Source organism: Heterocephalus glaber, unplaced genomic scaffold (assembly GCF_053883595.1).
Source record: "Heterocephalus glaber isolate CG9 unplaced genomic scaffold, H.glaber_assembly_v1.0 deba00001806, whole genome shotgun sequence".
Lineage (NCBI taxonomy): Eukaryota > Metazoa > Chordata > Mammalia > Rodentia > Bathyergidae > Heterocephalus > Heterocephalus glaber.
Window position 1 is genome coordinate 1165804 of NW_028258481.1, and position 121896 is coordinate 1287699.

General features: G+C 60.4%; 6 protein-coding genes across 34 annotated transcripts; 2 read left to right on the forward strand and 4 right to left on the reverse strand.

The window, feature by feature from the left end:
- The first annotated feature begins 13157 nt into the window (after positions 1 to 13157).
- Syt7 (synaptotagmin 7) lies at positions 13158 to 55853 on the forward strand. Of its 20 annotated transcripts, none has more exons than XM_004874322.4 (14): positions 13158 to 13297; positions 30903 to 31006; positions 34290 to 34369; positions 35390 to 35455; positions 37143 to 37274; positions 38023 to 38247; positions 40881 to 41249; positions 43906 to 44028; positions 47092 to 47227; positions 49919 to 50189; positions 51775 to 51944; positions 52079 to 52193; positions 52461 to 52660; positions 53595 to 55853. In XM_004874322.4, exons 1-14 carry the CDS (start codon positions 13267 to 13269, stop codon positions 53697 to 53699), a joined length of 2127 nt encoding a protein of 708 aa, XP_004874379.1. In that variant the 5' UTR covers positions 13158 to 13266; the 3' UTR covers positions 53700 to 55853. The 20 variants fall into 20 exon arrangements, 19 of the variants coding, with proteins under 19 accessions (XP_004874379.1, XP_087059864.1, XP_087059862.1 ...); XM_021251751.2 differs by lacking the exon at positions 13158 to 13297 and adding an exon at positions 29980 to 30391; XM_021251752.2 differs by lacking the exon at positions 13158 to 13297 and adding an exon at positions 29980 to 30391 and having other exon boundaries at positions 40932 to 41249.
- A 2692-nt stretch (positions 55854 to 58545) lies between these two features.
- On the reverse strand, positions 58546 to 60221 carry Lrrc10b (leucine rich repeat containing 10B). The gene has a single exon (XM_087203743.1). It carries the CDS (start codon positions 60111 to 60113, stop codon positions 59265 to 59267), a length of 849 nt encoding a protein of 282 aa, XP_087059869.1. The 5' UTR covers positions 60114 to 60221; the 3' UTR covers positions 58546 to 59264.
- A 9323-nt stretch (positions 60222 to 69544) lies between these two features.
- Positions 69545 to 82952, reverse strand: Saxo4 (stabilizer of axonemal microtubules 4). Its single transcript, XM_087203790.1, is given in 12 exon segments — positions 69545 to 70859; positions 71840 to 71939; positions 71980 to 72088; positions 72228 to 72426; positions 73156 to 73233; positions 73235 to 73265; positions 73370 to 73433; positions 73609 to 73762; positions 73889 to 74320; positions 74433 to 74540; positions 74542 to 74601; positions 74809 to 82952. Coding segments are annotated over 12 exon segments (1905 nt in total). The 5' UTR covers positions 75033 to 82952; the 3' UTR covers positions 69545 to 70513.
- A 182-nt stretch (positions 82953 to 83134) lies between these two features.
- Sdhaf2 (succinate dehydrogenase complex assembly factor 2) lies at positions 83135 to 93773 on the reverse strand. Of its 3 annotated transcripts, none has more exons than XM_021251881.2 (4): positions 93597 to 93773; positions 88226 to 88443; positions 88042 to 88151; positions 83135 to 83699 (listed from the first exon to the last, which is right to left on the reverse strand). In XM_021251881.2, exons 2-4 carry the CDS (start codon positions 88441 to 88443, stop codon positions 83569 to 83571), a joined length of 459 nt encoding a protein of 152 aa, XP_021107540.1. In that variant the 5' UTR covers positions 93597 to 93773; the 3' UTR covers positions 83135 to 83568. The 3 variants fall into 3 exon arrangements, with proteins under 3 accessions (XP_021107540.1, XP_004874387.1, XP_021107538.1); XM_004874330.3 differs by lacking the exon at positions 93597 to 93773 and adding an exon at positions 92848 to 92994; XM_021251879.2 differs by lacking the exon at positions 93597 to 93773 and adding an exon at positions 92737 to 92905.
- On the forward strand, positions 93582 to 116916 carry Cpsf7 (cleavage and polyadenylation specific factor 7). 6 transcript variants are annotated; one of them, XM_021251878.2, is made up of 9 exons: positions 93582 to 93689; positions 98239 to 98457; positions 99260 to 99363; positions 100015 to 100187; positions 102907 to 103321; positions 103791 to 103909; positions 106240 to 106408; positions 107015 to 107182; positions 111402 to 116916. In XM_021251878.2, the coding sequence occupies exons 1-8, from the start codon at positions 93636 to 93638 to the stop codon at positions 107175 to 107177; spliced, it is 1416 nt and encodes a 471-aa protein (XP_021107537.1). In that variant the 5' UTR covers positions 93582 to 93635; the 3' UTR covers positions 107178 to 107182; positions 111402 to 116916. The 6 variants fall into 6 exon arrangements, with proteins under 6 accessions (XP_021107537.1, XP_004874389.1, XP_004874390.1 ...); XM_004874332.4 differs by having other exon boundaries at positions 93588 to 93689; positions 100015 to 100160; XM_004874333.4 differs by having other exon boundaries at positions 93589 to 93689; positions 98305 to 98457.
- Tmem216 (transmembrane protein 216) lies at positions 114109 to 121396 on the reverse strand. 3 transcript variants are annotated; one of them, XR_002392021.2, is made up of 6 exons: positions 118940 to 121396; positions 118265 to 118366; positions 117775 to 117867; positions 116740 to 116915; positions 114869 to 116473; positions 114109 to 114667 (listed from the first exon to the last, which is right to left on the reverse strand). XR_002392021.2 is itself a non-coding variant. In XM_004874335.3 (5 exons), the coding sequence occupies exons 1-5, from the start codon at positions 118950 to 118952 to the stop codon at positions 116243 to 116245; spliced, it is 615 nt and encodes a 204-aa protein (XP_004874392.1). In that variant the 5' UTR covers positions 118953 to 121396; the 3' UTR covers positions 114109 to 116242. The 3 variants fall into 3 exon arrangements, 2 of the variants coding, with proteins under 2 accessions (XP_004874392.1, XP_004874393.1); XM_004874335.3 differs by having other exon boundaries at positions 114109 to 116473; XM_004874336.4 differs by having other exon boundaries at positions 114109 to 116473; positions 116714 to 116915; positions 118940 to 119091.
- Positions 121397 to 121896: the final 500 nt, after the last annotated feature.

Below are 121896 nucleotides of genomic sequence, written 5' to 3' on the forward strand. Positions count from 1 at the left end.
AGCACCGGTGGCCAGGTCCCTGGCACACGCTGCTCCTGCCTCGTTCCAGCTGGGCAGAGGATCTGACACCTGTTTCCCTGCCCAGGGATTGAGGCCCTGTGCCCGTCTCCATTCCCTGTAGAGCCAGGAGGGGAGCAGGAGGGGATGTCTGGGCCTTGGCCATAGCGCGGCCAGTGGTTGCTTGGGTGAGCAGTGTCCTGAGCCCTCAGGAACTTGACCTCCAGCCCACCTGCAGATCTGTGCCGGCACTGGGCTCCGGGGCCCCTGCCTCCCCGGATCAGGACCCGAAGAGGGTGCACTGGGGCTGGGGGACAAGGACCTCACTCTGCACCCCACAGATGGGCAGGGGCTCAGGATGCCTGGGGTCCCCCTTGGCCCAGATGGAGGATAACACGGCTGTCTCCTCCTCAGTTCCCATCGGCAGGATGCGGGGCTCCCCTCGCAGCCAGGCCTGGTACAGGAAGGTGTTTTCCAGTGGGACACCTGGGGCTCCCAGGTGTGGAGGAGGATGCAAGATTCCACCCAGGGCAATGGAACCCCGGCCCGTGGGGTGCAGCTGGGGTGAGGGGAAGGGTGGCAGGGGCTCCACCTCCCTGGACTGTTGCCCACCCGGCACAGGCTGCTTTTCAGTCTCGAGGGGCTCAGTCCCCCTCCCACCCTGCCTAATTCATAGGACTTCTCCCCTGGCTGCTCCTTCCTAGAGCTTGGGGGTTGTCGGGATCCTTGGTGACGTCACGGGTGAGGCACCCAGGGTGACCAGACGCCACTTGGCAGCAGACGGCGTGGGGGTGAGCCACTGCATGTGTGGCCAATCACCCTGTGTCCTCTGTGCGTGGGGGGTTGGAGGCCCCTCCTGAGGAGGAGCCTCGAGGCTGGAGAGGCTCCTGCTCTGTCTCCTGTCCCCTGTGTGGCACCGAGCAGGTAGCTGGACTGCTCGGGCGGCATCGAGGCAGCCCTGCCAGCTGGGTGCTGGTCGCCCCCCCACTGTCCTGTCCAGGACAGGATGTGCCGAGGTGCAGAGTGGGGAGGGCCCGGGCCACCTTAGGCTGGTGGCAGGGGCAAGCCTGAGCCATGGGCAGCTCCCAGGAGCACAGCTGGCAGCGAGAGGAGGCTGGCTGCCTGTCCTCAGCCCAGAGGGCGCCCGGGCACCACTGGCCGCAGCGTCACTGTGGCTGGGAGGGCTGTGTGTGCAGGGCGGGGCCACCTCCTGCCCGGTATTGACACACGCGGCGCCCTTGGTCCATCAGCAAACACTGGGCCTGAGACGCTGCCTAACTGGCTGGCGGTGCCCTGCCTGCTCCCTCCTTGCCTAAACAGACAGCCCTGTTTGTCTGCCATGTCGCCAGATCCTGGCCTGCTGCAGCAGCCACCCTTCTGTTCCGGGGGCCCGGCCTCCACACTGTCACAGCCCGACGAGGAGATGGAGCCTGGGGAGGGTTCACTGGCTTGGGGGCCGAGCCCACCCACCTCTGGCCGCCCTGTGGCTCCCAGGACTCCGCTTTCCCCGACCCTGCAGGTCCTGGAGGCCATGGCTGGTCTTGGGGGTATCCACAGGCCTGGGCCCTAAGGGGCGTCCTCTGCCCATCTCCATCTGCTCCCGAGAACCAGGACGTCCGGGCCCGCTGGGGGCCCCCAGCTTGGAGGCCCTGTGTTGGGCCCAGGGAGGTGGCGGCCTCCAGCTCCCGGGCTGTCATGGGTGAGTCACCATCGACTGTAAACACTCCTGAGGCACTGACTGTACCACCGTGGCTTGGCACCAGGCCTAGCCGTGCCAGGGAAGCTAAAAGAAGATGCGGCCCCAAGCAGCACGACAGAAAGGCGAAGGTGGAGAGAAACAGGGGAGGTTTCCCAAATTGCACAGTGACCCGTGCCAGCATCGGGGTACAGCCCAGCCAGCAGGGGACCAGGCAGAACCTGGGGAGTTGGAGGGGGCTCATAGGAGGAGTGGGAGGCCACTGGGAGTTTAGAAGCCACCAGTATTTTCCCAGCACCTGCTATGGGACAGCACAGTCCTGGTCCGGGGACCCAGCAGGGAAAGTGAGGCCCTCACAGGAGCAGCAGAGCCATGTGCCAGGGTAGGGGCACGGCAGCCACTCTGTCACCCTGGGCCACAGGGTGACAGGCCCCCAGGGCCTCTCCAGCCACCTGAAGAGGGGAAACTGAGGCCCAGAGAGGACGGAGGTCTTGCTGAGGTCTCAGGGGGAAACAGGGCAGAGGCGAGCCCAGGCTCAACGTGTGGCCTGAGGGGAGGGTGAAGCTGGGATTTTCAGAGGCCCCGAGCTGGGCCTCCTCTGTCTGGGCCGAGCCTGGCCTGGTCTTCCTGCTTCTGGGTGCAGGGGATGTGTCCGGCCACCCATGGGTGGGCAGAGATGCAAGGGTCCCCACCGCTGTCCTTCCTGCCCGAGATGGGTGGGCTCCCCGGCTGTGGCCTCACCCCGCAGGCCAGATGCGGTGCTGACATTTCGGAGGCGCGCGCTCTGCTAAGTGAATGTCAACTGCCGGAAATCATGGCTGTCTCCTACACGCCTTTGATACGCATTTATTGTCACCTCCTGAGGCTGCTTCCCCAAGCGAGCAGGCAGCTTGTTGGAGCTCGCAGAAGGTAGGCGGTGGAAGGCCCTGGGCCTAGTGGGGGCACCCTTCTGTCTCACCCGGGAGCGGCTTCCACAGGAGGCCTTGGGACCCCTGCCCGGCTGCCCCCTCACCACCCACACCTGGTGCCACCTTGAGCTCAGGACAAAGCACCCTGTTCTGGGGTCACCAAGCCAGCCTGGCCCTCACCCTGCGCGCACCATCTGCCCTGTCCCTGGGGTGTCCCCGCCCCGCTCTCTGGCTTGGCTCCACCTTCCTTTTTGAGCCCAGCCCCTTGTCCGTCCCCTCCGGACAGTGCCCCGTTGGGGACCCAGCTCCAGCCTGGGTCACCCTGGGTGTGGGTATCAGGAGCCAGTGAGGCCAGGCCTGGTGGTGCATGCTATGAGTCAGCTTTCCCCTCAAAGGCCTGCTGACTGCATACCAGGTGGGCCCAGGGACCAGCAGGGACTCATGGCAGGGGCCCTAACCCTGGGGAATCAGGGAGCGAAGCTTGGAAGAAGCAGCAACTAAACTGAGACAGGAAGGATGGCTGGAGGACCAGCTGGAGGAGGAGGAGGAAGTGCAGATCTTCCAGCCCAGGGGAGGTGGGGTGCAGAGCAGGGCATTGCCGGGAGCCCCACTGCCTCTGTGCCAGTCTCCGGCCGCCCTTCAGCCTCCCGCCAGGCACGCTTCCTGGGCCCCTTCCCTGGCCTTCCTGGTGCCCAGGCAGTGCCACACGGTCCACAGGGCAGCAGGACGCTGGTGGCGACCATCTGGGCCAGGGCTGTGCACCCCTGGCTGTGGTCCCTCTCTGGGTCTCTCCCCAGCCCCTCACTCCCAGCCACGATGGATAAAAAGAGAAGAAGCTACTGTGCACCCATGGCCACGGTCCTTCCCACTGAGCTGGTCTTGGCAGGCTTGTCAGGACCCCCTCCCGAGGGCCAAGGATGCAGGGTAGTGGAGGCGGGGCTGGTGGCCACATGCTGACTCAGTTTCCAGGAAGGGCTCCGAAGCTCAGGGCAGCAAGGTGGGTGGAGCCCGGGAGCCTCAGGAGCTGCCTCCCCCATACCGTGAAAGTGGAGGCCTGGAGGGAAGGCGGGCGAGGAGGCAGAGTCAAGGCAGAACCTGCACCACAGTGTCCAGTAGGGGCTGGACCTTCGTCGGGAAGGGAAAGCAGCTGCCCCGTGGGGCCCCAACTCCAGGACCACTCCTGGCCTCCCGCCGTCCTCCAGCCTGGCCAGATCTCCCAGCCTTTGGCCGTTCCTGAGCTGCAGATGGAGGACGCTCCAGGTCCCACTTGGCTCTGAGGTCCAGGGAGGGGGTCTCCAGGGCTGGGCCCCAGCACTGTGAGCAGTGTGTGGGTCCGGGCCCTCGTTCGCCATCCCAGTGCCAGCCGGGCTGCAGAGGAGGCTGACACCCAGGCCAGGAACCTGGCCGCTTCTCCCTCTGCAGAGTGGGGTGGCAGCACTGGGCCCCATGGGGACCGTGGGCCCCACAGGGCAGGGCTGCTCTCGGTCAGCACTGTTCCTTGCCCTGGATGCAGCCCAATGCACAGTGGGTCCCCAGTGAGCCAGAGCCCTGTCACCCTCTGCACTGTGCCAGGGAGGGCAGGCATCTCGGGGCACAGCAGGCTGTGCTCAGGGGCTGGCTATGTGATCCCAGAAAGTTCGGGGCCCGTTTGTTTGGCCCCCACAGGCGGTGACGAGGGACCTTCCTGGACCCCGGGCCAGAGGGGTGCTGCTGGACATGGGTGGGAGTGGGCGGGGCCTCCAGGACGTGGGCAGGCAGCAGGGTGCCACACCCCATTATGTCCCGCCCTACCCCGCCTGGCACCACCCTGCACTTAGTGGCTCCCAGCCCCAGCCTCCCCTCTGGCGCCGGGGACAAAGGAGCACTGCAGCAGGCTCCTCACCATCCTGGAGCCCATTAGCCCGCTCCTCCAGGGATGTGAGGGCGGCTTGATTGGCTTGATCTCTGCCTCCAGGTGGCGGGGGGGAGCAGCTTCTGGGAACAAGAGGCCCTGCCCAGGGCAGAAGGGGGCCCAGTGGGTCCCCACGAGTCCCATCCCCTCCCTACACACAATCACTCGGCCCCACATCACAGACTGGGGGCAGATTGGAGGCTCTGGGGCCAGAAGGCCCCCACCCGAGGAAAGGAGGGCAGAGAGGGAACAGGAAGGGCCAGGCGGGGAGGAAGTCTCCAGAGGCCAGGAAGGCACCTTTGTCTCCTGAGCTGGGCCGGCCAGTGCTGCCCTGGGGGCAGATGTGTCCCCAGCTGGGCAGGGGCCTCAGGTCCTCCTTCCCAGGCCACAGATGGACCCGCAGGGGCCGAGAGAGGCACCCCCTCCTCCTGGCTTCCCTCTCCACCCCCTGAGCTCCCTGCTGTGCCAGGCCAAGGCACAGCGCTGCCTGCTGCCTCCCGCCGTGCGAAAACAGGCCCGGGGACATGGCAACAACAGCGGCCTGCAGGCGAGGAGGTGGCGTTGGCTGCACAGCCCTGCGGTCCTGAGATGAGATGGGGGGACGGGAGAGGCCTCTTGTGCAGGCCCAGGGCCCGGAGTCGGGGAGCCTCCTGCCTCCGTCCATGGGCAGGCTTGGCCTTGCTCTGCCCCACGCTCTGCCTCTGAGCTGCTGCGAGGCCCAGCGGCTCCCTGGGTGCCTCCACCCACCGCCCGGCCCCTCCTGGACCTTTTGCAGTGAACAAATGCACCGATTGCCACCCTCCCACACCACCGCCCAGGCTCTGCCTGCCGGTGTGCTGCCTCCAGGCCCCACAGGGTGAATCTGCTCCCCGAGGTGCCCCTCCGTGCTGCCCATTCCTCTCCTCCTGCTGTCCGAAGCCCACTCCGGGCCCTTCTGTCCCCCTCTATCAGAGACGCTCCTGCTGCCATCTCAGCCACTTCACCGTGGCTCGTCCCTGGCTCCCGGCCACCTGCTCTCAGGGTTGACGGCCACCACGCAGCCTGCCTGGCCCGGGTTTTCCTACCTCTCTCTGCTCTTCCTCCTTCCCCTACCCCTTGACATGGGGCGCCCCAAACTCAGCCTGCCTTGGCCTCTCTCTGCGCTACCCGGGTGACCCCTTTGCATCCAAGACCCCCAAACACACACGGCCGGCCTGTGCCACAGGTGCCCAGCGTCTGTGCCACACCTGCTCCTGCACTGGACAGCTCACAGAAGCGCGGGAGCCAGGCTTCCCCCGGGGACGCGTCCCTCCCAAGGAGCCAAAAGGTGGTTCCTAGGGGACAAACATCTCAGATGGCGCAAAGGCCCATGACTCCCCGAAGCGCCGAGCACACCCACACGTGTACGTGAAGCCGTGATGCTACAATTCCACAGGGAGGGGACTGGGCCCCCTGGAATGGCCGCAATAAAGACAGGACGGGAGAAGTGGCACAGCTGGAACAGACTCCCACATTCTTTCTGCCTGAGCACAGGACTCAGGGCCCCCACAGCCTCCCTCGGCCCCTGCCCCCATCCAGCCCCCAGGAAGCCTGTGGTTCCGCCTTCAGAGCACACCCCCCCACCCCCCCCCCCCCGTCACCGGCGTTTGTGGCCTGGATCATTGCGGTGGCCACCATTCTGTCTCCCTCACACTGGCCGGGTGATTCTCTCCTCAGTTCTCCTGAGAAGCGCTCGGGTCTCTCCCGCCAAGTACCCCCCACTCAGGTCCAGCCTCACAAATCCTGCTGCGCCCTCAGGCACACAGCCTGGTCTCCTCCGCCCTGGTTCCGCACTGTCCCAGTGCCCACAGAGCTGAGTCCGTCCCATTCCAGACCGGGGTCAGCTCCACCTTCTCCAAGCGGGGACACAAGGGCCGAGCAAGGGAAGGGCTCCCCTCAGGGGCCGGGGTCCTGCAGCAGAAGGAGAAGCCCCAGCCCTCTTACCCAGGCATACTCACGGGGCAGCCTGGCCTTAAGGAGCAGGGCCTAGCAAGATCTAGGGGTGCAGCAGCTGCCCCAGGGAACACCAGACCCTGGCCACAGCAAGGGGTCCTCACCAAGGCTTTCCAAGAAAGCAGGCGGGTGCTCCTGGGTGTGGGAGCTTCCAGCTGAAAGGGCCTTGATTCTCACTGCCTGCTTGGTGTGTTTGACCAGAAGGACAAACACCACAGGGAGTGGCCTTCGTGACACCGTGGGGCTCAGCTGAGGGGCAGGGGGCAGGAGAGGACAGCGGGTGGGGCCTGGCCACTCATCTGTCCCTCGGCGCGTCCCACAGGCAGTCAGAGAGCCTCAGGACCATCTCCTCCCAGATGGGGAAACCGAGCCCCAGAAAGAGAAGGGAGCTGCCATTTCTCCAGGGGCAAGCCAAGGCTGCAGGGTAGCAGGACTTACCTGAGGACTAGGGACTAGTCACACCTGTCCACCTTTGTCCTGAGCACTCAGAGCACTGCATGGCCATGGTCTCATCCAGGATATCCCGGGGGCACAGGGACCTCATGCAGATGCAGTGCCAATGCCCCGGCCTGGCCACCCCAACCTTCCTTTTCCTTGCTCCTCTCTGCCACGTACCCCTCTCCCTAAGCCCGTCACTGTGCCTGTAACAAGGCCCATCCTGCAGGGCAAGGCCCAGCTGCTCTCCCCTTGGGTTCCTCTTCCTGCCTCAGCTGAGGCCAAGAGAGATGGCTGTCCAGTCCAGGCGGGAACACCCCTGCACCCGGCCTGGTGCCACCTGTGCCCACTCCCCAGAGGCAGCCAGAGTGCCATTCGGGACATGCCATGCTGGCACCCAGGAGCTGCTCAACATTGCTGCATGGATCAATAAAACTGATGGAAGGAGGAGGAGGGTGCGTGCTGATGAACAGCCCCCGCCTGCAGAGCGCTCCTGTCCACTGCTGACAGAGGGGCATGAGACTACTGAAGCAGACAATTCCACCTGCAGGCAGTGAGGGGGACCGCGGCTCGCACACCTAGAGACTCAGGGGCGGCTGAATTGGGGCACTGAGCGAGAGGCGGGGGTCTGCCTGGGCGCTGTCACACCTGCTCCCCGAGGTGACAAGCCCTGACGGAGGCTGGGTCTGGGACCAGGGCAGAGGAGCTCTCGCCTCAGAATCACGGGGTGGGGATGGGGTCAGAGGGACCGGGGAGGCAGAGGGTGACAGGCCGTGGGTGTGACAGGGAAGCAGCTGCCAGTGTGAGGCTGCAGAGGAGAGGGTCTGAGCCGTGGGGGCGCGTCCAGGTTATCTGGGCCGGGGAGCGGGGGCCTGCCCTGGGCTTGAACTGAGCTCCCTGCACTGCGGTGGAGATGCTTATTGGGGACACCTGTGTGGGCAGGAGGGAGGGAGGTCAGGGCTGGGAGGGGACAAGATCCCCAGGAGAGAAGGCCCCGGGGACACCCACAGCGGAGGGTGGCAGCAGGAAGAGGGGCCTGAGGAGAGGCTGGAGGTGACCCCTCTTCTCCCTCCCATCCCTGCACCCCATGAGCCCTCACACCCTGGTTCCCAGTGCGCTGTGACCTGGGGTGGGCCAGGCTGGCTTGCACACCGGGTCATGACCACTCTTCACTGGGATGTGCTCTTGGCACTCCGGCCTGGCAGCCCTGGGCATTCAATAACTGGTAGCTGCTGCTATTAGCAGACAACAGGGCTGGGCCTAGATTCTAGTGCTCAGCCTGGCCGAGTCAGGGGCCCAGGAACCACTGAGGGGCCTTGGTAAGGGAAGGGCTGGTGATCATCCCCTTGAAGGCAGCCAGCCACTCTGGGCCCCACCTCCAGGGCACAGGTGGCCTTGGTCCTGGGCTGGGGTCCTTCCCATGGACAGGGCCCTGTGTCCTGGCCCCTGCCCCAGGCTACCACGCAGTGTCCTCTCCCAGGTCTAAGGTAACTTACAGCTCCCTGCACGCAACCAGCCCTAGCCCCTCTCCAGGCCCGGACACTGCAGATGGGGTGGGTGCTCAGACTGGGGAGCAGGTGGCCCCTGAGTAGACATCTGTAGGCTCTGCCATCAGGAGCAGAGGTGCCCCGACCCCTGATGCACAATTCCAAAGCTAGAGCCACCCCAGAGAGACCAGGCAGGCAGGGTGGAAAGGCTTCCAGCTCCTCACCTCCCCAGCCCTGCGTGGGACCTCTCGGAGTCTCAGGGCGCCTCTCAGCACTAGGCTGAGAGGCCCACTGAGCAGCCCCTGGAAACAGGTCACTGGATTCCTAGCCTCCCACGCCCCGCTGCACTCTCTCCTGGGCAGGAAGCAGAGGCGTGGTCCGCTGGAGCCCTGGGGCTGTCCTACCCAGAGAGAAGAGAGATAGGTGGGCTCCCTGGGAGGAGCAGGGCTTCTCTGTACAGGCTGGGCAAGGGCTGGGCAAGGGCTGGGGTCCCAGTCACCAGGAGGGCATGGCCTACGGCTCACAGCCCCCATTAACTGGGCCACGGCTGGGCCTGGGCAGTGGATCTGGCACTGACCGGCTTGGATCTGGGGGGCGGGGAGGTGGAGGCCAGGGCCAGGCTTTGAACTAACCACAGAAAGCTCCGAAGTATCAAAGAGGTCTTAGAGACCAGGCCGGTGGGGAAGGGGCCGGGTGAAAGAGCCTGCCTGGTTCCCGTCAGTAGAGCATCAAAAAGCATTTGCTCAAAGAACCTTTAAATACCTTGAAAGGCAGGTGAAGCCAATTCAATGGGTTCCAAGCGGGACTGAAACCCCAGGCTGACTGCAGACAGCTGGCTCCAGCCACGGCTGTGAGTGCACCTGGCTGCCCCATTAGGGGGCCACAGAGGCAGAGGAGGGACCGTGAGGAGGGAACTGGGCTCAGAGGGGCCAGGAACACACGTAATGACAGGCAGAAATGACAGGCAGAACGCCGCCTCTGCTTGGGGATGGGTTTTTCGAGGGAGATAAGATCATGAGAGTCAGTGGATCCCCAATTGAGGACTTAAAACAACACTTCATGGTGCAGAGTGGTAAACTGAGGCTCTGAAGGCCTGAGGGGCTCTCCCCAGGCCACTTTGCTTGGGACTGGCCAGCCGAGGTGCACTCTGGGGGTCCCGGAGCTGCTCCAGAGATAGGGCGAGCTGGGGCTGCCTCCATCAGGCTCTGTCTTCTGGGGGTGGTGGGGCTCAAGGGGCTCGAGGCCACCATGGGGTTTGAGGGCAAGCCAGGGGAGGGGTGGGGGCCTGGGCCACTGGTGCCTGGGACCCCCTGGGAGCCCGCGAAGACCCCCAGCCCGTGTGGTGTCTCCAGGTGCTTTCACACCTCTCCACCCGCAGTGTGAGCCCAAGGCTCAAAGGCGAGCAGGAGCAGCCTGAGCCGAGCGGGCAGGGCCTCGGGCAGAGGCAGGGCCAGAGTTCAAGTCTCAGATCCTCTGGATGCCACAGGACCGGCCCTGCCTGTTAGGACCAGGGCTCCAGAGCAGGGCCGGGAGGCCACGGCACGCAGTGATTCATCAGCAGTGGTTGATTCTGTCCCACCATGAAGGGGGCACAGAGGACATCCGTGCATTCTGTGCTTTCAGCCTCTCCAGGCTCTCGGCCTCTGAGAGGAGGAAGGGGATGGCAGGTGGGTGCAGGGACTGCCCCGGCCCCTGGCTGGCCTCAGACTGTCCCCTGGGCCAGGCCAATGCTCTGCCTGGGTCTCCCGCCGCAATGATGGCGGCGAGGAGCGAGGTGTGTTTGCTCCGTCACGTGAGCTGCTCAGATGGCTTCCTCCGCATCTGTATTAATAATTCATCCTGTAGCCCAGGGTGTGGGGACGAGGGGACAGCAGCTGTGGAGACTGTGGGGCAGAGGCTAGGGACCCAGGAGCGCTGCCTCCTCCCTGTGGCCTAGCAACCCAGCCGGCGCCCTCAGGGGCCCTGCCTGGGCGCTGGGCCTGGTGTCGGGCCTGGTGTCTGCTCCCCAGGGACAGAACGTCCCTCCCCGAGGGCGGCTCAGGACACCCAGCCCTGGCGACAGCACCAGATCGGAAACAGGCCCGAGGGGTCCACCCCGGGTAGCATCAGTCCTAGGGGACCTGGTGCTGCCTGCACTTCCTGCCGTGTCACGGAACCCAGGACGCAGAGAACAGCAGCATCACGGAATGAGAGCCACTCCGGCCTTGCCCTTCCGTGGGGGCTGGAGTGGAGCCTGGAGGCCCTGCCCTCCTGCAGCCTCCGTTTCCTGCCTCTGCCTGGTCCCTGGTGACTGCTCAGGTGGCTTGGCCCTCAGGATGCTGCATCAGGACACGGTGGTTCTCACATGCAGCAGAGCAGTTTGAGGCTAGACATCTGGAAGGACTTCCTCAACAGGCTTAGGAATGGGGACCGAGGTGTCTCTGTTGAGGATAACAGGAAAAGGGTGCTCCATATCCATCAGGCATAGATTGTGTGTTCCAAGTAGTGCACTAGTGCTTTGATTGTCTCACCAAGTGAAATCTTACAGGACTCTAAGGAAGTAGGTGCTGTTATTCCCATTGTAAGGAGGGAGGAAGCCCAGCCCAGTGTAAACACAGCCTGAACTGCAAGGCCATGCAGATCTGTATTCTTTCCTTTTCCCCGTGCCCCTGCACCCTCTCAACATAGTGACTCAGGCTCAGAGAAAGGGTGTCTTCATGGGCCAGGGATTTAGCTCAGTGGTTTCACCGCCTGCTGCTCAAGCACAAGGACCCGAGTTCGATCCCTGGTACCAAAAAAAAAAAAAAAAAGAAAGGGTATCTTCAAGGTTCTGGAGCAGACAAGAGGCAAGAAGCCACCCAAGGTCCCTAGCGCCCCAGCCTCAGTCTGCACCATGCCTCCTCCTGGGGCTTTTCTCATCTGCCAGGAACTGATTGGCTGTGATTCTCAGGAACATGGTGGTCCCATGCCTGCTGGGAGTGAGCGTGGCCGAGATCTCTATTTTGGGGAGAGAAATATTTGGGGGCATAAGCTGTCAGTGGCAGCGGGCACTGGGCCTCCACAGGGTTGCACATCGGCTGGCTATAGGCGGGATAGGGACCCAGGTCCTCCCTGGCTTCGGCTCCTTGGGTTATGCCCCTCCTTCTCCAGGGCCTGCTGTCACCGTCTGTCACCCAAGGAGGTGGCCTGGGTCAGCTCCTAGATGTCCTCTCCATCAGCTCTGAGACGCTAGGGGATTCCAGGGATTCCCCTGTCTCCCTCCAGGGCTCACCAGGGTGGGGACAGGTCTGAGTGGGGAGGGTCCCCGAGTGGTCAGGGACCTCTCTGTGTGCCACTGAGGGCTGCGGTGGAACTGGGGTACAGGGGTGCACGGTTTGCTCTTTACAGAGCAACAGGAGAGGCAATTTGGGGAGGGAGGGGAGGTTAGGGGGAGATCATGGACCCCGGCCCACTGGCTTGGCTGTCTAGAGTTTGCCAGGCCCAAGAAGGCTGAGCAGCCCCTGGGTTTGGGGCTGCAGGCAGCACAGGCAGCTCCAGGGCATATGGAACAGAGTGGCCCCTGACCCCAGGGCGAGGGCTGCGATTTCTGGCCACTGGGGAACTGCAGGCCTTTCTTCCTTCCATGTTTAATTAGAACATTCAACCCTAGGAAATCTGTTCTCCACTGGAACAATCTCCAGGGTTTGCTGGGGGAATTTCCTTATCTGCTTCTTCACCGGAAAGCTGTGGGTGGAGGTGAGTGTGTGTGTGTGTGTGTGTGTGTATGCAGGGGGTGGGCACCATGTGGGCTCCAGGCAAGGGGGTCTGCGTCTGTTTCAGGGGACCCTGGGGACGGCTTTGTCACTGTGGGTGCAGGCTGTCTGCCGCACGGTGGGAAGGTGGCATGTGGCTGGGTGTGAGTGGAGCAGTATAAAGCTGGTCAGGTGGATTTCCGGGTGGAGGCAGGGACTCTCCTTCACCTCTCCCTCACCTGCATCCAACATTCCCAGCCGAGGGGACAGCAGCCCATGCAGGGTGGGGACAGGAGCTCCCTGGGGATCTGTCCCTGTGTCTGCAGGGGAATAGGTGGACACGGTGTGATACCATCCAGGTTCTGGTCAGGCCTTCAAAGTCCTCAGAGACAGCCAGTGCTGCCCCTCCCTGCCCCAGAACCGAACGGCTCCGTTCTGCAGAGAGATGCACCTGATTTGGACAGCGCTGAGCTCCTGCGGGGCAGGAGGGCCAAGGGGGTCTTTCCTGCTTGCCTCAGGATGCCAGGTTCGGGGTCAAGAACAGGAGAGGGGTAGGAGGCAGCTGCGGGAGGGGGATGCGGGAGGCCGGAGGGCCGGGGCTGGGTGAGTGGGGAGCGGCATCCATCTAGTCCCCCCAGGGCAGAGACCCTAGCCCTTCCACTCTGTGCTTGAGCTCTGACGATGACCCGTGTGGCAGACCCAGGCCCGGCGCTGGTGCAAGTCCGCTCCTTGTTTTCACACTTGCCAGCCCGCCTCCCCTGCCCTGCAGCGGCAGCCAGTCCAGAGCTGACGCCTTCGAGCGGCCGCCCGGTGGAAAACCCGGGCAGGACCCGCTCCGAACAGAGCGGCCCGCGGAGGAGGCGGGGCGGGGCGCAGACGGGCGCCTGGGCGTGGGCGGGGCTCGGGGCTGCGGCCGGCAGGGGGCGCACCCGCGCCCACACCCCGCGATCTCTCTCTCACACACGCACACACACACACACACACGCGCGCGCGCGCACACACACACACGCACGCACGCACAAGGCACACGCGCCCGCACTCCCCGCGCCCGCCCGGCGCGCACTCGCGGCCGCAGGCAGGAGCTTGGCGCTCTCCCCGCCCGGCGCCGGGCGCCCCCTCCGGCCCGGTGCCGGCCCCATGCCCGGCCGCGGCGGCGCGCGCCTCTAGGACCATGTTCCGGGACCCGGCGGCAGCCAGCCCAGGTGAGCGCCTGCGGACCCGCGCCCAAGGACGCGCGGGCGAGGCCGGGGACGGACCGGGCGCCCGAGCGGTCGAAACGAGGACCAGGCGGCGCGGGTGCGGCGTGGCGGGTCAAGCTGCGGGCGGGGACGCGGTGCCCAGGCGGCCCGAGCCTCAACTCGCTGCCGTCCGGGCGAGCGCCGCACCCCTCGCTGAGCCCTCCCGGGGAGTGGCCCGAGCCCAGCACCCTCCCAGCCTCGGCCGAGCCTCTCCCCCCTCGGAAATCGCCCTGCCTTTCCTGCTGCCGCCTCGCCTGTGCCCACCTGTAGGCAGGTCCGCTGCGGCACCTGGCGCCGGCCCAGCCCACCCGGCCGCTCCCCAGACCCCCGCCGGCGGCGTTTGGCTGCGACTCGGGCTGCACTCCCGGTGCGGCAGTGACACTACACCGGGATGGCTCCCCGAGGAGTCCAGGCTCCTGGCTGCCACCCCAGGGCACAGGGTCCGGGAGGGAGGGCTCCGAGCCCAGCGCAGGCCAGAGGCTCCCCTTCCTCGCAGGCTCTGCCCTTCCTCCGGAAGGCAGGTGCTCCCCGGCAGTCCCTCTGTCGCAGGCGTCCGAGGAGGACCTGCGGGGCACACCACGGTGCCCACTCGGCACGGAAGGCGGCTGAGAGACCCGAGTCCTGGGCAGCCCCGTGCCCTTCGGGTGTGTCCTCTAGCCGAGGGCTGAGGGGCACTGCCTGGAAGAGCCCTGCCCTGCTCTGCACCCAGGCGCCTCCCTGGCCTCCCCGAGGGAAACATCCAGCGCCTGGACCAGTGCTGTCTTGTGTCTGCTCAGGCCAGAGCCAGCTCAGGGGACCGGGCTGGAAGGGAGAGAAGGTGGTGAGGACATCCCCTCCCGTGTCCACCAGGCTCCCAGGCGCCCTCCTGCTCTGTTAGGCCTTGGGGCTTGGGGCCCCGGGCCGTGCCTTAGCAACCCCCCCCGGCCCTCCCACACCTGGGCACCATGACATCACCACCCCTCGAGCACCTCTGCCCTCTCCACGGAGGTCAGCTTGATGTGCTTGGGATCTTCTGGGCAGAGGGCCTGGACTCCAGGCTGCCCCTGGTGGGCCGGCTGCCCTGGACCTTTCCTCCCCCTCCCCGAATGTCCTCCCTGCTGGAGTTGGGACCTGTCATGCCCACTGTGCCTCTGGAGGGCAGAGGCATCTCTGAGCTTCACCAGCCTCTGGCACGGGCACTGGGCCGGGTGGGGTTGGGAGGGCTGCAGAGGGCCGGGCGGTCTGGATGCATCCTTCGGAGTCGCTGAGGGCCAGAGACCTCAGTGTGGCCCCATTGCCCCACACCCTGCCAGCCTCCAATGGTCTCTGTGCTCCGGTTCGCACTTCCCTGTTGCATAGCACCCCCGAGGCCCTCAGGCTCTGCCTGCCAGGGCTGTGTCCCCCACATCTGCCCACCCCAGTCCACTGTGCCAGGCACCGATGGGAGTGATATGTGCGGCCATTCTGTGCGACTCAGGCCATCCTCCGCTGTCCTCCGGCCCCGTCACCTCAGCCCCCTCCCAAGAACACCTGCAGCCCAGTCCTGTTCGTAGAAACCCCCCAGTGCCCTCCCGCTCTCCTGAGCCCGGCAGGCCCAGAGGCCCCTGTGGCCTCCCTCCGCAGGTCCCTGGGCTCAGCCGGTGGCCAGCACCTTCCTGGACAGGTGCTGCTCCCTCTCAACTGGGCCCAGTCCCCGGGGCACTAGCCTTGCTCCTGTTTCTTGAAGAAAGGGACTGTGGGAAAAGGAGAGCCCACAGCAAGGATGAGGACACAGCCTTGTCCCTCCCTGCAACAACACAGGCTCCTGCTCTGGCCTCCACCAGCCCCCCAGCAGCATCTGCAGCCCCTACATCCCCCCCTCCCCTGCTTTTCATCCTCTGTGTCCTGAATCTGCCCTGGCTCCCTCTGTCTCTTGGATGGCCTGTGCCCGACCTGGGCAGGGCCTCAGCAGGCCTGCAGGGGTCAGCGTTGCAGTGGGCAGGCGGGACAGCAGCAGGGAGGAGGAGGATGTGGGGGAGGGAGGTGACCTTGGTGTGAGCTCATGAGCCAGTCCAGTGAGGGGACAAGAGGGGACCAGGGGAGCGCAGGGAGGGCAGGTTCCCAGGGCTGCCCACCCAGCCCCTGCCCTCTGTGAGTTTGTCCCTGGGGTCGGCAGGGCTCTAAGCTTCAGCCATCCCACCTGTTAGTGGCTCTGCCCATGACAGTCCCTGGAGGTGGGGGATGGACGCATGCATACTGCTCGGGGCAGGGGTCTCAGCTCACTAGGCACAGCTGTGGGCAGGGGCTGAAAGTGCAGCTGGGGTCCAGGGCTGGGCCACTACTGACGTGACTCTCCCAGCCCCTCTTCCCGAGCCTCCCCTTCGCTACATCCTGGGCTTGGTGCAGTCGGGGACTGAAGGTCACCTGGGCTCCCGGCAGGTGGGGCAGCAGGAGGGCCTGGGGCTGAGCAGGTTTAACATGGGCTGGAGGTGCCGGCACCCCAGAGCTGTAGAGTTGCAGTGGAGACAGACCCCCCGTGGCCCTGGTGCCTGCAGTTCTGAGGCCTCGTGGGGACAGCTGGACCCACAGGCCAGGTGCTCGGATGGGACTGTGGGAGGGGACACAGCAGGCTGGATGGGGGTGGTGCAGGCCAGCTGGTGACAGGTGAGGGACAGTAGGGCAGCACAGTAACAGGTTGCGTCAGGTGAGCCAGCCCAGCTTTGGGCAGTGGGTCCTGCCCCGGCTGACCCCAGGCCTGGGCCCCAAGACTACTGGCTCTCCCACTGGCCCACTGTCGCAAGCATGTCCAGCAGGAAGGTCCCTTCCTCCCACTCCCTCGTCACTCACCCCATATGCTCTCTGGACTTATTGAATCTGGTGGACGATTTTCAATAACTGCTTCCCCCAGGGAGTGAGGCCAGGCTCAGTGGGGAGGAGCAGGTGCCCAGTGAGCATGGGCAGCCTGCTGGAACGCACCCCGCTCCAGGGCAGTGCCCAGCAGGTGCTGCCCATGGCCTGGAGGGCGGCTTTCTCTGTTGGGCGGTCACTGATCTGGCCAGGTGCCTGAGCCAGCCTTTGCCAGGCCCAACCTGGGTGCCCTCCTGCCTGGCCAGGGAAGCCCAGCCAGTTGTGCCAAGAGAATCATGCCAGTTCTGTGGACACTGAGGTGCCTGACCTTCCAGGCAGTGAGGCAGCCCTGCTGGGCCCAGTCCAATTTGTCTGGAGGGCAGGGCTTTGGTCTCACCCAGCAAGGTCCCTGAGGGCTGGAACAGAGTTGGCAGACGGCATGGACCTGTGGAAGGGGCTGGACGGTGCCCAGAGCCTGCACCTGGAGTCCCGACCAGTCCCGGGAAGGGGGGCTGGGCATCAGGCTGCCCGGGGCTCTGCAGACCCCACTGGAAGGCCCGGAGAGGCAGGTGTGCAGCCTGCGGGCCAGACAGAGCGACTTGCTGTTTGGGGATGGACATTCACGTGACTGCTCATGCATTGGTAGGCAGGGCGGGGCCGGGAGGAGGCTGGGTCTCTGTACTGATGTGTGCTGTGCGAGGCGGCAGCTGGCCACTGCAATAGCCATGCTCGTCTGAGCACCCGGCCCACTGTAAACACAGCTAATGAGCGCATTTGTAGCGAGGTGCTCCTAGGTGCACAGGGAGCTCTGGCGGAAGGCGTTGGGGAGAGCCCCCCCCCAGTTCTGTCCCCAGCCTGTGTCCTCCAGGGACCCGGCCTGCCCCTGCCACGCCCTCCCACCTGCCGGCCTGGCCACCTCTGGGGCCTTGGTCTTCGGGGAACAGGGCCTCACCTGGCTGTGAGCCTGCACGGTGTGGACGTGGGAGGCTCGTGGGAGCTTTGCGTGTGCAGATACGAGGGCTGCCGTGACTGCGCGTTGTGGCTGGCTGCACGGAGGCTGAGTGTGTGTGTGTGTGTGTGTGTGCGCGCGCGTGCGCGCGCGCACCTCCTTCCCTACAACTCTGCGGGGACTGCACTGTCTTGATCGTGACCCTAACAGCAACAAGACCTTGGTGTTGTCAGAATAGGCAGGTGCTGCTGGCCCTGTTCCTCCTGGAGTGCAGGAGGCAGGGGATCCCCGAGGGAGAAAGGGGGCGACCTCGATCTGCCCATCTGACCTGCCCTCTGTGGGGCCCGTAGTTGCTGCCTGCAAGAAAGGAGAGGCCCCTGTTCTGGAACCCTCGGACGCCCGCCAGGAGGGAGAGGGGTGGCTGGGCGGGTCTGCCCTGCCCCTAGCTGTGAAGGGAGTGTTGTGAAGGGAGCCTGCGTGCGCTCCGCTCTGCTCGAGGCAGGCGCGGAGGAGAGAGCTGTGTGGCTAATGTGTCCAATTAAATTACTTCAGACCCTGCCGAGGCGGCTCCCCCGGTGGGGCTCTGGGTACAAATTGGATCCATCTCATTACCACGGGGTAGTGGCAGCGGGGACAGAGCAGTGGCCAGCACGAAGAGGCGCTGTCCCCGCACACCCTGGGCACATGTGGCCCCTCCAGGGGCCGCTCGCTGCAGCACCCCACACCGTCCTGGTCTACTGGGCCCTGCCCCCTCCCTTGCCACCCTGGCCCCAGCCCAGGTGCTCCCTGAGCCCCTACTTTCTCCCACCAAGAAGGGCTGTGCTTTGCAGGGGTCCAGGTTCAGGGACCCCTCTTGGGTTGCCCGCCCCATCCCCTGGTAGCAGCCAGCTGTCCCTGGGGAAGCACCTTGCGTGTTGCCCATGGCTGCTTACTTCAGGGCCCTGGGCCTGGACAGCTGTCCGTGTGAGAGCCAGCGGAGGCCCTGTGTGTGTCCCCAGAGCCCTGTGGCTTCAGTCCCCCCTGTTAATGACCGGCAGGTGTGGTGGGTGGGGTAGGAGCCCCTAGCAGTGTGAACGGGCATCAACGTCTTGTGCCCATGGCTGGTGTGGGGTGGCATTCCAGAGCCCGAGGGGGATGTACCTGGTTCTTCCTGAAGCAGCATCAGGAGGAGCCACTATTGGGACAGCACAGGTGCCACCTGCCCACCAGGCGCCAGGTGCTGTCCCTGGCATGTGATGTGCATGAGCCACTGCAGCCTGGAGGCGGAGGTGGGGACCATGCTGCTGGCCCAAGGGCAGAGCTGTGTGGCCAGGCTGGGCCCTGAGAGGAGGTGTGAGAGCTGACGGCTGCGTGAGCAGGTACAAGGGTGGCCCTCGGGGAGGTGCGGCCACTGTAGGCCAGGAGGTCAGGAGCGGGGGGTGGGGGGGCTGGGGCCGCGAGGCTGGGCCAGGTCACCTCGGCTGGGTGACCTCGGAAAATGGGAACATGGATTTAGATTAATGCAGTGGAGGCTCCTGGGCAAGTCTCTGAGAGGACTTCCACGGCAGGCCAGTGGAGGGCAGAGGCTGCCCCTCCCTACCTCTGCAGCTTCTGCCCACACAGGGTCTGGCCCAGCACTGCCTCCCCCGAGGGATGGGGCCCCACCCTGGCGAGCCTGGGGGTAGTGGGCAGTCAAGGCCAGCCTGATGCGCATGGACACCAGAGCCCCTGGGAGGCATCCAGGAAGCCCATCCGAGATGGGTGTGGGCCCTGGTGTCCCGAGTGAATGAATGCTCCTGGGGATGCCAACAGCTCCTGGATGCCACCACCAACAGCAGGCATCCAGGCCGGGCCTGGGTAGGCCACAGCTCTCAGGCCAGTGCCAGGCCTGAGCTCCCACCAGAGCCAACCCATCTCCACGGCAATGAGGTGGGCCACCCCCTCCATGCCCACGGCCCCTGGCACAGGGGCCCATTCACAGCAGGGCCTGGGTATGTCTTTCCACTCCCTCGGGGGTCGTCCCAGGGCAAACGCCGTCCCACGAGGCGCTGGCAGCACGCATACCTGTTGGCATCTGGGTCCGTGTGCACACGTGACATGTGCACCCCTCGGAAGGAAGCAGGGGGCCTCGGTGCCTGCCCACTGTCATGGGGGTGAGTCCCACTGTCGGGGCACAGCCAAGGGCCTGATGCCAGGACAGACCGCAGGCCTCTGCCTGGGGTGCTGTGGGGAGAAAGCCAGCCCAGAGGAGTGGCCGGGAGGTGCTGGAGGGGGAGAGCGGGTGGGGGGCCGTGGTGGTCTCCATATATCATTTCGTTTAATCCCCAGCATCTGTTCTGCAAGGGAAACAAATGATCAAACAGGCCGGGAGGCCCGGAGGGTCTGGGCTGGGTCAGCCTGCAGAGCAGGGATAAGAATCCAGTCAGCCAGGCCCTAGGCACTGGGCCGCACTGCCGGCGCCTCCCTTAGCCTACTAGGACCTTCGCCACCCTGTCTCTCTGCCTGTCTCTCGAGGCAGCGCTGGGCTCCTGTCCCCTGCAGCCTTTGTTCACAGGTCCCTGGTGACCGCAGGCTCCTCCAGCCCGGCGCCACTCTCTTCCCCGGGCAGGTGAAGGGATCTCTCGCCAGGGGGGCATTCCGGGCAGAGGGAGGAGCCCTTGCTTCGCGCGTGGCACCTGCCCGCCCCAAGGAGCTGCTGAATTGTCTCTGCGCCCCCAGCCTCCTTCCTCCTCTCAGCCCCCGCCTGGTTGGGAGGTGCGAAAGGAACGATTTCACAGCCTGTCAGCTGAGGCCTAAAAATACCCAGCACTCTGCCTGCTGGGCAGGGGGAGGAGAGCAGGGGCCAGGGGAGCACTGTGGCAGCTCAGCCAGGGCAAGAGTCCTGCTCAGGAGCGAGGGGCAGGCCCTGGTCCCCAGGTCCCCAGCCCGCCTGTGGCTGGCAGTGATGAGGCCGGGGTTGGCATCCCGAGGTCTCGGGGGCACTTGGGGCTCAGGAGGGCTTGGGCTCTGCTGGGAGTGAGGCCCAGGCCTAGGCCTCCGCTTGCTGCCCTCCTCCCTCTCCACCCCCAGCTTGGCCGGCACCTGTGGGCCGTGGGAGCTGGCTGTGCTGAGCCTACTTTCTTCCTGGGGAAGGTGCCCGCTCCTGCTAGAGCAGAGGCGTGGGGCAGGCAGCAGGGCCGGCTGCCAGCAGGTGTGTGCCCTGACATGCCAGCCACCCAGGCACTGGGAAGCCTAGGGGGAAGGGTGTGTGGTCCATGTCACTGCCACATGGCTGTGCGCTGTGGCATGCACACGGTCCCACAAATCAGCGCCTGGTACCTCGAGAAGGGACAGGTGTGTGCACGGGGACCGGTTGGGCTGGAGCGCTTGTGGTCACAGGTGGTCCCACAAGGCTGTGCCAGACTTGAAGGTGCTGTGACGACTGGAGGAGGCGGTGCAGGAGCAGGAGGGAACCCATCTCCTCCTGCAGGCCCAGCCCCGTGTGCCCCACACATGGAACCATGATGCCACGGTGCCCACAGGGCACAGCTTAGGGCGTAATGTGGGGAGGCATCCAGAGCATGGGGCTCTGGGTCCGAAGTGCGGGGCTCAGCTCCCAGACCCTCGCGGGCTGAGCTGCTGTGTGACCTTGGCAGCCTCCTTGGGCAGGGGCTCGTCTCCCACTTGCGAAGTGGAGACGGTAGCACCGTTTGGTCCCTTGGGAAACTGCAGGAGTCACTGTATCTGTCACGGAGCCGGGTCTCACCGCTATCAGGTCAGACCCTGGGGTGGTCCCGGTGGAAGCCCAGGGCCGAGGACGGCAAATGGCCTGGGCACAGAACCACACAGTGAGTCGAGAACCCAGACTACAGTGCCCTCAGATGGGGCTGGCTTGGGTCCAGGATGTCGTGGTGCCGCCCTTTTGGGGTCACCAGGAAGCCCTGCAGCACAGGGTACAGCGCCCTGGTGTCTGGGACTCAGACTGCCAGCTGAGCTTGGGTCCTGGGAGGTCGGGGGCCTCAGCACCCTCAGGTGATCCACGCAGGAGGGGTCCTCGGGGCAGGGGCCAGTGCAGCACTTGGCCATCACTCGACCCTCCATGTCTCCGTTTCTTGCCCACAGTAGGCTACCAGCCAGGTGTGGGCTACCGTGGGACCACGTGGCAGGCTGCATCCTGCCCTCAACAGGGCGCGGCCATCAGGACCCTCCAGGACCCTCCCCTGGGGCTCTGGACAGTGGCCCCTGGCCACCACACGCCCACCGTTTTGACGGGGGACTGAGAGCCAGGCCCAGCCCTGCACTCAACCTCAAGGCCCTACGCCTGGCCCCACGCACGTGCACTTGCTCTGTGACCTTGAACAGACCCTTTCCAGCTCCTTTTTTGTGTGTGTGAGCCAGGCGGTGGAACCACTGAGCTACATCCCCAGCCCTTCGCCCTCTCCACCCTGGGCCTCGACCTCCGTCTGCAGGGCAGAGGGGCTGCACCCCTTGTGCCAGTGTGACCCAGGTAGCCTTGTTTCTCCCATGGGTCGGGGTGGCAGTGGCAGTGGCTGCCCTGTGTGGTGCTCCTGGGGCCTGGCCAGCTGTTGGCTGCCATTGCGCTGCCTGCACCTATGGCCGTGGAGGGGAGTGCGGCCCGGCTGGCTGGGCACTGACATCGGGAGGCTCAAGGGCAGGGCCGTGGCCAGAGCCCTTCTTGGGGCTCTGGGAGCCGCCGCCCTCCCTCTCCTCGGTCTTCTCCTCGGGGCTTTCCCTCAGCAGTTCCTCCTTCCTCCTGTCCTTCCTCTCTCCCTCCCCTCCCTGGAGCCTCCCAGTCTCTCTCTGCCTCTTCCTCTCCTGTGATCTCAGCAACTTTCCAGGACACTTTCCTCCTCCTTCCATCTAACCTCGTCTGTCTCTCGTTCCTGGGAGCCTGCCTGCCTTCCCTCCTGCCTTCCCTCCTCCTTTCCCTCCTGCCTTCCCTCCTTCCTTCCTGCCTTCCTTCCCTCCTGCCTTCCCTCCTCCCTTCCCTCCTGCCTTCCCTCCTCCTTTCCCTCCTGCCTTCCCTCCTGCCTTCCTGCCTTCCCTCCTTCCCTCTTTCCTTCCTTCCTTCCTTCCTGCCTTCCTTCCTGCCTTCCCTCCTGCCTTCCCTCCTGCCTTCCCTCCTTCCTTCCTGCCTTCCTTCCCTCCTGCCTTCCCTCCTCCCTTCCCTCCTGCCTTCCCTCCTCCTTTCCCTCCTGCCTTCCCTCCTGCCTTCCTGCCTTCCCTCCTTCCCTCTTTCCTTCCTTCCTTCCTTCCTGCCTTCCTTCCTGCCTTCCCTCCTGCCTTCCCTCCTGCCTTCCCTCCTGCCTTCCCTCCTTCCTTCCTGCCTTCCTTCCCTCCTGCCTTCCCTCCTCCCTTCCCTCCTGCCTTCCCTCCTCCTTTCCCTCCTGCCTTCCCTCCTGCCTTCCTGCCTTCCCTCCTTCCCTCTTTCCTTCCTTCCTTCCTTCCTGCCTTCCTTCCTGCCTTCCCTCCTGCCTGCCTGCCTGGTGTCCTCACACCCCCTTGTCTCTGGGTCTCTCCAGCTCCCCCTGCTGCTCGTGGCTCAGGTCCCTGCCTCTCTCCCCCTTCAGAGCCCTCTCCCTAGCATCCCCACCCCCTTCTTCCGGCTCCGCTCCTGGGGACTCCTGGCTCACCCACCAGCCTTCCTGTCCCGACAGGCCCCGGCCCGGCCAGCAGTCTCCAGAACCTCCACAACCCCCGCCCCTGTGAGTCTGAGTCGAGAAAGGGGTCAGTCCGGGGCCTAGGGACTGGCAGCCTCACTTCCTAATTAGCAGAAGGTAATTGCCTGGAAAAAAATTTCATTTAGAATGAGACTCCAAGTTAAAGCTGAGCAGCCGAAGGGCCCTGGGGAGCTGGAGGCAGAACAGCCTGGGTCAGGCTTCAGGAAGCACCCAGGACATGGAGACCTCTGCTGACTCCCTGCCTGGCTTCCTGAGGACCCTGGCCTTGGGCAGGTGGAAAGGAAGACTGGGCGGCCCCGTGGCCCATGAGGTCTGGCTGCACTGATGGCTGTGTGGCTGGGGCAGCCACCGACTCCTCTGTGCCTCGCTCCTGCCCTGTGGAGGACAGGACTGCCCGCCTCCCCTCGGTCAGGAGGCTCCGCTCAGACAGTGGGTAGGAAAGCACCTAGCGCACTGAGGAGTGGGGGACACTGTCTTCTTCAGTGGCTGCCAGCTGAGCCGTGGCCAGGTGAAGTGGTACGGCTCGGGTGGGGAGTGCGCAGTGGACGGCACACGGCTGCCATTCCTGTGCTGGCCTCCAGACACTGCTTCACACGCTGAGGGGCCCCTCTCCTCCCTGAATCTCAGTTTCTTCATCTGTAAGGTGCTGGGCACAAGGGCCTCCTGGAGGAGGAGCGCTGAGAGGCTAAGTGGTGTGCTGTCTGCCAAGCCTCTCAGCCCAGTGCTTGGCACATAGTAAGTGTTCAACAAACGATGCCAGCGAGATCTGCTGTAATGAAGGCTGTTACCTCCTCCCTGCCCGGATCCGGAGAAGCTGTGCTTGGGAGATCGTCTTTGTGTGGCTTAGTTTTGCTTTTTGTTTTTGGAAGGAGGGAAGTTTCTAAACCCATTAGACTCGCAGCCCACGAGCGTCCCCACTGGCAGGGGCAAAGGCCAGTGAGTCGCTGCTGTGGCTGGGTCAGCAAAGGTGGAACCACCGTCCAGGAAAGGGTTTCGGTTTCGGACTGCGGAGGGCGAGATCAGGCCCGGGACCGAGGTCAGCACCGCGGACAGCGCCCCGGCGCACAGGGCCTGCCGTAAAACAGCACCGAGAGGGAACCGTGGACACCCCAAATCGGACAAGAAGGCTGAGGACCGGCAGGCTCAGTGAGTTGCCCAAGGTCACACAGCCAGCGAGTGGCAGAACCAGATTCGGATCCCCCTGGCTGTCTGCTCTCCCACACCTGCGTCCCCCAGCACCCCTCTCCTTCCCCGTCTGGGAGCTGTTTCTCCTGTCACATTCTCCACAGTCCTTGAGCTGGCTCGGGATTTGGATTTGAGTCCTGGATGGACAGACGGCTCTTCGGCCCTGTGGCCTTCTGGGCCCCAAGCTTCAGGTGGGGGGGGGGGCAGAACAGGTGCCAGGAAGCCTGTGGTCCCAGGAAGCCTGTGGCCTGGGGAGGCAGAGCACTCCAAGCTTCCCGTGAAATCCAGCTCGGCATCCTGACTCCAGCTTCTCTGCAGCCGGGTATTATTAATAACAATACGATGCTGATTTAGGCCAGGCACAGCGATGCATTATTCATAGGAGTAACTGGTCAAGGCCCGCACTTGATCATCACGAGGCCTGCTCCTGCCTCGCCCTCTGCTCCGCACTCTGGCACAGGCCTCCCTCCCTCTGCCCCAGCTGCTGCTTCCTTGGGCCCCTGCGGCTCTGATGGACTGGTCATTTTCATGGCTGCCCAGGCAGCTCGTGAGCACTGGGCTCAAGGTGGGCGGGAGGGCACAGGTCCCGGCTAGCTCTTGGCTAGGTGCCTGTTGCTCGGCTCCCAGCCCAGAGCTGACACCTGGCCCCATCCGTCCTGCCTGGCTTTGACCCTGGTGACTTCCGGGCTCAGCAGCTCTCTGGAGTCTGCAGATGGCGCTGTCTCCCTGCCCCCCTCTTTTGAGACTGCAGACGGAAGAGGGCAGCACTGCAGGCGTCTGGTTGACGCGGGAGGTTGCTGGGCAGAAGAGACCCCAGCACCTCCATTAAATGCAGCGATGGATGTGAAACCGTCGCTGCACCATGCAGCACTCTGCAGACCGTTCTGCTTCTGCGGGGCACAAGTGGGAGCCATCATTCCGGAGGCCACGCTGTGCTGGGGGAGAGAACAGGGCCAGCCTCGAGGCCTGAGGACGTCAGAGTGCTTGTGGGTCCCGACATCTCCCCATCCAGTTTCTTCTGGAACAGCTCCTAGGCCGTCCGGATAATCCTTCACTGGCTGTGTACTCACTTGGCCTCTCCTCTGAATTCTAAACCGTCTGCAGCCAGCCGGCCCCTGCGGGCCCTGACAGGGTGCTCCCCGGCTCACTCCCGCATTATCTGTTTTTATTACCGTCAAGGTTGAGGAGCCCTGCTGGTGCTAAGGCCCTCTTTTCAGCTCCTTGTAACTTTCCGAAACAGTTCCCCTCAGGCCTCCTCTTGCAACAGCTGTGTTCCTGCCCTGGTGGGGCCGGAGTGGCTGCGGGTACCTCAGCTGCGGCCCAGGGACAGGGCCAAGTCCCTCCCTGCCTCCTTTCTTCCCTCTGCCCTTATTTGCTTTCTCTCCCTGCTAGGAAAGAGCTGCCCCTTCCTGGTGGCAGGGCAGGGGTTTCAGGTGTGGAGAGGAGCAGCAGCTCTGCCTGGCCAGCTGGGCTTTGGGGTTGGTGCTGTGGCTTTCCGAGCTTTCCTCTGCACCCCGCCTCGTGCTGGCTTCTTGTGTGTGTTGGTTGAGGGGAGGAAGGGAGGAAGTCTGGGCACCAGAAATGCCCCGTAGCTGCCCAAATCGCGTGGGGGCGGTAAATGCCCTCCCACCTTCCTCCCTCCATCTGCTCCACGTGCGTGTGGCGGGCACTTCCTGTGGAAACCTGCGACTCTGGCTCCGTGCTCCACCTTGCGCGTCATCCTGGGGGCGGGGAGGAAGCAGGTGGAAGAGGCGGCTGGGCTGGGAGGGCCCTGCAGAGCAGCCCCAACAGCACCTGGCTCTCTCCCCCAGCGGTGGCAGAGAAGGCTCCTCTCCCTGCTCCCAGTCCCTAACTTGCGCTGGGCCCCATGGGGGCTGAGCTGCTGTCTGTGAAGGGGCCACTGGTTGGGCCCGCTGAAGAGAAGGAGCCCAGCACATGTGTGTCACGGGGCTCTCCGTCCCCAGAGTTTAGGGGCCACTCAAGCCTGGCCGCCCTTTATGTGGTTTGGTCCCCCTTCTTCCTGTCCCTCTGTCCTTGGTGTGGCTCTTGTCTCTTCAGTGGACAAGAAGCCTAGCTGAGCTCCATACCGCGCTTCTGCTGCGTGCAGCTTGGAAACACAGAACAGTTTCTGTCGCCGTCACCTTGTGATGGGAGGAAGAGATTTCTTTTCAGAGGGTGCTGAGGCCTGTGCATGGGATGCAGCGCTGGGTGTATTAGTTACCGTAACTAAAGGCACTTGGAAAGGGTGCAGTGGGCTGAGATGAGGGCCCACAGGAGCCTGCAGGAGAGGGAACATGGGCATGGGGGGAGGGCTGGAAGGGCCAGGCACGGGAGCGTGGGTGTCCCACGTGTGAGTCCTGGGGAAGCCTGTGTGCAGAGTCCCAGTGAGCCCCACGGTTGGGGGATGGGTCAGTGCTCAAGCAAAGGGGAGTGGACATGGCTCAGTTCAATGAGACCTGGAGAAGGAAGAGTCTGCTTCGGGTTGTCAGTGGGGAGGGCTTCCTGGAGGAGGTGCGCTTCCCTGACTCCTTCAGTCCTTCCATGCATTTGTTCAGCAAGTACTCATCCAGCCTCCCTGTCTACCTCCGGCTGCAGAGATTTGGGTCTGGGGTCTCCGCCTGCCTGGTGCTCCCAGCCTGGGAAGGACAGACAGAGCTCACTGTAGCCCCACATGGTGAACCGTCACAGCTCCTGTGGAGGCAGTGGACTGGGGGAGGAAGGAGCCTCACCAGGTGCCTTGGAGATGGAGTCAAGGAGGGGTCAGGGTGGAGGGAGTGGCTCTCACCAGGCCTCCTGCAGGGGAAGGGTCGGGCTGTCCGGTCTGTCCGAAGAGGAGCAAAGCTGGGGCCTGCTGGGACCAGGTTTCTGGGTGCTGTCACAGCGTCTGGCTCAGAGGGAGGCCCCCGTGTCGTGGTAGGAGGGGACAGATGCAAGTGCTTCAGCTCTGGAGGCCTCAGTTTCCCCTGTGATGTGGGGCTGCACGTGTACTTCTGGTGTGGTGCCTGCCACACAGAATGTCTCCAGTGCACATCAGCTGCATTGGCCGGTGAGGCCAGGACTTGTTCCACTCAGCTCAGCCCTGTGTGGGCCTGGCTGTGGCTCCTGAGTCTGCCCAGGGACAGAGCCCGGGCTCAAACTGGCAGCACATACTGCATGTGGCCTGCTTTGCCTCAGAAGGAAAGACGGTGCTGGACAGTGAAAGCAGATTCTCGAGGAGAGAATCCTGGGCTGAGGAAGAGCAGGAAGAGCCAGACCTCGGCAGCGGGGAGGGACAGAGCATCTGCCACAGCCACGGCCATGGTGCGTGTGAGTGTGAGTGCCCGTGGCTGGCATGCATGTGTGAGCTGTGGTGCTGTGGCTTGTCATCTGTTCTGCTCCCCACCCCTCCTGTCCCCGCTGGGCAGCTGGCATGCCAGCCCTGGGAACTCCATTCCCTCTCCAGCAGCTCCCCTGGGCGCCCTGCAGCCAGTGGCCCTGTTTGGTTTCATTCATTCATGAATCATGGCTTGCTGAGGAGAAGAGAGGAGCCGGGAGCGGGGCAGAGCCCTAGCGAGGGAGCTGGCAGGCCTTTGGCTCTCAGCAAGGCCCAGTGGCTTCCAGCGGGCACCCCAGCCCCAGGCCCCAGAGCTTCCCCTTCTGTGCCCAGTGATCACTGATGCTCAGAAGTCCAGTGAGGTCCTGGGGCTGGGGCACTGCATGACCCTGGCCCCGCATCCTGGGGGAATCTGGAAAGCGCCCAGTTCAGCATTCACTCAGTGCTCACTGAGCAGCAGCTCTGCGCCCCAGATTCGAGTACAGAGCGTGTGGTGTGGTGCTGGAGAATAGCTGGCGTCATGGCCTGCTCCTCCCATGCCAGCTGCTGTGTGGAGCACATTGCATGTGCCAATTCCTTTAAGCCTTGCTGAAGCCCTGTGGGAACTGGGCTGTTCTTAGCCCCCATGTGCAGAGGGGGAAACTGAGGCCTGCACAGATTTAGGGGCCAGGGCCTGGCAGAATCAGCCCAGGCAGTAGACCCCAGAGCCCTGCACATGGTCCTGCACCCGGAGAGGTGGGTGCCGGCACCATGGGCTAGTAACGTGGAGGCAGCAGGCATTAGCCCAGCTGGGCAGGGAGGGAGGCCTTTGCAGAGGTAGCATTTTCACCTGAACCCAGGGGAATCAAGAGTGTCTGGCAGAGCTGGGCAGGGAAAGAAGGGGGTGCGTGTGCCTGTGTGTGTGTGTGCCTGTGTGTGTGTGTGTGTGTGTGAGAGAGAGAGAGAGAGAGAGAGAGAGAGAGAGAGAGAGAGAGAGCGCGCGGACACCTCTGGAACTTTTCACAATGCCTTTCCCATCTGCTCTCTGCCATCTTGTTTGGGTGACGAATGAGATACCATATGCAAGTCTGCACATCCAACAAATATTTACCGAGCGACTGTGTCAGACGCAAGCCTGTCCCGGAGGACACCGCAGCTGCACGGCAGACACAGCTCTGGCTCCACGGGCCCTGTGGTGTGGTACACAGTGGGCACTTAAGAAGTGGCGCCCTCCTCCCAGAGGCCCGGGACTCTTCCTCAGTTGTTCTTGCAGTGAGCATGTGTAGAGCACCTACGGCACGCCAGGCCATAACTGGAGGCTGGCACAGAGGGGAGGAGGGATCCAGCCTGCCCTCCGGGGGCTCAGAGACCGTGTGCAGAGCGACGCCGCGGGCTCCACCCTGGGCTTCCTGGGGACAGCGTGGTCCACAGCTCAGGCTGGGCCCCCAGGGCTCAGCTGGATCATGAACCCGAACTCTGATCGGCCAGGTTGCCCGCCACAGGCCTAGCAGAGGCTGGCAGCATGCCTGAGCCCACACCTCACCCCCAGAACAGCCTCGGGCTGGGCCCTCGGCCTGCACTGCCCTTGGCCAACTGGTCCACCCTCCTCCAGGCCTCCCATGCCCTCCGCCTGCCCTTGTCTGCATCTCACCCAGGCTTGGGCTGTCTCTCTGCCCAAGGGTAGGTGGTAGAAATGACACTGTCAAAGGGCTGACTGGGACTGCAGTGTTTTCTTCCCCCAGTGCTAACATGCTGACCGTAAGGGGACTTAAAACCCGTGTGTCATCTGAGCGAGCGATGACAGGACCAGGCGACTTTGCCTGGAGAAGACTTAAGGGGGACACGAGGGCTGTCAGGAGGGATTGGAGGCCTGTCATTTGTCATTTTGCTCCCACAGCTCCCGCTCCAGGGCAGATTGGGGCCAGTGGGGAGGCGAGGGAGGCCTGCCCTGTGGGCACAGCACCTGTCCCTGCCAGTGCTGTCCCTGGCAGTGCTGCCCCTGCACTGTCATCCATGAGCAGGGCCCTTCTAGCTGGAGCCACGGCAACCCTGTGCCCAGGAACAGCTCGTTCTGGCTGGCAGGTGTTCGCTTGCTGAGCCCTGGACGGGACATCACCAGAGGGTGCATGGACCAAGGACACCTGTTACTTCCATTCACATTAAGGCCATTTGCAATGGCAGACACACACTCCCCTCCTTCAAGGGCTGCTGGAGGGGCAGAGTGGGCTGAGGGACCTTGTGGGGCAGGAGTCGGCTTCCTGGCATCACACAGCGGGGGACCCTAGAGTCACCATTACAGACAGTGGTGTTCAGCTTTCCTTGGCAACACATCTTCTGCTTCAGATGGATTTCCCCATGCAAGTCCAAGGTGGGAAACAGAATGAGGCTGCTGTGAGTGAAGAGGCCCAACACCCAGCCCCAGGGCCCCAGAGAGGCTGGGGAGCCCGAGGGGTTCCAGAGAGCACATTTTGGGTACACAGCTGTGCACCTCATGGCAGGAACGGTGTCAGGCAGAGGGCAGGGACGCTGAGCTAGCCCACCCTGAACCCTGGCCGTCCCACTTGCCAACGGATTGACTGTCAACATGGCCTCCGACCTCTCAGTGCCTCAGTCTCCCTGCCTGTGAAAAGGAGGACACCCCGTAATGCTGATCTTGGTTGAAGCTGCTCCTGCGTGTGGCGCATTTGGGTCGTCTGGTGGGCGAGGGTGGGTCCGCTCTGCCACAAATGACGGCCCTGGTGCCTGAGACCTCCGTGGCCCGCCTGTGCCCATGTGCGGGACGGTGCCTACAGGTTGCCCATGTCGGGGCCTGAGGGCCAGCAGGAACTGGGCACAGGAGCTTGGGGGGCTGAGGCTGCACACCTGGTGCAGAAGGTCCGGCAGGTGGGCGGTGGGGCTGGGGAAGGAGCAAGCTGTTCTGGAGGGAACAGGTCACGCATGGGTTTTCCCGGGTGCTGGAGTGGGGGCAGCAGGGGAGGCGGTAGAGAGACCTGGAGAGGGAGGGAAGGCGGAGCTACAAGCTCAGGAACCAGGATGCCGATCCCCTAGATCCCCTCAGGTCCTAATCGCCACACTCACCGCACCCGCAGCCCACACGGGCTCCACTGTAAATAAACCGCGTCTCCTGGAGTGGAGGACGCGGACCTCGCGCAGCGGCTACGGTCACGGTGAGGGCTCTGGTGCTGCGGCTCCTCGTGTTCGCAGCCTGTAAACCTGGGGGCTCTGCGTTTACCGAGCGGAGGGGAGCGCTCCGGTGCTGGTCCGCACAGCTGGGAGGAGGTGGGTTTTCCTCGCGGGAAGCTTTTGGCTTCGTGAGGGGCGCCTGGCTGCCCCAAGGGAGCGGCTGGAGGGAGCGGAGCGGAGAGCGCAGGGCAGTGGGGCCCGGCAAGGTCCCGGGGCCCCCGCGGCCGGCCCCCCGGAGCTCAGCTTCGGCTCAGAGCGTGTGGGCCCTGGAGGGAGAGCGGCCTGCTCCGGCCGGGGCGTGAAGCCTGGCCCAGCTGAGGGGCACCTGTGGCCTCGCCTGCGCGTCGGCAGCGGTGTCAGGTTTGGAGAGCGGCGCAGAGGCCGGAGGAGAAGCCAAGGCCCGGGTCCCTACTTCACAGTCCGGGAAACCGAGGCAGCTCACCCGCGGGGCGGGGCGGGGCGGGGCCCTGGCTCTGATCTGTGTCTTCCTTCCAGGGGCGCCCCCCCGCGACGCGCTGCTCGTGTCCGCCGCCATCACCGTCAGCCTCAGCGTCACGGTCGTGCTCTGCGCCCTCTGCCACTGGTGTCAGCGCAAACTGGTGAGGTCCTGGGGCCCGGGGGGCGGCCAGGCGCAGCGCGTGGGAGCCCACACCTCACGCACGCACGCACGCCTTTGCCTGTCTGGGCCCCGCACCTCCGTTGCTCCCGAGCCACGCCCCTGAGGACTCGCACACTCGAGGCTGCTCCCGCCCCGCCTCGTGCAGCCTCGCCTCGCCTCCCAACCGCAGACCCAGCACACGCCCAGACAGTCGGCCTCGGCCCCGCCCCCGTGCGCTGGGCGTGGCTGGGCCGGGCATCTCGGCCAATCAGGAGGCGAGCCCGCCCTGGGTGGGCGTGGCCGGCCAGGACCCAAAGCCGAGGAGGCGCCGCCCGGCCTGCCCCGGCTGCGCGCACATCCATCCTGACCTCCAGTTTGTACAAGCACAAACGGCTGCTCTTTATTTTTTACAAGGGCTGGGGAATTAACGAGCAGGACTAGGGTCATCAATAAGTAACGAGACCGTCAGGAGGGACATTAGTCACCGAGGGTGCTGGGAGGGACAGCGGGCTGAGCCCTCATCTGTTCCGTGGGGGCCTCGGGCGCCCGGGATGCGGGGCCTTTGTGGTCCGGGCCAGAGGGGTCCCTGTTAGGCCCTGGGAGGGCGCAGGTGCCACCCCTGGGAAGCCTTTGCCTCCCTGCCCAGCCAGAGGGCTCCACGGGACAGAGGGGAGGGCTGCGACCCAAGGGCCCTGTGGGCGGGGCTTCAAGCCCCACGGCTTTGGACCTGATGGGGGAGCCGGGGGAGGACCCCAGGGGCAGTCAACCAGCGGGGCCCCTGCAGCCTGGCCCGGAGAGGGGCCCGACAGGCCGCGCACATCCGCGTGGGAGTGCGTGTGCCTGCTGCCCGTCCACCTGCAGGAGTGTGGCCTAGGCTGGCTGCCCTGCATGGACTCCGGTCCCCGAGTCTGCGTGCCTCAACACTGGCAGAGTTGAGTGTGCCTGTGTGGCAGGGTCTGCTCGTCTGCCTGCCCGTGATATCTGATGACCTTGTGTGTGCTGAATGTGTGATTACGGGCAGCGCGTGTCTCTGCACGCTGGACAGCAGGAGGTGGACATCTCACCAGACCCTGGCTTGAGCTGCCGTGTGTGTGTGTGTGTGTGTGTGTGTGTGTGTGTGTGTGTGTGTACGCGCGCATGCTTTCAGGCACGCCTTCCATGATCTGGGTGGACTGGCCTCGCCCGGCCCCGACTCAACTCCAGGAAGGCCAGAGCCGAGGTACAGGGTTCAGACATGGCAGCTTCCGTAGCCAGCTCAGGGAGTGCCTCAGCCAGCTGAGATGCCCAGTCCCAGCAGCCTGGAGCCCCGGCCGGGAGCCCTCTGGGCTCCAGACCAGCCTGTCCTCTTGGCTTGCTCTGGATAGAGCATCACTTTGCCCACCCTCCAACCCCCTGCCCCATGGTCCCGGGTGTCAGGGAGCTTTTGGTTCACGCTGTCTCCTTGCTGTGGAAAAAGACTTTCCGGTGCTGCCCCTCCCAGCAGTTGCTGGGCTCTCCTTGGCTGCCTGTCCCTCACAGTGGTGGTGTGATGTCCTTACAGCCCAGATCCCATTTCCAATGCTGACAACTTCCTCAGTCTCTGGCTGGCTTGTGGAGATCAGCCTGGCCGCCCCTCCCTGACAAGTGGGCTGGGGGTGCAGGCTCTCTGGAGCCACCTCAGGGCTCCTGGGGCCCCTGGATTCCTATGAGGTTGGGTTGCCCTTCAGATTGTGTCCTTCCTAGTTCCGGTCCCCAAAGGTACCCCAGCTCCTGCCATGGAGTAACAGTCACAGCCACAGGAAGGGTCTGCAGCTGTGGAAGAAAGAGGGGCAAGCAGAAGCTTCCAGGGTGCCCTGGGGGAGCAGGGTCCCTGTCCCCAGCCCTGCCTGGCCTTGAGGCAGGGGCAGCTGACCCTCCTTAGACACAGGGGAGGGCCTTGGAGAGGCCATCAGCGCTGCCCTGCCCCACACTGCTGGGTGCTGAAGTCCTGGGGGCTGGGCTGACACCTGGGGTCCCCCCAGAGACCATCCTGGGCCCCACAGGGTGACCCAGCCCTGGCATGCCCAGTTGGCACTGGAGAGCGCTTGGGATTTGAACCTGTGGGTGATGATGGGAGGGGCAGAGACATCTGAGAGGCCAGCAAGTTTGGGTTCTGACTCCGAGGGTCAGCTCAGAGCAGTGGCCAGGCCCCCGGGGGGGAAGTCCCCAGGGGGTGTGGGTCCCAGCCCAGGTGCGGAGAGCATACAGCCCTGCCTCGGCGGGCTCTGTTCAGGACGTGGGAGATGGAATAGTTGAGCCTGGAAATAACCATGCCTGGGGAGAAACCCTCACCCTTCAGGGGCTCACCTGCTGGCATTGCACTGTCTCAGGAAGGAGGGAGGACAGGACAGAGGCAGGGGCTGCATAGCATTGCTGGTGACTCCCGCAGTGGGCAGGAGCCTCCAGCACATGGACCTGGCAGCCCCTGTTTTGCTTTCGGGAGGATGAATTGCCTGTTGTGGCTGCAGTGCAGGGGAGCGTGTGTGCGTGCGTTTGAGTGTGTCTGTCCCCGCTCAGTGAGGCGGGGTGGCCCAGTGCTGGCTGCAACAGCTGGGCCTGCACAGAGCCCCCCCAGTCCACCCTGGCTCAGGCCCAAGGCCTGAGCCCTGTGGGTGCACGTGAGGACGCTTGGTGGCAGCCAGGAATGCTAATGGGGCCAGGCTCCGCGTGAGCTAAACTTAGAAACCCAAACCAGAAGGTGACCGGTGCTCAGCTTCCCAGCCGCAGGCCACCTGCCCGCCCGTCCTGGGGCACAGGGCAGGGGGACATCTGAGGCCCAGGCCATCCCCTGCAAGGTGCCAGGGTCCCCCAGCCTGGGGCTCGAGGGCACCCTGGAGCCCAGGACAGTGCTGGATACAGTCCCGAGCAGGAGGAACTGCCCTTCCCTGCCTCCACTGCCTACCTCACTGCCGCTGGTCACTGCCAGCCCTGCCTCGCAGGACGCTGCCCCCACCATCTGGGAGCAGTGATGTGGCCAGTGTGACGTGACCAGGTGCCTGAGAGCCGTCTGTCCGTGGCAGAGGGAACTGTTTCTGGGCACCAGGCCAGAGGCCTGGAGACAGCAGACGGGCCAGGCCTGACTCCAGAGGCCGGCGCCGGATGGGTGCCATGGGTGCCAGGTGCGTCCTAGAGCCAGCTGGGCCGGGCCCCCCGCCTCCCGCAGCAGTGACACGCCCACAGCTGGGCTCTAGACCTCCCTGCCTCCTCCTTTTCCCTGGAGCCCCTGTTCTGGGAACCCCAACAGTGACCCTGTGCTGTCTCTGCAGGGCAAACGCTACAAGAATTCCCTGGAGACTGTGGGCACGCCAGACTCGGGGCGTGGGCGAAGTGAGAAGAAGGCCATCAAGTAGGTGCTGGCTGCTAGTTGGGGGGCACACAGTGGCCCAGGTGGGAGGAGCCCCTTCTGTCCCCTCCTCCTTGGGCCTGGCCACACATGTCCACATAGCCCCTGAACTCCAGGCCACGGGGTCTGCCTGTCCTCCAGACTCCAGCACCTTAGGGTGCCCAGGGCCCCCTTTTCTGCCCATGGCTTCTAGACCAGCACTGCAGCAGTGCCTGTGCCCTGCCTCAGCGCAGTTGCCATCCATCCAGACCTCAGATCACACACACTGTCCCCAGCCCCTTGGGCAGCCCTGGGACCCCCAGGCCCCTTCCTAGCCCCTGCTTCTGGTCCGGGAGCCCCCTCCTCATGGACTTGGGTTCTGAGATGCAGATGGGGGACCAAGAGCCCTGGGGACCCCAGCTGCACCATGCTGGGCTCCTCTGTCCCTGTCCCTTGCCTACCTGGGTTCCGCGCTGAGCCCCGAGAGCCCTCATCCACCCACCTACCATCCACAGCAGGCTCACCTCCCACGTGGCTCCCTGGGCAGTGCCCTGCTGAGTCTCACCAGAGAACCCAGGAGAGGCCCTGCCTGCCTGGCTCTGGAGGGTTCCGTGGCCAAGGCGTGGCCTGTGTGACTCTCCCCGCCCCTCATCCACCCCTCCTCTGCCCGCGCCTCCCCCCTCCTCCTGTGACCCTGTTTGGAGCCGCGATGCATGTCCAGGGCCGGCCGAGGGAGGGGAGCCTGGGAGGCTGGGTAGGCGGAAGGGGGGCCGGCCTCTCAGAGCCTTTGAAGCGGAGTCTGGCTGCCACTCTCAGTCCTCAACCCGGAGCCTCGGGCTGGGGCCTGCTGAGTGCAGAGGGGCCACGTGAGCAGAGCCATGGGCCAGGGCAGGGCTCTTTACTGGGCACCATGGGTATGCGTGGCAGGGCCACGATTCCCAGCCGAGGGAGGCAGGGATGCAGGGCAGTCAGTGGGCTCTGCCAGTGGGATCAGTACCCACATGGGTTCTCCAAGACCAAGGGCCAACATCCTCCCCCTTCCAGCCGAGTGTGCCCTGCCCCAGGGAGAGCAGCCCCTGCGTTGTTCCCAGGCCTGCACAGCTCGGCCAGGTGAGCCAGGGCTCCAGCCCGCTGCACCCTGTGGCAGTGCTTCCTAAGCTGCAATCCTCAGAGTACTTGGCCCCACAGGGCTGGTTCAGTGTTCCAAGGCCAAACAAGTTTGGGAAGCACTGCACGCTCTGCTTCCCTTTTGGCGATACTGATAGTTGTTGGCACGTCAAAGGCCCTGATGAGTCCTGCAGGGAAGGAACCTGTTTGCTCCACTCCTTTAAGTATGGGTCCTCTCCTCTAGTACACAGTGGAGACAGAGGGTGGGAGCCCAGTGGGGATGGGTCTTCTTCCCCAGGACTGGGGCGGACTGCCTGGGCCTCCACTGTGGGCATCCCAAGAGGGCCAGGGCAGGGGCCACCTGCTTACCTTGGTCCTACCCCACGCACAGCGGCGTCTGTTGGGGAAAGGGTCTTTGCCCTGGGCCTACCCTGCCTCCCCACATGGCCCACCATGAGCCTGTCCACCTTGGGGAGGCCCAGACCACCTTTCCTCTGGGCCATAGTGGCAGCTCCACCTCTGCCCGGCTCTCTCTTCTTTGTTCCTGTGTCTAAGGTTAGAACCAGAGTCAGGATCGAACTCCTGGGGAAAGAAGCAGGTCCCCCAAGACTGAGTTTGCAGGGTCCGCAGGGCTTGCACCCCACAGTGCCCATCCCAGCCGTGCCCACCTTGGCCCATACCAGCCATGGCACGGCTGCCTCTGCACTGGTCCCCTGGCCTGAGAGCAGCTTCTGTCCTCCTGGTGCCCCCAACCCTGTTCACTGGAGCCTCTGTACTGGCACTGACCCCACCCTTGGCTCCCGTGCCTGAGCACCCAGCCTCCTGCCACAGCCCTGCCAAGAAGCCCTCATGTTCTCCATATGCCTGGCCCGTTGGCTCCTGCAGTGTGACAAGTCATAGAGTACGGGTGGCAGGCTGGGGGGAGCGCGCATTGCCCGCAGAGAGGCTCAGAGCACAGGGGGCTGCCTGCTTTGGGCCCCATGCACCCCATCACCCTGCCAGGGAGGGTCCCAGAACTAAGGACGCTGGTGACCCTGTCGCCCTCCTGGAGACAGAGGCCTGGGCAATCCCTTCTCCAGGGCCTGAGTGGATGCTTGTGGGTGCCTTGCACCCCAGGCTTCCAAGGTGGGGAGACAGAGGAGGCCAGGGACAACTCGGGACAATGAGAGGACAAGAAGGACAGGCAGGGAGCTGGGGCGGCCCCCGAGTGGCCCTGTGGACAGGAGCCAGAAGCAAGCGGGCCGCCAGCCTTCTCCTCTGACAGGTGGGGACACTGAGGCCAGAGGCAGGGCCAGCAGTTGGCCGTGGGGTCCACTCTGCTTCCCAGCCCGCTCCTCCCCTGCCCACCGCCTGAGGCCGACCTCCTGCCCTCCTGCTGTCCCCGCTGGCTGTCCCTCCTCTCCCTCTTGTCACTGTTCTCTCTCCCTCCAGCTCCCTGAGGCTCCCGTGGCCGCCTGCTGCTTCCTCCTCCCGTGTGGGTGTGGATGAGTGCTAGTGCCCGCCTGAGTGTGCGTGAGTGCGCGTGTGCGCCCTCGCCCGGTGCCCGCAGGCCTCTCTTCCTCCCGCAGGAGCCGACCCTCCAGGCCCCGCCCTGCGCCCCTCGCCCCTCGCCCCTCTTCCCCTGCAGGACTGGCCACCCTGGCTTCTTCTTGTATCTCCTGTTTTCTCCCCTCTCTCTCTGCCCCTCCAGCGACCTAGACAGAGACTTTTGGAATAACAATGACAGCACAGTGCAGCAGAAATGGAGCTCCTACCCTCCCAAGGAGTTTATTCTAAACATTTCACCCTACGCCCCTTATGGCGACCCACGACTGTCCCTCAAGTGAGTGGCTTTACCTGGTTTCACCCTGTCCAGTCTGCGCACGCTCTCCCGGCCCCACTCCCGTCCTACCTGGCCTCCCCTCCCATGGGCAGGCCGGCCATGGAGACGGGCAACCCTTCTGCCCCAGCAGGAGCCCCGCCCGCCCGCCGTCCCCAAGCAGGACGGTTGCCCGTTCTGGTCCCCACCCACGTGGCTGCTTCCTCCCCGCGTGCTGTGCTGCTGCCGCCGCCGAGGCTGCTGGTGGTGGTGAGGTCTCTGACTAACGGCTTTCTCTCTCTCCCTGCCTGGGGCCTCCCGGCCTGGACAGCCCGCTCTTCCTCCGTCGTTAACCCTTCGTTGTCCTGTGGGACAGGTGGAGGCGGCTGCCTCCACCACCCCCGCCGCCGCCGCCGGCCCGGCCCGGTCCGGCCCGGTCCAGCCCAGGCGGTGGGGAGGCCCCTTCCTGCCGTGGTGCGTGGTGCGTGGTGCGTGGTGCGTGGTGCGTGGTGCGTGGTGCGTTGCTCTCGGCCTCGCCCGCCCTCTCTCCTAGCAGGCTCTGCTGTTAGCCCGCCCCGGTGCTGATGTCTCTCTCTCTCTCTGTCTGTCTCTTGTCCGTCTGGTCTGTCCCTCTTCTCCTCTCTGGCTGTCTCTCTTCCTTTTATCTGTGGTTGTCTCTCCTCCTCGCCCCCCCCGCGCCCCCCCGTGTGGCCCGCCCTCTCTCGCCACCGCCACCGTCCGCCTGGCCGGCTGCCTCGCGCGCGCCCCCCAGTGGCACCCTCCTGTCGGGCGCCAAAGTGGCCGCCGTGGCGGGGCTGGCGGTGGAGCGGGAAGGCCGGCTAGCGGAGAAGCCGGCGCCAGCGCCGCCGCCCGGAGAGGACGCCTTGAGAAGCGGCGGGGCTGCCCCCAGCGGGCCGGGCAGCGGCGGCAAGGCGGGGAGAGGCCGCTGGCGGACGGTGCAGAGCCACCTGGCCGCGGGGAAGCTCAACTTGTCCAAGTGAGTGATGGCGCCCGTGGCTGCCGGAGCCCGGAGCTCAGGCCGCCCACCAGGTGGGCAGCGGGGCCCGCACCCCTGCTGCCGCCCCAGAGGCGCCGTCCTCGGCGCGGCTCAGCCCATCCCTTCACGAGTCTTCACGTCCCCGCATCAGGCACAGCCCACCCAGCGGCAGTGTTGCATTTCAGCCTCCGGCGGCCGCCCATCAGTCACCGCCTCCTCCTCTCAGTGACCCGGCCATTCCACCCTCTGGCTCATCCCTCTGTGGGCAGCAGGCCGGGGCTGGCCCCTGCCCTGACCCCGCTGTGGCAGTTTGTTTCTGCCCATCTTCACTGGCCTCGCCCCCTCCCGCCAGCAGGCGGCTCCAGACGCAGCCCTGAGCCGTTCATTGCGAGCCACCCGCTGACTCCGTGCGCTGCCCTGCTTTGCTCGGGCCATGACCTGGTCTGTTGCCAGGCTCCACCCATGCTCGGCCACCAAGCTGCCCCTGTCCACGTCACCTCAGCCTTCCCACCACTGCCTCAGCCTCGGTCAGCGAGCTGCCCCTCGGCGAGCTGCTAGGGTTGAGCCCTGGCCAGCCTCTCTTTCCCGGTTCAGAGCGGCCCAGACGCCCCCACCCCCGGGAGCTGTCCCTCTGATAGCTCGTCATCCCGCCCTTGGGGGATGGACGGAGGCTGGGCCTTGTTTTCCTAAGACGACGTGTGCCCTCCCTGTCCAGCGGGCAGCCTGTTCTTGCCTGGCTTTGGGAAGGCTGCAGTCCCCAGGTCGGCCCTCGGGCCCTAGGTCCTGTGACAGATGACTTTGCCCGCCTCGGAATGCGGGTTCCATGTTCAGCTGTACCCTGCCTCGCCTGCACCTCCCGGCCCCCCCTTAGCACTCAGACCCCCAGCTCCCTCCAGAAGCTTCTGCCGGCACCACCGAGGGCTTGGCTGGGACCTCCTCTGCTTGTTGGCCTGCGTGGCCACGGGGCCACTCCAGGCGCCTGGCCTTGGGAAGGGCCCATGGGAGTTCTGCACCCCCGCCAAGTCCCGGGCCCTGCCCCCCACGGTTGCCCAGCCGTCTCTAAGCTGGCGAGGCCTCCGTGCCCTCTGCTGGCTCCAGGCCTGAGGCACCAATTTTAGTTTCCCGTGACTGAGAGGTTGTAAATTGGACTAATTTTGGATGCGATAAGAAACCAAAATGAGGTCAGTGAGGAGGAGGTGGCTGTGGCAAGCCATCCTCCCTTGGCCGCAGCCCCACTGCCGGGGAGCTGTGGGCTCAGCTGCCAGCCCAGGCTGCCCGCAGAAGACCCCAGCAAAGGCACCTTCTGCTTCCTCTTTCCTCTCTCACATTCTCTCTCTATGCTCTGTCTCTCTCTCTCTCTCTCTCTCTCTCACGTTCTCTCCCTCTCTCTGTCTCTCTGTCCCTCTCTCTGTCTCTCTGTCCCTCTCTCTGTCTCTGCCTCCCCTCATCCCACAGGGGCAGCCTAACTGTTGTCTTTTGGTTCCCGGGTAGATGTAGGGGTGACAGGCAGTGTCCGGTTGCAGTGGTGAATGTGGCTCCCAAGGGCCCTGGGCCTCCTCCTGCCCTCCTAGGGGACACGGCTGCCCCATGGCCCCAGTCTGAGGTGACCAGGGAGGGCCACAGGGGACGCGTGGGCTCTGCCAGCCAGGCCAGCTCTCATACTGCTCAGCCCTGAAAGGGCACACCAATACCAGGGGCTGTGTTCCGGGAGCACTTGTTTATAGACCGGCCGGGCACCTGGGCCACTGTGCCAACCCTGCCCTGGGCCGCTGGATTGGTAGGGGGACCTCTGAGGCCCAGCAAAGGGGAAAGGCTTCTCCAGCCCACAGTTAGCAAGAGAGATCGGCTTTGAACTTCTGACCCTCATGCCTCCCACGGGCCGAGCCCTGTGTCCTACCCCGCCTCGCCCCGTCTCGCCCTGCGCCCCAGTGTTTCACAGAGCTGCTGGCAGTCATGCCATGGGAGCTTCTTGGAGCTGCATGAAGACAGAGTGATCACCCACTCTCCCTCAGAATGGGGCCAAGGGAGTCTGAGGCCCCTGTGTGCCCTGTCCTTGGTCATTTCATGGGCAGGGTGTCCCCTGAGGAACCAGGGAGGAAGCTGCGGCCCCGAAGCAAGACCCAGGGAGAAGGGTGGAGCTGCGCTCAGGCACCCCCAGCAGGGGCAGAGGTCTGAGGGCCCCAGGCCCCTTCCCCTCCTCCCCTGGGGACAAAGCATGAGAAGCTCTGAGGCATTACCAGGCCAGCTCTGCACTGCCCTGGATTTCCTCCTCCTCCTCCAAAGGACAGTGGGACTCAGAACCCAGAGCTAGACTTTCCTGATGACTCCCGAGAAACCACCCCATCCCGTCCCAATGGGAGGCAGCCAGGGCCCAGGGAACCTGCCTTCACCACGCAGCCGAGCAGAGAGTGGGTCCAGGCAGGCAGGCCGGCGGGAGGTCAGGGCTGCGGGGGGCTTGGGGGGGCTCAGGGTCAGTGGCGGTGATGGCAGCAGTGGCTCCCACGGAGCCTGGCGTGGCCTGGCCGAGCGCGCCCTGCACTGGGGCCTCCTGGCCCTGGGCTTCTCTCTCCTCCGCTGTGATCCCTTCAACTGCTTCTCCTTTCTCTCCTCTCCTCTCCTCTGCCTGCCCCAAGTTTCGAGGACTCCACCCTGTCCACGGCCACTACCCTTGAGTCTATCCCCAGCTCCACGGGAGAGCCGAGGTGCCAGCGACCCCGCACCCTGACGCGGCAGCAGAGCCTGCAGCAGCCCCTGAGCCAGCAGCAGCGGGGCCGGCAGCCCAGCCAGCCCACCACCAGCCAGAGCCTGGGCCAGCTGCAGGCCCACGCGGCCGCAGCGCCTGGCACCAACCCCCGCGCCCACAGCCGAGGCCCAGCCCGGCAGGCCACCTCGGCCAGCTCCAAGTACCGGGCGGCCGGGGGCCGCAGCCGCTCCAACCCGGGCAGCTGGGACCACATGGTGGGGCAGATTCGAAACCGAGGCTTGGACGTGAAATCCTTCCTGTAAGTCCTCCCCAGGTGGCTGGCCCACCTCCCCCTCCCTCCCCGACTCCTGGGGCAGCTGCTCCCGTGCCCCACAGGGTCCTCACAGCCCGGCAGGGTGCCACGCAGGCCCAGGCCTGGGCACCGTGTGGAAGGGGTCGTGGGGCTCAGAGAAGCCCCCTGGACAGGGCTGCAGTGGCCCTGGGATCTGTCCCTGCTCAAGGCCCTGCCCGCCTCCCTCCCTCCAGTACCTGCTCTCACGCCTCCACACCACTCCTCCTGCCTGCCTCCTTCCTGTCCCCCGCCCCCGGCCTTCTGGAGCCACCTGTGTCCACTCCTTCCTCCCTGTGACGACTGGTCCCCAAGGATAGGCCCGAGCTGCACCCAAAGCTCCTGGGGCTGTCGCTTCTGAATCAGCGGCTTCCAAGTGTTCAGGTCCCAGGAGTGACACTGCCACCCCTGCGCCCCCAGCTCTGCCCAGGGAGCCCCAGCACCTTTTGGGGCATCAGCACTTGCTCTCGGAGCCCAAACAGGCGTGGGCTGCGGCCCCTGGATCACCCACCCCTCCAGCCTAACTCGAGCTTCTTTCCAGGCTCGGGTTCTTCCAGCACCCGGGCCTTCCTGGGCACTCAGAAGACTGGCGAGGGGAGAAGGGGCAGAAGGGACACCAAGACCCGGCCTGGCTCACAGGCCAAATGCAGGCCTAAGGAGGCCAGCTGGTGCCTCGGAGCACCTGCGAGTCCGGCTGAGGGTCCGGCCAGAGGTTTTGGGAAAGATGATGTGGTGCCAGGAATGGTCCCCAGGCCTGCTGCCCACACGGGAGGCCCAGGAGCACATGCAGCTGGGGCCCTCTGAGAGGGGACTGCCTCTCCAGAGACCCTCCACGCCCCACCCCAAGCCTGCTGCCGACAGGACACCCAGCAAAGCACCCACCGTGCAGCGGCAGAGGCTCGGGAGAGACGCCTGTGCTGGTGGGGATCCAGAGGGAATTGTGCTACCTTGGCATGAACATAGCCGCAGGCCCACCGGCACCACCCTGCGCCAGGCTGCTCTGGCCTGGCCATCCTGTCCTTGCAGCTGTTCGTCAGGCCATCTCCAGCTTCGGGAGCCCTGGGTACCAGCTCTTCCCTGCCCACCACCCTACAGGTGGACCAGCATCTGATGGCGTCGCGAGGGGCGGCATCCGTAGCTGGTCTCTGGCCTGCTGGCCCCGAACTCACTTAGGGCTCAGCCCTCCACCTTCGAAGGCCGATGGCAAACACTGCAGGCCTTGCAGGGCACATGTGGTGTTTGTCACATGATTTTTTTATCTTAACCCTTTAAAAATGCAAAGCTCATCCTTACGCGTGCTCTGCAGAGAAACGGACCGTGACCCGGAGTTTGCCACCCACTGCCGCACCAGCCGATCCGCTCCCCACGCTCCTCTGGAGGGCACGTCCGGCAGGACCCCACTCTGCTCAGAGGGCTCGGAGCCCTTGCACGGCTGGCTTCTGCACACCTGGGGCCTGCAGGGCTGCAGAGAATGACAAATAGGAGCCTGTTGGTTTTTAAGAAGAGCTAAAGAAGTGTCTGAAAAGTTCATCAACCAGTGAAAAACACATCATTTTCCTCAGGCTGCCTTCCCCCAGGCAGCGAAGTAGAATTTCCCCGTCTCGGAGGCGCCATGGGCAGGAGCAGCAGAGACCAGGGTGCGGTGCATCCTGAGGAAGGGGCAGACTTTTCCCCCGAAGCTGGACCCCAGTGTGAGTGTCGGCCAGGAGCGGCTGTCCCCTGCAGAGGCAGAGACCGAGAAGGACGCTGTGGCCACCTCCTCCCCTGGCTCCGACCCCGCTGGCATCTCCCACTTTCCAAGCCCTGAGTCTGAGGTCCCTGTGACAGCTCCCTGGGGAATGGTCACACCAGCTGACTACCTGGGGACCTTGCCCCAGCCTCTAGGCCTTGCCCTGGGCCCTCCTCCGAGAATCCTCAACCTGGCCTGAGCCCCAAGAAGCACCCAGAAACGCTCCTGGGAAGAGCGCTGAGCCCAGCAGTCCTGGGAGACCTGCCTTGATTCCAGCGCCACGCGGCGGCCTTGCCCCGCTGGCCTGCCCTGCTCGGTGCCCCAGGAGACTTCTGGCCCTCCGGGGCCTGCACTTCACCCGAAGCTGTCCTCCTTGCCCTCAGCTGCGTCTCTGACCAGAGGCCCCGAATAGACCTGGAGGCCGCAGTCACCCCTGGGTGTGTACAAGGGGAGGACAGGCCGGCTGCCATGCTGACGCCTGTGCAGGAAGGGACGTGCACTCCCCCCGGGACCGCAAGAGCAAGCCCCAGAGCCCTCTGCCCTCTAGGACGCCTGGCTGACACGGCCCAGAGGCGCCGCTGGGGCGGGAGCTCACATCTTCCTGGGGCCCAGCTGTGTGCCCCTCCCGCTGGCACCCGGCTCCGCTCTTGGCCAGGGCGGCTGGGACTGTCTCAGGCGCAGGCATCTCCCTCCGTCCCCCCCTCCGTCCCTCCCTCCGTCCCTCCCGCTCCTGCCTGACTCTGTTCTGCAACAGTCCCACTGCTGAAGTTTGGTTTCTCTCCTGCAGGGCCAGTTTCTTACGCTCTTTTCTTCTCTCTCTTTGTCTCTGTCTCTGTCCCCTCCCCGCCCTGCCCTGGGGCCTTCCCCTTGCACCGCAATGCTGGGCCACCCTGGCAGGGAAGGCCGAATGGTGGTGCTATCCTTGGTCTTAGGGCTTTCGGAACAGGATGACTTTGCCAATATCCCTGACCTGCAGAACCCAGGAACCCAGCAGAACCAGAACGCTCAGGGGGACAAGAGGTACGAGCTCAGGCGAGGCCAGCACGGCGGAAGCACCGGAGGAGGAGGAGTGGAGAGGAGAGGCAGCTGCTCCACCACGCAGCTGGGCCAGACCGTCCTGCCTTCCACAGTGCTGGAGCAGGAGGACCGGCCCCACGGCCGCCGGCCCCAGGGCATCCACCTGGGACCATTCTGGATCAGGCCTGCTCCCGCACACTTGCCCCGGCCCGGAGCAAGCCCTGCGCCATCTCCTGCTTGGCTTCTCTCTGCTGTCCATGTCATCGCTGTCCACCAGCTGGAAATCCCTGTTTCTCTGGGGGTTGGTGGCTGGGGGATGTCAGGGAGGGGCGCTGGCCTGTGCTCCCTCATCCCCGCCGCCTCAACCTCCCTGGGGCCCAGCGCGAGGCAGAGGGTCCCGGAGGGGAGCACCTGGAGAGGCCTAGGGACCCACGCAGTGAGGCGCAGAGCTGCCCGTGGGGCCCGGTGGAGGGCACCGGGAGCGAGCAGCCATCTAGCCCGGCCCGGCTCCGCCCCGCCTGCGGCGCCGGGGAAGGGAGGAGAGCCCACCGCGCGCTCGGCGGCCCTCAGCGGCCCGGCCCTCCGCAGCCCTGCGCTGGCCGCAGCACCGCTCTCGCCTTGGCCCCTGCGGCTGTCGGCCGAGCGGCCCGTGAGTGAGCTCTGGAAGCAGCCCCTCCAGAAAGGCCCTGCAGGGGACGGGGCCTGCTTGGCCGGGTAGCCCTGGCGCTCCTTCACAGCCTGAGGGGCAGGGGCTGGCAGTTAGGGCGGATGGACAGGCTGAGACCTCCGGCCTGCACTGCAAGCATGGGGCCGAGCTCCCCCGGGAGGGTGGACAGGGGCCGGCCCTTTGGCCCAATGACAAGGGGTCTCCAGGCTCTGAGCTGGGGCCTGAGGTGTGGCTGGGTCTGAGCTGGGTCCCGGGGAGGGTGGGTGCAGCCGGGCCCTGAAGGTGTGGAGTGTGAGGGAGCAGATGCTGGAAACAGATTTCTCTCCACCCTGTGCTGCCCCTGCTGCATCTCATCATTCTTCCCTACCTCCTTGCCACAAGGTCCTGTCCATACTTCGCCACCTCATGCATCTGGTCATCACCTCCACGCGCTGCCCCCTGCCCTCCTGGGAAGCCCTGCCCAGCCGCCTAGCCCGACTCCAGGGGACCCTGTGTCCCTGCCACCCAGAGCCCCAGTGTGCCCTGGCTTCCCCTGAGTGGGCGAACCCCATGCTGAAGCTGGGCATAGACACTGCAGGCCCCAGGCTGCCCACCTTGCAGCGGTGGGCTGGGCCATCTGAGGGGCACAGAGATAGCATGGGCTGCCACCCCGACACCAGGCAAGGCGAGGCCTGTCCAGCAGGCCAGGGCAGGTCCTTGGTGGCCCTGGACGGCCGTATAGAACCTCAGTGCCCTTGGCCACAGTCCCCTTGCCCTGCCGGCCAGCCCAGGTTCCGGGCTGCTGGGCACATCTGGGACCCTGGCCCGGACCTCAGTGTAGAGCCAGAGTCCCGGCCCCGCCCAGCGCCCTGCCTGTCCTGCTCACCTCATGTACTCAGCCATCCTCCTCCATCACCCTTGGATCCGAATGGTTTCCCCCGTGGCCACCCACCCGGGGGCCAGGCCACCTGCTCCCTCCGCCCGTGTGTCCCCGGCTCTGCCTCCTGTGGCCGCCTGGCTCCTCGTCTCTGTCCGCCCACAGCTTCCTCCGCCCAACTCTGACTAACCTTTCTCGGGCTCTCTCTCCCTCCCTCTCTGCATCTGCGCCTCGCAGGGTGTCCCTGGGCCAGTGACAGCCCCAGCGCCCTCTGCCTCTCCCAAGCCTCGGTCTCTGTTTTCCCCAGGCCGCTGCAGCTGTACAGGCACTGCGGTTTGGCCCGGATAACCCCGACTTGCACTAACCTGACTTTGCCTCCCCAGCTCTCTCCGTCTGCTCTCCCCCGTGCCCGTCTGCGAGCACGTGTCCGAGAGTGTGTTGTCCCGGTGTGTCGGGCCGGGCCAGGTGCCCACAGCAGGCGTGCCGTGTGCCATCACCAGCGTGTGTCTCTGAGTCTGCTGTCTGCTTTCCCTTCTAATCGTCCCAGTCCACCCCACACACCTGGTGTGCCGGGCGTGCCGTCATCACGCCTGCTGTGTCCTGCCGTGGCCTGCGCATTCCCTCTGCATTCCTCTGGGTGTCTTGGGCTGTGTGCACTGTGTGTGTGTCTGCCTGCGTGTGCACGCCCACTTCCGAGGCCCGGCATCTGTGCATGTCATCCGGTGGCCGGGCCCATGTCCAGCTGTATGGCTCCGAGGGTGGCCCTGCTGCCCAGTGCCCCCTCACAGGCATCCCAGCCTGGTGCTGGGCGGGCTTTCGTGCCTTTCCTAAGCCCAGTGGGGCAGAGATTCCAGCTGCTGGGAACCACCTGGGGCAGGGGCAGACGGGCTGCTGGGGGTCTCGTCTCAGCCGGTTCAGGGCTCATCTCGTGTGGAGGCCCCCAGGAGAGCTGGGTGCTGGCTTGCTGCATCTGAGAGGTGGCCACTACGCCTACCTTACCTTGCATTACACGAAGCCAGCCAGGTGCAGTGGTGCACACCTGTAACCAGGTACTTGGAGGCTAAGGCAGCGAGATCACAGGTGCCAGGCCAGCCTGGGGAGTTTAAAGAGACCCTGTGGAAAAAGAGAGGAAATGACCAGGGGAGTGTGGCTCGGTGGGGGGTGGCCTTGGGTCCAATCCCCAGCAGCACGGGGACAAATAAGCTCCTTCCTTCGTCACATTGGCCACTCAGTGCTGGGCGTGGTCGCTGGCTGGCGCAGAGGATGACCTGCCGTGGGGTCCTGCGGGCAGCACAGTGCGCAGCACGGTCCTGGCCCCCTGCTCTGGAGGGTGGGAGGCCCGTGGGACTCCAGAAGGCAGAGCATGAGAGGACACGGGACCTTCCAAGACCAGCCAACCTGCGGGTCTTGGGGAGCTGGGGCCCTGGGCAGGACGCACAGAGGTGCTGCAGCAGCCGCCTGGGCAGGTGGCCTCGGAAACCAGGCTTGCGCAGAGTGCCTGCAGCCCCACACCCGGCCCCCTGCTCATCGCCCCTCTCCCCAGGTTGCCCGCAGGAGGGAAAGCGGTCGACACAGCGCTGGTGCCAGGCCAGACGCCCCACGATGAGTCTGACCGCAGGACCGAGCCCCGCTCCTCTGTCTCGGACCTCGCCAACTCCCTCACCAGCGAGATGCTCATGGTGAGCAGGCGGGTGGGCGGGCAGCCCCAAGTGGCCCATGCAGGTGGAGCCAGGCGTGGCATGGGAACCTCTAGGTGCTCGCTGACTGAGTGAGCAGGGCCAGGCTTCTCCTCCCAGCTGTTTTGCCAGGGAGGCTTCCCTGTGCCTCAGTCTCCCCACTTGGAGAGTGAGAGTAAGAACGTCGACTTCCTCCGGCCTCGTTCTGAGTTAAGGGCTGAGAACACAGGACAGTGCTGGGACCTAGAAGGAAAGGCTGGTGGACAGGGCCTGGGCAGTGGGTGGCTGGAGCTCCTGGCCCTGACGATCTCTCCTCCCCACGGTCGTGACCATGTGGCTCCCGTGGCTCGGGGTGCAGAGAGAGCAGGAGCCTGCAGCTGGGGTTCCTCCACAGTGAGCTCCTGGCCCTGCCTGCCACCTGATCCCAGCTCCAGGTGCACCCGGGGCCACGGTGCAACACAGCCCCTCGCCAGGGTTCCGCTCTCCAGGGGTGGGGGTGAGCCCAGCAGGAGACACGGCAGGAACTAGGGGTCTGGGCAACTGGGGCTCTGGGAATGCTCGGGAGGCCGAGGGTGGGCACCGTGCCCGCTGCATCCCCTGAGGACGACCTAGGTGGTGTCGCTTCCTCTGTGCAGACAGGAAAGCGATTTAGGGACCCCAGCTTGCTCCAGTTCCCAAGCCCAGGCCACCATCCTGAGCTCCCCGAGCCTCCAGGGTCCCCACCAGCCTAAGCCTGCGACTCTCGTGCACAGCCGGGTCCAGGGCAGCGGGTTGAGAGGTAGAATCCACATCGCTCCTGAGCTCGGTTACAGCATCCGAACTTCTGGAGGGCCCCCTCCCCACACTGTGTGTCCCTCCCCACCCTCTCCCAGGCCCCACTGCCTGGAACCAGTTGTTCTGATGTCCAGATGTCCAACTCCCTTCCATCCCCGCCAGGCCCAGAGGCCAGAAGGCTGAGTGGGACAGGCCGGCCCCGGGCGTCCTTCACTGTGACAATGGAGATGCAGGCTGAGGAAGCCCCAGAGCCCCTGTGTTGCTCTCCAGGCCCGGGTTGTAGAAGCTGGGGGTCAGAAGACAGAAGTTGGGCCCCCTGAGCCCCCAGAGCACAGCCAGAGGGGAGGAGGCCTCTCGCCCTGGCACAGGGGCTGGCTTGATGCTTTTTATTCTTTTTAAACCCAGCCTGGCTAGGTTACCCAGGCTAATCTTGAACTCCTGGGCTCAAATAATCCGCCTTGTGTGTTGGAATTATGGGCGGGTTGTGTCGAGCCCAGCTTGGCCTGATGCTTTTGGCAGCTTCAGTCCCTGGAGTGCAGCCGGGATAGGGGTGGCCAGCCTGGTTCCCATGGAGATGGCAGGGTCCCTGGGCCCAGGAAGGCTGGGCACAGATGCGTCACCCTTTTCCAAGCCCACTTGCCTAGCCCAGGTCTCCCCACATCACCCCGTTTAGGAGCCAAATAAACAGGGACCGCAGGTGGGGTGCATGCCTCAGGTCCCCTCCAACTGCACCTCAGTTTTAGACTGAACGGGCTGAGTGGCCTTTGCTGGCCCTGAGTCAGGTTGCAGGGCCGGGCCCGGGCAGGGGCCCCCAGAGCCTCATCCCTCAGGGGTAGAAGTAGGTCCGGGGGAGCAGGGGAAGTTCAGTCTGCCCAGGCCTGGGTGGAGCTGTGGGTTGTCAGGTGGGGCCAGAGTCCCTTCCTGGGGTGAGGAGGTGCAGGCACTCAGCACTAGGAGGGCTGCTGGGCTCCACCCAGGTTCCAGTCCTGACGCGGCCCCAGGCCCTGCAGGGTTCAGACTGGAGCCTGGGCCCTGGAGCACGGCCCAGTGGGGTGGGGTAGGCGTGAAGGTCGCAGCCCCTGGTGGGCAGGGGCTGGCATCACCTGGTATGCTGAGCCCTTGCCGGCTGTCACCTGGGTGTGCCCTGCAGCCCTGGACTGCTGACTGACCTCTCAGAGCAGCCTCCTCGGCCAGAGCTCGGCAACAGCCTCTGGCCAGTGGAGAGGTGAGGAAAGTCTTCAGCACCTGTGTTCTTGTCGCCTGGTTATCCGGCGTCCTTGAGCCTGGGCTGCCCCTGCAGGATGGAGGGGAGAGACGTGCCCGGGCTCTGTCCTCACTGGGTCTGCGGCCCCTTCCTGGCTGGGCAGGAATACTCGGGTGGCAGAAGTGGCAGGGTGGAAGCTGCACACACGCACGTGTGCACACACTCACCCCTCCTGTGCTCCAATGGGTGCCATGCAGCACCAGGTGCCTGCAGATGGTTCTGCCCAGGCGGCTGCCCCGCCTGATGCTCAGACTCCCAGGGGCGAGGTGGGGGACCCCAGCACTCACCCTCCTCGTTGTGTGAACTGCGTCCCCTGAGAGCCCAGGGTCCCTTCCTCAGGGACAGCTGGTGGACACTTGCCCAGCGGGAGCCGCCCCATCTGTGCTGGTTATGTCCACTGTGGCCCCACGGGCAGGGGAGGGTGGAAAAAGCAGGGGGCTAGGACCCCACACATGCTGGGGGGTCCACAGTGACAGGCTCCCTCCCTCCATCCCTGTCCGATTCCACGTGGCCCTGTGCTGTGCATCCTCGCGTCCTCTGCCACCATGGACACGACTGGCCACCACCCGCCAGGTGTGAGTGGAGAGGGGCGGGTCCTCTCTGCTGGCCACTGGGGGCCCGGGAGGCGAAGCCCACACAGCCCCTTCCCTTTCCAGCTGTCCCCAGGCTCTGAGGAGGATGAGGCCCACGAGGGCTGCAGCCGCGAGAACCTGGGCCGGATCCAGTTCAGCGTGGGCTACAACTTCCAGGAGTCCACGCTCACGGTGAAGATCCTGAAGGCCCAGGAGCTGCCGGCCAAGGACTTCAGCGGCACCAGCGACCCCTTCGTGAAGATCTACCTGCTGCCCGACAAGAAGCACAAGCTGGAGACCAAGGTGAAGCGGAAGAACCTCAACCCCCACTGGAACGAGACCTTCCTCTTCGAAGGTGAGGTGCCGCCGGCTCTCCATGTGCATGCACACAGCCATGGGCATGCAGGCAAGGCTGAGGCAGGAGGATCGCAAGTTCCAGCCCAGCCTGGGAAATTCAGCCACCTATCGAGACCCTGCCTCCAAATTAAGAAAGACAGAGCAGGCTACAGATGTGGCTCAACCTGAAGTCCTGGGTTCAATCCGCAGCACCTCAGCAAACAAACACAAAATGCGGACTTGCACACACCCTGTCTCTGCGCTGCCCTGGCGCCTCCGAGGCCCCTGAGGCAGGAGGCCTGCCACTGTTCTGGGTCCGAGGCCTCGGTGACCAGAGCAGATCCCAGGAGCCCTTTCCCAGCAGCCTGGCCCACTGTGGCCCGCGGTGCCCGGGGAGGGATGCCTGACCGTCGGAGGTGGATGTAGCAGCTAGCAGACCCCTATCTGCCGGGTGTGACCTGCAGGCCAGGGACTGGGCTCAGGAGAGGAGGGGTCTGCGGCAGCCTCCGCGGGGTCTCCGGTCGGGTGAGGACATAGACGCACTGAAAACAGAGCCATGCACCAGACGGTGCTGCAGGGAGCCAGTGTGAGCTTCCCTTTGTGTTGCTGAAGGAAATTTCCCTGAGGAGAAGCCATTCCAGATGGGTTCTGAAGGACGAGTAGGAGTTGTGAGACTCCCTGCTCTGGTGTGGAACAGCGCTGATTCGGGTGTGGGGATCTTGGAGCTCCGCGCTTCCTGGAACGCTAGGCCACCTACATTTCACCTGGACAGGTGCCGAAGGTCACCTGGGGTGGGTCCCTCGGTGTTAGAGGGAAAGTGACCCTGAGGATTCCAGAGGATTCCCCTTCCTCTCACCCCTCCTGTCCGTGGCTTCTCTGCTCCCAGCGTCTCTGGGTGAAGGTTCCAGGCTCCCTGGCATGCGTCTCCCTTACCTACACTCCATCCTGCTCACCCCAGGCTGGGCTGTGTCTCCCTCCCCACCCTGGCCAGGGTGGGCAGGCAGCGGTCCAGGAGAGAGAGGGATAGACCTGTCAGGACCAGCGACCCAGGTTGCACACAGACAGGGGCAGGAAGACACTGGGCCCGCTGTGCAGGGACGGGGCCCGGCTGGGCACAGCCCACACGGCCCTTATTCCCGCTGCCCTGAGCCACTGCAGGGGCCGCTTGGCCTGGCTGCTTGCAAAACACTCTGGCAGCTGTGCAGAGCCCAGGCCTAGGGGCAGGAGGAAGTGCGGGGGTTGGGGACCTGTAGCATTCTCGGTGGCCTGGACAGGGCAGACAGTGGGGACAGAGAGGCTGACACCAGGAAGGCCATGTCCAGCCCTCTCCCTGCCTTAGCCGGGTCCCCTTTGCCCTCTGCCCTGTCCCTGTGGCCCGTCTGTCCCCGACCTTGCCTGCTGGCTGCAAGCCCCTGGCCAGTCCTGTCTTGGGATGTGGAGCCACCGCAGTGGACGGTGTAAGTGTGTGTGGGGCTGGTTCTGCTCACTCGCAGCCACAGGCCTTGGTTTCCTGTCCTGGAGTGGACCCCACTCTCGACAGTGCAGAGCGGCCCTCTGAGAGCCGACTGCTGGCCCTGGCCCCTCACTTCCTTCTCTGCCCCCAGGTTTCCCCTACGAGAAGGTGGTGCAGAGGGTCCTCTACCTCCAGGTCCTGGACTACGACCGCTTCAGCCGCAATGACCCCATCGGGGAGGTGTCCATCCCCCTCAATAAGGTGGACCTGACGCAGATGCAGACCTTCTGGAAGGACCTGAAGCCATGCAGCGATGGGAGTGTAAGGCTGGGCTCTCTGGGCCCGGGGTGGGGCACAGGCCAGAGGGCAGCTCTGTGGTAGCAAGGACAGACACGGGACGCACCCAGGGCAAGGCCGTCCTTCCCTGTGCCCCGTGACCATGCTGTTGTCCCCAGGGGAGCCGAGGGGAGCTGCTCCTGTCTCTCTGCTACAACCCCTCCGCCAACTCCATCATCGTGAACATCATCAAAGCCCGGAACCTCAAAGCCATGGATATCGGGGGCACCTCAGGTGCGGGCCGGGACGTCCAGGGGCGCGGGGGCATGGGCTGTCGGAAGGGAGCGCTTTGTGTTGGGGAGGGCTGGCTTTGAGCCCCAGCTCTGACACCCCCTCTCTGCGGCCTTGGCCAGACCGCCACCCTGGCCTCGGTTTCCCCACGAGTGCTGGCTCTGCCTCCTGGCCTCTCTGGGCCCTGCTGTCCTGCTCGGGTCTCTCCCACCCCACCCCAGCTCGCCTCGGAAGGGGACCCAGGTCACCCTGACCCCTGCTGCTCCCCAGACCCCTATGTGAAGGTGTGGCTGATGTACAAGGACAAGCGGGTGGAGAAGAAGAAAACGGTGACCATGAAGAGGAACCTGAACCCCATCTTCAACGAGTCCTTCGCCTTCGACATCCCCACGGAGAAGCTGCGGGAGACGACCATCATCATCACTGTCATGGACAAGGACAGGCTGAGCCGCAACGACGTCATAGGCAAGGTGGGCGCAGCCCGGCCTCCTGGGCTTCCCTGCTGCATCCCAGGGACCTCCTGGGGGCCGCGGTTCTGCAGGTCAGGGTGGTGCCCGTGTCTCCTGCACGTGGTGCTTCGATGCAAGCCCTCTGCCTCCCTGCTTCGGAACTCTGTCCCTCACTGTTTGTGGCTCTGAGTCTCCCGTGGCCCAGAGGTCACTGCCCCCAGGGCCTCTTCTTTTGGGGTGGTACTGGGGCTTGAACCCAGGGCCTTTGCACTGAGCTGCATGCCCAGCTCTTTTTATGTTTTACTTTGAGACAGGGTCTCACTTAGTCTCTAAGTTGAGATTCTCCTGCCTCAGCCTCCTAGGGGGTTCTAGCTGCTTTTGAAACAGGCCAGCTGTGTGGCCCCAGGGTGAAGGTGGCTTGTGTAGGTCAGGAGCCCCCCATGCAGCTGCAGCTCAGCCCCTGGAAGGCAGCTGCCTGCCCCTCCAATCTGCCTGGCATCCTGCGGCCCTGGGGTTTCAGCCGCCCGCGTCAGAGGCACAGCACCTGTGGGGGCACGGCCTTGGGCCCAGGGCACCCTGTGGCCCCGCCACCCCAGCTTTGTCCTGTCCTCTCCACACGGGGCAGAGCCGGGCTGGCTCCCAAGCTCCTTTTCATCTCCGCTGACTCTCTCAGATTCTTTTCACATCCAAGAGGCAGCGCCACAGAGCCCCTTGCTCAGTTTCCCCAAACCCCAGCCTGCTTGGGTGACCATGGCGCCTCTGCTCAGCGAGCAGCACGCTACAGATGCTGTGTCTCACCCACGCGCCTGTCCCGGGGAGCCCCGGCACAGAGCAGTCACCTGGCCCGGGACAGTGTCTATCCTCCTTGGACCTGGCTGCCACAGGCTATGGGCAGGGCCCACACCGCTCCGGGGCCCCCTGGCCTGGCTAACGTGCTGCTCCCCTCTCTCTGCAGATCTACCTGTCCTGGAAGAGCGGGCCGGGCGAGGTGAGGCACTGGAAGGACATGATCGCCCGTCCCCGCCAGCCTGTGGCCCAGTGGCACCAGCTGAAGGCCTGAGCGCCAGGGGACGCCCAGGGGGTCCCCGACGTGCAGGGCCGTCCAGGACTGCAGCCCCACCCAGCAGCCCGCGGGGACTCCGGAGCCATCTCCCTGCTTCACCGCCCTTCCCTTCGGACTCGCCAAGGCCGAGCAGCAGGGACCTCGTGAGCAGGCGGGCACACCCTCCAGAGGCCGCCAGGTGGGCATGGCCCCCGTTTTCTTTACGGCAGTGCCTGGAGTGGAGAGAAGCCAGCCCCGTCCCGGGGGTGCCGAGGCGTTTGGCCCTGGCTGGCAAGACAGGCCCGTCTGCAGGTGGCTTCAGGTGCCGCCTGGGCCCTGAATGCCAAGAACAGTGCACAGCCTGCTCTGTTTGTGTTGTGTGGCTGCGTGTGTGTGAGGGACGCTGGCTCCGGCCCAGGGCCAGCAGTGCTGAAGACGCAGAGAAGCAGGCTTGCGGGGGCGAGGCGGGCGTGGCCAGCCCACCCTCTGCTTGGGTCCTGGCAGCTCCCTCCTGGCAACTTCACCTCTCGGACATCGGTTCACAACTTTAGGCACCTACTGTGTGCACAGCATTCCACCAGGCCCCCAGCTCCCTTCCGTCTCAGGGGTCCCAGCCCCGCTGTCCCCCAACACCCCCAGAGACCCCACCTTCTCGGATCCCTGCCCTCGCCTTCCTTCCCTCCGGGTGTGGTTTCCCACTGTGCAGCCGCCCTGCTGGTCCCTGGAGCGGCCCTTGCGCCCTCCCGCCCGCCTGGACTCTAAGGCCAGGGTGACTGGTGTCCCCGCGACAGCAGATGTCAGGGCCACCGCTTGCGCCCTGGCCCCGGAGCTGGTCCTGCTATGGCCAGCGCCTCCCCACATTCCCAGATGCACCGCCAGGTGGCGCCGGGACGCCACGGGCTTAGGACCCGGGCAGGGAAGGCGGCGCGGAGCGGAGCGGAGCGTGGCCCTCGCAGCGCAGGCCGGCCGGTGCGACCACACCCATCACGGTTTGTGCACATACGCAGGAGCCGGCCCTGTCGCCGCCCCTTCCTCCCTGGGATCTGAGGGAGATCGCTCCTGTGGGCGAGTCGCTCCGCTCCGGTCCGCAGAGAAGACGCCGGGCGAGTGAAGCAGTAGTCACCGCATTCCCTGTAAACCCAGAGTCTCCACAGCGCAGCTTTGCTTTGAGTGGGCCTGGCCAGCTCCCCGGGCTTGGATGGGGCAGCAGGGGGCAGAGGGCAGGGGCAGCGTGTCCCTCCCTCCCTGGAGGCGCCTTCGGGAGCAGCCAGCAGGGGCTCCCCGGTTCCATGGGACACCCCCCCCCAGGCCGCTGGGACAGCCTGGCCCCCCACCCACCCAGACATGGGCCGGGGCTGCATGGGGAGGGCTGACGGTGGGTGGGGCTGGCAGGAGGGGCGGCATCATGGGCGCAGCGGTGGGGAATGGGGGCGCCGGGCCCAGACCTTGGACAAGCCCCCACCCTCCCGAGACTCAGTTTCCCCGTCCACAAAATGATGGTAATAATCCTTCACCTACCTCATGGGGAGGTTGTGAGGTCACCATCGCCTGACCTGGGGGCCTAGCGAGGCAGAGGACCCTGAAGGTGCTACCGGGAGCAGAGTATCATTACCGCAGCCTGAGAGCTCGGCCGCCCGCCGGCCCCTGCTGCAGGGGCACGAGGGCAGGGTCCTGTCTTTTCACTGTGTCCGGGCCCTGTCTCAGTGTCATCTGCCTCGTCCTGGGCACCCTAGACTTAGTCGTGACCTGGTTCAGCTCTCCTTCCTGTGAACATCTCCCCAGTAACTGCTGTGCAAACCCCAGCCACCCAGGGCCCCCACACCCACCCTCCGGCCCCAGAGGCCAGGGAGGGACAAGGAAAAAGCCACACAAAAGCCCAGGGACGCCCAGCCCTGGGTGGGGACTGGTGGCTGCTGTTTTTGTCGTGTTTGAGTCTTTGAGTGCAAGTGTTTTATAAAAAATAAGACAAAAATCCACTTTCACAAAAAAAGAAAGAATTTTTGCAATGAAGAGAAATGAAAAAAAGCTGAAGAAAAAAGAACCATACAAGTTTTCCACCACACACCCTGTAAGCCAGCAGAATTTCCTCTTTGCAAAACCCTATTTTTGTGGGAATGGGCCCTGCTGTTTGGGGCGAGGCCTGTTCTGATCAATAAAGGACCATGAAAAGTAGGGCATTGGCTGTTTCCTCCGACTGGGCCCTGACACCCTGGGGAGCAGCAGCTGGGGGAGCCGGTGGGACCAGGCCGGGCTCCGTACAAGACCGGCCCGGCTGGGCCCCTTCGCCCTTCCCCAGAACACAGAGCAGGCCTGGAGCAGGGCCCCACAGGGCTGGACCCCGTCCCCACCTGCCGAGCCCTGTCCAGGTCTCCGAGAGGAACAGGAAGAGGAGCCCAGCTCTGGCTGGCAGCACTTGGGCGTCTCCACCCTGATCTCTAGTTCATCTCTTTAGGGTCAGGAAAATCTCGCCAAGAGAGGACACCCTGCAGGTGCCAGCCTGTGCCCGGGAAGCTGGGCTGGGCCCCTCCTGCCTCTGGGCCCCAGGGAGCCCTCGCCTTCCCTGGAGAAGCAATAACCACCCTGCCCTCCCCCCTTCCCCCACCTGGGCTGGGGCCACCCGCCGGCCGTGCCCTCTGGAGTGAGGGCCCCGTACCCGCTTCTCCTGGCAGCTGCCTCCCCCACCCCCGTCCTGGTTTAAGTGGGGTGCAGTTCTGTGGCGAGTTCTCGCCCAGCCTGCAGGAGGCCTGGTCCATTCCCAGCACAAGAGGGAAGGACCAGAGTGGCAGGTCTGGCACAGCCCGGAGGAGCCCGGGGCTGGGTGAGCCCTCGGGCCCTGCCTGCTTCTGTCAGGCTGCCTCTGTCACAGTTTGAGGGGACCCAGCACCTCTGCCTCCAGTCCTTGGTGCTGTCCGCCAGGCCACTGCTCTGGGGTCCTCTTTCCCATGAGTCCCCTCCAGGACAAGGCTGACACGCTGTCTGCCCCACCCGTGACCCTGACCTCCTGTCACCGCGAAGACGCCCGCCCCCGATGTGTCCTGTTCTGTGTGTGAACATGCTGCGTCTTGTTTCGACTGTGCGCCCCTGGGCAGGGACCGTCTGCACACGTGTTCCGTGCGCACGCCTGGGTGTGCTAATAAACGTGCATCTGCAGAACCTCAGCCCTCCGTGTCTTGGGGAGACCCTGGGACAGGCGGCTGAGGCAGGGGGGTGCTCCGGGCAGGATCCAGGGCGAGACCCTGTGGGAGGGGAGGGACTGGGCTGGGGAGGCCCCTGCACTGGGGGAGGGGGCTCTGGGCCCCGGAATCCCCCGTCCAGACTCCAGCCTGCAGGGACGGCAAGGCCTGGCTGCAGTCCTGCACATTGCTCGCAGGCCTGGGAACCCAGGGTTCAGGTGAGCACTGGGTCAGGAGCCCTCAGCCCCCGCACTGGCCCTGCCGCTCCTCTTTCCTCTCCTCCCAGCTCCTGCCCTTGCTGCTCCAGCCCCAATCCCAGCTCCAACCCCAACCCCGTGGTGGCCTCTGCTCGAGGTGGCCTGGCACAAGCACGGTTCCTCCAGGCTCCGCCCAGCTCTGGTGGCCCAGGGCTGCCAGGGAAGTGCAGGTCTTGCCCCGAGCCTGACCCTGCCGGCCTTGGCTGGCACTGGGGCTATCAGTGCCCTCATGAGGCCAAGGGAGAAGTCGTAGGAAATGAGCAAGGGAGTGCCCAGCTCCTGGGACAGTGCTCTCCAGCGCCAGGGGAGCTGTGACAGCCCCTGGCCCGGGCACCCCTCCTCCCCTGGCGCCCCTCATGAATGCCGGGTGGTCCCTACCCTCGGGCATCCACACTGCTTCAGCTAGACTAACTTCCCAGACAGCGAGCCATGGGACAGCCGCCTGGCGCGGAGCTCCGCTCTCTCCTGGGAGACGGCAGCTGTGCACAAGGCGCCAACCCTGGCAGCCAGCGCCCAAGTGGGGAGCAAGCGCCTCAGCTGGGCAGAGGAGCACAGAGCAGGCCCTTGGCGGCTGCAGGAGAGCACAGGGAGCCGACCAGAGGAAGAAAGGGAAGAGCTCAGTGCAGAGGAAGGAGGGCAGGCAGACTGGCCTGCAGTGTCAGCTCAGTGGCCACCTCCTCTGCAGATAGAGATGGGCACTTTGGCTGCATCGAGGCCATCGGGCAGCTGGGAGTCACCTGTGGCTTGAGGCCAGACCAGGGCATCTGCCCTCTGCCCACTCCAGTCACGGCTCAGAGGGCACTCCTCGCCAGCCAAAGTGCCCACCCTGCCTAAGCAACCTCCCGAAGTCCTCTTCCCCGGGACCGGGGTCCAAGGAGAGTCCCCGCAGGCACTAGGGTACTGCCTGAAGGAGCAGGCTGCGCAGCCTCCACCTCAGCGGGGCCCAGCCCAGCACTGGACAGAGCCTGACCTTTTGGGCCCATGTCACATCAGCTCTTGTTGCCATGGGAACAGAGGCCCGCGGGCCTCGAGGCTGGAGTTTTAGTTTTCTCCCTTTCTTTAAATCTTCTTCCCCTGAGAAAGGGGAGCAGGCAATGCAGAACTGAGCAGGAGAGGTGAAGGAGACAGGAGGGCCTGGAGCGAGTGCGGTCACCAAAGGGACAGGGTGGTACCTTAGGGGAGCACAGAAAGGTCACTCAGCTCTTGGGAGAGGCAAACACCCAGGACTTGGGAAGCCGAGTCTGGCTAAGACGGGACAGTGAGCCTGGCAGAGGACCGGCAGCGGGGAGGAAGAGGCCTGTGACACCTGGACAGAGCCTGCAGGTGGGGAGCGCCTGTCCCCAGACAGAGCTGGGGCCCCGGGCAGGACCAGGGCCAGGGCAGGGGAGCCATGACTCCGGAGCTTGTAAATAAACAGGCATGTAGGAGACGCAGTCTTCCTCCATGAAGTGTAATTGACGTGTGCAGCCAGTTTTCTTCCTGAAGAAAACACGACCCAGGGGCCCTGCCTCTGACAGGTTCAAGGCCTCGGCCTGCCCCTCCTCCCCTTATTGCTCCGTGGGAAAGATCTGGCCCTGGGAACGGAGTGAGGCACACAGGCCAGCCGTGCCCTTGTAAGGGAATGGGGAGCACAGGCAGTGGGAGAGGCCCAGCAGCTCCCGAGCTCGCAGCCTCTCTCTTTGGTGCAGGACGCCAGGCAGGCACAGTGGCTTCTTTTCAAACTCGACAGCTGCCGGCTTGGGGCTGTGGGGAAGGGAGATGCCAGGCACATGCTGGGCGTCGGGGAGGGAGCCCCACAGACGCTGGGGAGGGGAAGCGGCGGGCCGGTGGAGGGGCAGGGCCCCTGCTCCCCCTGCGCGGCCCTGGGCCCACCTCCCGCCTCCCACCTCCCACCTCCCACCCAGCTCTGCCCTGCACAGTGCACCGGAGGTGGCCGCTGGCTGCCGAACCAGACCGCGTGGGCCTGGAGGGCCAAACCCCAGGAGGACGGAGACGCCCTGGGCACCTGGAGCCGTGGCCCAGGATCCAAGGGGAAGCTGCCAGCTCTGCTGGGATAGGGACTTCCGCCCAGAGGTCACGGGTGTGAGGACGCCCCGGGCCGCCCTACGCCCCAGGGCTTCCTCGCTGCCGGCCTCTCGGCCTCCCGACCGGCCTCAGGTGCCCAGGCCTGGCGGGGCCTCCAGGGCCCGGGCGCCCGCGCCGCCGATCAGCAGCTCCTCCTCCTCGTCGTCCTCGAAGGCGCGCGCGAGGCGGCGGGGCGGTGGCCGCGGCGTGGGCTCGTCGCGCTCAGCCATGCGCTCGACGGCGCCCTCGCCCACGAGGAAGACCGTGTCGGCCACGCGCGGGGGCCCGGTGACCGGGTTGTGGTCGTAGGAAAAGACGCGCAGCGCGCGGAGCGGGTGCAGGTCGGGGAATCCGCCCAGGCGGTTGCGGTCCAGGTCGAGGATGTGCAGGCGGCCCATGCGCAGCAGCGCGGGCGGGAACTCCTCGAAGCGGTTGCCGTAGAGCCAGAGCCCGCGCAGGCCGGTCATGCGCGGGAGCTCGGCCGGCAGCGCGCGCAGCCGGTTGTCGCCCATCTGCAGCGACTGCAGCGCCGCGAGGCGCAGCAGCGGCCGCGGGAAGCGCCGCAGGAAGTTGCCCTCGATCCAGAGGCAGCGCAGGCTCTGCAGCTGCGCGAAGTCGGCGGGCAGCGCGCGCAGCCGGTTGCCGCCCAGGTAGAGGCGCGCGAGGCGCGGCAGGCGGCACAGCCCGTCGGGCAGGAGCTCCAGCTTGTTGGAGTCCAGCGCCAGGATGCGCAGCTCGCGCAGCTCCTCGACCTCCTCGGGCAGCTCGCGCAGCCCCGCGCCGCTCACGTACAGCTTCTGAAGGCGGCCGAGCGCGCACACGGCGCCTGGCAGCCTCCGCAGCCGCCGCCCGCTCAGCTCCAGCTGCTGCTCGCCGCTGCGCAGCTGCTCCTCGGCGTCCGACGGCAGCTCGTCCAGCGTGGACTCCGCGGCGCCCATGGTCACGGGCCCCGGCCGGGGCCGCCGCCGCGCCGCATCGCCCCGCTCGCCCCTCCCGCCTGCCCGCGCCGGAGGGGGCGCCCGCTCCGGGCCGGGAGACAGCGCCGCTCGGGCCCCGCCGCCGCTCCGCGAGGCTCTGGCTCGGGTCGGCACCGGCTCTCTGCTCGGCGGCCCGTCGCCCTGGCAACCCCGGACGCGCGCGGGGTGGCCAATGAGCCGTGAGAGGGCGGGGCCTCTGCTCCCGGGGGCGGGGTTCTCCGCGCGCCCCGCCCCCGCCGGGCTGCTCCTCGCTCCTCATTGGGGCGGAAGCCGCGACCCTGGGGGAGCCGTCCCTGCTCCCTCTGGGCCCTCAGGTAGCTACTCCGGCGGCCGGCGGTGTGACTCTCGTCGCTTTCACACCCGAGGATTGGGGGCGGGGCTCGGCCCCCTCGCCGCCCGGTCCGCGCCTGAGACCCCACGGCGTCCTGCGTCCCGGACAGAAGCAGGCGCGGAGAGGTTGCCTCGAGCAGTGCGCCCTGGGTGGGCAGCGCTGGGGACCGGAACCCAAGCACGGTGGCTCCAGGGCCCCGGCCCAGAAGCGCTAGTGACGTCCAGGCCTGTGACTGCACGCAGAGCCACGACGAAGAGGCCCGTGGGAGCCGGCCGGGACGCACGGTGAGGAGAGGGCACAGCCCGAGCTCCAGGCTCCTGCTCCCCTCCCAGCCCACTGCCGTCCCCACAGCAGGAAAAAGTTTGATATTTCTCAAAATGGGAGCCAGCAAAGACCAACCGGAGCAGCAAGGCCAGGTGCCCTAGGCGCAGACAGGCAGACTTTACATAAAGCCAAGTGCATAGATCCTGAGTGTCCGCTCGGATGCGTGTTGAGAAACACACGCACCTATTCCGTGTCCCATTTCTGTCAGCCAGTGTTCCCGGGATCTTCCCTCCCACGCCAGCGATCGTGACCTTGTCACCAGGGCTCAGTTTTCCCTGATCTTGGCTTCCTCTAATGACGCTGCCCCCGCACACTGCTGGCTTCTGGCCTCTTCTGACCTGACACCGATGAGGATTTGCTGGATAAAGCGAGGGAAGGCGGAGTTACAGCAGCTCTCACGGACAGGGGGTCTCGGGTGCCAGGTGCCAGGGGCAGGTGTTCTCTCCATCGGGACTCAGCTGTGAGCCTTGATCCTGGGAGAGGCTGGGGTGGGGTGAGGACTCAGCCTAGATGGGGGACCCTGGCCAAGATGGTGCTGAGCCCAGACTGCAGAGCAGGTGGGTGGGGGCTCCAAGCTCTCTCCACCTTCGCTCATCTGGGGCCTCTCGGGGAGGCCTATCTGGGGACCCCCAGCCGCCTCGCCCAGGGAACATTTGCCACACTCGGGGGTGGCACTGCAGCACCAAGCGCCCTCTCGGGCTCCGTGGGCATGGGCAGCACCACACGAGCCCCTGCAGCCCCAGGCAGGCTGGCGCGGCCCTCACCCTAGCCAAGTCTTTTGCCTGAGCTCAGTAGACCTTGTACCTTCGCCTCCCGCCCAGTCCTTCTCAGTGGGTAAAGGTAAAATGTGCTGGCGTTCTGGCCCACGCAGGCTGGCGGCGGGGCAATCATGGCGATGAATCACACTGGCACTACAGGTGCCTGGCCGCTGCTGCTGAGGCGTCACTAATGAATTAGCTTCACCCCGGGGTGGCCGCTCCCTGCCCTCCCCCCAGCAGGAAGCAGGAACAGCCTGCCCTTGGCAGCTTGGTGCTCCCAGACCCTGGCCGTGCCCCTGCGCACGGCTGCGCAGATGCCATGACACAGGCCCCAGGCCCTGGTCGGAGCCACGGCCGTCGTGCCACCCTCACATGTCGCTGAGGGAAAAGCACGGCGCTCTCTGTGGCAGCCCCTGGGGCTGGCTCCAGCCTCCATCTGTTCAGGTTCTCTCAACTCGCTCTAGATCCATTTCCTGTATAGAAAGAGTGGAAGAGCAGGGCCCTGTGGAAGGCCCCTGCCTGTCCCGGGTCAGGACCGAGAATCCAGGCGGGAGCACTGCCTTGGGTCCTCCCACAGCAGAGACTTGAGCCAGCCAGAGGGATCCCCAAAATCTCAGACAGAACAGGGAGAGAAGCGGGGCACCGCCCACAGGAGCACGCAGAGGTGGGACTTGGGGGGGTGCACGGCTGCCAAGGGCCTGGCCCCTCGTCTGGCAAAGGGGAAAGGGGTGGCTTCCTTCATACCAGGCCCACTCCCCTCACCTGCACCAGCCAGAACTCCTGTCCCTGAAATTTCTGATATTCATTCAACAAACCTTAAACACCTGTTCTAGGCGAGGCACTGGGGAGTGCTGTGCCTGTGAACCTGACAGAAGTCCCCAGCTTGGTGGACTGGCATCCTTCTTGGTGGAAATCTTCCACAAAGCACACGGGCAGGTGCCGGTCAGGCTGTGGGGGGAAAAGAGAGGAGGATGGGGCAGGTGCTGCCGTCAAACACAGCCGAGAGGGCTTGGAGAGCATGCGGTGGGGAAAGGGAGAGGGGCGGAGGCAGGCTGATGTGGAGGGTGTGCTCCTGGCAGGGGCCGGCAGGGGCAGCTGGGTGTCCTGGGGCCGCAAGAAGCCCACAGAGCAAGGGGTGGTGGCAACAAATGAGGCTGAGGGGCGCAGCCAGGAAAGGTGGACCGCGGAGGCCTGCGGCCCTGGCCTTGGGGGAGGCCCTGGGTCCCGAGCAGAGTGAGCTCTGGCCCGAGCGGAGCAGGCGGGTGAGGGCCGTTTGTGCCCTGTTCTCCCACACAGTCCCAGCTCACTCCGAGCACCCATGGGTCGGCCCGCGGCCTTCCCCACCGCTGTGCCCCACCTCTCTCTCCAGCACGGCAGGGAGGGGCAGCAGCTTGATCAGGGCCAGGACTCTGACCCAGCTTGCCCACTGCAGAGGCCGGAGGAGCTGGGGAGGCCGTCCGGGAGCCCACACTCCTGCCCCTCCTGACCACAGCGAGCAGTTTCCAGAGTGCCAGGCTCGGAGATTGCATGTGTGTGTGGGTGCGTGTGTACGCATGTGTGTGTGCATGCCCGTGGACGTATGCATGTGGGTGTGCGTGTGCGCGCGTGTGCAGTGGTGCCTGCCTGGGCCCAGGGCCTCCTGCAGGTTAAGCCAGCGCTCACCACTGAGCCACACCACAGGCTCTTGGAGAGGTGGAAGTTCTGGGAAAGGCCGGAGTGGTTAAGGGCTGCACCTCCTCCACGCCTGGGCCTGGCTGCGGGGCAACCCCAGAACCCCCTAAATAGGTCTGGGGCAGGGTCCCGGGCGTTCTCTGGCCCGTCAGCCACGCCCACACGGCAGCTGCCTGCTCTCTGCTCCGAGAAACCGCAGCCCGTGCTGCCTGGGATTGCGTTCCGGGAACGTAGCTCCAGGGCCCCTGTCTGCCCTGTGAGAGCTGAGTCCTCCCACGCTCAGGGACTCCCGAGCGGCTGACAGAGGCCAAGGGACTGTGGCGAGGGGCAGCGGCTGCCTGGCACCCAGGCTGGGCCTCCGTGCTGGGACTGGGGCCTGACCATCCTGAAGGGGTCCGGGCGCCTTTGTGCAGAACGGCCTGGCACGCTGGGGTCTTCCGCTCCAAGAGGACAGTGCCAGTCCCCAGCGCTATGCCAAGGACTCCCCGCCCAGTCCCTGCCCCGTCAGGGGCTGCCAGGGTGTTGGCTTCTGTCTTCCATGGCTTCTACTCTGCAGAACCACTTTATCAGGCCAGAGCCAGTGATGGGGCAGAAGGGAGACCAGCACCACATCAGCGCCCCCTCAGCAAGGACCTTCTTGTATGGTAACAACCGACACATAGGGACCTACATCCCTGAGCCACTGCTTGGGGCTGAGCTACCACACCCACGTTACACTGAGAAATGGAGTAAAAGTTTGAGGCATTCAGCTGGTTAAACTCCAGGGCTGTTTGTAACAGAATTAGCCTCAACTGCCTGATTTAATTCACCCCAGGACCTTTGCACATGCCCAGCCCTCTGCTTGACGCACATGATTCATTCTTAGGGTCTCCACTGAGGTCTTTCCAACTCCGGGAATCCTTCTGGAGTCCCCAGAGCATGTCAAGCTTACAGTATGGCTTTTTGAGTCCCCATGTCTCCTCAAAGGACTTACTCCAACTGTAGTAAATAACTAACTGTGAGCTCTGAGTGTAGGAACCTCTCTCTTGAGCGCGTCCCTAGGGCTGCCTGGCCCCCTTGGGGCTGTCCCCATCTCTGTTCCTCAGTTCTCACCGGGAGAATGAGTCAGGGACTCGGGGAGGTGGGAGGCACTGCTCGAAAGTGGGAGCTGGAGGTGGGGCTCAAACTCCGTATTTAGGGTTAAGGACGACCTCATGGGATATTTTCAAAAATTCAAAAGGAATGCTAAAAAATTCATGATGAACTCAATACTAAACAAGGACCAGATTGTTAGGAGCGCTGTGCCTGGTGAGCCCACCCCTTCCCCATCGCTGTCCTTTGGGGAGTCACCTCTGGGATGCTTTGGGTGCAGATCTGCTGATTATCCACCCCCATTCAGACGTTAAGCTGCTCCCTCTGTTTGCTGCTCTCCAAGGGAAAATGAGAACAAAGTGTCAAATCCTTGGCTCAGAGCTGCAAAAGAGGCTTTGAGCCCAGAACTGAGACTATACCCTTACTAGAGCGGGACGTTGAGAAATCTTTTCTGTAGGTCCTAAAGCCTGGCTTTGAACTTGAAGAGCAGGAAGCAGACGCCGTGAGCCCTGGAGAGGCAAGTGGTGTCATCTCAGAAGCCAGAGCCCACCCAAGAGGAGACGAGAGGCTCAGCCTGCCAGGCAGCGGGCAGCGCAGGCACAGAGCCACTCGTGACACTGCTGGGAAAGAGACCTGGGTGGCACCAGAGAAGCCCTGGGTGTCAGGGGACGGGGCAGAGAGACCGACCTGCACTCCCCTGGCAGATGTGGCCTGTGGTCCTCCCAGGCCCGACCCAACCTGGAGGTGGAGGGAGGTGTGGGTGGAGCCTGTGGGGTTTCGGGGTCCAGGAAGGCAGCTGCCCGCTGATGTAGGACCCTGATCAGCAGACATCCGGCAGCCACAGTCACTGTGGCAGGGGTGGGGACCCGATGTGGATGCCCCAAGCCCAGAGATTCCCCAGGTGACTGGAAGATGCAAGCCTCCTGGGAGGAGGAAAGAGCTTGGAGAGGGGTGAGTGCCTCGCCCCAACAGATTCAAAGGAGACTGAGCAGCCTGGCATCCAGTTACTGATAAGCCAAGGGTCTTAGTTATTCGCCTCGTTGCTGAGACAAAAATACCCAACACCTGCAACTTAGAAAAGGACAGGTTTATTTGGCTCACAGTCTGTAGGGGTCCAGTCCATAATCAGCAGGCTCCAAGGCAGGGCAGCGAGGTGGAAGGGTCGGGCAGAGGAAAGCTGCTCACGTTATGGGGTCCAGGAAGCAGAGAAAGGAGGGAGGAGCCAGGGAGGGAGGGAGACCCCACCTTCCATAGCAAGTCAGCCATGGAACCCCACGGTTCAGTCCTCTTTCAAAAGCCCCAACTATAGAACACGAGGTTCAGGAGGGACCTCTAGATCTCATCCATAACATTCACCCTGACCACAAGAGTCCTGCACATCGCTTTATGCAAAATTCATTCAGTCCCTCTCAAAGAGTCTCTGGTCTTAAACTCCCAGTCCTGCTGAAAAGTCCAAGTCCGAAGTCTCCTCTGAAATGGGAAGAAAATGTTCAGAGGGGAAGGGAAAGGAAGGGAGAAACGAGATAAACAAGAATAGAAGGGAAAAGTGGAAATGAAGTTTTTGTAAATGAGGGGAAGAGGTTCAAAGAGAAGGAAAGGGAATGAGAAAAAAAGAAGCAGCAAGATACAAACAGGAACAGATTCCCTATGGTGAATGCTGTCATCATGTGCATCTAAAACGTATCAATCAATGTTTTGCTTCCAAAAAAGATAGATTAGAATATTAAAATTAAGAATAACTGTTTGTCTTTTTTTTAAAAAAGTCTACTCTAAGACAAAGCAAACTCTTAGCTGTGAGCTCCTTAAAAATCAAAAAGATAGTGAAACACTTTCAACACACAGAGGCAAAGGGTAAACATTCCCATTTCCAAAGGGAGGGAGAAGAGGGTAGAAGTGAATGGGGCCAAAGTAAGACCAAAGCCCAGCAGGGCCAATTGGATCCTGCAGGTCCATGTCCAGCACCCAGCGCAAAGATGTGAGCACCAAAGGCTTGGGCAGTCCCACCCGACAGCACTGTGGGTGCAGCTGTCCTGGTCTCAGTTGGGCAGGCTCTGCTCACCGCTTGCAGCTTTCCTCGGTGGACAGTCCACATTCCTGGCTTCTCCGACTTCCTGGCATTCCACTGCACCTTTGGCTTCACACACTGCCCTCTGGGGCTCACTGCCTGGCCTCCCAGGTCTTCTTCTGAAATCTGGGTAGAAACCTTCCCGATCCCAGAACTCTCACATTCTGCATGCACCTAAAACCGGCACCGTGTGAATGCCTCCAAGGTCTGCTGCCAGCTCAAGCTCGGCCCCCTTGAATCAGCGCGTAGGAGCCTCTGAGTGGGTGGATGGCTGAGCACTGTGAAACAAATCCCTATAGATCAATCCCTAGCTGGCCCCTTTCAAGCAGGGTGGCTGGAGACATTCTTTTCAAAGCAAGGACTTCCACATTTGAGCCCTGGAGCCTGTGAAGGAAGGGGTCCTGCTGTGACTCTGGCAAGTACTTGGCTTCTTTTTAACACTAATCTTTTAGCAACCGAACTCTCCTCAGCCAAAACTTTATAGGAGCTTCCTTTCTGGTGAAAGTCAAAACTTTTTAAATGGGCTTTCTGCTCCTGTTTCTCAGTGTAAATCTCACTAAATATAGCAAGCAATAATCATGCTACAGCCTGAACATGGGGCTGCCTTGAAATTTTCTCTGCCAGATTAATTAATCCACTGCCCTTAATTTCATTCTTCCACAAACTGTCAGGACATAATCAAACTGTATACAAATTTTCTGCCAAAGCATAACACACGTGGACTGGAGTCCAACTTCAGTGGAGTTCTTGTTCCCAACTTAAACCATAAAGACTGGTCTTTATGGCTGCCTTTCTATCAGCCTTCTGGTTTTCTGACCTCCAACCAGAGCCAAACTCAACTCACAACATTATAGGGCTACTTTTCTAGTCAGCATCTCCAAACTTCCAAACTCCTCCCATAAACCAGTTCCAAAGGCTTCTAAACCCCATGGACAGGTAATTACAGCAACAAGCCCATTTCCGGTACCCAAATCTGTTTTAGTCACTTTCTCATTGCTGGGATACAGCACCCTACACCCACAATTGGAAGAAGAGAAGTGTATTTTGGCTCACATTTCGAAGTTTCAGTCTATGCTCAGGAGACTTGCACATGCGTGCTACGATGGAAGGGCCTGGGCAGAGGGAACTGCTCATAGCCCAGTGACTACGCAGCAGAGAGGAAGGGAGGAGCCAGGGAGGGAGCCGAGCCCTTCCAGGTCACGCTGCTAGTGACCTGCCCATCCAGCCAGGCCCTCCTCCTAGCAGCAAGTCGCCTGCAAGACCCCACAGTCCCGTCCTTCAAAAGCCCAGCTTTGAGCACACCAGCCCTTAGGGGGAACCTGCATATAAACCATAACCCCAGGGCATTTCTGAGGCCCTGAGCGAGTCCTGTGTTGCCCACGCCTGCCTCCTGGGCAGGGCGTCTTCCCATGGCTCCCAGGGGGCCTCCAGGCTCCCCCAGCCCGGTGTGTCCCACGCAATGTCCCCCCACTTCACGTGGACAGGACCTGCAGGACCAGCATGTGTGAAGCCCCCTCTTATACTGGAGAACCCACCTGCCTCAGAGCGGACCCCGCCCTGCTGCTGCGGGCTGCACAGCCCAGAACCCACTTTCCCGGCGCCCTGCAGGCCTGTGACCGGAGGCTCCAGGCTGGAAGTGAGGGGTGTGGCGCAGCTCGGGCCGGGCACTGGGGGCTCCAGGCCGGGCGCCCTCCTGGCACCCAGGTCCTTTCTGTAAATGTCTCTTCTGGAATTAGCCGAGGCGGGTTTGTGTCTCCTGCATGGTGCTCCGGCCTGCAGCTCTCAGGAGCCGGGAACTCGGCTCTGCCCCAGCGCCTTCCTTGAGAACCCGGGAGTGTGCTCACCACGGAGCCGGCCTGTGTCCTCCCACCCGGGAGCCAGGACCAAGGGCCTGCCGGGTGGCGTGAGGCAAGGCTCCCTTCCCCAGGGGCTCATGGCCTGCCCCTCGTCACACCCAGGCTGGGTCTTTCCTGAACACACACTCACACTGACGTGCACACTCACTCCCAGGCTCGAGCACACAAGGCCCCTGCTACCACGGCTGCAAAGGCAGCTTCCAGGTCCCAAGTGAGTGACAAGGGGCAAGGCCTGCTGTCCACAGGGAACAGCTGCCCCCGAAGCCGAGGGGCCCCAGCAGTGGCCTCGCCTCCCCACCACAGAGCCTTCGGGGGTGTCCTCACTCCTGTCATGGCGGAGCCCGGCTGCAGCGTGCTCTCTGCAGGGAGTGGGGATCCCTGCAACCCCAGCAGTCAGGGCAGGGCTGGGGCTGACTCGTCCTGTCCGGGCCAGTGCTGGAGCGGCACGGTGCCTGGAGAACACTGTCTCTCCAGATGCCCGCGGGGAGCCGGAGGAGCGATTCTGGGTGCCACACACCATCTGTCTGCACCAGCCCTGCTGTCCCCGGTGCCAGGCCTTCCCGCCACCCCAACCATTCCCCAGGTCAGAAGCGCTGAACACCGCTTCCCCATGCCCAAGGGAGCCCGTGTCCCCGGCTGGACAGCTGTCAGGTCAGGGCGATGGCTCTGGGTCGGCATGTGGTCCTGGCTGAGTGTCAGAGGCGGGGCTGACCCTGCGGCCCGGTGCACCCCGTCCTGCTGCACCCCCAGTCCCCTGAGGGAGCCCTTGCAGGCCGGGACAGGACACACAGGGCTGCTCAGGCCCCTCTCCAGGGCACAGCCATGCACAGGAGGCAGTGATGGGGTGGCCCCGGCTCCTGTGCCCCGACACTGGCTGCAGGCAGTGGAGACGGGGCCGTAACAAGAGAGGGTGAGATCGGGCTCTGTATCCCGACACCGTGGCCCCAATAGGCCCAGGACAGGAAATGTGAGCTGCAGGCCCACGGTGGGGAGGAGGTAGAGGGCCTGGGCTGGGGTGCCATGTGCGTGTGCACGTGTGTCTACATGTACATGGGTCTCCGTGTCTATGTCCGTGTCCTTGCATGTCAGCATGGGTGTGCGTGCCTGGAGACGCAGTGTCACAGGTGTCACATGACCCTCTGTGTCCCGTGCCCACATCGGGCTGTGCCCCCGGGTTGTGTGCTGCCCATGGCATCCAGGTGCCTGTGTGCTTGGGGCTCTGGGTCATTGCCACAGGCTCTGCCTGTGCTTTTGTGTCCTCGGTAGCGGAGCCTGGGGGACTCTGTGATGCTCCCGCTCCCACCCCCACCCCGGGCTAGGCCTCAGCTCCCTCCTCCATCGCTGAGCCAGCTGGTGCCGCCCACAGCCCAAGGGAGCCCGCCCGCCAGGCAGCCTTAGGCCTGGGCCAGGATTCTGCAGGCACAGCGCTCGGGGGGCAGCAGAGCTGCTCCTCAGACACCACGATGTGCCGTGGACACAGGGCTAGGGCACAGCTGCTGGGCTGTGCCAGGCTGGGAGCAGGGGCACCCCCCTGCCCAGGGCTGCTCCCCCTTGCTGCCCTGTGGAGCCAGGCTCCTTGTGTGTAAGTCAAAGCTTGTTGTTCCATTGTGCACTGCACAAATGCACCTGGATGAGTGGCAAAAGGTGCCGAATGCCTGCTGGGAGCCCAGAGCCAGGCTGCAGTGTCCTTAGTGCCTGTGCCACTAGTGAGCACCCTTGGGGCTCCTTGTCCACATCCTTGCAGAGGGTGCCCTGCTCTGCTGCACGCTGGGGTCTGGCTGTCCATCCGCACAGACTATGGGACAAGGATTAGCCATGCTGTCCTTTGGCCACCTGAAGTCCTGCCTTGCCATGCCACCCTGTGGCCGGGGAATGGGGGTCACACGGTGGGAGAGACCCTTCTTCCTCTGCCTCCCCAGGTCCTGCCGTCACCCTGCACTTGGGTCAGCACAGGAGACAGAGCCCATGGCTCCAGGTTCTAGCAGGTCCCAGACTCTGAGTCTGGCCCTGCCCGGACCCCTGAGCCCCACAGGGCACCCCGAAAACAGCCCTCGCTCTCCAAGCCTGTGGGGACACTATGTGGCACTCCCCCATGTGCTTTACTTCCGGGCAACTGCTGGGCTGCTCTGTCCCTTGGGGCTGGTGTCCTGGGTAGGGAGGGAGGGCCGGTGTGGGCCGGGGCTCTGGGGCGCTGTCCTGCGAGTCCCAGGGGCCAGGTCCCGGGCTGGGAGGCGGCACTGGGTGCCTCGGCCTCCTGCCGGTGCTGCCCTTACCTGGGCCCCACCTCAGCAGTGTGCTGGGTAGCAGCCCACGCAGGGAGGGGCGTGGAAGGAGTCAGCGGGGCTCCGGGCTCTGCAGAGGGAGGAGGACAAGGTAGAGCAGCGCCCCAGCCCCGTCTGTGGGTTTGAGCTCAGGTCCCCGCCCCCTAGAGGCCACTGCAGGAACAGCGGTGTCCCAGGACAAGGAGGAGAAGGCCAGGGGGGTGTGGGCACCAGGCTCCCGGGGGGGTTGGGGTTGTGCCCCGGGCAGGTGAGGCCCTGGCTGAGGGCGCAGCTGCCCGGCTTCACAGGCTGGATGCCACCTCAGGTCCAGCCCTCCCTGTCCAGCCCCTTGGGGGCGTTCTGGAAGAACACAGGGTGGAGGGGTTGCTGGCTGAGGGCGCCCGGGCCCTGGTCCCCTGGGGCTGTCCCTGGGGAGCTCGCCATCCCCTCCCTGCCCCCCGACGCTGAAGTGGCACCGGATGTAGGGAGGGTTCCAGCGACTCCCCCACAGGCCGCCCTTTCCCTCCGCCTGCGCACTGAGCGCACAGCGCCCCGGGAAGTGAGGGATTCGAACACTGGGCCCAGAGCTCACGGCGAGGGAGCAGACAGACGCTGCTGGAGAGCAGCAGTCGCACCTCTGGGACAAGGCCAGTGTGAGGACCTGGCAAGGGTTAGGCAGGCAAGGGGCAGCAGGCAGGAGGCCCAGCAGAGGCCGCAGTGGCCCACCAGGGTTCCTGCTCTGCCACACCGGCCTCCCGCCTCTGCCGGGACCGGGGCGCTGCTTCCCCCAGCCCTCGTGGGTGTCCTCGCTCTCGGCCCCCAGCTGTCTCCAGCCACGGCCTCCTCCTGCAGCCCGGACCCAGTGAAGGGACCCGGGCCGCCTGGCGGTCAGTGGCAGTTGTGGACCAGGGGTGAGGGGCAGGGACAGGGTGGGGCAGCACTGGGGACCCCTTTAATCCCGCTGTGTGAGACAGGCGTAGGGGAACCTGGGGACTGCGCCTCAGGGCATCGCTGCCTTCACACCCTCCTGTGACTCCCCCTTCCCAGCCCTTCCGAGCTCCCCGGGCTCTGGGGCCGCCTGCCCCGGGAAGCCCTCCCCGCTGCTGGCCCAGGGCCACCCAGCAGAGCCTTCCTGCTGCGGGCGCCTCTCACCCACCTGCTGTGCCCCTCAGTGGTTACTGCAGACGCCTGCACCTCCACCGTCCCTGCCCACCAGCCTGGCTGCTCAGTGTCACCCGGGGACCCTGCTTTCCCGGGATCCCCCCGCTCTGCTCTCCAGCGGGACGGCTGGGTTTAGCCCTGTTTTCCCGAGCCCCTGAAGGGCAGCTGGCCCGAGAGCCACGGGGCTCACCCTGGCGGTTGGAGGTCAGGTTCCGGCTGTCCCGGACAGGGCCTCGTGGGCTGCAGACGTAGCTGCTGGTGTTAAGGCTGAAGCCTGTGGGCTCCCGCGGAGGGGCAGGGCCGGCGCCGAGGGTGAGAAGACCTCACCTTGGCCACTGTCTCGAGGCCCAGCAGGGCCATGCTGGTCTGCTGCATTGGCCAGGGTGGCTGGAAGTGCCCGCGGGTTGTGCTGCTGGGTGCAGAGCCTGGAAGGGACATCTGCAGGGGACAGGGCACGGTGAGGCTGCAGGGGCACGGAGGGCAAATCCGCTGGTTCAGGGTACAACCCATGCCCCGGGCCCCCCTGGAACCCCAGTTCTGCCCAGACACCTCCTCCTGGGGACCCCTGGCCCCTCACCCTGAGGTTCAGTGTCCTCTCGCTTACTCGGTTGTAGCCCATCTCCCGCATGGAGCCGTGGGCCAACACCGGCAGGAACTCTCTTCCCTGGGGGTGCAGGGTAGCTGTGGACGGGTGCCAGAGGGCAGCCGCCGGGCCACCACCCCCAGGGCCCTGTAGCCTGGGCTCCCGAGCAGCAGCTCCATGCCTGCGGGTTGGTCACGGGGGGAAGGCTGCCCCGGTGACACTGCAGGGCTGAAGGAGGGCCTAGGAAGGGCCCAGAGGGACCAGCCCAGCCCGCATCCACCACCCCAGCCCGCTCTGGCTCCCGCTCAGCAAGGGCGCCCCTAAAGCCAGGCAGGGGACACAACATGTCTGTCATCCCAGGACTCCGGGAGGCCGAGGCAGGAGGGTTCCAAGTTTGAGCCCAGCCTGGGCAACTTAGCCACTTACAGAGACTTTGTCTCAAAATAAAGAAAAAGAAGGGCCAGGGATTTAGCTCAGTGGTTCCGCCGCCTGCCTCACAAGCGCAAGGACCCAAGTTCGATCCACGGTACCAAAAAATAAATAAATAAAGGGCTGGGGATGCAGGATGCAGGCCTGTATGAAGGCCCTAGGTTCAATCCCTGGTACTGTAAAAAACAAAAGCATAAACAAAAAAACAGATGGGCCTCACGGAGACACCTGGGGAGGGGAAGCTTTCAGGAGAAGGAAGAGGGCCGGGCCCTCAGGGGGAGCTGGACAGCCAGGTGCTGGCCTGCATCCTCAGGTCCTGGCCATTCCCAGTGCCTTCACCCTGTCTCCTGTCTCCAAGTGGGGTCTCTGGCTCGAGCAGCAACATCCCCGCAACCCTTTCCAAGCTGAGCTCTGCCACTTGGTTGGTCAGGACCCCTGGGGGCCCGAGAGGGTGGGCTTCAATCCCCCGGGACCCTCGTGGGCCTGCACTCACGAGGTCCCCCGGCCGGCCCGGGAGGGCGGCTGGAAGCCCAGGGGGCCCTGGGTGGAGCCCTCGGTGAAGCCGGTCCTCCCTGGCACCGATGGGCCTCCTCTGCAGCAGGTCTGTGGGGCAGGACCCGGGGCCCTGTCACCCGGCCGCCTGCCTGGCCCCGCACCTCCCTGGGGTCTGTCCCGGTGCCAGCGGCTGCCCGTACTCGTGCGCCTACCGGGCTGGGCGGGCAGCTCCCGGAGACGCTTGGAGCTGCACTCGGACGTCAGGAAGCGCAGGCCCTGGACAGTGTGATGGGGACCCGGTGGGCCAGGGAGTCCTGGACGCGAGCCCCGTGGGCCCCGAGGACAGGGAGAGCATGGTTCAGGGAACAAAGGCGGCCAGCGGACGGACAGTAGGGGAGCCCTGCCACATGTCCCCGCCCAGCCCTGTGGCCCGGAGCGCCACACCACTGGCCTAGCCAGCGTCCTCCCGCCCCGGAGAGCCCTTGTCCCGCAGCTGGAGGGGCAGGGGCACTGCCGGGGGCTCCAGCCCGGGGATGGCCCGTGGCCCGTGCTCCTGGGTGTCAAAGTGGCCCTTCTTGGCCGGGGGGGGGGGTGACAGTCGCTTCCTGTGGGGCCAGGGACAGCCCAGGGAGCCCGGCTTCTGCACCACTTGTCCCCCACTGGACCCTCAGCCCAGCGTTCTTCCCTCCATGGGGACCGGGCCCTCCAGGGCTCTGTCCTGAGTCCCCCACTTCTCCTTCAGCCCTGTCTGCCTCCCCCTGCTCTCCTCATCCTCGAGCACGAAAGATGCTCGGGCGGGCGCGGCTACAGGCAGAGAGCACTGGTCAGCGCGCGAGGCCCTGGCTCCTGACTCCAGCGGCAAAAGGAAGGAAGAGAAGAGGAAACAGAGGAGGTAGCAAGGGTCCTTTCGGGGTCTTGAGGGTGACAGGCAGGTGGCGGTGACGGGCACGGAAACCTGGAGGTGGACGACAAGGACGCCGCTGCCGTGGTGGCAGGGCCGGGTGTGGGTGCAGCGTGGGGCGGCACAGCCTGTGCTGACCACCGTGAGGGGCCCTCGCCCGGCTTCTCCTAGCCGTAGCCAGCGCAGGTCTGCTGCAAGTCCCAGGGCAGGGGCCCTGGCCGTCAGGCTGGTCACCGACTGGAAGGTGTCCCAGCCTTGTCCCCTGGGGGACAGAACAGCAGCTGGGGGCCCGGGGCCTCTGTCCTCCAGGGTGGTGCTGCCGATGCCCTCTCCCGGACGACTCCCAACACCCTGGGCGCCCCAGGCCTCAGAGCCTGAGGCGGTCCCGTGGTCTCGTGTCCGGGGGTCGAGGGTCCGGCAGGTCAGGGTCACCCGGACGGCACCCCAGGGTGTCCAGGCTGGGCTAATACGAGGCCAAGGCACAGGTTGGACTTACAGCTGGTGCCCACATGGCTGCCCAGGTGGGGCTTGAACTTCTCCCGGCTGGTCAGGGGCAGGGACGCCAGGCCCAGGGTCAGCGAGGAGGAGCAGGCCCCAGGCAGGGCCTGGTTGTCAGAGCCGCTGTGACCACAGGGACAGGGATGGCCACGCAGGACCCGCAGGCGGTGCAGGGCCCTGGAGGGGCAGGGCTGGGGCAGCTCAGTGCGGTGCCCACGCTGTGGAAACCTTGGGCCGGATCCTCTTGGGCACTCACCATAGGCTGTGGAGTAGGTGGTGGCCTAGAACCTCAGAGGGCCCATGCAGCCCCCCGAACTCATCTTCGTGTGTCGGGAGATCACCCCGAGGGGGAGTTTCCCCAGCACTGCGGTGGGCGGCAGGCCTGGCCTGAGGAGGAGCACAGCCGTCAGGGACCCCAGCCTCTGCCCCCCGGCGACAGCCACCACGCTGAGGTCAGAGCTGGTGTCTCGCTGCATCTCCCGATGCCTCGCCGTTAGTGCTGCCCCATTTGGAGCGGGAAACAGGTCTGAGTGACGGAGGACCTGCTCACAGCGGGCGGAGCTCTTCCGGGCTCCGGGGAATCGTGGTCAAAACTCTGGGCCCTCCCTGCCCGCCTCTCACCCCTCCCGCTGCCCCAGCCTTGTTCTCCTGGCCAGGTCCTCACCTGGCCCCTCTGAGGCCTGCAGAGGCCACAGGAGGCAGAAGCTGCTGGGAGAAGCCAGAGCCAGGCCCTCCCTGAGGTGGCCTCCCCAGAATAGCAGTGTTGCCTAGCAATGGATGCCGAGCAACCACATCCATGCCTGGGAAACCCTGCTGGGGCCAGGGGCACAGAGGAGCTGACCGGGCCGGGAGAGACTGACAGGAAACCAAAGATAAAACCGTGAATTGCTGTTTATTGAGTGACCACTCCTCGCCAGACACTGCACACCCTCTAGGCCAGGCAGCTCGATTAGCCCTCTTCCTCAGGGGACAGAGGCTCACACTGGCGGCAGCCCCGTGGAATCCACATGGGGGTCTGGGCACCACTCCCACCTCCCTGGGACTCACGGGTGCTGGGTCCTGCCGGGCCAGGTCAGTGCGAAGCCCGAGGCGCACTCTGCGAGCTGTCCCCAAACTGCCCCAGTGCTGGGACTCACTCTGGCGAGGGTGCCTTCAGCCCCACCTGCCAACCTCGAGAGGAGCTGATGAGCCTCTCCAGCCCCAAACTCCCCGCTGCTGGCAGATGTGACACACAGACCCGCACCTGGCGGAGGTGAACGGAGGTGAAGGCGAAAGCAACCAAAGGCCGTGACCCAGCGGAAGCACTGAGCCTGCTCCTGGGGCGGAGCGCAGCCGGGACAGGGACAGCTGGCTGCCTCACCCAGCCCTCAGGGTCTGGGGGAGGGAGGGTCTGATTTGTGGCAGCTGCACATTTCTGGGGTACCCCGTGGCTGCTTCCAAGCCAACTGCATGTCCCCGAGTGGGGACTCTAGGTGGCTGCACGTGACAGGTCGTGAAGGCGTGCACACGACACGAGGGAAGCGTCCTGACATAACTCAGAGGCGAGGCGTTCTGAATCTGCAGTAGCTGCACATGTGTATAACATTACATTGTGACTTCAGTCGCTTACTATTTGGGGCCTGGGATGTAGCTCAGTGGTGCCATGCCTGCCTGGCAAACCCAAGGTCCCAAGTTCGATCCCCGGTTCCAGAAGAAAAAACAAAGTGGTTTAATCTTTGACAATGCCAGTTTGCTGATTTCCTGAAGTTTCACTTTAGTCCTGGTGAGTGGAGGGAGAGACTGGGCTGCTCCTTGCTCCTCAGACAGAGGAGTAAATGAAGGGGACAGGGTGGGACCCACGAGAGGCCTGGACTTGGAGGTGACCAGGTCGGGGGAGCAGCTGTGGGTAGGGGCAGGCCTGTCACACCCATGGAGGACCCGCCCAGGCCTCCCGGGACGTAGGGACAGGGCAGGAGTGACCAGCAGCCCTGCTCATGTGGGCACAGTGAGGACCCGGGCCACGGGAAACACACGGAAGGGACAGCTGCACCCGTCTCAGTGCGGCTGGGATGTAGCCACAGTTGGAGCCGACGCTGACGCTTCGTGGGTAGCCCTGCTCTGGCCCTGAAACATCTCCAGGACTTAGCATGTTCCTCAGTGTCCCCTTCTGGAGGACGGGTGATAATGGCGCCCAGCCCTTGCTGTGGGGTGAGTGCTGTGCAGACCAGGGAAGGCCCTGGACACAGGCACTTTGGCGAGCTCGCTGCCCACTAGGCATGGGGATCCCCCGGGCCAGGCCCCAGAGCGCAGTGCAGACCCAGCCCTCGTGGCCCTGCTCCCGTGGCAGGGCTTGGGGTCACTGTTTCCAAGTGGCTCTGCAGGGCGTGGGAGGGAATCGTAGGCCGGCTGGGTAGGGTCACAGCTCTGGTCTGCAACTTGGGCAGCCTGGGCTCAGTACGGGCAAGAGGGGAACCCTCCAGTTGTCCTTCAGGATGACTGGGCCCAGGAGCTGCTGAAGGCTGTGGTTTCTTGTTGTGCAGCGCCACCCAGTGGCACAGACTGGAATGGCGGTGCTGCCGCCCCGGCCCCGCTAATGGGCTGGGGTCCCCCAGGCGGGCCAGGAGGACAGGGACCCCGACCCGTGAGGCTCCCAGCCCTTGGTGTCCCTCGCCCACTGTCCAGAATGGGGGGAGCAGAGCCTGGGCAGCCCTGATGCAGGCGATCCCAGCAGGTCAGTCTGGTGCCCAAGGCACTGAGGGCCACGGCCCCACGTGTGTGAAGTGCCCTCTGTGCCCAGCGCTGGCTGCAGCCACTGTCTACCCAGCCCCTGAGGTGAGGACAGCTGCTACCGTGCCACTTGCCCTGGGGGGAAGCTGCCTGAGCCCCGCAGGCAGGAGGGTAGAGCAGGCCCCAAACCCGGCGCAGACCCCAGTCCTCTGCAGGGAGCCTCTCGGTGCCGGGACTACCACAGCCCCGACATCTCATCCACGCCAGCTGCCACCTTCTTGTGCTTCATCTGCCCTGTCCCACAGGCACGATGGCCCCTGCTCGGGGAGATCGGGGTGGGCTGGGGCTCAGCGAGAGGACCTCTTCCGGCTTAGAGCTGGGACTGAGTCCACGGTGCCCCTTATGCTAGGCTGTCCCCAGGCGGTGACCGGTCAGCTCAGTGCTCCTCAGCTGTTGTCAGGTAAGAGCGTCCTGACTCACCCGCCAGCCAACAGGGGAGAAGTGAGTTCCCCGTCCTGGGAGGCATCCAAGTAGCAGCTTCTGAGGATGATGAAATAGCGGGCTCACTCAGGTACCGGAGGTACTGGGCTGTCCCCAAGTCCCAGCACACACAGTCTCACCCCCTCCCTCCAGGCCCACAGGGACGGGCACTTCAGCTGGGCTGACAGGCTTGGCACGCTGGCATCATCAGGGAGTGTCCGGGGCCTTCCGGGCCTTGGGCGCCTCCCTGGAGCAGATTCTGAGAGGACAGCTGGTGCCCTGTCCCCTCCCAGGCCACCCCTCTGAGAGCAGGACCTAGCCCAGTCAAGATGATGGGAGACAGCTACCCTGCCCGGCCCAGACTGTCCCGGGGCCTCGCACAGACACAGCGGCTCTGTGCAGAGGGGAGGTGTGCAGAGCATGGTGTCCTCTCCCATGGGCACTCGAGCAGGGCAGCCGGTCTCAGACAGCTGATTCTGTGGAACAGGCTTGCTTGGGACAGGGCAGTGCTTCACACACGCACACCCACACGCACACATGGGTGCACGCCCACTGCAGCGGCAGGGCAGGACTCACACCAGGGCCTGGCTGACCCCAGCCCTCAGCCAGCCAGGTTACAGGTCACAGGTCCGGGTGCAGTATCTGGCATGCCAGGAGATCGCCCTCACCGACAGACACGGACACGAAGGCTCAGAGATGCGGGGTGTCCATGGACGGCCACACAGCATGCTGGAGCCAGCAAAGCTGGGTGGCCAGGAAGGTGCATGGGGTAGCACAGGGCTGGGCTCACGTCATGGTGCTGGACATCAATGTCGGCTACCAGGGGCCTGACCCCGCTGCTGGCCGGTGAGCCTGTGCCTCGTGGCTCTGTGGTGACACCTGGCCAGGACTGGTGTCCATGTGCAGAAGAGACCAGGCGTCCTCCCTCCCCCATCTGCCGAAGCCTGGGCCTGGGGCTCTGCGGGGGGGTGCCAGGCGCAACCCATGACAGTGATGGTCTGGGGCCGCTCTGCCAGCAGGCCCAAGAGACCACCTGACAGCTGCTGGGCCCTGGGGACGCTGAGGTCGGGCTGTCGCCACGGCACAACTGAGCCCTCCTGACTGAGGCTGGGATGCACCCGGGGCTGGCCAGGGGGGTCCTGTGCTACCAGCCGAAGCATCCTAATGGTCAGGCTCCACGCTGCTCCAGTCTGGTCTGCATGCTGGAGGCCCCTGCGAGCCCTGGCCCCATCCCCAGGGGCGCTGTGGGCCAGTGCTGCAGCCACTGGGGAGGGCGTAGCCCAGGTCTTGGGGTGCTGGGGGCATGACCTTGTGGGCCCCTGGCCCCTTCTCCTCGCCTGCTTCCTGGCTACCAGGTGGGCAGCTTGCTCTCCCCACGGCCGTGTCTTCCACCACCGTCTGTCCAATCCCAGGCACAGCCTCAGAAACTGCGAGCCAGAACACGCCTTTTTTCTTGATGTTCGTCTCAGGCATCTCTAGTGATGGGAAGCGAATAGATTTATTTTAGAATTCAGGGCAAGCAGGCGTGGGGGTGCACACTTGTCATCCCAGCACCCAGGAGGCTGAAGCAGGAGCATCACTGTGGGTTCAAGGCCAGGCTGGTCACGTGCCTGGAGCGAGCACCGGGATCTGAAGCAGCGGCAAAGAGCAGTTGCAGGCAGTGGGCCGGGGCCCCAGGAGCCCCGTGCTCCCAAAGGCGTGCGTCCCCTGCTGGCAGCTCCTCTGGAAGTTGTACATTTAGTTCCCAGGTCTTGGAAATCGTGGCCAATCCAAGGGGCACACGAAGGCCTTCTCAGGAGCTGCGCCAGCAGAGGGCCAGCACTGGTTTCGACGCCGGGCCCCACCGCCCAGGTCCCGAACTCCCCCGCCGCTGAGCAGCAAAGACGCCTCCTGCTGGTCTCTAGAGGAATGAGCGAGACGAGTGAGTCTCAGGTGGGTGGAGGTGCTGGGTGGCCCTGGGGGCTCCTGGCACTGACCAGGCCCAGCTCCTCTGATGCACAGGTGGCAGGACCTCAGGGGTCGTGAGCCCTGAACGCTCGCGCACAGCCCTGCAGTGAACACCATTTGGGGCACCGAGGCCGGCTGCTCTCGCTGCGTCACAGTTTGTCTGGAATCGGCCCTCCCTGCCGACTCCGCGGGCTTCTGCATTCGCAATGCTGGCTCACGTCAAGGTTTAAAAAGGGAACTGCATTCTGATGAAGAATTTCGTTTTGCTTTAGATACAAATGATATTAAACAGCTTCCTTTTATTGAAAATTAGTTATAACCAGTTCCATTTTTCTTAGGAACTTTTGGTACTGGGGATCCAACTTGGGTCCTCGGGCTTGTGCAGCAGGCGGCAAAACCATTGAGCTAAACCCCCGGTTCAGCAAGTTTTTAATTTTTAATGAGATGCAGTTTGTTGTTCAGGCCGTGAACTCCTGGGCTGAAGTGACCCTCCTGCCTCAGCCTCCCAGATAGCTGGGTCACAGGCATGTGTCACCACGTTCAGCTATGGATGTGGTTCTGACAAAATGTCAAGCCAATCTAATGAAAGTGTTTATGTTTTGCTGTACTGGGGATTGAATCTGGGCCACCACTGGCTAATTCCTCCAGTCCCAATCAGGTGCTGCTGTCAGCTGACTTGGGCTGGGGAGACCGGGCTTCCTTGACACGCTGTGGTCTGAGCATGTTGCGGGGTGGCGGAGCTCAGGAGCCAGGAGCCCAAGGGCGAGGCTTCCCCTCCCTCACTGTCACTGGCATCTGTTGGTCAGCACAGGCCCAGGGCTGAGCCGGTGAAGCCACAGGACAGGGTGTGCGTGCCGGGGTTAGGGCTCTGCTGACTCCCAGAACAAATGGAAATGCCCTGTATTCGAGCACAGATGAACACAGAAAGGGGGAGGAAACTATAGAGGGCTGGGGGTGATGCTCCGCTCAGTGGCAGAGCTGGCCTAGCACCTCAAGGCCCTGGGTTTGATCCCCAGCACTGCAAAAGTAAGCAAGCAAGGAAGGAGGAGGGAGGGAGGGAGAAAGAAATTGCCAATCACACTTGGACTGGTGAGAATGAATTTGCAACCAGGGAAGTGATTTCTGTGCAGCTTGCAGATTAGATTTCTGAGAGTCACTTTCTTGGCTTGGACCACACTAGCCACCTGCTGCCCAGAAGCTGGACCATGGATCTAGCACTGCAGCTCTTAGACGACTGAGCCAAGACAGGAGTCAGAGGCCCAGGCCGAGTGATGGCTGAGCCAACCCCCAGCCCTCGCCTGGGAGCCAGCCACATGGGCCCGCGATACGGCCTTGGCAAGGGCAAGGGCAAGGGCAGCCCCAGGGCTAGCGGGAGTATGCTGCAGCCCCAGCAGACCAGACACCATCCGGAGAGGGCCTGGGAGGAAGCGGAATCTGGATGGGGCTCAGCTTCAAGATGGCCCAGAGGCCCCGCCTGCCTGCCTAACCTCCTGCACCTCCTGCCGGGGACTGTGCACAAGCACCACCAAGACGAGCCTCGAGCCTCCGGGGAGCAGCCCGGTCCCAAGGCCCTGGGAGGGAGGTGCTGACACTGCTCCCGGGGCTCACAGGCACTGAGGTGGCTTCCCTGGGTGGGGCCAAGCAGTGTCACATTCTGCACCCTGAGGCGCAGCGCCCACCTCACTTGGCCCTGGGTGCAGGAGCTTCCTGTCAGCGCCATCGCTGCACTCAGGGCAAAGGCGCCCCATCTCAGCCTGGCTGGTTTACAGTGGGCCTGGGGGCGGTGCTGCCCTGGCTGGGGCTGAAGAGACCTAGAACCTGCAGGCAGCGCACAGCCAGAGCCAGGCGGCCGTGTGGCACTCTGCTAAGGCCCAGGCGGACACGCGGGGAAGGGGGCAGCCTCTCCTGATCCATGTGGCATCCCGCATGGGGGAAGGGCGGGCCCAGCCCGAATGAGGTCAGCATGGACTGTCAGGCTGAGAGCAGAGTCCCGCTTGGCTCGGAATACTGCGGGGGCTGCTAGCCCTCATTGTGCATTTATTAATTTTTTAGAAATGCACTGTGGCCAGCCTCTTTTCCTTAATGCCTAATAAAGGGAAAAACTGTTTGCACAGCACCCGAGGGCCTGACACTGAGCAGCTTCAGTCGAAAAGAACACTCCCTTTCAGAGGTGACACAAGCCAGCAGCTTGGAGGAAAACAACCCTTCAGGAGCTGGCCGTTCCCAGGCACCATGCAGCTGGGCATTACGCTAAGTGAGACAGTCAGGGCAAGAAGGGGTCAAAGCCGCGGGGCCCACTGCATGCTTGGCTTTTGGGGTCTGTGGCATAACCTGCTAGGGATGGATGGGAAGTCGCTGCCGGCCGGCCTGCACATCTGCAGCCCAGAGCCATCAGTGCACACAAACCCTGCTCTGAACATACCGGGAACTGCAGCAGAGCCTGGGCCCACATCTCCAGCACCTCCGGCCTCTGCCCCAGCCTCCCTCCCATCAGACTGCCCCGGGGTCACCTGCCGCATGGTCACCGTACAGGCTCGGCTTTCTGACTGCAGACGAGACTCTCCACACAGCCACGGCAGCCAGGCTCTCCGTCGGGACGCAGACTTGCGGTCCCAGGCCGCGTCAGGGCCAAAGGCTCCCATGTCTCAGATGCCCCAGGTGCACAGCCCAGTGCTGGTGCTACCCGAGGGCCTCGTGGGTTTCGCCTCACTCTTCTCACCCGTGTCCCCGACTGGGGACAGGGAGGTGAGAGCCAGGGAAACTCAAGCTCGGGCCAGTCAGCGCACCCCACTTGTGGCCAGCGCACTGTACTTGTTCACTTCCAGAGCAACACTGCTCACCAAGTGCAAACCACACGCTCTGGGGCGCACTCAGTGGCCTGGCGCAGAGGCCAGTTCTGAGACGGCGACCTGCCACCCCTCCAAGTGCACGGTGCACTCTGGGGAGACGGAGCTGCAGTCTCTTCGCCTTTCGACCTTGGAGAGACATGAACGACCTTCCCACCCTCACAACAGACCTGATGCCACATGCCCAGAGCGGGCCTTTCCGGAGATGATGTTCGTCCTGAGCAAGGGGCGCTGAAGCTCGCGGTGCGCCTCCCGTGTCACACTCACTCCCTCCTCGGCTCTGCCCGCCAGCATGCTCCCAGCCCCTCTGAGCGACCCGACCCTCGTCCCCCTCACCCTCGTCACACAGCCGGGGAAGAGCTGCCTCAGGGCGACCCTGTCCAGTCCCGTCCGGACCCCTCCCACCCGTCCTCAGGGCGGAGCTGAACACTGGTGACTCCAAGCCAGCACCTGCCTGTCAGGCGTCACTGTCACCGTCAGCCACCACAAGCCCGAGCAGAGCACCGGAGACGGCGGCTGTGCTGTGTGCCACCTGGGAGGAGGAGCCGCTCTTCGAGAACGCACGGGCACAGGCAGCACAGGAGCAGGCTGGACAGCAATCAGAGGGTCAGGACGCTTTACTGCTTGAGTGCGGCTAAAGGGCGTGTGGAGAGGGCATCGACCGCAGCAGGCCAGCTGGGCTCGGGGGCCCAGGTCAGCTTCCCCGGCCAGGAAGGAGCGCAGCAGGCTGGAAAGGGGCGCACTTGAACAAGCCAGAGGAGCGGTGCCGGTGGCAGGGGCTCTTCCCACAGCACAGGCAGCCAAGCCACCCCTTCCCTGTGCGTGCACTGGGATGGAGCCACAGCGCCCTCTTGTGGCAGGCCTGGGCCACGGCAGCCAGGTGAAGCAACGCACCGTGCGGCCCCTGCAGGCGCAGTAACACTGCGTCACTGGGCTGTCCCCTACTCTGCCCAACGGGAGGAGCAGTGTCTGAGCAGAAGCAGGAAGCTGGGCTGGGTCCCGAGCTGAGCCCGTGCTGGCAGCAGCGCCCAGCTCAGCGCGGCTCTTCTAAGAGGTACTCCAGGTCCGGGGCACGCAGCCGCTGCTCCCTGTTTCTGTTTTTAGTGAAGTCCCTCAGCAGGGCCATGACTTCATTTTCAAATACCTCCGGGGCTGGTCTGGCTTCTGCAAGAGAGGAGTGGACAGAGGGTTACACATTCTCCATCGGGGTCGGTCGCAAGAAGCTGCAACTCGGCACAGCAGCCTTGCTGAGAGCCCAGGGTGGCAACAGGGCCACCTCCACCCTTCCTCCAGCACACAAGACCTGGGCCGCACGGGCTGCACGGGCTCCACCCAGCCTGCCCACTGCAAAGTCACTGGACAGCTGCTGCCACCTGTTCAAACTGCCCGGGACCACACCTGTGTGAACGCAGGCCAGCAGCCAGGACAGGGACCACGCTGCCGCGAGGTGGGAAGCACATCCAACCCGGGCCCCAGTCCTGGCCGGGCCACTGCCCTCTGCGTTTGCCTTTTGCTGTGCTCTCTGTAGGCTTCACCATCTGCGGTTTCAGTCCCCTGGGGTCACCCACAGTCTTAAAATAGCGAATGGAAATTTCGGGAGGTAAACACAGCACACTGTTCTGATACAATCTCATGGCCTGGCCTGGCCTGGCCATGAATCGTCCTCGGTCCAGGTGACCATGGTTGCCCACCAGCCACTGGTCCCTCAGTAGCCACTTCCCTTCCCAGACAGACTGGTGGTATCCCGGCCTGTGTTCTCACAACCCCAGTTTACTTAATTACATCTGAGAGCACCAAGATCATGGCCAAGAGCCACGGGGCACGAATGGAAGGACAGGTGAACTCTGCACCATTCGATAGAGCTGCCGGACAAGGGAAAAGAGAACACTCAGCACTCAGTGCCACCCAGGTTCAGGCTCCCGTGGAGGTCTTGGGGTGCATTGTGCTTCGCCTTGGGTCTACAGCGTCCCCATACAAGAGCTCTACTTTCTCTAGCAGTTACAGGCTTTGGCTATAAGCGACAGAAATTAAGAGCCAGTAAATGTAAGCAGGAAGGACTTTACCAGAAGGATGTCAGAGGCCCAGGGAGCAACATGACCCTGGAGAACCTGGTGTAGGGGACAGGCACAAAAGGCACCAAGAGCAGAGACCAGAATGGCAGCCTCAGCTTGGGGCCTGGGTTGGGCTGTGTGCTGCCACCGCCAAGCTCACTGTGTCTCCACCAGCAAAGCTCAGAGCAGAGGCTGGGCCACTGGGCAGAGCCCTTGGGTCAGCATCCTGGGGTGTGGTGACCATCAAAGTAAGGTCAAGGGGTCTTGGACTTCTACCTAGGACAAACAAGAAAAGCCAGAAAATAGCAAGCACCATGACTCTTCCTGAAGGGGAAAATGACACAAGCTTGCTGCCGGGACAGGGCTCTGGAAGCAGACACTGGTGCAGTACAACAGGTGAGAAAACCTCAGCTGAAACCACTGAGGACGTGGACAGTGCCAAGGCCCTGGCAGCCGCAGATCCAGAGGAGCGTGGGGGCCTGGTGGGGCAGCCTCGTGCTGCCTGGCAGGCAACAGGAGGGCGCCAGGGGGGAGGGAGCAGGACACCTGTTCCTCACCGCACGCGGGAGCAGTGCGGTGAGGGAGGGCAAGGAAAGCAGGCCCTCCACCCTCAGGCGGTCACTGGGCCTCCTCAGCTCTGTGGCTGGGCCACTGGCGGCTGAGCGCTCTCCTTCTGAAGGAACAGACACCACACAGAGAGCCCTGGACTGGGAAGGCGTAGGGAGGGGCCTGAGCACCAAGGGTCAGCCTCAGGCCCCAGCCTCTGTCTGTAGCTAAGGGAGCAGCTGGCCATGCCCTGAAGGTAACCAAGGCAAAAACAAAAACCAAACCGAGCTCAACCACTCAGTCCACCAAATGGATCCCCAGAGGAACAACGGCCGAGGACAGTGGTAGTGAACCTAAGGCACACACGCCACAGCCAGCTGCTCATCACTGAATGCTCTAAAAGGGACCAGAAGGGCTGACATCCAGCGAGCAATTACACAATATATGTACACAAAAGAAGGGAAGGAGGACTGCCAAGGGAAAAGCAGCAGCCGCACTCAGGGATGACTCAGACGTGAGAGCTGAAAGTCCCTGGGACCGATACTGCAGCGCTGATGGAAAGGAAAACGAAATGCATGAGCAGGTGAGGAATCCCAGCAGGGGCCTCGAAATGCAGAAAGCCAACCGGAAATGTGAAAAATAAAAACACAGCAGTGGAAATGTAGGACAACTGGAACAGGCTCGTCACAGGATCTGACGTAAGCGAGGAGAGAATCAGCGGAAGATGGGGCAAGAGGGGCCACCCAATGCAAACTGCCAAACGACATGCAAAGAGAAGAGACACAAAACAGAATGGAAGAGCCGCAGGACAATGGTAAAACGTTCTAAGTCAGTCAGAATCCCAAGAGAAGGGATAATGGCTGAGAACGTCCCAAAACCCTGAGCAAACCGGAGACGCTGACCCAAAAGACCCAGAGAGCTGAGCAGGATTAGCACCAAAAGGAACTGATCACATGCGCTGTGGGAGCTTGGCCAGACCAGCTGGCTGCTCGCAGAGTTGAGGCACACGGGGGTTAGGGTTATCTGGGGCTGTGTCTGTGAAGGGGACAGCGGGACACCCCATCCTTAACACGTGTGGCTTCAACCCAGGCTCGGGGTAATGGGGCCACCTAGGCATGGACTGGCCCTCCAAAACTGTAAGCAAACAGGCCTTCCTTTGCTAAGCCAGGGGGCTCATGCCTCTGGTCCCAGCTACTCACAAGGCTGAGGCAGGAGGGTCTGGGCAACAGAGCAAAAGACCCTACCTCATAAATTAAAAAAAAGAAAAGACCCTTTTCTCTTTACAAGCTGATTATCTCTGGTGTCCATTACTGTGATAGAGAGCTAACAATACATAACCACATCCAAACAGCTAGAAGCTGACAGGACACTGGGAACACTGATGATGAAGAAGAGATACACCGTGTACACAGAAGCACGGGTGGGGGCCTCTCCTCAGACCCCAGCAGGGAGAGCAGCCATGGCAGCCGGCACAGAGGGCTCCAGAACTGGCAGTGCCAAGCACCAAGACCACCACTACCCCAGGCCAGTGCCACTACTGACACCCAGAATGCAGGGTACCATCAGCGACAAAGGTGGGCTGGGCACAGCAACATAGGAGGCAGTCCATCAGCGCTTCCAAACGCACGGAGCAAGGAGCACAAGGCCACCACAGTGGTGCAGACCCAGCCTGCTCGCCTACGAGCCCACAGTGGGCGCGTGGGAAACTAGAGAGCGCAGATGTGGAGAGGAGCCGTCGGCAGCCTGACCCACCTGAGCCCACCGACACCTACAGACACTGTGATCGCCTGCATATGGAGCATTTATCAAGACACCCACATCTCAGGGCATAAAACCAACCTCTGCAAATTCTGGAAAATTCCCTCGTACTTGAAACCTCAGTGGTGTACTTCTAAAAAGGGGCCAGGGATGTAGCTCAGTGGCACTGGGCCTGCCTGGCAAGTGCAAGGTCCTGAGTTTAATCCCTGGTACCAGAAAAAAAAAGTCTAAATGATGCATAGGCCAAAGAGAAAGTCAGAAGGAAAATTAGAAAACACTTTGATTTGAAGGAAACAAGAACATAATGCATCAAAATTTCTAACATGGAGTTAAAATGGTGCTTAAACGGAAATTTATGACACAGCATGGAAAAAGTGGTCTCCAGTGAGCTAAATTCTACCTTAAGAAATTAGAAAATACCAAGTAAGCCTAAAGCCAGTGGAAGAAAGGAAATAATGGAGATAAGAGTAGAAATCAACGACTTGAAAACAGAAAAACAGAGAACAATGAAATTAAAAAACTGGTTCACTGAAAAGATAAATAGCATAGCAACTTCTGACCGGACTGATCACGGAATACGGGGAAAATCACATTTACCGTCCACAGAAATAAGAGGACACCCTAGAGCTCCTCAAATATGAAAAGAAAAGTCACAAACACCACGAGAGCCTGGCACAGGAACGGCAGGCAGCGCATGGTCTGCGAGCCGCGCATGTGTGTCAGCGGAGGTGGGCATCCACACTGCGCGTGGCTGGACCTGCAGAAACCTCACGGGGCCCAAGGCATAAGCGGACACCGCTGGCCGCCTGTGATCCAAGATTGCTCTGGACTAACTTCCACCATCTAGGGACAGCTCAAGCCATTCCCGTCCGGTTCCTCTTCGACCTTCATTCTGACCTGTGAGCTTCATGAACCCTTCCACTAAAATCCCGTTTAGCTTAAGTTAGGCAAAGTCAGTTTCTGTTCTGATCCTAGACAAAGAACCTTAACTAGTAAAACAAATTCTGCACATTTTGGTAACATTTGAACCGTGTTAGGGTTGACTATCTATTACATGAATAAAAGACTAAAACTGGCTAGGACTTAATTTCAGATGCCACTCAGCTGGAGTCACTCTAGTTTCAGAGAATGCTACTTTCTGCAGTCAGTACCTGTGGCCCAGTAGTAAATATCCCAGTCGTTACTGGGCTCATTAATCAGGCGGTCATACAGGTTCAGCTGCTTCTCCGTCATGCGGTGCAGATGTTCTTTAGCAAAGAGGCTAAAAACAAGCAAGAGAAAGAGGTTGCAAAGACAGTCTCCAGTCCAAAGGAAGCAACCCGACCTCTCTCCTACCTGAGGAGGATGCAGTTCTCCAACATTCCCCTCTTCCTGCTCTCATAGAGCAGCCGGGCCCGCTTAATTTCTATGGATTCGTCATTTCTCTCCTGCCATGGAGGCAGGGGGATTTCAATCATGTCTTTTTGAGAGTCTGTTGGACTCTCACCTCTGTGGAAGCATCTGAACGATGTCACACTGCGCAGAGGGGATGAGAGATGGTGTCTTGACCACATCTGAAACAAACAAGCCACAGGCATCTTTATAGCAACAATGGCCACCATCACTGTCATTCGGTGACGCCAATGAGGTGCTGAACACACCGGATCTTATTTAGTTTTCAGAGGTCACATTGATATAGTTCCCACTCTCAGTGCAGGAATCCAGGAACCCAAGGCTCAGAGAGGACAAAGAGTCACCCAAATCGAGCTGCAACACATACGTTTGCAGCCAATCTCTCCGCACTTGTTGGGGCAGGAATGTTTTCTCCCCCTTTCTATTCCCAGCAGCCTTTCAGATGGTTTGTATTCCAGGCTCCTGTTCGTGTTGGATGCTGAGGACTGGCAGGTGGCACAGCCTCTCCGCTCCCCATCTAGAGGGCCTGATAGGAGGGGCGGCAGCACAGGGGCAGAGCAGAAGCCCCAGAGCCTCCACCAACGGGGATGCAGACTCGACAATGACCCAAAGATCGACTCTGACTTGGAGAACCCCGGTGAAGACTGCTGCGCCCACGCTGAGGGCGAGCCAGGAGGGTGTGTGGCCACCCCACTCCAGTGCAGTGATGCGGACTCCCCAGCTCCTGGTGTCTACGTGGACTGGAAGCACGTGCCCAGCGATCAGACTCGGTTTACCTGCGGGCCGCTTCTGTTGCCTAAGTGCACAGGAAAGGGCACCTGCTGGGGGCCTTGGGAACACAGGCGACAATGTGCCAGAGTCCCTACCCCTGGCTTAGTGTTTCTGTCCCTCCAGTCTCAGAGCTCTGGCAGTCCACTCCATATGCCCAGGGGCCACTGAAAACAAGACAGCTCGACAGCTTGCTGCTGAGCCAGAGGACCCTAACAGAGCAGGGAGAGGACAGTGCTACCCCGTGAGGTGGAGGAGGAGACAGGGAGTGTGTGACATGGGTGCCTGAGAGCGAGCACGGGTCCGTGCCCGTGCACTGCAGCCATCTAGGGGCTGGGGAGGAAGAGCTGAGCTGCCTGCTCCAAAGAAACTCCCATCTGGCACAGAGACCCGAGGGAGCAGGAGGATACCAGCTCCGCAAAGGAAGCCCTTCAGACCCACCTAGCTGGAAACGGACAGCCAGGGGGCGGAGAGGACACCTCCACAGGAAAGGCAGAGCCCGGGTCCCTGGCCAGCTAACTCGTGTAGGTCTGTCCTCCATGGAGCCAGTCAACAAAGCTGGGCGAGAGGGGCTTTTTCATATGCAGAGATTCCAACACAAACTTGCAAGGTACACGAATACACAGGAAAACATGGCCCAGTCAAAGGGCCAAAGTGACTCTCCAGTACCCAAGCCTAAAGACCCAGAGGTACAGGAGCCACCTAATGACAAATGTGAAATAACTTCACAAAGATGCTCAACAAGCTCAGGAAAATGATGCTTGAATAAAATGAGAATATCAACAAAGAGTAAATATACAAGAAAAAAAAAGAGAACAGAAAATTTGGAGCTGAAGAATACAATAACTGAAGCAAAAAAATTCACCTGAGGGACTCAAGAGCTAATTTCATGATATAAGAACAACAAACTCAAACACAGGTTCCTTGAAATTACGCAGGCAGAGGAGCATAATTAAAAATAAAGCTTAAGGAATTCACAGGAGACCATCAAGCAGACATGTGAACACATTATGGGAGTCAGGGCGGGGGGGGGGGGCAGAAAAATTAGTTAAGGAAATAATGGCTGAAAACTTCCCCAAATTACAGAAAAAGATGGACACCCACCTTCAAGAAGCCCAAGAGACCTCTCTTAGCATGAATTCAAAAGAAGTGTGCACCCACACATGTTCTAATTAAACTGTCAAAGTCCGAAGAGAGACACCAGGAATGTGTGTGCAGAGATCTTGTGAGGACACAACGACAAGTGGCCTTGAGAGTACAAGCCAGGAGAGAAAGCAAACCTCTGACACTTCCAGTGTGGACCGCAAGCCTCAGGAACTGTAAGAAACACATTTCTGTGTGTAAGCCAAGCTGTGGTATTCTGCATGGCAGCCCAAGCAAATGAATGGAATGAAGCGACCTGTAATGAACTAAAAGTCAGTTTCCTAAGACCCACCCTAAACATTCTGAAGCAGAACCTCTAGGACTGGGCCCTAGAAACATGTTTTTAACAAGACCTCTAAAAGAGTCTGTAACCCTGAAAAAAGAGCCAAGACCTGGCTTCAATCCTCAGTGCCAAAAATACACACATACATACATATGTACGTACATAAATGGGAGGTAAAGACCTTCCAGATACAGAAGCTAGAAAGTTCATCCCCACTTGATCTGCCTCATTGCTAAGTGGAATCCTTCAAGTAGAAAGGACAGGATGCTATACTATAACATAGAATACAGAAAAGTGCAAAACTTGCTGGGAATGCAAATATACAAATACAAAATATTGTAACATTGCAGGTGGTATGTAAATCCCCTCCACACCCCATATTGGAGAATGAACTCAGGGTCTTCACACTGAGCTACATGCCCAGCCCTTTTATTTTCTTGTTCATTTTCTAATTTTTTGAGACAGGGTCTTGCTAAGTTACTAAATTGTTCAGGCTAGGCTCACTGCAATTCTCCTGCCTCTGCCTCCCAGAGTGTGGGATTACAGGAACGCACCATCAAGTCTGTTTTTGTTTTGTTTTGTCTTATTACAGGTGGGGAACACCTATAACCTCAGTTGGTTTTGAGTATAGCCTGGGCAATTTAGCAAAATTGTCTCAAAATTTAAAGATAAATAGGTAAATAAATACATAAGTAAATAAAGGGCTGGGATGCAGGTCAGGACTCTGTGAGTTCAATCCCCAGTAGTGCAAAAACAAAACCAAACAACAAAAAACAAAACCAAACCTTTGTGACATCCGTAACACAAAAGAGAGAAATGAAAGAACAGAGTTTTTAAATATGCAATTGAGCAATTGAGAGCTTGAAATAAACTTACAAGATATCTAAGGCCCATGGTAACCACAAAGAAATACCTGTAGAAGACGATAATGAGAGAGAGAAAAATGAATCTAAGCATGTCACCGGGGGAAAAAAAGGAACAACAGCAAAAAAAAAAGGGAAAAAAACCTACAAGAGATAAAACAATGAACAAAATGACAATAGTAATTCTTTCCCTCTTAGTAAATATAGATGGATTAAACCATCTAATCAAAAACAAAGAAGGAAGCTGGGCACGGTGGGACATGCCTGTGATTCCAGCACTCAAGAGGCAGAGGGAGGAGGATCGCTGTGAGTTAGAAACCAGCCTGGGCTACCTAGTGAGTTCAACACCAGCCTGAACTATATAGTGAGACCCTGTCTCAAACAAACAAACAACAACAACAACAACAAAAAGAAGTGTTGGGGATTTAGCTCAGTGGCTGGCTGCCTGGCAAGTGAAAGGTCCTGAGTTTGATTCCTGGTACTGAAAACAAAAACAAAAACAAAGAGAATGAATGGACTTAATAAAGCAAAACAAAACCAAGCTCCAACTATACACAGTCTACACGTCTCATTTTAAGGACACACATAGGCTGAAAGTGGAAGGACGCAAAATGGTACTCCAGGAAAATGGTATCCAAAAGAGCAAAGGGATAGCAGACAAAATAGATTTTAAAATTCAATTCAATTCAAGATTATCACACGAGACAATTACATAAGAGCAGGATTTATTCACCAACAAGACATCACAATTATAAATATGTATGCACCTGAAATTAGAGCACCTAAATATATGAAGCACACATTAACCGAATGGAAACATGAAATCAGCACCGGATAACTGTAGATTTCAAACAACGGAGTTTCAACAATGGCCAGAACACGGAGACAGCCGGCCAACAAGGAAAGGGGACATGAACAGCACTGCGACCAAAGGCATGGGACAGAGAGACACGGCGCTCCACCAGCGCTACACATTCTGCTCAGATGCACATACACGTTCCGCAGGACAGGTCACACGTCCCGTCTCAAATTTAAGACGACAAATCATACAGGTATCTTTTCCAACCACATGAGAATAAAGCTGGAAATCAACAGCAGGAAGAAAACGGGGAAATTCACAAATCTGTGGAAATTAACACGTTCTTGAACAACCCAAAGGTCAAAGAAGAGATCAAAAAGAAATTTAAGCCCTACCCTGAGACAAACTAAAATCCAAAGTACAGCAAATTATGAGATAAAACCCGAACAGCACCAAGCGGTAAGTTTACAGTGATAAATGCCTATAACTTAAAAGAACAAAGACCACAAACACCCCAGCCGACATCACGACAGGCTCTGGAGACCTAAGAACAGGAAGATGGAAGAGGGCGCCCGCGGCTTCGACCTCGGGGACTAACCTTGGCCTGAACTGCGGGCAGGACTGGCTCCCTCCCCTCGGTGACCACGGAGGAAGATGGAACCCAGCCCGGTGCTGCCTGCCCTAAGCCCAGGACTCTCCACCCCCTTACCCGCGCCAGCGTAAACAACACAGGGACCACAGCCATTTCTCCGCCGCACCGGAAGACCGCGCGCCAGCCACTTCCGGTACCCCACTGCGGCGGAGGCCTGAGCCGGAAGAAGCTTCCTTGCGTGCCTGCGTGCGGCGGAAGTGGCCGTGCGCGTGACGCCGCCGGCCGGGGCGGGGCCTGGGCGGAGAGCGGTTCGCGCGCTTCGGGCCTAGTCCGGACTCGCCACCGCCGCCATATTCCCGGTAACGGGGGCGCGCGGCCGGGGCCGGCGGGGCCGGAAGAAGGGTCGGGGCCGGCGCCGAGGCGGGGAGGGGGGTCAGTTGAGCTCAGAGCGCCTGGGGCTGCGGGCGGCGCGAGCCCTCGAGGGAGGGGCGAGGGCCCCGGCCCGGGCTGTGGGGCGGGTGAGAGGCCTGGCCAGGGGCGAGCGCGGGGCCTGCGGTAGCGGGAGCGGGGCGGCGGGGGCGCAGGCAGTCACGGCGGGGCGGGCGGCGGGCTGCGGCGCGGCGTCCTCCGGCCCGAGCACCGAGGCCTGCGCCGCGCCGACTCGGCCGCCCGGGCCCGCGGGTGATGGGCAGCGAGCCCCGCGAGCCCGGGGCCTGGGCGGCGCGGGCCGGGGCGGGGCGGGGCGGGGGCCGGGCTGGGCTGCGGCTCCGGAACGCGAGGCCGGCGGTCGGGCCTCCTCCCGGCCCGGGACCCTCCTGCCTGCTAATCGTCGCCCTCTCTGAACACTGCAGTGGCGTCTCTCTTACTTTGTCCCTTCTCCGGCGCGAGATCGTCTTTCCGGAGCCATGTCAGAAGGAGTGGACCTCATCGATATCTACGCCGACGAGGAGTTCAACCAGGTGAGGGCTCCTCGAGAGCTTTGGGGTTTCCGCTGCATCGCTTACACCAAACTTGCAGTGGTTTCACGCTGTGCCAGTCCGGGGCTTGAACAGGCATCTTGTCTATTCAGGTCTGAAAATTTCTCCCTGGCATCTAAAAAATTCCCCCTAGTGGAGACTTTAAAGACTACTGGCCCTTCTACTTTATGTTAATTTGAACCTCCAGGCTTAATTTTAAAGCGTTGATTTAAGAGCAAATAAAAATGAAGTGCAATAGAACGGTGAATCAACCTGTGGAATTTACTCCCCCAGGTAGCCGAAGTCGAAATGTCGGTAGCATCAAAGACAAACCACACTTATTAAAAATCAGAATTATGGCCGGGGATTTAGCTCAGTGGTTTCGCCGCCTGCTGTGCAGGCACAAGGACCCGAGTTCGATCCCCGGTACCAAAAAAAAAAAAATCAATTACTTTTGTTTCGTGCTCTTGAGGACAGTGTTGATACCCTTTGGTTACTAGTCTCTGAGACTGCACTTAGAGAAGGTAGTGTAAAAGTGCAGAGACAGAGTCAAAGGTACCCTAACATTTAGTTTCATCTCCATTCCAATTGTTTTAAGTTTAAGTAGCTTGCCTCTTGTCTTGAGAAATCCATAGGTGTTTTAATGTGATAAGTTTTATTGATGAATCTTACTGTTTTTGGAGGGTGGGGAGAGAGTACAAACTCATAGAAATGCAGCTATGGGTGGGATTTGTTGGTGCCCCTATTTTTACTACATCAGATAACATCATACAAAAATTTTTCCTGAAATAATAATTTATGAAATTCAGTTTTGTGATGATGAGATCAGATCTCAAGAATGTTCCAAGGTCTGCACTTAAAACTTAATAATATGTAACGTGGGTTATTTTCAGCACCATTCTACTTGGGCAGGCTGGTTTTTCCCATTGCGTCTTCCAATGGGTGCACATAAGGATCTGGAAAGAGCGTGCAAAGAATGGACTAGAGAAGGAGAGTTCCCCGGTTGGACCCTGACTTTGATATGACGCAACAAAGGAGGCTCAACATGTCTTTTTTTTTCTTCCCTCTAATTGGCCTAAGTTTACGTTTTAAAAAGCCTAAGTCGGGTAGGGGATTTAGCTCAGTGGTTCTGGCACCTGCCTCGCAAACGCAAGGTCCTGAGTTCAATCCCCGGTACCAAAAAAGAAAGAAAGCAAGCAAGCACCACGGAAGTAGAGTAGTAGGATGACCTTGTGCCATTGTACAGCTCCACTCATTAATCCTTTTTTCTGGTGCTGGGAATTGAATTCACAACCCTGCACCTGTTAAGCCCAGGCTCCACCGCTGATACATCCCCAGGCTCTGATTATGCTTCTTAATGGCAGTTTTCCCATGTCCCCTGCTGAACTATAGAGTCATCTACATATGGGTGCTAATTGTCTTAAATACATGAGGAATTTTTTAAGATGTCAAGCCAAATTTTGGCTGAGAGAGAAAGGTTGCACATGTTAATTTAGTTTTAAATCCATTACTTTCCTGGGTTTTACACAGTTCCTTGAATCAGACTTTTGATACCTTTTGTAAAATATGGGCTTGTGTTTTTTCAACAAGAGAAGATTCCTTTCATTGTCTATTATTAATTAAAAGCTTTTTCCTTTGGCTTCTTTAAGCATGTGCTGTTAACTGCTGCTGATTCACTCTGGGAAATAGACAGAATAGGGTCTTGACCACAGGACATGTTTGGTCTAAGAAAATGATTTCATAATTTTTTCAGCAGTGTAACTTACAGATCAGAGGTGGGCCTTCTCCAAGGGTCACTGCTTTGGCCTCGAGTTTGTTCTCTGCTGTCTTTATAGTTATGAAAGGACTTTTTTAGAGGCCTAAGACCAAAGATAATATATGTACTCTACCAGACCTTTATGACCAGTGGGCACTGTTTGGTGCTAGGCACGTGGGAGAAGGTATAGATTTTGAAGGTTTTATGTCAGAGAAGGTGGAGGAAAGGGCATTCTTTTTCCCCAATGAGTTAATTTTTGTCAAAACTGGTTTTAGTGTAATCTGGAAGCTGCTAAAAAAAATAGTGAAAACTCTGGATAGCATTGTTAGCTGGCTTAGACTGAAGGCAACTAGCACACATTGTGTTTTAAAGTGTTTAAAAATGTTATTGATTTGCCCCAAGCTGGCCTGTGACAAAAACTCCCTTTGGCACCCAAGAATTACCAGTTCATTGATGGAGCCTGTGGTGCCCACTCTTTAGTCTCTTATAGCATTGCTGCCAAAGCCTGTTCTGCACAGCTGCTTTATTCCTGTTATGTCGGGAGACCTGGGTTTCACAGCAGCTCTTGGGCTGGGGAGAGAACTGGAAAGATGAGCCAGGGTTGCTCTGCTCCTTCGTCGAATGTTTTGTTTTTGTTCCTTCTCGTGCTGAGAAGGCCTTGCACTGTGTGCCCATTTCCCTTCCTTTCACCAGCAAGTATTTATTGAGTTATTTGTGTTTGCCAGGGCAGGTGAGGTAGAGGAGGAAGAATAGATCCCTGTACTCAAAACAGGTTCCAGTCTGTGTGGGTAAGGGTGACAGTAACAGAGGGTCATGGTGTAGCTAGAGGGACAGTAACAGTGGGGTGGGGGGCAAAGGTGAGAATCCTGGAGGGAGGCAGTTGTTAATGCACCCAAAAAGCCTTGATCTTTGGCTACAGTTGAAATAATGGGACCTAACAGGCCACTTTCAGAAAAGTAGATTCACAGCTCAGTTACACCTTCAGTCAGTCAGGTCAGACCCCAGGAAGAACGGGCGTGAGAGTGGGGACTTGGAGCATATTGGTAGGGAAATCTTTGTAAATTAACCAAGAAGCTTCACAACACAGCCCAGGTATCTCTTCACTAGTGAACACAAAACTCTTCCTGAGCTATTCAATCATTAAAAACGTATTTCTTGCTTAATCTTCCTGGAATGAAACTTAACATCACTACACGTTAAACATTTTTCACTTAATTTGTAGAATTAGGTTTTATTTTTAACATAACCCATCACTGAATAAATCACCAGCTTTGGTAATCAGAGAAATCTCAGGCATTACCTGGTTTTCTGTCTTAATGAACTGGTGGTGCCAGCAGATTTAGACCCAGAAGCGGCTGGATGCCTCGTGTCTTCAGTGTAGCCCTCTGTAGGCCCCGCCAGACTGATCTGACTGAGGGAGGCTCTTTGCCCCGCAGACCGACCGTTTGAATCTTGTAACAGTTTGTTTCTGAAGTAATCCATAACCCAAGTCTTCCAGGGTTGGGTCTGTCCTCGTTGAGGGACCTTGGGGAGTAGGTTGGCTGCATTGGCTCAGTGTGAGGGTTTTCCTGGTGACACGTTTGGTCTCTGGACTGTCCAGATCTGTATGTTAATTCATCAATCAGTTTTTAGTATTCATTTTTGTATTATAACTTTAGACGTGTCTCTGAATCAGATACTGTGTAAAAGAAGCCCCAGTTTGGTTCCATTGAATATCCAAGTATGTTTCCTTATTCCCTGTAAGTTTTATTTGAAAACGTTGTTTTGTTTTAAGACCTTCCTCAAGGTCCTCCCATGGCCGCCTCTGTACTGAATCTCTCAAGTGCTTAAGTTCTTTATATAAAGTGACTTAGCATTGGCATTAACTTGCAAACATTCTTCCGGGAACTTTAGGTCATCTGTTGTTAAGTTACTTGTACCCACTGCAGTGAAAGTGCTATGTAGTTACACTATACTTTTTATCTGTGTTGCTAGTTATTACTCTGCTGTCTAATTTTTAGAATATTTTTGGTCCATAGTTGGTTGAATTTGTGCATGGAGAACCCACGGGTAGAGTGCTGACTGTAGTGCCCTGCAGGGTTAGAGCATTGGCTAGGACCAAGTGATTTATCAGCCCTTCCTACCTGGGAGCACAAAGGCAAATCACCCAACCTGCCACATGAGTAGATAGTGATTTGTCTAGAGCTCAGGTGGCTTAAACAGTGCTGTGGATCAGACCCAGAGCCTTGTGCATGCTCGGCTAGCACTCTGCTGCTGAGCTCTGTCCCCAGCCCCTGCTTCCTTATTATGTTTCATTGATTTTAATAGAAAGCTGGGGTAGCCTTCCATGAACTTGGGCAAAGGATTTAAGTCATTAACTCCCAATCTTTTTGGGGGGTTTTGGTACCCACTTCAACATGCTTCACGTGCTTTATATTTCTAAATAAACTTACTCAATTTCTTATTGAACAGAAAACTGTTACATAACTCAGTTTGGGAAACAGATGTTGGAGGCGTTTAGGTGCTGGCCTCATTGTAGACAGTGGCACAGGCATCTCATTACTCCTTAGTTAGCTTGCCTGCTGTGAGTCTTCATTCTCAGGGAGCTCAACCAGAAATGTGCCTCCTACTAAGGAGGTCTAGAGAGACTTACACAGGCATAACTAAGTTTCAAGTGGTTTCCTAGAGTAGGACCAAGAAGTTTATATATTGTTTTGCAGAGTACTTGCCTGTGGTCTCTAAGTAAACTAGAATGAACCAGAAAGAACAAAAAAGGAAAGGTCTGCAAACTGCCTCTGCCCACCCCTCATGTTGTAGGACCCAGAGTTCAACAATACAGATCAGATTGACCTGTATGATGACGTGCTTACGGCTACCTCACAGCCCTCAGATGACAGAAGCAGCAGTGCTGAGCCGCCGCCGCCTGTCCGCCAGGAGCCCTCTCCCAAGCCCAACAACAAGACTCCTGCGATCCTGTACACATACAGTGGCCTGCGCAGTAGGCGAGCAGCTGTCTATGTGGGCAGCTTTTCCTGGGTGAGGACAGCTAACCGGAAGGCTCGGGGGCTGCAGGGAGAGCCCTGGGGGTGACGGCATTGTCACAGACCACTGCTGCACTGTTTTGTGCTCTGATGGGGTTGGATTTCTTTTTCCTGGGATCAGGTTGGATTGATCTCTGAAAGAGAACTATCCTGAGGACGTACTGGTGCCGAAGAAAGCAATGATTAAGTGGGTAGTTGCTCTTTCTGCCATCTTATTGCTGCCCCTGACCCTGGGGCTTTATGTCTAGCAGGGTCACCTGTGGGAGGAGCTTTCAGAGTGAACACCTTGAACTCTTGGTGGTCATAGATGGTCCTGTCATCATAGTGGATGACGGGGATCAAAGGCCTTGGTAGCTCTAGTACACTGGGTCAGTGGTGACTTGTGCAGAAGTTACCGTGTGGCATGGTTTTGGGCCAGTGGTAGGGGTGATTTTCTCAGATTAGGAAATCTGCACACTGAAGAGAAAGTTACTGGCAACAGTCAGCTCTAGCCTGTCTGATGTGTAACTGAACATTGTTAGTAGTCAGGATCTGAACTGATGACCTGCCAGCCCGAGTGGCAGTCAGCCTTAAAATGGTGTTAATCCCTACAGGTGGGGACTGAGGGGTCTGGAGTTCTGTGGGCGAGGACGAAAGAAAAGCCTGTACTGAGGGTTGCTGGGCTTTTGGGTCTCCTTGAGAGGTGTGCATGTGATTAGAACCCTGGGATTGGGAGCAGGCTTTGAGGCTTTCTTCTGGGTGCTGGGGAGGGGCGTGTAGCTCTTGACATTTTCCCTTTTCCATCTTGCCGGCCTCAGTGGACCACAGACCAGCAGCTGATCCAGGTTATTCGCTCTATAGGAGTCTATGATGTGGTGGAGTTGAAATTCGCAGAAAATCGAGCAAATGGCCAGTCCAAAGGGTGAGGCGCGGGTTCGGGAAGCCCCTTCTAGTTTGTAACCAGTAGGGGAACAGATCTGCCCCATATTCTGGCCCTGGATTTTACCCCTCTAACCCTTGGTCCAGCTTCTGCAGTGGCTTTAACAAACTGCCTTAGGATGGGGACCCAGCTGCAACGCAATGGAGCATCCATCGGTTGAGGGCAGAGAGTGCTGAGGGTGTGGGTGTCGGTGGTGTTGGGTGTTTTTTATTTGTCTTGTTGCCGTTAGTTTGTTGCCAGTAATGGGTACCAAAGCCAGGGACACTGTACCTACTGAGCTACATCCCCAGCCCTTTCTGTTTTTTATTTTGAGACAGGGTCTTGCTAAGTTGCCCCCGGTGGCCTTGAACTTGAGATCCTCCTACTTCATCCCACGAGTAGCTGGGATTCCAGGTGTGCGCCACTGTGCCCAGCAAGATTGCTGATTTTTAATTCCTTACCCCCGATTATAGGCTGGCACCTTTTTGTTGTTGATGGTTTTGTGTGTGTGTGTGTGTGTGTGTGTCTGTGTGTCTGTGTGTGTGTCTGTGTAGCGAATGTCTTTTGCCTTGCCAGTTTTTGCTGGAAGTGAAAGTCTGTGTTCCCCTCTCACCTCCAACAACTTTCATTCATCTTTACTTTTCCTCCTTCAAGGTATGCTGAGGTGGTGGTAGCCTCTGAAAACTCCGTCCACAAATTGTTGGAGCTCTTACCAGGGAAAGTTCTCAATGGGGAAAAAGTGGACGTGAGGCCGGCCACCCGGCAGAACCTGTCCCAGTTTGAGGCCCAGGCTCGGAAACGTGAGTGCGTCCGAGTCCCGAGAGGGGGTACGTGGAGACCTTCTGTGTGGGGGGGTTCGGGTCTCGGGTCTGTGCTCTGTGCGGGGGGTGGGGGTGGGGGGTGGGGGGGGTGATGGGTGATGGGGCTGACCAGGTAAGTGCCGGGCGGGGACAGTCGGGTTCTGCCACTGCTCTGTGCGTGACTGGGCAGAGCGCCTTGCTGCTGAGGGCCAGCTCCCACCAGAACTACACACCCCATGTTTGAAGTTCGGTCAGCTCTAAATTGTGTTTCTGTCTGAAAGCTGGCATGCTTCAGGTTTCTTTGTGAGTCATGCCTTGCACCCACCCTAAAACGTAACTGAGCTACGTAAAGGTGGCTGTGGTCTGTCAGGAGCTGTGTGAGAGGAGGGGTGCTCTGCAAGGAGTGGGCCAGAGTGTTGGAGAGAGCACTCCCTGAGGAGTCCTGCTAGTAGAGAGTCAGTCGCATCACCTACCTTGGCTGGATGACAGTGACCCTAAGTTGATTTTACTTCCTTCATCTGACTCTGTGCTTACCAAGCCACTTTCTGATTGAACATGGTTTCCCAGCTCGGCTCTCCTACTGGGAAGAGAATGTGCCAACACAAGTATCCAGGTCTGCCTGGCAGTTATAATTCTCATTGTAAATTAATAAATTGGCATTCTGGGTTATGACTCAGGCTCTTAGGAGTTTGGTTAGCATGAATCAATCTCCTAGGGTCCACTTAACCCTGGAGAACTGGTGAAATCATGTTTCCAAACCTGGGAAGCCCACGGACCAGACCATGGCTGTCCTGACCTTACCAGGTACAGCCACATGTAGGGCTTGGTGGTGCGCGCCTACAGCCCCAGTGCTTTCAGTGGCCAAGGCAGGGGGATTGTGAGTTCAGGCTCATCCTGGGCAACTTAGTGGTTTTGATTTAGTGAGACGCTGTCTCAGAAAGTAAGAAGAGAGCTGGAGATGTAGCTCAGCAAACAGGCTCTGGTTTACTTCCCAGTGTGGGAAGTGGGAGGTGAAACTCAGTTTCGTCGCCTGTGTTCTGTCACTGCTCAGGTCCAGCTCAGAAACCATAATGTCCTGTGTTGGCCTGGACTTTGGGTGTTGTGTGCTTCTGGTGGGGATGCGGCTGCTCCCATTCCCTCTAGGAACAGCTGCTCTTTAATTTGGGTGAGAGCCGACACAGGCACGCACCTGTCTTCCTTGACAATGCACATTGACAAGCCCCTTCTGTTTTGGGGCCGGCTGTCATTGAGCCGTGTGCCCTGACTTCCTGAGATGCATCGGGAGTGGCCTTCCCTCCTCTCCCTCCTCGCCTCGCTACTCAGCGTTACCTGTCTTTGCTGAAAAGATGGCTGTGACTGAGTGCTGCTTGTCTGCTCTGTTAATTCACTAAGCAAAGCCGGTCGACTTTCTCTGCATACAAACGACTGGTCTCTGGGGACTTGTAGCCATAGATACAGAACTGAACCTTTGCAGAACTGGGAGCGGCAGGTAGCTGGGAAGCAGTTAGCTGTCAGAGGATCACTTCTGCAGAATAACTCTTCAGTTTGTGAGAACTTGAGGAGGGAGCAGGTGGCCGCGCGTTTGAGACAGGGAGCATAAGTGCCCTGTCGAGTGCTGGTGATAGACTGGATGGCTGTCAGTGGGGTTGATCCCTCCCTCCCTAGGCTTCCCAGGGTTGTGGCTGCCTGTCGGCTTTCAGTCTAAGAAACAGCACTTCAGGCCTGGGATGTAGCTCAGTGGTTCCACCTCCTGCCTCCCGCCTCCCAAGCTCAAGATCCTGAGTTTGATGCCCAGTATCAAAAAAAAAAAAAAAAAGAAACAAACAACTGTTCTTTCCCCAGGATTGCTAGGCTGCTTCCTACCTCAAGACCCCCAAGACCATGTGGTCGTGTTCCGTTGGCATCTGCATTAGGTTGCCTGAGCCTGAGAGATCAGTGGGGGAACAAGTTTAGCCAGGGTCCACTGTGTGGCCCTGTTGTGCACTCCCCATGTTAGTGTGCCCTGTGGTGTCCTAGCAGGTGGCCGTGTGGCGAGGTGGTGGGCGTCCCCAGGATTGAGGTGTGCTGCACACCAAGCTTTTGCAGAGTCCTTGCTGTCAGTGGCATGCCATCTGCTGTTCTGTGGGCAGATCTCTTCTTGGCTTGTCCTCCAGTGTCCCTTTCAACCTTCAGTCTGCCACTCTGTGTGTGGGGAGGAGTCCCCACCCCAGTGCCAGTTGGGTACTTGGATAGGAAAAGTGGATCTGTCCCCTGCCCTTCCTTTCCTTCCCCAGAGTCCCTGCCAAAGCTTGATAGGAAAGAGCATTTCTGGAGGATGGCAGGATAGAGAAGGTCAACTAGGATGAGACTTGGGAGAGGCCCGGACTCTTCCTCCTCAGGGCTGTGGGTCTCAGGTTGGCTGGAGCTGGCAGAGCAGCAGGGAACAGGCTTCAGCATCGTCATTTTCTCATGGGCCATTAGGGCCCTTCTGCATGTAGCGTAGAAACAAATGCAGGGTGGATTCGGTGTGTCCTGAAGCCCTTAGGAGTTCATAGTAGTGTTGCTTTCTGGGTTTTTGTCTTAACCGAGATACTTTGACCTTTTTTTCTGCAGCTGAAGAAAAGCCGTGGGTGATTTTTTCCTTTGTCCAGTCTCTTCGGTTACCTTCCTCTGAATGGTGTCAGATGCCTTGCTGAGGAGTGAGCTGGCCCCATGCATGTACCCAAAGAGTGGGCAGTGAGTGACGTACCTGTCCTTTGCCTTGTAGGAATACCTCCACGGGCCCACTCCCGAGACTCTAGTGACTCTGCTGACGGGCGGGCCACGCCCTCTGAGAACCTTGTTCCCTCATCTGCGCGTGTGGATAAGCCCCCCAGCGTGCTGCCCTACTTCAATCGCCCCCCTTCAGCCCTTCCCCTGATGGGTCTGCCCCCGCCCCCAATCCCACCCCCACCACCTCTCTCTTCGAGCTTCGGGGTCCCTCCTCCTCCTCCTGGCATCCACTACCAGCATCTCATGCCCCCTCCTCCTCGATTACCTCCTCATCTGACTGTACCTCCCCCTGGGGCCATCCCACCTGCCCTTCACCTCAACCCGGCCTTCTTCCCCCCACCAAACGCTACAGTGGGGCCTCCACCAGAGACTTACATGAAGGCCTCTACGCCCTATAACCACCATGGCAGGTAAAACCCTGTTGTTGGCTTTGGGTGGGAACCAGGACGGGAGGGCAGACAGGGTGCTGAGCCTCTGGTTCTCCCTGAAGAAGGGAACATAGGTGCTGGCATTTTCCCTTGTAGAAACCATTGTCCTAGTGTTGAGTCCTGGGATGTGGTTTCCTGCCTGCCAGTGTTTAGGGTTTTTGTTTGCATCTTAATTAACTGCTTGACCCAAACCATAAGGAGCTTTTGAGATTGACTGCCCTAAATGGCTGCTGTAGATACTACTGTCTCCAGCACTGTTGAGTCTTGCCGAAGTTTCAGAAGCGTATGCATGACAGATGAGATCTCCAAAGAGAAGAGGACCACATAAAATACGTGGGCAGGCCGAGAACCTTTCTAGGCAGCTGCAGTGATACATGGTTTACGAGCACCGTGCTGTGGGAAGTGGGGAAAGTCACAAAGGTGGGCACTCAGGAAGGCAGTTGTCTTGCAGCCGAGACTCGGGCCCTCCGCCCTCTACGGTGAGTGAAGCTGAGTTTGAAGAGATCATGAAGCGAAACAGGGCGATTTCCAGCAGCGCCATTTCCAAAGCAGTGTCTGGAGCCAGTGCAGGTAACTCACCTTTGCTGCTTGTCTGTACCTTCGGTTTCCCTGTTGTGTCATTTCTAGTGCTAAAAGTTCAGCGAGATGAAGACGGGGCACTGTTAGGTTTCAAGAGTGCCATGCTTCAAGCTAGGCATGGTGCTGCACACCTGTGATCCCAGCACTTGGGAGGCTGAGGCAGGAGGATCACCTCAAATTCAAGGCCAGCCTGGGCTATGTAGTGAGTTCAAGGCCAGTCTAAACTCCATATTGAGACCCTGTCTCAAAAAAAAAAAAAAAAAAAAATGAGTGGCACACTTCAGAGAACTGGAGTTTCCAGGTGTTGGTCGATAGAGTCTGTTTACCTTAGGGAGTTTCGGCAGAGCTACCAGCCTCACGAGCCCATCCTGAAGGCAGGTCTGGGGCTGTCATTGTGAGGTGTGTCACACCCTGTCAGCTAACTCTTGCCTTGCTGTCAGTATTAAGTGGGCATGGTTGGCAGCTGTGATTCTGAAGGCGTTGGGCATAAAATCTTCAGTTCTTAAAAGAGAAGCATTGATACAGGAAGTTTAGGGCTGGCCCAAGTTTCACATCGTGACGTTGGGTGTCTTCACTGCCTTCAGTAAGTTTAGCACATGAATATAAATGCTGTAGCCCACCAGGTCTGCTAAGGCATAAGCTAACCCTGAATACTGTACAGCCATCTACGTTCCATAATTTCTCATCTGTGATCTACAGAGTAGATTAAGATCAGAAAGTGTGCATGTTCTCAACTGTTTTTTTTTCCAGAAACACTACATTGAAATCTGAGTGAATCTTTTTAAATTAAAAAGTAATGTGTCCTTGTAATAAATCAAATATATAGCAGAATTTAGAGGAAATGATCAGTTTCGTCCCTGACATCCCTTTACTCCATGATGGTCAGTAACTCTTTATGTCCTTTCCTTTTTGTTTTTTTAATTCCAGTCATTTAGACCACAAATATTTCTTGAAAATGTCTGTAAAACAGATACATATTCCCTACCCAGGTGGAGCTGACATCCTGGTATCCCTGGGCTTCCATGAGATACAGTTCCTTCCTAGTTTTTGTCTGTCCCTTGTGCCCTCCACAGAGACAGCTGCCAGTCCTCTCTTCTCCAAACCCTTGTGTAGATTGATGCTTTTCTATTTTCTACCTTTCATGCTCTTGACTTAGTTGGGAAAAGCACTGTTCAAGACCCTACCCACGACTGCTCTTCCTGAGCCAGGATTGCTCAGATTTGGGAAATGAAAGAACTAAGTATTCATGGCAGCATAATTTTTAAAAATGTGTACATATATTTGTGGGCCACGTTAGAGTGCCTCAGGCATCAGCAGACCACTTGCAGGGCGGTGGTTCCATAAGATGATGTCACCTAGTGATGCTGTGGCTGGCTTGGTCTGTAAATGTGGAGTGTATGGTGTGCACACAGGTGACATTGCCTGGTGCCACACGTATCCTGGTCATTAAGTCACAACTAATTACGTTACATACACATGTTTACAGATACATAGTGTCACATGCGTATGCACACACCTGGTTCAAGAGTTAAAGTAATTCAAAGAAATTAGCAATGTTATAAATGAGAAGCCTCTATATAAGGACCACCAACAAGGCCACCTTTTTTTTTTTTTTTTTTGTAACTGGGGATCAAACTCAGAACCTTGCACTTGTGAGGCAGGCGCTGGAACCACTGAGCTAAATCCCTGGCCTAAGGCCACCTTTTTTGACAACATACATATAATTTTGTTTGTTTTCACAAAAGTGGAATACAGTTTTACAACTTTTTTTTGTTTGTTTCTATATCCTGGACACCTATTACATTAATATATAATATTTAACATTTCTTGAGCCCTTACTCTGTGCTGGCACTGTGCTAAGCACTTCACATGAATTATTTTGTTTATATACAAATTTACCTCGTGCTTTTAACAGCTATAGTTATCTCTAGAACCCTTCCTTAATTTGTGTAGCTGCCCCTGTTGAACAGTTCTACAGACAACACTGAAACGTTGCTGTGCATAAATGCTTCCACACACCAAAGTAGAAGCGTTCTTAGAATTGTTGGCTTAAACAGTATGTATATGGCTTATTCTACTGGATGCTGTCAGACAGCCCCTGGACACTGTGCTGTCCGTGTATACATCCTCCAGCAGCAGCTGGCAGATTGTAAACACCGGGACAGTATGTGTATCATCTCACATCTGTCATGTCTGCTTCACCCACTGTACCATGGCTCTGAAACAGCCAGTTCTTGGCTTGTGCCCCCTTGCGTTCTCCTTCCGGTCCACTTGGGTTGCTTCCCCTCCTCACCCTCAGCCTTTCCTGTTTGTCTTGGCAGGTGATTACAGTGACGCGATTGAGACGCTGCTCACGGCCATTGCAGTCATCAAGCAGTCCCGGGTGGCCAATGATGAGCGCTGCCGAGTCCTCATCTCCTCGCTCAAGGACTGTCTTCATGGCATCGAGGCCAAGTCCTACAGCGTGGGTGCCAGCAGCAGCTCCTCCAGGTGAGCAGCACTCTGTGGGGCTTGGTGGGGACAGGGACGAAGCCCAGGGTGTCTGGTGAGGACTCCGCAAGGGTTGTGATGTGTGGCGGCGTGAGCTCAGGGCGGAGGAGAGACTGGTGCGTTTAAGCAGAGGCTTTGGGGCCACACGAGCTTGGACTTGAACCTCTGTTCTGTTGCTGATCATCCGTATGACCGTCTTGAATGTGGCAGTCAGTAACTTGCCAGGCATAGTTTTTCTCATTTTTAAAAAAGGGACACTGTTCCTTACCTAATAGACCTGTTGTAAAGATGAGGTCAGATAATGTGTCAGACTCTTAGTTCTGTGCCTGATACACTAGAAAGAGCTTAACAAATAACAGAGTCGTCATTTTCCAAGAGAAGGTTAGTCCTCAGAGAGCTAAGACCCTGAGACAAGGGCTGGGCAATAGCTCCGTGGCAGAGCACATGCCTACCATGCAGGAGGCCCTGTGCCCAACCCTGACACACTCATGCACACCCACGTACAGAGCAGAACCCTGGGACAGTGGGTCCAAGCCAAGAAAAAGAGTAGTGCGGGTGAAGAATGTGTGGGGCCTCTTGAGTGGAGCTGACACATCTTTCCCACAGGAAGAGGCATCGGTCCAGGGAGAGGTCGCCCAGCCGGTCCCGGGAGAGCAGCAGGCGGCACCGGGATATGCTTCACAATGAAGACCGCCATGATGACTACTTCCCAGAAAGGAGCCGGGAGCACGAGAGGCACCGGGACAGAGAGCGGGACCGGCACCACTGAGCGAGGTGGGGCGCCCTGGTCCTGCAGGGTGGTCGTTTATGAAAGGAGGAGGAGTGTTCACAGGGACACTGTCTGTGTCTGCGGGGTGGTGGGGAGAGGCCGGGCCAGAGCTCTGCCTGTGTGCGGAGCTGCACCCTGCGATGACTGACTGCCTTGGCCGGGTATCGGAGCAACAGGCTCGCCTTGTGCTGAGAGTGGGGTCTCCCTCGACACCTGACTGTGCCTTTCGGCCCCCACAGCAAACGGGCTGCTCTGCCCCTTCCGTCCCTTCCTCTGTACGTGAATGTCATGGAAGCCACTGTCCTCAGGGCTGTCTGACTATCTTATCCATCCATGAGGCAGTGCACACGGAGCACTGAGCGCTCCTCTGCCTGTTGTGCAGTCAGTGAGCGCCAGCTGTCATTGTTGCTGTTACTGTATTGTAACCCCACCATATGTGCAGGTAAAAAATTTGGAAATGGAGTTCAAGGCCAGCCTGGACTGCATAGCAGACCTTTATCTCAAAAAGAAAAAAGAAAAAGGCCGAGGATTTAGCTCAGTGGTTATACCGCCTACCTTGCAAGAGCAAGGACCCAAGTTCGATCTCTGGTACAAAAAAAAAAGAAAAATTGACTAAGGCAGAAAAGTAAGACCACTACCTGCTTAGTTTTCAAGGCACAAGATTAATAATTTTAATTTTAGTTTTATAACATCTATTTTAGTTTTTTTTTTAATAACATCTATTTTAGTTTTTTGTTTGGTTGGTTTTTTTGGAACTGGGGATTGAACTCGGGTCCTTGCGCTTGGGCAGCAGGTGGCGAAACCACTGAGCTAAATCCCTGGCCCTAGTTACATCTGTTTTAAAAGATTTAAATATTGGGGTTTCAGTCAGAGGAGAAAACTGATCTGAACGTAATTCACAGCCGTGAGGCTGTGTGGAGGCTAAGTAACCTTGCTGGAAGGGTGTTTTGCTTCCAGTAGGGTTTTGTTTTGTTAGCACAGGAGCAGGTTGTGCGGTGACACTGAAGTCTGGTGCAGCCTTCACAGAGCCAGGGGTAGGGCGTCGCTTCTGGGCACTTCTTTCTAGAGTCTGGGCCAGGCTGTGTTGGGAAGTGCCCACATCCCCGAAAAGCAGACCAGTGTGGGTCTCGGAATGGCAGGAGTGGACTTGGTTCACCGCCCGCCCCTCTGTGTCAGCGGCAGCCTTTTCTCCTCCTGTTTGAGCTGGTGTGTCTGGGTTGCTTGAGATCCAGAGCCACCGCCGCCCGCCCCCATCACTGGCTGTGCCGTGTGTCCTTTGGAGTCACCAGGCAGAGAGTGGCCGGTGCTAATTGGTCCCGGCAGGGCATGGTCACTTATAGTCTCCAGGGCCCCATCCGAGTGACAGTTAGAAGGCACCGTGTGTGTCACTATACTGGCTGGCTCTGCTCCCCACAGCCTTCCCATAGGGATGCGGTGCGCATGGCCTGCCGCTGGCTGCCTCGGTGCTTTGGTCCTGATTCCTGAGCGAGCTGTCACTGCCTCCTTTCCCCGCCTATAAGATAGGACTTTCTCCCATTACGTGGATGGCTGAATTTTGATAACTTAGGAAATCCTGTACGCTCGTGGCTGGTGAGGCAAGACATCATAAGGAACATTAACACCGAGGCAGGCTTTCCACTGCCCCTGCTGCTGGTCGTTCCCTGCTCTGTCTGAATTACTGAGTTCCAGGCTTAAGAACGAGCTCCTTCCAGGAGAGTTGTTCATAATTTGGGTTCGTTTGTGAGTTGACACAGTATACCTGTGAGAGTTCGCAATCTTTTGTTCATAAGCTGGGAACTTACTGTAAATTCAGTCCAAAAGAATTGAACCAGACCCTGGAGTTGCAGTGTCTCCCACTGTCATCCCGAGGACCCTCCATGTCATGTGGCTTGGGAGCCTCCGTGTGGGGAGAGGTGCGGCCTGCTGGCCTTGCAGACAGCTCTGCAGGCCCTGTGTCCCGCAGTCCTTCCGTAGGAGGAAGTGGTATTGATGGCCTGTGAAGCAGCGTTTGCTCAGCAGGCGAGACTGTCCAGAGGTGGCGGGAGCGCACCCTGCCTGTTTCAGGAGTGGCCCCAACTTGGGGCTTGAGGCTGCGCAGCCAGTGCAGGAATCTGCTCTCTTGTCTGCGTTCACACATTCTGCAGTGTGGCCGCAGGCCCAGGACTGGTGTTCAGAAACACCAGGGTTCCGCTGCATCCTGTGCTGGAAACAGTCCGCGTTAAATCACACTCCAGGTGTGTGTATGTGCTCTGGAGTTTGAGGGAGTTCTTAGGTAATCTGTGGGTTCAGCTCTGATTTTGGTTTTTTTTGAGACAGGGTCCTGCAGTGTTGTCCAGGCTGGCATTAAACTCATTATGTTCCCAGGCTGCCCTGGAACTCCCAGCAGTCCTGCCTCAGCTTCCTGAGTGCTGAGATTACAAGTATGAGCTACTATGCCCACCCTGCCCTTCTCAACTATGTCAGTTGTCTTGATATTTTAGGAAATTTTCCAACTTGAAAATAATCATTCTCACCTCATTCCTGTCCTGATCCAATCTGTGACCACTGAGTTTTTATTTGGTATTTGCCGGGTTCAGAGATTCAGAGGCTGGCTGGAGGTGTGACGTGCAGACTGCATTAGGGCTTCAGTGGTCCTCAGTAAAGTGTAGATGTTCAGAGAAGCCAGCAAGGCAGAGTCTAGGTCCATGCTGAGATCAGTGCCATTTCCGGGTCAGAAAGGTCAGGCATGTGGATGTCCTGTTCTCCTGGGGCAGCCAGCCCCTCCAGGATTGGTGAGGCCCGATTAAGAAGCTGAGCATTTGTGGAGGCCAGCTTGCTGGTGTGTGCCTAGCACGGAATCCCAGCATGAAAAACCTGAAATTCCAGGCTGGAGTTTAGAATTCAGATCTCCTGTTTTCTCTGGACTTAGTTCTGTTTGTACCGTCAGATGGAGCACACCACCATCTGCACGTTATCAGTACTGCAGTTCTGCACCAAGGGACCTCAAGTTTGGTGGGGTGACAAGTAGTTAAACCAACTCTTACTACTGATAGAGGCTCTTAGCTGCATTTAGGTTTCCTTTCCTCTTCTTTTCTTTGTTGCAGTACTGGGGATTGAACCCATTTACCTTAGCACAGAGCTACATCCCCAGCCCTTTTTTTTTTTTTTTTTTGGCACCAGGGATCGAACTCCGGTCCTTCCACTTACACAGCAGGCGCCAAAACCACTGAGCTAAATCCCCAGCCCCCACAGCCCTTTTTTAAAATGTTTTGAGTCAGAGTCTTGGTAAGTTGCCTGGGTTGGGCCGAAACTTGAGGTCCTCCTGCCTCAGCCTCTCAGCGTGCTGGGGTTACAGGTGTGCGCCTCCACAGCTGGCTGCTTTCATATTTCTGCTAATGACTTTCTTTCCTTCTGTGCTGGCCTGGCCAGGTCATTCCTGCTTGCTGGTTCTAAGGCTTGGAAAAGCTCTGGTGCTGTTTGTTGTTGCGCATGCTCATAAGGGCATTGTTGAGAATCTGTTTTTACTAGGGCTTGATTAAAAGAAGACAAAGAGGCCCAGGGACTTAGCTCAGTGGTGCCACTGCCTGCCTCACAAGCGCAAGGTCCTGAGTTCAATCCCTGGTACCAAAAAGAAAAGGAAATAGACAAAAAATAGCCAGGCACAGTGGCCCAGTCCCAGCACTCTCGGAGGCTGAGGCAGGAGGATCTCAAATTCAAGCCCAGCCTGGGTGACTTGGTGACTTAGCAAGACCTTGTCTCGGCATAAAACATGGCAAGAGAAGAAGACGGGTGCATCAGTGTCCTGTGGCAGTGCATGCTCCCTGCTGCCCTCCAGGGCATTTGGGGCTGATGGATTTGGCTGTGTTCACACTTGTTGGTCACCGTGCCTCCCATTTCCACATTTTTGCTTCCCCTCAGGTAAGCCATGCTGCCTCAGAACAGACTATCACACAGGGAGCTCACCGTGCCCCCTGGCGGCAGCTTTCCACACTCTGCCAGCTCACCTCCTCTCCTGCTCTGAGCCCCATTCTGTGTCTGTCCCCAGCTGACAGCCAGCTGTCCCTGCCTCCTCTCGGGAGCTCCCGCCAGCCCCCCTCGCCTGCTCCATCTCCGTCCCTGTCATTGCTCCGCCCTCCAGTGCGTCCTGTCTGTGACCCCTACTTCAGAAGTTGTCAGTGTGTTTCGCGTGGCCCAGCAGAAAGTAACCTGTGTTCTCTTTCTCCTCTTCTGCTGTCCTCATTGCAGGAGTCTGGTTGGAAGCAGTGTTTTTAACGGACTCGCATCTCCACCCTGATCAGGACTAAAGGACGGAGGCCGCTCCACTCTCCCCTTCCTCCACTCCCCTAATCCCACCTGACACCCAGGGAATCCCTCTGCCCCACAGGTTTGAAGATGGCTTGGCACCCTCCCAGCCCCGTGCCTCCCGTTTGCCGGGGGAAGAACCTAAGACTGTGGCCAGGAGGGTGGTAGAAGGAAGCAGGCTCCGTGCCGGGCCCTGGTCTTCCGAGAACGGTGCTTTGTCTGAGGAAACGTGTGTTTCTAACTCCAGGAGCAGTGCATTGGTGAGGCTGGTGGAACGGCTTCCTGTCCAAGGAAACGGATCCTCCGTGCAGCTCTCGGAGGGTGACGGGTGTGCCAAAATATGCCAGGGCCCTGTCCTTAGCACTAGGTTTGATGGGGCCAAGAGGGCCCAAGCCCTTGCTAATGTACCACTTTGTTAACGCTTTCCCCCGCGCCCTTTGAGAAGGGACCAGGAGAACAGACATTACCTAGTGACAGCTCCTTCTGGTCTCGGTTTTCCTTCTTGCATCTTGACGGTTTGTGTCCCTGCCCCCTAGAGGGCTAACCCCTCCTGCTCCCCACTGCCTAGCGCTTCGACCTGCCCCTGAGGAGAGAGGCCTGTGCGTTGCTTGTGTCGGAGCCCTCTTCTTCGTGCTCGGTTGCCTCTCGCAGTAACCAGCTCCCTGGCGTTCCTCTCCCTGGAGCATGTCCATGTAACACATGGTGCCCTTCCCCCAGGAAGGCTGCTTCCTTGTTTTAGAGGAAGTTACTGCCGCTGGGAGACGGCCCTCGGGACCTCAGGAGTGAAGAAGCCTAGCCGAGTACCGAGTACCGGAGGAGTAGGGAGCGGGCAGCCTGGCGGGATCTGGCCCACTTCCCAGGCTTTTCCTTCCTTGGGCTGATGGAAGCCTGGGGTTGCGTCCCCAGGTACATACTTGTACGTATCATGGGATAACCCGGCACTGCTAGGCAGGTGAAGTCACAGATTTGGTGTCCTTCCACCTTTGGACTTTTGACTCACAAGCTCTCCTTCCTCTGCCTGGAGGTCCTTCCTGCCTCTGGTAAGGAATGAGTAAGAAATGGAGCCTCACTAGGCCGAACTTCACCCTGAGTTGTAAGCACCAGCACTGTGGGACCATTTTCCACCCAGGCAGATGGAATTGCTTTTCCCCAAACTTCCTGCGGTGGCTGCTGAAGCAGGCAGCAGCAGCAGGGTCCTGTAGCACCCAGGGTGAGGGCGCCTGCCACTTAGCGCGAGGCCAGCTGTGGCTGAGGACAGGGTCAGAAACCCTCTGGCTCAGGGGAGGGGCTGGTTGGACTGCACGTTCCCAAAACACCCCGGTCTCGGGGGAGCCCCCAGGGTTGGAGAGGCACATTCCCTTGGGACAGGCTGCAGACTGGAGCTTTTATCCCGTCCCCCAACCCTGTCCCCACCTGCACCTCGGCCCATGGCACCCTGCCAACTGGCCAAGTGTTACGTGACGTGCTTACCCTTGAGAGCAGCTCCGGGTGTCTTTTTAAAATGTAGAGAAAACCAAGTAAGGTGGTGGTCTAAGGAAAACAATATATAGAATATCAGAAAAGCTGTTTGCCCGGAGAATTATTTTCTCCCCTTTTTTTGTTTTTACTCAATGACACAATTTTTAGTTTTACTTCCTGATAGCAAAAGGAAAAGAACCCTAACCCTAAAAAGGCTAAGGCCCCGTCCCCCCGTTGTCGGTGATTTGTTTGTCTTTCTGATGGGTTGAAAATTGTGTAATAAACTTGATGACGCTGTCAATCTTTTATACTGCATTGTATTTTTTTCCTTTTGTAACAAAGTATTTTGAAATAATAAATGGGGTGTGTGCTGTTGTATGGATTCTGCATTGCATAGATTTGTTGAGGTGTTGGGTGTGGGTGTGGGCTGAGGTAGATGCTGTGGGATGGCAGCGAACCCCAAGTTCCTAGCAGGATTTGTGTTGGGTACGGGCTTCTCTGCAGCAGAGGAGGCCCCTGGGGCAGACCTTCAGAGGCGCCGCCAGCAGTCCAGCCTTCTGGCCCCAAAACGGCCTGCTTAAAGACCATTTCCAGGTTGTCCCTTACCCTTCACAACTCCCAGGACTTCTTTTCTGAGCCCATTTCCCACCTTGTAGTGTTTGGTTCTGACAGCATGGAGGCAGGAAGGGAAGGCTGTCCTGTGGGAACTTGAGGGCGGGGGCTTGCGTCCCCAGCCGATCGACCCATGGACATGCAGTGTGGCCTCAGCCTCCTTCGCCTGGAAGGTCAGTAGCTGTTCTGCCTTCACATAGGCGTGTTCTGAGGGTCAGAGAACGTGAATGTCTTGGGAATGGATCTGCCGTGGAAATAGGTATAGATTAGAAAGCTTACTAGAAGCCTTGCAGGGCAATCCTGGGTTTCCAGAGAAGACAGCTTTTTAAAGCCAGATAAGCAGAGTGGGCAGTGCAGGGCTGAAGGCCTGCAGGCAGAGATGACTCACAATGTACTGTTCACACGACACAGGGAGCTCCGGCACCAGCGTGTTACTAAAGGTGAGGCTGCTCCCTAAAACAGCCCAAGTGGAGAAATCTGCGGTCCAGCAGTTGGGGATGGTTCCATGACAGGAGCCGCAGATTGGGGCATCCCGTCTTGCCATCCCAGCAGCCACTACCCAAGAAGCCAAAGAAACGAATCTGTGAGAAGTTTTTATTTTTTAAAAAGTGAGGTGCCTGAGAGGGCGGTTCAGTGAAAAGGAGATGAACCATAGACGAGGTAATAACTAGCTATTTGGGAAAGGAGTGGAAACAGCCTTCAGGATTGGGACCTTCAGACAGGCCTGTGAGTTGCACTCTGTGATCGCTGCCTGTGAGCTCCCGTGCTGGGTAAAGTTGGTCCTGCGCTGTCAGCCTTCTCGGGGTATAGGCATCTGACGAAAGTGAGTGGAGACTTGTTCATGAGATTACATTAGGTCTCCCCAAGTCAGCACCAGGGTAGGGAAGGAAAGCACCGCCTTGGATCCAGACATCACCCAGCCCCGAGATGCCGCTGCAGACACCACTGTTGGAGACATGTGAGAAGCAGAAAGGGCCTGTGGCAGCTGCTGTCAAGTGTGGGTGCCTCCATGTCCGTGGTCCGTACAGTGACTTCCCTGCGTTTCAACATGCACAGCCTCACAGACTTCTTGTCTTCCAGGGCTGCCTCGGTTTCCACTGTACAGTGTGGTCAACTGCACACAGCGGTGCTGGCAGCATCTGGAAGAACAAATGTGTGGGCTTTCCACATAACCCTAAGCAAGAGGCGTTTCTGATCATATCCTCATTTTCGACTCATCCTGTGGCAAAAAGAATTTACTGCACCCAGCCTCGCCTTGGGCTGGGAGCTCCACCTGGCAGTAGCCCGCCTCGCACTGCTTTCCTCCCTCAGCTCTGCAGCACCTTAGTGCTAACACTCACCTTGAGCCACCTCTGCACTTCAACTGGACCTTCCATTCACATCTGTGCAGTGGGAAGGGCAACCTTTGCCGCTGAACCACTACGTGAGACTGGGTTGTGGAGGACAGGTTCCCTCCAGTTTGATGCTGGTGATTAGTTCACAGCAAGGCTCAAAACCAAAGCAGCAGCATGAGAAGCAACAGAAAATTGGTATTCATGGGGTCTGTGATTGGCAATTTTGGGGAAGTTCCTAGTAGACCCCTGGACATCAGGAGGCAAGGCCACAGGGCACAGAGCAGTGGGGAATGAGGGGGCATCAGAGCTCTGGGCCATGGAGACCACAGGACCACAGGACGAGAACGAGCCAGACCACGGAAAAAGCAAGCTCAGGAGGCTCAGTGCAGGTCGGGATTCACCTGACATTGGACAGGGCCCTCAGGCTTCCTAAGTGGTTGCTCTCTCAGGGCCACTGGTGGCCTGTTGGGGCTGAAACCATGGCCACTGCCAAGATGTGGAGCACTTCTGAAGATGGCTGCTGAGAAGTGACACACTCATCTACAGGACACCATCCTCCAGCTTAAAAAGTACTCTTTTTACTTCAAAAGTTTTAAATAGGCCAGGGATGTAGCTCAGTATTAAAGGGCTTGCCTAGCATGCAGGAGGCCCTGGGTTTTGTCCCCAGAAACAAACACAAAGAACATTCTGGTAAGCTGAGAACACGCTTCCAATTGCAGTTGCCCTGCCTGGAAAGGAGCCACAGCTGTAAGAGCAGTGAGAGACGAGACACCAGCTGGCAGCCCCAGAGCAGACTTGTAGGTGACATGAAGACAGGATCTGAGCCGGGCATGGTGGTGCACGCCTGTCATGCCAGTACTCGGGAAGCTGAAGCAGGTTCAAGGCCAGCCTGGGCTGCATAGTGAGACTGTCTCAAAAACCAAACGCAGAGATGACGGGATGGGTGCCTCCTGGGATCTGCTCAGGCTGCAGCCACAAAAGCAAATCAGCGGGGCCTTCAGCGCTGTTGCCAAGCGCAGCCTGAGACACGTCCCGGGGACAGTCTGGCCTCTCCAGGGGGATGAGATCTAGGGACAGGTGCTGTAAGGAAAAAGCTGCCACCCCCAAAACAGAAAATAGATATTTATTACAAAAGTGTTTGCTGCGTGATCAGAGTAGAAAAATAACACTGTGCTACACAGAGGCCTGGAGCTCGGCCTCCTGGAGGAATGGCGAGGGGCGTTCACACCCCCAGGGGCCACCTCCTGATGCTCTGTGGCCACACACGGGCTCCCAACGGTGGCACGGCACCTACGGAGCCTCGGTGGTCCACACGAGAGGCTCTGGCCATGGGGAGCAAAGAGGAGGACTTGAGATCCACCAGGAACTGTCTGACAGCGGTTAGAATGGGGCCGGCCTGCCCCTCCCTGTGGTGGAGTGGAGGAGTCTCAGCCCGTGGCCCTGGTTAGGAGACTGCCCACTGGCCTCATTGGGCTGGATGCCCAGGTGTTGGTGCTGATGAGAAGCTGTGCGACCTTTGCCAAGCCAACGTGATCCGCCACTTCTCAGGGCTGGGGCTGTCAGCCTCATGTGCTGCGGGCTGAAACTTTTGCACTTCAAATCTTGTCCATACTGATGGAAGAAAAAAGAAAATGATAAAGAGCAGTGAACAAAAGCAGCTGGCCAAATTGTTCCAAATTCCAAGTCCCTTGGCCCCAAAGAATCCGAAGAGTATCTTCCCTAGAAGGAATGATCCACTGCTGGAAACAGGAAAGGCAGGCCCACCACCTCAGCCTTTCCATCCAGGTGTCCAGCCCACCCTCCCAAGAGCACCTCGTCCTCCATGCAGAGGCCCCGCCCACAGCACAGCACCTGGAGAAAGCAGCTAGGGTGAGCACCTCCAGCAGCAGCTCTGAGCCACAGAAAACAAGCAGGATGCCATTCATGATGGCTTCCAGTCGGAGCACGTAGGTCTGCAGCAGCAGGTAATAGGCGGCCATCATGGCAGACGGGAAGGTCAGGGCCACACTAATGCCAAGTGGCATCTTCCGCTGGCAGAGGTTTCCCTTTGTACCTGCCAGATACAGCCAGAGTCACCTCCAAGTGGCCTCTTCCCCTGGCCACAGGAGAAAGCTGCATGGGATGACTGTGAGCAGAGAAAAACGACTGCGGAGGGGGGTGTTGTACGTGGGGTCCCACTGTACTAAAAAGTCCAGGCTTGGGGGAGTCATGGGAGTGGGGTCATTTACTCCACAGGGCCTACTCCCAGTCTCCCTCAAAAACTGTAATTGTAAAAATTACATTCTCATTGAAAACTTTCAACTAGTATAATCTTAGAAAAGACACAAAAGCATATAAAATATCTGTTCCCCAGGCCCTCTCTAGTGGATGTTGTAAATCTGTTATTGTTGCCAACGTGATGGGTGAAAAAATGCTGCTTTATTGTTTCGGTTTACATTTTTTTTTTTGTACCAGGGATCGAACTCAGGACCATGTGCTTTTGAGTGGTGGCAGAACCACTGAGCTAAATCCCCGGCCCAAGGGCAAAATACTCTAACTGAAAAGGCTTTAGCTGTGTGTTTTCTGTGCTAGAGATCCTTATTCAGAGAAGCAGTGGGATCTCAGTGCTGGGCAGACATGTTCCACCCCGGACAGTCACCACTGAAACTCCTCCCAGCTGACCAGCGAGAGGAGCCAGGCTCTCCTGGGGTGCTGAGGCCTGCAGAAGGGATTCTCTAAGAGCCCATGCTCCACAAGCAGCACTGACCCACAACGTGAAGCAGCAGCTTGAAGCTGCAGCTGGGGAGTAATGTGTATACTGCCTGATCTGATTGCTCACTGACTGGTGAGCCTACTTGTGCAGGCGTCTTGTTAATCAAGTTACAGACCAGCTCGTGTCATGAGGAATGAAAATGCTCTTGAACAACACTCACCAAAAAGCAGTCGGATTACTTCAATTCCAAGATAAAGCAAGAGCATCACCACATCCAGCACCAGGTTGGCCGTGGGGTAGGGCAGCAGGAGACCTAGCAAGACGAAGGGCAGAGTCTGCAGCAACATGACAACACCCGCAGCACTGCACACGGCTGGGATGCAGCGGGTGCAAGGAATAGGCAGTACGCCTGTCCCTGTTCGTCTCTGTGGGGACTCCTGTCCCACTGACCAGGTGTATAGGGGTGCAGAGCCCCCGGAGGGGCTTCTGGGGATCACCAGGGTGAAGTGGAGTTAAGTCTACGTTTCTCAAGCTCAGGCAAGTCTTTCTGAGGGCTTCCTACTGAATCATTGTCAGTACAGGCATCTCATGGACAGACTTCTGCCTCAGAGGGAAGAGGGGGTACAGAAAAGATAGAGACCAAGAAGGTTCTCGGTGGGACTGGCTCTGGGCTGAAGTGGGAAGGAGACATCGGGGCAGGGCAGCCCTACCTTTATACAGGAATATGAAGAGTTCCAGCAGGAAATAGGTAGCATAATACCAGCCGTTCAGAAAGAACAGGATTTCCAGGGGCGTCGAGGACAACCGTTTACCTGAAAGGAGACAGAGACAGAGACGGGTGGGTGGAGGGCGGCGCAAGCTCTGCTCCTGGTAGAGCCACGGTTTAACCTGGAGAAGAGGTCGCGGCGAGGGGCTGGGCCATCGGGGACGCTTCTGGTTGCTGACAGTGAGGTGGCGGGGTACGGGGTGAAGGGGCCGCCTTCCCTCTCCTTTCCCAGGAATCACTGTCAAACTGCTTTTTTGGCTTCGAGGGACAAAGTCAGGAGCTAGCTCGGCGGCCACGCCAGCTGAAAGGCACCTCAAAGATCGAACTCGTGAGTCACCACGTGGGCGGGCAATCGGCACGGAGACCGACACTGGCTTGCTCGTGGCCAGGTAGCTGGTCACCGGACCAGCTAGGACGGCTGGGCGGAGGGTGCGGGCCAGTGCTTCAGCCCGCACGCCCAGACCTCCAAGCACCGACCCCCGCCGGGCACAAACGGGGAGCGACGTCCCTGACGCCTGGAAATGGGGCTTTCGGTCGAGGTATGGGCTAGAAGGGAACGGAGGGGCTGGTGGAGGTCACGGGACGGGGACCAGCGACTCACACACCTGCGGAACCTCACCTCGCGGCGCCATCTTCAGTCCCCATGGAAACTGCGTACGCGGCCGCAGCCGCTCCGGGAGCGGCGAGGAGCTGCCGGAAGCAGGGACGGAGCGGCGCCGGCCTCGGCCCCTCTGCCGGCTGGCGGCACTCTATGGTGTGCGCGCGCGAGCGCGGGCCGCCGCGCATGCGCGGAAGGAGAGACGGCTGTAGACAAGTCTGCGGTCCTCTGTCGCACGGTCGTGGCGTCGCCCGCGGGACCTCGGCTCCTGGAATGAGGGCGTTGGGCAGGGGGTCTGGCCTTAGCCTCACGTTGTCTTTTCCATCAAGCGTGTGGGGAGGAGCAGCGGAAGGGTCGGCCCGGAGTCGGAGGGGTGCGGGGCGCGGGCCGCGGGCCGGCCCCACCTCGCCCCACTCGCGGCGGGGAGCGAACGCCTTTACCCAGGGTCCCCTGCAAGTCAGAGCAGGGGAGCAGGCGTAGAGCCCCGCGACCTGCACCCACCCCACTCCTGCCCCGCACCACGCCTGGGTTCTGCAGACGAAAGTCCGCGATTTGCACTTTGTCTGGTGCTGCTTGTGTGCGAAGGAAAAGGCAACTCGTTGCCTTAGAAACCCTGTGGCCCGCAGCCTCGGGAAGAAAAATGTCCGAGTTCGCCACCACCCCAGGGGCCCAAAGCGGACGGCGAGGTGGAGTCGCTCCGGGCAGACGCGGGCGCCTCCGCTCCGTGTGGCCGCCTGGTCCTTGACCCGCGGCCGGGAGCGACAGCTGAGCCTGCGTGGTGACCACGCCGAGGGTTTCGCCGCCGCAGCTGCGGGGAGCAAGGCCCCGGCCGCGCACCTTCCCCCGCACCAGGCAAATCAAGCCAGCCCCTTCCTCCAGGGGCGGGGCAGCACGTGGTCACCTTGGCCTTGCCCAGCCACCTCCGCGAACTATTTCGGATGGGCTTTGGTGGACTTTAACGCTTTTTAGGAACGTATTGCATCATCTGCGGACAAAGGCATTTCTGCTTCTTAGGCTTCTTTTCTCGGCGGCTGGTACTAGAGATCGAAGCCTGCGCCTTGTGCTAGGCGAGGGCCCCACCACTGAGCTACATCCCCGCCCTTTTACTTTCTGTTTTGCAGTAGGGTCTCAGTAAGCTGCTCAGCCTGGCTTAAACCTTCAGTCCTGCTGCCTCAGCCTCCAGAGTAGCAGGGGTCATGGGTGTGCGTCACAATACCCAGCTTGTGCATTTTAAGTGCTTTCTCTCAACCTGGTGAGAACTCCATACGATTTTTGCCTTTTATCCAGCTAATGTGATGACACTGATTTTTTTCCAAGGATGTAGCCAACCTTGCCTTCCTGGAAATAAACCTACTTGATTATGATACTGTGCAGGAAAGAGTTAAAGTGGCAAGCCTGCGTCTGCTCCCCTAGAAAGTGCGGCCTGGGCTGGCTTCCTGCTTCGGGAGACCTTGCAGTCTGAAGGATCCCCGCCCATGCAGGGCGGTCCCTGTTCCTGTCTGTGGGGATGCTGAGCATCTGTCATCCTGAGCCTGGATTTTGGCAGAGGGTCCCCAGATGACCTCGCCCAGTGTTACTGCGGACGTGGCTGGCAGCCGGGCCTAGCGTGCAGAACTCAGAGCCGGAGCGAGCGGCGGCCTGTGTGGGTCAGGACAGCGGCCTCTTGGAAGCGCTGCTGGCTTCCTCTGGACTCCGCCCAGGCTGAGTTTTAGTCTTGCTGCCCGGGCTCACAGCCCTGGTCCCAGCTACAGGCCCAGTCCTGAGAGCCCCTGCGGAATCCTTGCGTCCAGATGTGGCCTTGGGGCTCCAGACACAGATACATTATCTGTAACTCGGATTTCACCTAGGGCATTTTTTTTTTTTTTGCTCTTTCGAGGCAGGCACCGGAACCACTGAGCTAAATGCCCGGCCCTCACCTAGGGCATTTTGTTCAGGTCTTCACACATGTTCACGAGAGATTTACTTTCTTGTAAGGACTGTGTCTAATTTGCTAACAAGGTTAAATTAGCTTCATAAAATGAAGTAAAGCCAGGCGTGGTGGTGTACACTGTGATCTCAGCACTTGGGAGGCTGAGGCAGCAGGATAGCCATGAGTTCAAGGCCAGCTTGGTTTACACACTGAAGTCAAGGCCAGCCTGAACACATGCTGGGGGCCCTGTCTCCAAAATCCAGAAAAAAATGTTATAAATGAAGTGTGAAGCTCTTTCTGCTCTCTGGAGGGCACTGCATAAGATAGGTACCATATTATTTCTCCATGAAATATTTGGAAGAATTCCCTGATGGACCCACACACTCCTGAAATTTTTTTTCTTTTTTCTGGTGTTTTTTTTGTTTGTTTGTTTGTTTTTCCTGTACCAGGGATCAAACTCAAGACCTTGCACTTTCGAGGCAGGCGCGGTGCCAATGAGCTAAATCCTCGGCCCAACCTGGAGTTTTTTTGTGTGTGAAAGTTGAAAATAAAACCACTCAGATTTTCTCCTTCCTGAGTAGGGTTTGGATAGTTGTGTTTTGGGACAGTTTTCCCATCTTGTATAAACCCCCAAAGGTTACTGGCATGAAGTTTGGTCCAGGGCCCCATGTCATAGGCTGAGGGCTCCGCAGCACGGCTTGCTCCTGCCTGGCCTTTGGTTTCTGCTCTCAGGGCCGGGGTTCAAATCAAGGCCTCGAGAGTGCTGGGCCATGCAGATGCCCTCCAGCCCCTTCCCTGAGATTCTCTATTTCTTTTTTCTTGTTTAGTTTTGATGTGTTTATCCGTTCTATTAACCTTTTAGAAAAACAATGTCTGGCTTTCTTTTTCCCCACTGTTTTCTATTTTATGCAGTTTTGGTTTTGTTTCTGTCCTCTTGCTTTCTTTCAGTCTCACTTGGTGTCTGTCCATTTCAAGATGGAAACTTGACTCTGACCCTTTCACACCTGCCTCCTCCTTCTCTTTTCTGTTTTTGTGTATTTATTTTTGTGGTGTTGAAGGTGGAACTTAG

Coding starts and splice junctions, on each gene's coding strand:
- Syt7 (XM_021251751.2), top strand. CDS start 29,995: ATGTGCGGGACGGTGCCTACAGGTTGCCCATGTCGGGGCCTGAGGGCC. Junction 30,392..30,902: donor GCGCAGCGGCTACGGTCACG/GTGAGGGCTCTG, acceptor TCTTCCTTCCAG/GGGCGCCCCCCCGCGACGCG. Junction 38,248..40,880: donor GGGAAGCTCAACTTGTCCAA/GTGAGTGATGGC, acceptor GCCTGCCCCAAG/TTTCGAGGACTCCACCCTGT.
- Lrrc10b (XM_087203743.1), bottom strand. CDS start 60,113: ATGGGCGCCGCGGAGTCCACGCTGGACGAGCTGCCGTCGGACGCCGAG.
- Cpsf7 (XM_021251878.2), top strand. CDS start 93,636: ATGTCAGAAGGAGTGGACCTCATCGATATCTACGCCGACGAGGAGTTC. Junction 99,364..100,014: donor GCAAATGGCCAGTCCAAAGG/GTGAGGCGCGGG, acceptor TCCTCCTTCAAG/GTATGCTGAGGTGGTGGTAG. Junction 103,322..103,790: donor CCCTATAACCACCATGGCAG/GTAAAACCCTGT, acceptor GTTGTCTTGCAG/CCGAGACTCGGGCCCTCCGC.
- Tmem216 (XM_004874335.3), bottom strand. Junction 117,868..118,264: donor CTTCATATTCCTGTATAAAG/GTAGGGCTGCCC, acceptor TCGTCTTGCTAG/GTCTCCTGCTGCCCTACCCC. Junction 116,916..117,774: donor AGTAATCCGACTGCTTTTTG/GTGAGTGTTGTT, acceptor TGTATCTGGCAG/GTACAAAGGGAAACCTCTGC.
- Sdhaf2 (XM_021251879.2), bottom strand. CDS start 92,883: ATGGCTGTGGTCCCTGTGTTGTTTACGCTGGCGCGGGTAAGGGGGTGG. Junction 88,444..92,736: donor TGCCCGCAGTTCAGGCCAAG/GTTAGTCCCCGA, acceptor TGTTTGTTTCAG/ATGTGGTCAAGACACCATCT. Junction 88,152..88,225: donor GAGAACTGCATCCTCCTCAG/GTAGGAGAGAGG, acceptor GCTTGTTTTTAG/CCTCTTTGCTAAAGAACATC.